At 47.4% G+C, this 142,863-nt stretch overlaps 2 protein-coding genes across 7 annotated transcripts; one reads left to right on the top strand and one right to left on the bottom strand.

The window, feature by feature from the left end:
* The first annotated feature begins 38,593 nt into the window (after window positions 1-38,593).
* Window positions 38,594-81,844, top strand: NSMCE1 (NSE1 homolog, SMC5-SMC6 complex component). 4 transcript variants are annotated; one of them, XM_010367526.2, is made up of 8 exons: window positions 38,594-38,676; window positions 50,399-50,545; window positions 73,100-73,221; window positions 74,018-74,095; window positions 75,148-75,294; window positions 79,996-80,112; window positions 80,996-81,116; window positions 81,602-81,838. In XM_010367526.2, exons 2-8 carry the CDS (start codon window positions 50,410-50,412, stop codon window positions 81,679-81,681), a joined length of 801 nt encoding a protein of 266 aa, XP_010365828.1. In that variant the 5' UTR covers window positions 38,594-38,676; window positions 50,399-50,409; the 3' UTR covers window positions 81,682-81,838. The 4 variants fall into 4 exon arrangements, with proteins under 4 accessions (XP_010365828.1, XP_010365830.1, XP_030780769.1 ...); XM_010367527.2 differs by lacking the exon at window positions 38,594-38,676 and adding an exon at window positions 38,808-38,979 and having other exon boundaries at window positions 81,602-81,833; XM_010367528.2 differs by lacking the exon at window positions 79,996-80,112 and having other exon boundaries at window positions 81,602-81,844.
* Window positions 81,845-85,876: 4,032 nt separating this feature from the next.
* On the bottom strand, window positions 85,877-104,447 carry KDM8 (lysine demethylase 8). Of its 3 annotated transcripts, XM_010367525.1 has the most exons (8): window positions 104,297-104,447; window positions 97,360-97,888; window positions 93,847-94,013; window positions 92,578-92,710; window positions 91,611-91,655; window positions 88,533-88,682; window positions 87,182-87,274; window positions 85,877-87,102 (listed from the first exon to the last, which is right to left on the bottom strand). In XM_010367525.1, exons 2-8 carry the CDS (start codon window positions 97,855-97,857, stop codon window positions 86,938-86,940), a joined length of 1,251 nt encoding a protein of 416 aa, XP_010365827.1. In that variant the 5' UTR covers window positions 97,858-97,888; window positions 104,297-104,447; the 3' UTR covers window positions 85,877-86,937. The 3 variants fall into 3 exon arrangements, with proteins under 3 accessions (XP_010365827.1, XP_030780767.1, XP_030780766.1); XM_030924907.1 differs by lacking the exon at window positions 87,182-87,274; XM_030924906.1 differs by lacking the exon at window positions 91,611-91,655.
* Between the last annotated feature and the right edge of the window lie 38,416 nt (window positions 104,448-142,863).

Here is a 142,863-nt window from a genome sequence, read left to right as displayed (position 1 = left end):
CATATGCTTTTTGCCATCTATATATCTTATTTGTTGTCTGTTGAGATCTTGTGCCCATTTTTTAGTTGGGTTACTTGTTTTCTTATTGTCAAGTTTTAAAATTCTTTGTGTATTTTGGATACAGGTCCTTTATCACATAAGTGTTTTGCAAAGATTTTCAAATTTAATACAGTTTTCAATTTTCATGAACTCCAAACCACCAATTTTTTTTCTTATTCCTGGATCGTCTTTTTAGTGTTGTGTCTAAAAACCCATTGCCAAACCCAAGGTCACTGAGATCCAAGATTTTGTCCTATGATATCTTCTAGAAGTTTTGTAATTTTGTATTATACATTTAGGTCTACGATTTATGTTGAGTTATTTTTTGTGAAAGGTGTAAGGTCTGTGTCTAAATTTATTATTATTATTTTGCACATAGACATCCAGTTGTTTCAGGACCATTTGTTGAAAAGACTATCCTTTTTCCACTGAATTGCCTTTGCCTCTTTGTCACAGACCAGTTGATTATATTTGTGTCAGTATATTTTGGGAGTCTGTATTCTGTTCCATTATTCTTTTTGTCTGTTCTTTCACCAGTACCATACTGTCTTCATTGCTGTAGCTTTATTTTATAGTTTTAAAGTCAGGTATTGTCAGTCCTTCAACTTGGTTGTTGTTCTTCAGTATTGTGTTGGCTATTCCAGGCTTTTTGCCTTTCTGTTTGAACTTTAGAATCAGTTTGTCAATACTTACAAAATAACTTGCTGGGATTCTGATTGGGATTGTACTGAATCCGTAAGATCAAGCTGGGAAGAACTCTCCATGAACATGGACTGTCTCCATTTATTGAGATCTTTGGTTTTATTCATCAGAATTTTGTAGTTTTCCTCATAAAGATCCAGTATATGTTTATTAGATTTATACTTAAGTATTTATTTTTCTTTCTTTTTTTGGTGCTAATATAAATGGCTTTGTGTTTTTAATTTTAAATGCTACTTGTTTATTGCTGGTATGTAGGAAAGCGGTTGACCTTTGTATGTTAACCTTGTATCCTGCAACCTTGCTACACACACTTATTAGTTCCAAGAGGGTTTTTAATTAACTCTTTAGGATTTTCTACATAGACAATAATATCATCTGCAAACAAAGACAGTTTAGTTTCTTCCTTCCAAATCTGGGTAACTTTTCTCTTTTTCTTTGTCTCGTCGCATGAGGTAGGACTTGCAGTATGATATTGAATAGGAGTGGTAAGAGTGGGCATCACTGGCTTGGTCGTTGGCTTAGGGCTGATGGAATAGAAGTGGTTATTTTCCCAGCATTTCCAGACAGACCATAGGAGACCAGGAATGGGAGCACAGCAGGCTCCAACAGCCAGGAGAAGAGCACTCAGGCAAAGAACTGCTGTCGTTGGAGACTGGAAGTCAGGCAAACACATGGAAAGGCACAGCTGATGGGATATAGGCAATGAACTAACTACAGCACAGCCTCTCTGCATCTAAAATAAGGAAATAAGCCAGGTACAGTGGCTTACACCTGTAATCGCAGCACTCTGGGAGGCAGAGATGGGAGGATGACTTGAGTTCAGGAGTTCAAGACCAGCCTGGGCAACATAGCAAGACCCTATCTCTACAAAAAAATTTAACAAAATTAGTTGGGCGTGGTGGCATGCACCTGTAGTTACAGCTACTCGGGAGGTTGAGGCAAGAGAATCACTTGAGTCTAGGAGGTTGAGGCTGCAGTAAGCTATGATTGCACCACTGCACTGCAGCCAGGGTTACAGAGCAAGACTTTGTCTCAATAAATCAATAAATAAGGCTGGGCGTGGTGGTTCACTCCTGTAATCCCAGCACTTTGGGAGGCCGAGGTGGGCAGATCACAAGGTCAGGAGATCAAGACCATCCTGGCTAACATGCTGAAACCCTGTCTCTACTAAAAATACAAAAATTAGCTGGGCATGGTGACACGTGCCTATAGTCCCAGCTACTTGGGAGGCTGAGGCAGGAGAATTGCTTGAACCTGGGAGGCGGAGGTTGCAGTGAGCCGAGATTGCGCCACTGCACTCCAGCCTGGGTGACGGAGTGAGACTCCATCTCAAAATAAAATAAAATAAAATAACATGAAGTATTACCTTTTCTGAGCATAACTCATTCTGAATCTTCAAAAAAGAATAGAGAGATATGTTTCAGGACCTGGAGAGGGAGCATATTTCAAAGCATATTTCAAACTTCCCCTTCATTCTCCATCCAACACGGTACTTTCCAGTTCACTTACTTCCAGCTGTCTTGCAGTGGGAGACGTGGCAGACATGCTTAACTGTTGAAAACATGTTCAACTCTTCAATACTTCTCCCGCAAAAAGATGGGAACCTAATTTCCCTCCCCTACACGATGACGCAACCTCAGTGACTCTCTTCTAATGAATAGAATATGGTGGAAATGATGCCAGCACTTCCAAGGCTGGGTTAAAAAAAGGAGTTACAACTTCTACTTGAATCTCTCTCTCTCTTTCCTCACACCTTGAGATCCCTGAGTTAATATGTGAGAAGGTCAAGTACCCTGAAGCCACCATGCTGGAGAGAAAAGAGAGAAGCCCAAGGAGTCTCATCTGTTTGGGACTTCCTATCCCAGGTCCACAGATATGAGCAAATGAGCCTTCAGATGATTCCTGTCCCCCAGTTCTGGAGTCTGCTAAGCTGACACTGAGTCATCCCAGCTGAGCCGACTGAAATCTGGCCAAATTGCAAAACCATGCGCAAAATAAATGTTGCTATTGTTTTGATCTGAGTAATCAAGTAATTTTAAACCAAGAGTTTAATCCTGGGTAACTTTAAACCAAATAGAGCAGAGATGAACCCACTGAACCTGTCTCCACTAAACCCTGCTGGACTGCAGATTTACGTGCAAAATCAATGCCACTAAGTTTTGGATAGTTTGTTACGCAGCCATAGTAGCTTGAACTTTTATGACACCCATGATACCTTATGCAGTCTTCTCTATCCACGGAACTCAGATTTTGTTTGCGGTCAGCAATGTGTCCTACGTGAGGCAATAGATCAAGATTAATTGTGGCCAATCATGACAATTCTTCTTTTTTTTTTTTTTTTTGAGATGGAGTCTCACTCTGCAGCCCAGGCTGGAGTGCAGTGGTGCAATCCTCGCTTACTGCAACCTCTGCCTCCCGGGTTCAAGCAATTATCCTGCCTCAGCCTCCTGGGTAGCTGGGATTACAGGCGCCCACCACCACGCCCAGCTAATTTTTGTATTTTTAGTAGAGACGGGGTTTCACCATGTTGGTCAGGCTGGTCTCAAACACCCAACTTCATGATCCACGCACTTCGGCCTCCCAAAGTGCTGGGATTACAGGCATGAGCCACCAAGCCTGGCCTAATCATGACAATTCTATTTCATCTTTCTCAGCCTCCCTTGTGCGAGTGGTGGCTGAGTGGCCCAGTTCTATAGAAGAAACCCAAATGGAAGTCTCCGTGTGTAGGGGAATGCTCCTGGGGAAAGGCTGGCTTTCCTGATTGAAAGGGTCTTCCTGCTGTGAAACATCTTGCCGCCATGACAGAAGGCCAAGACAACTGCAGCACAGGAGCCCTGACATCTGTGAACAATTGAACCAACCCCAGCAAGAGCTAATATCTGGAATTCTTGTAAGGTGAAGAATTTTCTAGACACAGAAGCCCTGATATCTTTTTTTATTTTTATTTTTTTGAGACAGAGTCTTGCTCTGTCACCCATGCTGGACTGCAGTGACACAATCTTGGCTCACTGTAATGTAACCTCCGCTTTTGCTGAGCAACAACAGGACAAATCTACATGGGAGACAAGCTACCCAAATCCACTACAAACAATCTCTGTGGCTTCAGCCAACTAGCTGAAAAGGAAGAACTCTGGGAGCTGACAGGTTGTCGTCCTGCAAACAGGTGAGGCTGCTCTTGGACCATAGAAAACCTTCTAGGGGAGCCCCATTGTTCCAAGAATTAGTCCCTTAACTATCTGGGGCTCAGCTCCTCCTTTGCCACTTCCTGGGCATTCATGGATGACTCACTAAACCTTTCTAGGTCTCAGCCACATTGATAACTTCACTGTCCATCCATCCATCCATACAACCATCCATCCATCCATCCATCCATCCATCCATCCATCCATCCATCCATCCATACAACCATCCATTCATCCATCTATCCGTTCGTTCATTCACTCAACATTTATAAACATTTAAGTGTGCCCTCTGGGATCACATCACAAGTACACTACTGGCGCTTCAATCTACGTCTCAGGGGAGATCTAATTCAAGCCAGCCACCTCTGTAACATCCTGCATATACCTCTAGTGAACCACCCCTCCCTAACACTCACTCCAAAAAATTCAGGTAGAGTTGACTCCACCTATGGCTGCGAAAGTGGGCAGGTGATTTTCAGGAGTGGACACTCAGGACACTGCAGTGCCTTGGCCTTATTGATTGGGTCAGAGATGTCCATGTGACCTGATAGGAGTTAATGAGACTCTTTGAAATTTTTCTGGAGCTGCTGAGATAGACAGTCACCTGTCTTTCCACAGGTGTCTATCACCTGTACCACCCAGAGGTTGCAGGACTAGAACTCTGGGAGCCATTCTGCTTAAAACCAGCTGTACTGCCTTTGCTGACTATGAAGATAACCTATGTTTGTGAGAGACTGCCATGACACTCCCTTCCTTCCCTTCCTTCCCTCCCTCCCTCCCTCCCTCCCTTCCCTCCCTCCCTCCCTCCCTCCCTCCTCCCCTCCTTCCTTCCTTCCTTCCTTCCTTCCTTCCTTCCTTCCTTCCTTCCTTCCTTCCTTCCTTCCTTCCTTCCTTCCTTCTTTCCTTCCTTCCTTCCTTTCTTTTTCTTTCTTTCTCCCCGGGTCCATGCTTCTTGCCATGTAACTTACAAGTGTCCTCTCACTCTGAGCTCAGCCATGTGACTTTTGTTGGCCAATGGATGTCAGCAGATGCAATGGGACAGAGGCTTGTAATTAGCTATGATCAGACTTATTTGCATGTTTGCCATGGCTGCAGAAAGTTTGCAGGCTGGGCTAGCCCACAGGAGGATAAGGGACACGTGGAGTAAGGTCCTCTCAATTGTCTCAACTGAGGCCTCTCTGGGTCAGCCAGCAGCCAACCTATGCAGCAGCCCAGCCAACCACTGTGGCAGTGCAAGCAAGAAACACTTATTGCTGCCTCCTGATGAGCGCTCTGGCAGCATTATGTTAGCTGGATAATCGATTGATACAATACTCAAAAAGTTGAAGCCACAGCAGAAAAGGATAAAAAATTAAGTGAAGGCTGGACATGGTGGCTCATGCCTGTAATCCCAGCACTTAGGGAGGCTGAGGAAGGAAGATCGATTGAGGCCAGGAGTTCGAAACCAGCCTGGGCAACATAACGAGACCCCCTCCTTTATTTTTTCTTCTGAATTAAGTGAGTATCATCTGAAATCACAGAAGTAACCACTGGTGACATCCTGATGAACATCTCTCCATATGCACACACATGCACATACACATATACACACCCCACTTATATAAATAGGCTCACCCCATGCAAGTTAAGTGGTAAGTGTTGAGTGAAACCCCAACAATTGGTCAACTTTCTGTGTCCACGAAAATAGATCAGTGCTCAGCAAACCACATCCCTTGGGCCGAATCTGGCCCACTGCTTGTTTTTGCACAGACCACAAGGAAAGAGCGGTTTTTGCATTTTTAAGTGGTTATAAAAAAAACAAGTATAAATAGATTTTTATTAGAACACAACCACACCTATTCATTTACAAATCATCTAAGTATGGCTGCCTAAGCAATACCATGGAAGGGTAGAGTAGTTGCAACAGAGACCATGTGGCCCACAAGGCCTAATATATTTACCCTCTGGCCCTTTAGAGAAAAAGTTTGCCAACCCAGACATAGATAATAATCACTCATTTATTGGCAGCACGCAATTCCACTGTATGGGCATTTAATCAACCCCTTATTGATAGAGATTTAGGTTGCTGCCTTTTTTTTTTTTTCAGACGGAGTCTCACTCTGTCGCCCAGGCTGGAGTGCAGTGGCACAATTTTAGTAGAGACGGGGTTTCACCATGTTGGCCAGGATGGTCTCGACCTCTTGATCTCGTGATCCACCCACCTCGGCCTCCCAAAGTGCTGGGATTACAGGTGTGAGCCACCACACCCTGCTGCTGAAATAAATTTCTAATAAGACAGCTCTCTCACCAAAAAGCAAATGTGTTTTAAGGGACAAATGCCAGAGCAAGTGAAGAAGAGAGGCGAAAAGGTTAGGCGAAAGAGTTAGAACATTTCCATCTCCTAAGAAAGTTCTTTCACTTCTTTGCAGTCGACCTTGCCCCACCCATCTCATTTCTGCCACCATAGATTAGTTTTACCCGTTTCAATGCCGTGATTTGAGTGAAGCAATTCCACTTCTCTGTATTTTTCCTAAGGAGATAAAGAAGTGCACAAAGATAAATGGTCATGATGTTCATCACAGTGCTGTTTAAGATAGGAAACAGCTGGCTCACACCTGTAATCCTGGCCCTTTGGGAGGCCGAGGCAGGAGTTCGAGACCAGCCTCGCCAACATGGTGAAACCCCATCTCTACTAAAAATACAAAATTAGCCAGGCATGGTGGCAGGCGCCTGTAATCTCAGCTACTCAGGAGGCTGAGGCAGGAGAGTCGCTTGAACCCGGGAGGCGGAGGTTGCAGTGAGCCGAGATGGCACCACTGGACTCCAGCCTGGGCGACAGAGCAAGACTCTCTCAAAACGAAAAATAAAAAACAAAAATAATCCAGAAATTTATTTCAGCAAGATGTATTGGTTGTCAACAAATGTGACCCTCTGCAAAAAGAAGATACAGGACCTGACATAACTGCTAACATAGAATTTCCAAGTTAAAAAAATATGCTTTAACGATAAGAATTTATCCTGCTACACACAAATGCACACACACACACCTCCTCTCATATCCACAGTCACAGAATTAACATCCCTTTGGCAAGATGGGGGAGGGTTCTGGGGCAAAGTCATTCATATAAGGATATTATGTCACCTCATGATGACAACTGCCCTTGTTTGCCGCAGCATGGCCGGGAGAAAGTAGCCACGACGAATGCACTAATACTAGGGGTGGACAGAGGAAAAAGGGAAGGGCTAATAAGGTCTCAGGGCAATTGAAGGAGGTTATAGAACATGATGGTTACGAAGTCAAAGATGTATAGGAGGCCGGGCGCGGTGGCTCACGCCTGTAATCCCAACACTTTGGGAGGCCGAGGCGGGCAGATCACGAGGTCAGGAGATCAAGACCATCCTGGCCAACATGGTAAAATCCCGTCTTTACAAAAATACAAAAAAAAAAAAAAATTAACCAGGCGTGGTGGTAGGCACCTGTAGTCCCAGCTACTTGGCAGGCTGAGGCAGGGGAATCGCTTGCACCTGGGAGGCAGAGGTTGTAGTGTGCAGTGAGCTGAGATTGCACCACTGCACTCCAACCTGGACAACACAGTGAGACGCCATCTCAAAAAAAAAAAAAAAAAGGAAAAAGGTGTATAGGACAAGAAAATAAGTAGGAAGGGAGCCTTGGAAAATAATCAGGCTGGTTTGTTTCAAACCCTGTCACCTGGAACTCTGGGATTCATTCATTCATTCATTCGTTCAGTGAATATTTATTGATGCCTGCTATGTGTTATCACATCCCAGGAGCTAGAGACTGCAAAGGTGAACGAAACACAGTCCCTGTCAGCTGAAGGAAAGACAGACCAAATAATTTGGACACAACTTGGTGCTGGGTCTGAGAGGGAAATTTGGGAACAGAGGTTTTCTAGAGGAAGGGTAACCCAAGCAGGCACCTGATGGATGAGTAGGCAGTGGTGAAGGGCTGGCATTGGTGAAGGCCTAAAGCAAAGAGCAAGTACTGTGGTCATTGATAAGGGATCAAGGCAGCCAATGAGGGAGGGTGACAAGACAGCGTTCTGATCTAGAACTTCTGGATCAATAGCTTTTAAACCGTTTTTATTATAACCCATGGGAAGAAACGCACGTTCTCTTTAGGCCTGGTACACAATCTCTCTCTCTCTCTCTCTCTCTCTCTCTCTCTCTCTCTCTCATTTATTTATTTACGTACTTGAGACAGGGTCTCACTTTGTTGCCCAGCCTGGAGTGCAGTGGCGCCATCTTGGCTCACTGCAGCCTTAACCTCCCAGGTTCAAGTGATCCTCCTGCTTCGGCCCCCACAGTAGCTGGGACTATAGGGGTGCACCACCATGCCCAGCTATTTTTGTTGTGTGTATTGTAGAGACAGGGTTTCACCATGTTGCCCAGGCCGAACTCCTGAGCTCAAGTGATCTGCTTGCCTTGGCCTCCCAAAGTTCTAGGATTACAGGCATGAGCCAGCAGGCCAGGCATCTCTCTCTCTCTCACACACACACAGACACATACACATACACACACACACACACACACGCACACAGACACACACACAGACACACACAGACACAAACACAGACACACACACAGACACAGACACACACACACAGACACACACAGACACACACACAGACATACACAGACACACAGACACAGACACACACACACACACACACAGACACACACACAAACACACACAGACACATACACACAGACATATACACAGACACACACACAGACACACACACACAGACATATACACAGACACACACACAGACACACACACAGACATACATACAGACACACACACACAAACACACACACAGACACACACACACACATATGTATCGTCTATCTATCCGAAACAAAGATCTACAAAGCAGTATTTCGCCCTGCAAGCAGCTATTTATTTTACTATTTTTTATTCTGCTCTGTGCTGTTTTCAAAATCCTAATCAGAAGTGAAATCAGCTGGTCACAAATTAGTGCATATCACATGATTTCATTTATATGAACTTCTATAACAGGCAAAACTAATATATAGTGGTAGAAATGAGGTGGGTCAGGCAAGGTTGACTGCAAAGATGTGAAAGGAAACTTTCTTAGGGGATGGAAATGTTCTATGTCTTCATTAGGGTGGTGGCTACACGTGCACACACATTTGTCAAAAATAAATACATAAAAATAAGTGCACATGAGGGAACTTTCTGGGGTGGTGGTGCTGTTCTATATTTTGATAGAGATTTGCATTGTACAGGTGAATGCATTTTGTCAAAACTCATCAAATGGTACACTTAAGATCTGTGAACTTCATTATATGTGAATTTTACATTAAAAACATCATGGACAAATGTTGAACTCCAGTTGATGATACACATGTTGAAGTGTTGGAAGAAAGTGTTCTAGTGTCTACAGCTTACTTTTTCTTTTTTTTTTTTTTTTTTTTTTTTTTTTTTTTTTTTTTTTTGAGGCGGAGTCTCGCTCTGTCGCCCGGACTGGAGTGCAGTGGCCCGATCTCAGCTCACTGCAAGCTCCGCCTCCCGGGTTTGCGCCATTCTCCCGCCTCAGCCTCCCGAGTAGCTGGGACTACAGGCGCCCGCCACCTCGCCCGGCTAGTTTTTGTATTTTTAGTAGAGACGGGGTTTCACTGTGTTAGCCAGGATGGTCTCGATCTCCTGACCTCGTGATCCGCCCGTCTCGGCCTCCCAAAGTGCTGGGATTACAGGCTTGAGCCACCGCGCCCGGCCCTACAGCTTACTTTTTCAAATGCATCAAAAAATAAGTTAGATTATTGGATGAATAGAGGAATTGAAAGATTGACAGATATGTGGTACAGTAAATATAATAAAATATTAATCTATGTCAAGACAATCCAATGAGCAAAACAAGTCTTTTTGGCTGGGCGCGGTGGCTCACAGTTGTAATCCCAGCACTTTGGGAGGCCGAGGTGGGCGGATCACCTGAGGTTGAGAGTTCGAGACCAGCCTGACCAACACAGAGAAACTCTGTCTCTACTAAAAATACAAAATGAAGTGGGCGTGGTGGTGCATGCCTGTAATCCCAGCTACTCGGGAGGCTGAGGCAGGAGAATCGCTTGAACCTGGGAGACGGAGGTTGCAGTGAGCTGAGATCGCGCCACTGCACTCCGGCCTGGGCAATGAAAGCAAAACTGTGTCTCAAACAAACAAAAACAAAAACAAACAAAACAAAAACTAGTCTTTTCATTAAATGATAAAGGGACAACCTGATATTCACACACAAAAGACTGAAGTTTCTGGGTGCAGTGGCTCCTTCCTGTAATCCCAGCACTTGGGGAGGCAGAGATGGGTGGACCACTTGAGCCCAGGAGTTTGAGACCAGCCTGGGCAACATGGCAAAACCTCATCTCTACAGAAAATACAAAAATTAGCCTGGCATCGTAGTGTTTGCCTGTAGTCCCAGCTACTTGGGAGACTGAGGCGGGAGGATCACCTGAGCTTGGGGAAGTCAAGGCTGCAGTGAGCTGTGACCCCACCAGTGCACTCCAGCCTGAACAACAGAGTGAGATACCCTGTCTCTAAATAAATAAATAAATAAAGTTGTATCCTTGCCTCACACCACACAATATATAAAAATTAACTTGGTTGGGTGCGTTGGCTCATGCCTATAATCCCAGCACTTTGGGAGGTCCAGGCGGGTGGATCACCTGAGGTCAGGAGTTCAAGATCAACCTGGCCAACATGGTGAAACCCCATCTCTACTAAAAATATAAAAATTAGCCGGGTGTGGTGGCAGGCACCTATGATCCCAGCTAACTCAGGAGGCTGAGACAGGAGAATTGCTTGAACCCAGGAAGCAGAGGTTACAGTGAGCCAAGATTGGGCCATTGCACCCCAGCCTGGGCAACGAGTGAAACTCCGTCTCAAAAAAAAAAAAAAAAAAGTAACAACTCAAAATGGATCAAAAACCTGTATGTAAGAGCTAATCTATAAAACTCTAAGAAACCACAGATGTAGGCCAGGCGTGGTGACTCACGCCTGTAATCCCAGCACTTTGGGAGGCCAAGGTGGGAGAATCACAAGGTGAGGAGTTCGAGACCAGCATGGCCAACATGGTGAAATCCCATCTCTACTAAAAATACAAAAAATTGGTGGGTGCCTGTAATCCCAGCTACTCGGGAGGCAGAGGTTGCAGTGAGCCGAGATCAGGTTATTGCACTCCAGCCCAGGCAACAGTGCGAGACTCCATCTCCAAAATAAACAAATAAAATAAAAAATAGAAACCACAGATGTAAATCTCCTTGACATTGATTTAGGTGGTAGTTTCTTAGCTATGACACAAAAGTAGATGCAATGAAACCAAAAACAGATATACTAGACATCATCAAGTTTAAAAACTTTCATGCTTTAAAGGACACAATCAAGAAAGTGAAAAGAAAATCCACAGAATGAAAGAAAATTTTTGCAAGTCATATATCTGATAAGGGAAGTATATCTAGAACATACAACAATTAGGACTTAATAATAACAATACAACTATCCAATTTTTAAATGAGCAAAGGACTTGGATAGACAGTTCTCCAAAGAAGAAATACAAATAACCAAAAGCAATTAAAAAATTATCAGACTGAGGGCGGTGACTCATGCCTGTAGTTCCAGCACTTTAGGAGGCCAAGGTAGGAGGATCGCTTGAGCCCAGGAGTTTGAGACCAGCCTAGGTAATATAGGAAGACCTCCATTTCTACAAAAAATAAAAACAATTAACTGAGTGTGGTGGTGTGCACTTATAGTCCCAGCTACTTGGAAGGCTGATGCGGGAGAATCGCTTGAGCCAGGAGGTCAAGGCTGTAGTGAGCTGTGATCGTGCCATTATTCTCTAGCCTGGGTAAGAGAGTGACCCTGTCTCAAATTTAAAAAGGAGCTCAACATCATGAGGAAAAATAAATCAAAACACAGTGAGGTGCTACTTTACACCCACTAAAATGGCTATCATCAGATGATAACAAGTGTGGGTGGGGATGTGAGAAATTGGAAACCTCACACACTGATGGTGAAAATGCAAAGTGGTGCTGCCCCTTTGGAAAACAGCCTAGCAGTTCCCAAATGCTTGAACATACAGTCACCATATGACCCAGCAATTCCATTCCCAGGTGTATAACCGAGGGAAGTGAAAACATATTCACGCAACGACTCGTATGACCCAAATGTTCATCAACTGATAATGGGTACATAAAATGTGGTGTGTCTATACAAGGGATATTATTTGGCAATAAAGAGAAATGAAATACTGATGCATCCTGGGATGCGGATGAACCTTGAAAACATAATGCTAAGTGAAGACACAAAGGATCGCAAATGGTACGATTCTATTCACATGAAATGTTCACAATAGACAAATCTATAGAGACAGAAAGTAGATGGTTGTTTGTCGGGATTTGGAGGGTGGGAATGGGAGGATGAGACACTGACAGTTAAGGCGTCTGGGGTTTCTTCTTGGGAGCATGAAAATGTTTGAAAACTGATTGTGGTAATATTGTACAAATCTGTGAATACACAGAATCAAATGCAAAGGAATAAATTTGCTGGGTGTAGTGTCTCACTCCTGTAATCCCAGCACAGGGATTGTTTTTATATATATATATATATACACACTTTTTTTTTTTTTTTTTTTTTGAGATGGAGTCTTGTTCTGTCGCCCAGGCTGGAGTGCAGTGGCGCAATCTCAGTCCACTGTAAGTTCCGCCTCCCGGGTTCACACCATTCTCCTGCCTCGGCCTCCCGAGTAGATGGGACTACAGGTGTCCGCCACCACGCCTGGCTAATTTTTTGTATTTTTAGTAGAGATGGGGTTTCCCCGTGTTAGCCAGGATGGTCTTGATCTCCTGACCTCGTGATCCACCTGCCTTGGCTTCCCAAAGTGCTGGGATTACAGGCGTGAGCCACCGTGCCTGGCTAGACTATTCTATATTTTGATGATTCTACATTTTGATAGAGATTTGCATTGCACAGGTGAATGAATTTGGTCAAAACTCATCAAATGATACACTTAAGATCTGTGGATTTCATTACATGTAAATTTTACATTTAAAAAATTATGGACAAAAGGCGAGCCGTTGTAGTTAGTGACGTGCACGCTGAAGTGTTAATCCCAGCACAGGCATTTGAACATGAAAGCCATTGAATTGTACACTTTACATGCGTGAATCGTATGGTTTCTGAATTATATCTTAATAAAGGTGTTTAACAGTGTTAATATAGGCCGGTCGAGGTGGCTCATGCCTGTAAGCCTGACACTTTGGGAGGCCGAGGCTGGTGGATCGCTTGAGCCCAGGAGCTTGAGACCAGCTTGGGGACAACATAGTGAAATTCTGTCTCTTCAAAAAATACAAAAAATTAGCTGGGCATGGTGGCACGTGCCTGTGGTCCCAGCTACTCAGGAGCCTGAGGTAGGAGGGTTGATTGAACCTGGGAAGTCAAGGCTGCAGGGAACTGTGATAGCACTACTGCACTCCAGCCTGAGTGACAGAGTGAGCCCCGTCTCAAAATAAATACAGACAATAAACAGATGAATAAAAACGTTTATGTAGATATGCTACCAAAAGCATGACTCATAAAAGAATAAAATTGACAAATTGCTCTTCATCAAAATGTTACTTCTGATTATCAAATCACATCATTAAGAAAATAAAAAAGAGAAGCTGCGGACCGAGAAAATATTTGCAAATTACCTATCGAATACAAGCCTTGTATCCAGAATTTATAAACAACTTTCAAAACTGAAGAATAAGAAAACAAACAAGTCACTGGGTGTGGTGGTCCATGCCCGTAGGCCAGCTACTCGGGAGGCAGGAGGCGGGAGGATTCCTCGAGTCTAGGAGTTGGAGATGTCATTGAAGCTATTTAATATGATCACACCACTGCATTCCAGCCTGGGCAACAGAGCAAGATTCCATTACACACACACACACACACACACAAAAAGAATCCCAAGTTCTGCAACAGGAAGTCATCTTGGGGAGACAGCAGAGGACAGTCAACTTTCTGGAAGTCACCAGGATGGATGAAAGTCTCAGGGCCCTCCTCAACAGTTAGGACTAGACCAGATCCTGGATTTCCACTCCACTCTCTGGGTAGGGAGGGTTCCCCGTAATGATAGAGATTAACTTTCTCACCAGCCTTGTCTCTGGAGACACAGCGCTAGGCTCAACTTCATGTATTTGTAAAATTGGGAGGCGTTTCCTGCATCCAAGACAATTGTCAGGGAAAAAGGTATCCCTCTTACATCCGATTTATATATTGGAGTTACAGGTAATTTCAATTTATAAAGGGGTTCATGAATAGGAAAATGTCCTGGTACTTAAAAGTGCAAGTTTGGCCCTGCGCGGTGGCTCACGACTATAAACCCAGCATTTTGGGAGGCCAAGGCAGGAGGATCACTTGAGGTCAGGAGATCGAGACCAGCCTGGCCAACATGGTGAAACCCCATCTCTACTAAAAATACAAAATTAGCCAGGCATGGTGACGCATGCCTGTAGTCCCAGCTACTGGGGAGGCTGAGACAGGAGAATCACTTGAGCCTGGGAGGCAGAGGTTTCAATGAGCAGAGATCATGCCACTGTACTCCAACCTGGGTGATAGAGACTCCATCTAAAAAATAAATAAATAAATAAAATAAAAGTGCAAGTTTGGACAACTCTCATTCAGACCGATTTCAGCCTTTTTAAGAGCTAGTCTTCCCTACCCAAAGTGTTGGAGTACAAGATAAAACCTCAGGGTCTTCGCTACCTGCCTTATCTACGGGCCTGTGTGCTCGATATCAGAAAGTTCACAGCTCCAGAATGTCTTTCATACTGCCTTGCCTTGTGTAGACCTTTTGCCTTTTTTGTCCACCTGGTGAACTCCTATTCATCCTTCAGTACCCTGCTGACACTGCCCCGCATCTGGGCATGAAAGTGTGCAGGAGTCTTCTTAGATTCCTTCTCCTAAGACAGACAGAGTGTTATGTTTTTCTGCACATGCAGCCCCAGATTCAGACTGGCTTTCTCTCTGGATGTATGACGCCACATAGGAATTTGTTGTTTCAACTACAATTAAGTCTGGTGCAAGGCCCTCAAGCCCCAGAGTACAATCAATTGCTCTCAGTGGTTGTCTGGATTCTCTCTGTGCCTACAGAGAAACAGAGGGGGAAACAGAGGGTAGGGGATGGGGGTGTCCTACACAGCACAGACACTCAGAGACGGCCCTCTGTCTCCTATCTGCAAAAGGCACCACAGTGCAGTATTTTCTAGTTCCATTTGGTCCTGGAAGGTGGGTGTCCTCGCTACTCCTTCCCAGCCTGGGCACAGGCTCCTGGCAGTGGCTGGGGGATGCAACCTCCCTTAGAGCATCATGCAGTTACTCCTGCTAGGGTCCTGGCGTCTATCTGGACACTTGGAGGCAACACAGCATTGTTGCACATTCCAAAATGTTACACACTCCCATCTTCCCAGTTTGTGGGATTCTTCCCCAACTGAGGCCACAGCTTTTGCTCATGCCCCTCAAGCACCTTCTTCTGTTCGCTTCCTCCCTGGAAGGTTTCACTGGAAACACAAGATTGATGCGGCTGTCCCAGGAGAGGGGCCGAGGGATGCTGCCGCCTGACACTTTCTTGCTAACAGCCTATTTCTCCTAGATTAACACTTACCTTACTCATGATATTTCAGTCATTTATTTCCCCGCCTGGGCCTTCCTCTGAACTGTGAGTCTTTTGATGCCAAGGAATGTCTCACCGACCTTGGTCTCCAAAAGGCTAAGTGTGGGCTTTCTAACCGGGCGTCTGGGGGCCACGGGCAAGTTTTTTCTTTTTTTGGCGGGGGGTGGGGCAGGGGTGGAGGCAAGTTTTTAAAGCCTCTCTGAGCCTATTTCCTTGCCTGTAAAATGAGGACTGCAATAATATGGATCTCTGTTAGTAGCATTTTTGAGATGAACTAAGCCAATTCAGGTTAACCCTTTAGAACAATGTCTAACATGTATTAATAGCACAATTCATGTTAGCTGCCATTATTACTTTTTATTTCCATCACTGTTACTTGTAGCGGATATTTGGTTGTGTACCAAATAGTCATTCCAACTCCTTTTCTCCACTGTAGAGACCGAAAATCCTAGATACTGACCTCCCCAGTCTCCTTACAGCTGGGCACTGGTTGATGACCCAATCTTGGGCAGTGGAGCTTGAATAAAAGTGTGCAGGAGGCTTCTGGGAAAGATTTTCCTCTCTGATAAAAAGAGAGAGATAGAGATTTTTGGACATTGTCTTGGAGGGAGGAAATACTTGGAGTTCTGACAGCCATCTTGCAACCATGAGGACAGAGCCAAGGGTAAAAGCCAACATGCCAAAGATGTCAGAGCAGGGGCCTTTATAAGATCATTGAGTTTCTGCCCCAGCCCTGGAAACTCCTACCTTGGAACACTTTGCTAAATTCTATCTGAAATACCTTTATTAGGAAAGCCATTTTTAACTGGGTGCACCAGGATTAGCAGCTGAAAGTATTCGGAAATTTACAGTGGGTAACTGTCGAAAGAAAGTAGCTAGGTCAGGATGGAAATCCTGAACTCCCAGACTCAGATGAGAACAATAGCTGGCTGCCAGCTTAGGTCATGGATGGGTGATGCTTCTTGGTCTACTAATAGGTGCTTGGCCTCATGGGCAGTTCCGCAGTCTATCTGTGGAAAAGAGAGTGAGTACATGAAAAAAACAGCACAAAAGGAAGAGAAAGAAGACAGGGAGAGAGGAATCATTCACAAGTGAATGATCCCCAAATCCTCAGGCTTCACTTCTGCTGGCACAGCCTTGTGCATTTGCTCTAGGACACCCCCTCATCAAATTGTAACATGGTTTCAATCTGCTGTGGGATAGCAGAGAAACCAGGGCATATCATCTAACCTGGTTTCGTCAGTATTTCTAACTTAGTTTTTGGCAGGTTATTCATTTTCTCGTGTTGGAGACATTGCTTCTCTGTGTTGCTGAGAAAAGGGAGGATGGGGCTATGCTTCTCTTATTTCTGGTTAATTTTGTGGCTAGAAAAAAATTCGTGGGAAAGACAAATGCACAACATATTTTTACCACATCAACTACCGGTCCCATCATGATGCAGGATGTTGCAGGAATCACTGATGTGCACCTTGTACAGGTTGATGTAATGCTTACTTCTTGGTTTGCAGGTCAAAAACAAGCTAGAAGTGAGGAGTGGTGTCAATATACATTTTAAGGCCAAGTGCAATGACTCACGCCTGTAATCCCAACACTTTGGGAGGCTGAGGTGGGCAGATCATTTGAGGTCAGGAGTTCAAGACCAGCCTGGCCAACATGGTGAAACCCCGTCTCCACTAAAAGTACAAAAATTATCCAGGAATGGTGGCAGGTGCCTAGTCCCAACTACTCAGGAGGCTGAGCGTGAAAATCGCTTGAACCCAGGAGGCGGAGGTTGCAGCGAGCTGAGATGGCACCATTGCACTCCAGTCTGGGTGCCCAGAGTGAGACTCTGTCCCAAAAAAAAAAAAAAACAAAAAATACATTTTAAGGATATGATCACTCTCCCAGAGCCAAGAAATATCATTTCTCAACCCCAATGAGTGTTCTCTTTCCTTATGTCATCACATTTCTTTATATATGACCATAGATCATCTCTGGTACTGATCCGCCCCTTCCAGTATCCTTCTCTTTTGGACCACTCTACTCAAACCATGCTTTCTACGGTCAACTATGACAGTGTCAGCAAACACAAAGCGTTTCTTTTCCCAGATCTCATGCAATCTTTTTCTCTCTGCAGCTGTTCATTCTTCATGAAATGCCCTCTTCTGTTGATTTCCAAGATTCCATACCCACTCTCCTGGTTTCTCCTCACCTCTCTAATCACCTCCTCTCACTTCTCATCCTACCCTCTAAATATAATCATTCACGTCCTCTCCTTTTTCCTCTAGCGTTCTCCTTCTGGTTCTGCTCATTTATAAACTTACTTTTTCCCTTCTTGGTACATGACCACCATCAAAGCTTCCACAATACATAAGTATATATATATTCAGTGAATGTTTCCCCTGGATCTATTCTGGCCCTGTCCAATCTGATTTCCCAGATGGAACCTCTATGAGCATTGGGCGTGCATTCTTCCAGACCTGGGTACAAGCAGACACATCATTCCATAGCATGGTGATTTTGTTTTGGTTTTATTTTGTTTTTAGAGACGTGGTCTCCCTATATTGCCCAGGTTATTCTTGAACTCCTGAGTTCAAGCAATCCTCCCACCTTGGCCTCCCAATGTGCTGGGATTACAGGCATGAGCCACTGCACCCAGCCCATAGCATGGCGTTGACTACAGCTCTGCATTGGTTGTTTAAAGTCTCCACATCTAGTCCTGTCCTTTCTCCCATGCCCTAGCATTTTATTTATTTATTTATTTATTTGTTTGTTTGTTTGTTTAGGAGACAAGGTGGTCTCACTGTGTCACCCAGGTTGAAGTGCAGTGGTGCAACCTTGGCTCACTGCAACCTCCACCTCCCAGGTTCAAGCGATTCTTCTGCCTCAGCCTCCCAAGTAGCCAGGATTACAGGCGTGTGCCACAACATCCAGCTAATTTTTGTATTTTTAGTAGAGACGGGGTTTCGCCATGTTGGCCAGGCTAGTCTTGAACTCCTGACCTCATGTGATCCTTCTGCCTCAGCCTCCCAAAGTGCTGGGATTTCAGACGTGAGCCCCCCAACCTGGCCCCACGCCCTCGTGTTTCATGACCCGCACCTTGAGCATGTTCTCTCACACCCCTTGCCCTCAGAATGCCTAGGACAAAGTCATTGTCTCTCGCCGAGCTAACTTCTCCTTCTGTGCTTGGATGGAGTCACCATCCAATTAAGCAAGCTGCAAATGACGCTGTCATTGTTGACTTCCCTCTCTGTCTGTCTGTCTCTCTTTCCCATTCTTGCTTGTGAAAGACAGTCACAAGCAGCCATGGGCTATGCACCCTGCCTCTTTTTTTATTTTCCAGCTTTTAGTTTTCGGGGGTAGCTGTTCAGGCTTGTCACATGGGTAAATTGTGTGTCACTGAGGTTTGGGGTACGAATGACCCTATTACCCAGGTACTGAGCATAGTACCCAATAGGAAGTGTATCTACCTTCGCCCCCTCCCACTCTCCTTCCTCTAGTAGTCCCTCGTGTCTATTGTTCCCATGTTTATGACCATGCGTGTTCAATGTTTACCTCCCACTTATAAGCAAGAACATGCAGTATTTGGTTTTCTGTGGCTGTGTTAATTCACTGAGGATGATAGTCTCCAGCTGCATCCATGTTGCTTCAAAGGACATGATTTCATTCTTTTTTTTTTTTTTTTTTGAGATGGAGTCTCCCTCTGTCCCCTAGGCTGGAGTGCAGTGGTGCGATCTCAGCTCACTGCAAGCTCTGCCTCCCGGGTTCGCGCCATTCTCCTGCCTCAGCCTCCCAAGTAGCTGGGACTACAGGCACCCGCCACCACGCCTGGCTAATTCTTTTTTTGTATTTTTAGTAGTGACGGGGTTTCACCGTGATAGCCAGGATGGTCTCGATCTCTTGACCTCGTGATCTGCCCACCTCAGCCTCACAAAGTGCTGGGATTACAGGCGTGAGCCACCACACCTGGCGATTTCATTCTTTTTTATAACTGCATAGTATTCCATGCTGTACCCTCCACTTCTGTGTTCATTTTCACATCTGGCTTATTTCCCACTCCTTGCTGCTTCTGCCCTGGTCCATCCCCCACCCTCCTCTCACCTAAAGTAAAGCTACATCCTCCCAGCTGCTTTCCCTGTTTTTTGTTGCTCATGGAATCTTCTGTATGTTGCCTACTGTGAGGCGAAAGCAACTCCATTTTGGATGCTGATTCACCATGTTGACTTAAGATTCATCCCAGTTCCAGGAATGCCTCTAAAATTTCTACTTACTGGAAAGCCAGCCCTTAGGTCAAAACAACCTTGATGTTATCATGAACACATGCTAATCATAAATCCTGCCCTTAGGCAACTTCCCTGTGGTATATAAGCCCTGGTCTTCGGGTCTGGGAGGTAGCAGCGCATGGGGTCCACTATTTCTAAGCCACTGGATACGAGACTTCTCATTCGCAAGTCCCAGTTAAATGCTTCTTTCTAGGAACTATGGCTCAAGCCTGTAATCCCAACACTTTGGGGGACCATGGTAGGAGGATCACTTGAATCCAGGGCTTTGAGGCCAACATGGACAACATAGTGAGACTGTTTCTACAAAACATTAAAAAAAATTAGCCAGGTGTGGTGGCGTGTGACTTGTAGTCACACAGCTACTCGGGAGGCTGAAGTGGGAGGATTGCTTGAGGCCAGGAGGTTAAAGCTGTAGTGAGTTATGATCACATCACTTCACTCTAGCCTGGGTGATGAAGTAAGCCCCTGCCTCTAAAAACAACAACGACAACAACAAAACTTTTCCTTGGAGAAACTGGGTTTATCAGCCTCTTTCTTCAGCCTCTCAGCTTCTCCAGCCTTTGGGGTAGGTTTGTACTGATCTCCCACCACGGATCACTGGCCGGTATCATTGCATCTCTTCTTCCGTCCCGATTAATTCAGGCTGCAATGGCCCACACATGCCTGGAGAATGAATCAGGGTTGACTTAGGCCAGAAATAACAATCCCACTTCCCTTTCACAGATTCTGACTTGCCCAGGCTTCCTTGCAGTAAGAGGTGCTGATGTGATTCAGTTTCAGTCAACAAGATACACAGGTGAAATCTGGGAAGAGGCCCATGAAGAGAAAGACCTCCTGCCCTACCTCTTCCCTAGCACCATCATTTTCATCTGTGGCACTGAACACCTGGAAAGCTCAGCTCCAGACTTATCTTTCCTCCAACATGACCCACTTATGCTGCCAGTCACTTCTCACCTACCTTATGCTGGAGCTGGGGATAGGAGCTTGGGAATTCAGGGCAGTTACATAATGCACCGTAGCTGGTCTCCAAAGATGGCCCCAAATGAAGCCACCTCCCAGTGTTCATGTTCTTATGCAGCCCTCTCCACTCTGAATTGGCACTGGTCCTCTGAAATACGTTAACTCACAGAATAAAAAGATAATGATGCTGTGCTAGTCTGGGCCCAAGCCTGACGAAGAACAAGATATTCTGATTTTATCCTCTCAAGAGCCCTGAGCCAGCGCACAAGAAACCCAACTGCCCTGAGGCAGCCACGTTTTGAGGAAATGTAAGCTGACCACAAGGAGAGGCCACGTGGAGGAGAACTGAGACTCTCAGTCAACATGGAGGACCAGGCTCCAATCTCATGATGTAGTTTGAGCCATTCCAACCATTTGTGTCCCCTGAGTTGACACCATGGGAAGCAAAGATGAGCTGGGAAAATGTAACTGCAAATCATATCCTCTGTTCAATCTCAATAGCCTTCTCATTTTTTTTTTTTTTTTTTTGAGACGGGGTCTCACTCTGTTGCCCAGGCTGGAGTGTGGTGGCAAAATCATGGCTCACTGCAGCCTCAGCCTCCCAAGGCTTAGGTAATCCTTCCACGTCAGCCTCCCGAGTAGCTAGGACTATAGGCATGTACCACCATGCCTGGCTAATTTTTAAATTTTTTGTAGATGTGGGATCTCCTTGTGTTGCTCAGGCTGGTCTCAAACTCCTGGGCTCAAGGGATCGTCCCACCTTGGCCTCCCACAGTGCTGGGACTACAGGTGTGAGCCGCTGCACCCAGCCAGCCTTCTCTTTCTTGCAAATGATTGCACTCTTCTGCAGCTTCACTTTGCTTACACGGGCCTCTCAGCCTGCATTACCTTTCCTCTGCATCAGTTATCCCATCTTCCAAAGCTAATCTGGAAAGCCCCCACTTCTGCAAACCTTCCAGATGATGTCAACTCTGAAGAGTGGGTATTTGGACCAGCTCTGCAGCAAGTGTGTGCTTTTGCTCACAACACACCCACCCTCCCTCTCTTGTTGTAACAGCCCCCCAATTTTGTTTGGATGAACTCCCCCCACCACCTTTTAGTGCAACTCGAATGTCAATCAAGTTGTCCACTAACTTGTGTTTCGAGTGGGACATAGAACCTGCCTGGGCCAATCAGTTGTTCTCTCTCTCTCTCTCTCTCCTCTCACTCTTTGTCCAGTGCAAATCCTGAGAGGGTGACAGATAGCTGAAAATGGATGACGGCCTGACCAGACCTCCATCAGCTGCTGCTGGCAAGGTCTCCCAAGTTCTCTGGTCCACATTCAGTCCCAGATCTGAGGCTCCAGCGTTTTCATTTGAGTCTACGAGCCACCCTGGAGCAGAGACAGTAATGCTCGCCAAAGATTCCATTGTTCCCTTTCATTTCCCAGCGTTCTGGCAGTTAGGGAAGATCTCGTGACTAGTTCTGACCAGTGATCCTAGAGTAGAAAGGACACATGTCACTTTCAGGCTGAGGCAGTAAAAAGCCCCTGTGCAAACCCCCAGCCTCTTTCTTCCCCTGCCATGGTCACACCAATGGGGCTCCATGTTTCAGGGCTGCAGCCACCAGATTGACGGTGGAACCTCCGTTAGTCTGAGTGAGAGGAGGACAGAGCCTCCTGCTGATCCAAATGTGGTAGATTGCATGACCTAGAAATAATAGTTTTGGGAATGTGTGTTATAGCAGCATGACCTAGCCTGTCCTGAATAATATACTCCAATACCCTTCCTGCCCTTCCAATAAACTTTTTTGCTTAAATTATCACATCAGTTTCTTGTACCTAAACCAGCTTAACTGATAAACTAATAGCACTTAGCAATTTCCCTTTTTCTTTCTTTCTTTCTTTCTTTCTTTCTTTCTTTCTTTCTTTCTTTCTTTCTTTCTTTCTTTCTTTCTTTTCTTTCTTTCTTTCTTTCTTTCTTTCTTTCTTTCTTTCTTTTTCTCTCTTTCTTTCTTTCATTCTTTCTTTTTCTTTTTCTTTTTTTTTTTTGAGACAGGGTCTCACTGTCACCCAGGCTGAGTGTAGTGGCACAATCTATGGCTCACTGCAGCTTTGAACTCTACAGTGGCTTAAGCAATCCTCCCACCTCAGCCTCCCCAGTAGCTGGAACCACAGGCGTGTGCCACCACACATGGCTAATTTTGGTATTTTTAGTAGACACAGGGTTTCACCATGTTGCCCAGGCTGATCTCAAATTCCTAGGCTCAAGCGATCCTCCTACCTCAGTCTCTCAAAGTGCTGGGATTACACAGGGTGAGTCATTCCAGCCGGCCAGCAATTCCTTTGTTGATTACACTTACTAATGTGCATTCATCTTATTTTTTCTTACCAGCTGAGAGCAACCTGACCTAAGGACTATGGAGACTCATCCTTGTATCTCACCACACTGCTGAACACTTTCTTGATAAGATTTGTTAGGATGAATGTAAAAACTGAATAAATAATGAAATTTTTGTTTTGTTTTTAGAGACGGGGTCTCTCTATGTCATCCAGGCTGGAGTGCAGTGGTGTGATCATAGCTTACTTCAACCTTGAACTTCTAGACTCAAGCAATCCTCCCACCTTAGCTTCCCAGTAGCTGGGACTACAGGAATTGAATTCACTTTTTAAATTAAATGTTTGTATTCATCCTATCAAATAGTATCAAGGGCCTTATAGGTCTTCATCAGTGTATACCACCACCATACCTAGCTAATTTTTAAGTTTTCTGTAGAGATGAGGTCTTTCTGTGTTGCCCAGGCTGGTCTCAAACTCCTGGCCTCAAACTCCAGCCTCCCAAAGTGCTGGGATTATAGACTGTGAGCCACTATGCCTGACTGAAAATGAAAAATGTGGTGAGTCAACTAGTTACTCCCTTTTCAACTGTGGTTTTCTAATCCATTTTCAAGTGAGGTTTCTTTTTTTCTTTTTCCTTTTTTTTTTTTTTTTTTTTTTGTCGAGACAGAGTCTTGCTCTGTAGCCCAGGCTGGAGTGCAGTGGTGCAATCTTGGTTCACTGCAACTACTGCCTCCTGGGTTCAAGTGTTTCTCTTGCCTCAGCCTCCCAAGTAGCTGGGATTACAGGCATGTGCCACCACACCGGCTAATTTTTGTATTTTTAGCAGAGATGGAGTTTCTCTGTGTTGGCCAGGCTGGTCTCTAACTCCTGACCTCAGGTTATCTGCCCACCTCGGCCTCCCGAAGTGCTGGAATTGCAGGCATGAGCCACCATGCCTGGCTTCAAGTGAGTTTTAATTAAAAGAGATTTAAAAATGTGATTGCATCTCTATTTTTATGATGATGGTGGCATATATATAGTATCTATATGTTTCAATCAAATTATAGTCATAACTTCAAAAAACCTTATTAAATGACAAAGAGTAAAACACTTTGGAAACATCAGAACAGCAACCATATTCACCAAGCTCTTTATTTGCAACGGACACTCTATGCAAGGTTTTTACTTTTTCATCCTCCAACCACCATCCCTAATCCTAGTGTCTACCTCTTACTGAAGACAAAAGAAGCAGCAGCAATTTGGAACTATTTGTTTAATGCTCCCAAAGGAATAAATAATTTCCAAATCATAAAAGGGGGGACTCAAAGGAGCTGGTAGACTAATAAAGAAGAACCATAGAGAGGAGGAAATTCTCCACTTTTGTCCATTTAAAAAGAAACACAATGGTTGGGTGCTCACACCTGTAATCCCAGCACTTTGGGAGGCTGAGGAGGGAGGATCACTTGAGGCCAGGAGTTTGAGACCTACCTAGGTAACAAAATGAGATCCAATCTCTACAAGAAATACAAAATTAGCTGGGTGTGGTGGTGTGCACCTATTCTCCCAGATACTTGGGAGGCTGAGGCAGGAGGATCACTTGTGCCCGGGGAATTTCAGGTTGCAGTAATCTGAGATCACACCACTGTACTCCAGCATGGAGTACATTTTTTTTTTTTTTTTTTTTTTTTTTTGAGATGGGGTCTCACCCTATTGCCCAGGCTGGAGTGCAGTGGCGTGATCTCGGCTCACTGCAACCTCCACCTCCAGGGTTCAAGCAATTCTTCTGTCTCAGCCTCCCAAGTAGCTGGGATTATAGGCGCCTGCCACCATGCCCAGCTAATTTTTGTATTTTTAGTAGAGACAGGGTTTCATCTTGTTGGTCAGGCTGGTCTCGAACTCCTGACTTCAGGTGATTCACTCACCTCGGCCTCCCAAAGTGCTGGGATTACAGGCGTGAGCCACCGCACCTGGCCAAAAAAATTCATTTTTTAAATTCAATTTTTGCATTCATCCCATCAAATAGTATCAAGGGCCTTATAAGTATTCAGCAGTGTATACCAGCTTGGATGGCACAGCGAGACCCTGTCTCAAAACAAAAAGAGAAAATGAAACACATGCAAAGTGGAAACGACTTACAACCTGCTCCCAGTGAGAGAAAGAGAGAGGCAGAGAGGGAAAGAGAAATGTTACTGTTGGAATAAATCTTTAAGAGCACGTGGTGTGGGGTATATGAAAGAATCTAAATGTGTTACAGATCAGGGCTTCTCAAACATTCACATGCTCAAAATTCACCTGCAGATCTTGCTAAAATGCCGATTCCACTTCAGCTTGTCAGGGAGGGGCCTCAGTCAACTCCTTAGATGTCTCAAGTTCCCAGGGGATACTGAGGCTGCTGGAAGAGCAAGTGCAGAAAACTCCCCGTGAGATCAGAACAGCCAACACAATTCAAGAACTCTCCAAAAGCTTGGGTTGGGGGTTTTGATGAGCTTGCCCTGAGTTCAGCCTTTGATCAGTTCTCTTTAAAAGTCGATTAGGAAATCACTGTTACCTTGTATCTTATCTGGAAATCACTTCTCTGGTAGCTTCACTATCTATTTAGAAAAAGAGTCAAGAACACAGACACAGGGGAAACAGAAGTCTGTAAAGCAAGAACAAGCATAACAAGTTCTACACACTAAACCTTCTGTGCTTTACTGAGATTTAGTTTTAATTTTTGGCCACTTTTTCTAATGAGACTGACTATGTGTTTGCTCAGGTTAGAGGACATTAGAAGAAGGGAATTATAAGTGCTTAGGACTTCTGGCAGCCCGACAGAGGGGAAGAGATGGAAATAACATGAAAAGCTGACCCTAGAATGAAAAATTCACCACTGTCTTGGGGTATGTCTTGCAAAGGCAAAAAGCCCGAGAGTAGTCACTGTCCTCAAGATATCTTTGAGATGGAGTCTCACTCTGTTGCCCAGGCTGGAGTGCAGAGGTGCGATCTCAGCTCACTGCAACCTCTGCCTCCTGGGTCCAAGTAATTCTCCTGCCTCAGCCTCCCCAGTAGCTGGTACTACAAGCATGTGCCACCATGTCCAGCCAATTTTTGTATTTTTGGTAGAGATGGGGCTTCCCTATGTTGGCCAGGCTGGTCTCAAACCCCTGACTGCAAATGATCTGCTCACCTAGGCCTCCCAAAGTGCTGGGATTACAGGCGTGAGCCACCACTGCCCAGCCATCAAAGATACCTTGTACTCATCAAGAAAGGTCATCGTGTGCTTCAGATGGCAGAGAGAGATAATTTTGAATAATTAATATAGAAAAATAGAAAAAGATCTTTAAAAAATGTTAGTGATTGAAGGAATATTCTAGTTATGTGAAACAATTCTGGGCCAGATGTGGTGGCTCACACCTGTAATCCCAGCACTTTGGGAGGCCAAGGCAGGAGGATCGCTTTAGCCCAGGAGTTTGAGACCAGCCTGGGTAACATAGCAAAATCCCACCTCTACTAAAAATTAAAAAAAAAAAAAAAAAAAAAAAAGCCAGACATGGTGGCTTATGCCTGTGGTCCCAGCTACTCAGGAAGATGAGGCAGGAAGTTTGTTTGAGTCTGCGAGGTTGAGGCTGCAGTGAGCCTTGATCATGCCACTGTGCTCCAGCCTGGGTGACAGAGCAAGACCCTGTATCAAAAATAATAATAAAAATTTTAAAATCTTACATATAACAATTCTCAGATGATGCTGGGTAATTATGGCTATAACTATATCCCAATCATATCTATGTAGACTATTATATATATTCTCTATTTCCTTATATCTAAAATCTTTATGATCACACAGACTGAGTTATTCTGAAAAACAGTATCTCTTATGATTATAAAACAAGACATACTCTTGGAGAAAAGTTGGAAAATATAAGAAAATAATAAAAAGAGTTTATATGCACTGTTAATATTCTGGTGTGTTTTCTCTCTTAAAATATTTCTCTCTGGTAGTTTTCTCTCTTAAAATATCCTGAATTATTTTTTTCTGACATTAAAGTATTCTTTGAAAACATTATTTTTAGGGTACATAAGATTCCACAGAATTGTTACTCACGCCCACCATTCTCTTTTATAACATTGGGAGACATTGAAGTTGTTTCTTTCTTCTCCTAATATAATGAAGCCTCTCATGCACTTCTTATACATTAACTTTTGTGAGCGTCTCTGATTGTTTCCCCAGATAGATTCCCAGAAGTGGAATTGCTGGGTCAAAGAACACAGACATGTCTGGGTTCTTAATGAGAACAGCAAAATTGCCCTGTAGAGAGACTGAACCGTCTAAAAGGCCTCTGGCAATGTGCATATTTCTCATTTTAGCATCTGAGTTTTCTGCTGCCTTTAAGTTTAGTAATCGGTTTTATTTTTATTTTTTATTTTTGTTTTTTTGAGACGGAGTCTCGCTCTGTCTCCCAGGCTGGAGTGCAGTGGTGCGATCTCAGCTCACTGCAACTTCCGCCTCCTGGGTTCGAGCGATTCTCCTGCTTCAGCCTCCTGAATAGCTAGGACTATAGGCGCCTGCCACCACGCCTGGCTAATATTTTGTATTTTTAGTAGAGATGGGGTTTCACAGTGCTAGCCAGGATGGTCTCGATCTCCTGACCTCATCATCTGCCCGCCTCAGACTCCCAAAGTGCTAAGATTACAGGCCTATTGATCATTTTTAAAGTCGACCTTTGGGAGCTGTCACCTTTCCTTTTAAGAAGAGTGATGGGTAGAGGGTGATCATTTTCCTTTTTTTCCCAACCAACTTGTGCGCATCGCCTCTACTAGATTGAACTTAAAATCTCCTTTCTTTTCTTTTATCTTTTTCTTTTGAGGCAGAGTCTCACTCTGTCGCCCAGGCTGGAGTGCAGTGGCACCATCTCAGCTCACTGCAACCTCTGCCTCCTGGGTTCAAGCAATTCTCCCACCTCAGCCTCCTGAGTAGCTGGGATTATAGGTACGTGCCACCATGACTGGTTAATTTTTTTTCTTTTTTGTATTTTTGCATTTTAGTGGAAATGGGGTTTCACCCAGACTGTTCTCAAACTCCTGGCCTCACGTGATCCAACTGCCTTGGCCTCCCAAAGTGCTGGGATTACAGGCATGAGCCACCGCACCTGGTTTGAACTTAAAATTTCATGAATTCAAAAATTATGTATTTATCACACTGCTGAGCTTTAGAAAAAAGAAACAAAAATGATGTAGTATACAGATGCTGATGAAAACGACTTTGAAAAGGGCTTGACTTGGGCTGTGGAAAACCTGGTCTCTAGTCTCCATCCTCTTCTCCATTCACTGCCATGTACTTTTCAAAAATACGCTTTTAATTCTTTTTTCATATTTTCACTCTTCCTATCAGAAATTTGTTTTTAAATACAGAAAAATAAAAGTGAAAAAAATGAGAGTTGTCCATTTTTCTACCATCCAGCATTAACCTCTGCTAACATTTTGGCATATTTGACTTTATCGCCTTTTTAAAGCCAATATTTGAAAAATTCAATTTTCAAATCTTTTCAATCCTTAAATTCATTGCGATATGAATACATAGTTTTATTATTTTAGTTTAAAATTAGAATACTCCAGGCTGGGAGTGGTGGCTCACGCCTATAATCCCACCACTTTTGGAGGCTGAGGTGGGAGCTGCCCACCTAGAGTACAGTAAGCTGTACTCGAGGTCAGGAGTTCAAGACCAGCCTGGCCAACATGGGGAAACCCCATCTCCACTAAAAATACAAAAATTAGGTGGGTGTGGTAGCATCCACCTGTAGTCCCAACTACTTGGGAGGCTGAGGCAGGAGAATCGCTTGAACCCAGGAGGCAGAGCTTGCAGTGAGCCGAGATCGAGTCACTGTACTCCAGCATGGATGACAGAGCAAGACTCCAGCTCAAAATCAATGAATAAATAGAAATAAAATTAAAATATTCCAGATAAACCTCAAGATCTTTATTCTCTTCTCCCATCCCAATCTTCCTTTCCCCTTCCTAGAGGCCCTCTATTTTGAGTTATGTAATAATCTTTTCAATCCTTAAATAGAAAATAGTTTTATATGCATCTGCTTATCTATTGGCAAATTATAATATTGCCATTTTGCATTGCTCCAAATTTGCATAAATGGTAATCTTGCTGTATCATCTTTATATCTTGCTTTTCCCCCACTCTATCTATGCTTTCAGGATTCATTCATGTAGACACTTGTGAGTGAATTCATTCCTTTTCATGTTATATGACTGTCCATGGTACATGACTACTTTGCTTTTTGATTTGCTTATTAATGGCTCTTTAGGACATTTCATTTTCTCCCACCACATTGTTGCAGCAAATCTCAAGCACACAAGGGAGGTTTTCTTCAGTTAAATTCCTAAAAGTGGAATTGCTGGATAAGCTTTTTCAACTTCAATAACACCAAATAGCTCTCCAGAGGGGCTATATACAACATTTATAACCCCACCATATACGTACAAGAGTACTGGTCTCTCTTTACCCTTGACCACATTTTGTCATTCCTTATAGGGGAAAAGTTGGTTTCCTTTTCTTGTTTTTATTTCCAACTAATACTGAGGTTAAACATCTTTCCATGTATATTTATATTTAAATGTATGTATTTATAAATACATATTTTATAAATATATATATTTTATAAATATCTATCTATCTATCTATCTATCTATCTATCTATCTATCTATCTATCTATCTAATATGGAGTCTAGCTCAGTCACCCAAGCTGGAGTGGAGTGGTGTGATCTCAGCTCAATGCAACCTCTGCCTCCCAGGTTCAATTGATTCTCCGACCTCAGCCTCCCAAGTAGCTGGGACTACAGGCGCCTGCCACCACGCCTGGCTAATGTTTGTATTTTTAGTAGAGATGGGGTTTCCCCATGTTGGCCAGGCTTGTCTCAAACTCCTGACCTCAAGTGATCCACCCACCTTGGCCTCCCAAAGTCCTGGGATTACAGATGTGAGCTATTGCACCTGATCCCCACATATTTTTTAGCCATGTGAATTTTCTCTTTTGGAAGAGATATTCTTTTGATACACTGGTAGACTGAATTTTTTTCAATACATACTTGTGATAAAGATGAGCCTGACATTTTCTTTAATTTTGCTGTTCTCTTTTTGGTGTCAAAATTAAACTAGTCTCATAGAATGTGTTGAATAGCTTTCTCTATCTTGTTTGTATTTCAGTGAATTTTGCATAATGTAGTCTTTTTGTGTGCTGATCACTCCAGTAAAACTTTCTTGTTCCAGACATCTTAGAAGGTGAAGCATATCCTATACTTCTAGTTCAATTTCATTAGTGATTATTACTTTTAATGACAAAAACCTCAATTGCTTTTGCACCAACCTAATACTTTCCTTCTTGGGTCAAGTTTTGTAATTGTTATTTTTGTTAAAAATTACCTTTTTTTCTAATTTTTCAAATGTATTGGCATAAAGTTTGTGGTATACTTTTGTGCTTTCTAAAATTTTTACTCTGGCTGGTATGTTCAGTTTGCCATTTATCATATTGTTTGTACCATTTTCTTGATCAATCTTACATGAAGTTTTTCTACTTTATTAGTCATTAAGAGAACACCAGCTTTTGGCTTCTATAATCAACTTCATTTTCTTTTGTTCTTTGTTTTACTCATTTCTGCTTTTTCATTCTTATTTCCTTCCTTCTGCTTTCTCTGAGCTTCTGTAGTTGTTATTTTTCTACCTTTTAACAATTAGCTCCTTTATGTTTTTTATTTTATTTATTTTATTTATTTTTTATTTTATTTTATTTTTTTTTGAGACGGAGTCTCACTCTGTCGCCCAGGCTGGAGTGCAGTGGCCGGATCTCAGCTCATTGCAAGCTCTGCCTCCCGGGTTCACACCATTCTCCTGCCTCAGCCTCCCGAGTAGCTGGGACTAGAGGCGCCGCCACCTCGCCCGGCTAGTTTTTGTATTTTTTAGTAGAGACGGGGTTTCACCGTGTTAGCCAGGATGGTCTCGATCTTCTGACCTCGTGATCCGCCCGTCTCGGCCTCCCAAAGTGCTGGGATTACAGGCTTGAGCCACCGCGCCCGGCCATGTTTTTTATTTTGTAAGAAGTATACTTAAAGCTATAAGTCCTCCTCTAATTATCATTATTATTGTTTTGAGATGGAGTCTTGCTCTGTCACCCAGGCTGGAGTGCAGTGGCGTGATCTCAGCTCACTGCAGCCTCTGCTCTCCTGCCTCAGCCTCCTGAGTACCTGGGACTGCAGGTGTCCACCACCATGCCCGGCTAAGTTTTGTATTTTTAGTAGAGATGGGGTTTCGCCACGTTGGCAAGGCTGGTTTCGAACTCCTGACTTCAGGTGATCCGCCTGCCTCAGGCTCCCAAAGTGCTGGGATTACAAGCGTGAGCCCTGTGCCCAGCTAATTAATTTAGTTGGATCCCACATGTTTTGTTATGTCAGGTTTTCATTGTCATTTATTTCCAAATATTTTATAATTTCCATGTTGGTTTTCTTTTTAATCCAAATGTTTTCCATTTCTAAACATGTGTTTTCTCTTAAAAATGTACGATAAAATCTTTCAACATATAAAAAGGTATAAAAAATATAATACCTGGCCGGGCGCGGTGGCTCAAACCTGTAATTCCAGCACTTTGGGAGGCCAAGACGGGCGGATCACGAGGTCAGGAGATCGAGACCATCCTGGCTAACACGGTGAAACCCCGTCTCTACTAAAAAAAAACAAAAACTAGCCGGGTGAGGTGGCGGGCGCCTGTAGTCCCAGCTCCTCGGGAGGCTGAGGCAGGAGAATGGCGTAAACCCGGGAGGCGGAGCTTGCAGTGAGCTGAGATCTGGGCACTGCACTCCAGTCCGGGCGACAGAGCGAGACTCCGCCTCAAAAAAAAAAAAAAAAAAAAAAAAATATATATATATATATATTATATATATATAATACCTGCGTACGTGGTCCTATACTCAACCCCTCACTTAAGAAATAAAACTCGAAAGTATGCTTATAATGTTTAATTTTTGTTTTAATTTTTTTTTTTTTGAGACAGAGCTTTGCTCTTGTTGCCCAGGTTGGAGTGCAGTAGTGCTGATCTTGGCTCACTGCAACTTCCGCCTCCCAGGTTCAGGAATTCTTCTGCCTCAGCCTCCTGAGTAGCTGGGATTACAAGCGCCCGCCACCACGCCTGGCTGATTTTTAACAATATTTTTAGTAGAGACGGGGTTTCATCATGTTGTCCAGGCTGGTCTCAAACTCCTGACCTCAGGTGATCCGCCTTCCTTGGCCTCCCAAAGTGCAGGGGTTACAGGTGTGAGCCACTGTGCCTGCCCAATTTTTAATTTTTAAAAATTCATAAGTAGTAGATGTACCTGGTTAAAAAAAAAAAAAGTTCACTTCTGACTTCCTGGCCCCTTCCTCAGAAGCAACTGCAGTTACTAATTTAAGGTGTATTGTATCTACACCTTTTTGGCTCCCTTTTTGTTGTTGATGTTTAATTTTACCGCATTGCGGTTCGTCAATGTGGTCTATAGATTCTTTGGAATTCATTGAAGCTTCAAGAATAGATATACCCAAGTTTTTTTTTTCTAAAATACAAGCTTGATCTCATCACTTACTTTTCATAAGCTTCTGTGGTCTTCGAGTGAAAGACCAACGCCCTCAGCATATTATTTCCTGAAGCTTCCTCTCTAGCCAAGGCCTTGGCCACCCGCCTTCTGTCCAACAAATTTATGTACTCATAGCTGTCATGCATTTTAGGGTCAGTTTTGAGAAGTTTGAACTATCACAGCTGTCCAGGAACAGAGAGTCCAAAGTCTGGCACTTCAATGGCCCTAATAAATACTCACAGAGCCCACTAGGGAATGGGCCGTCCTCTGAGTCACACTGAGGCAGGACTGTCACCCCGTGGGGGACCACTCTGCATGGTGAACTTCAATTCTTACTCACTACTTGTTCCTGCTGAACGAGATTCACCTCACAGAGGCCTCTGCTCGCTGTACTGCTTCCATTTTAATTGGTCAGCATTTTCCCTTCTTTTTATTTTTGCCAGATCCATAGTAGGATCACTTGACAGTAGCATTCTCCCATCATTTGGCCTTCCATGAATCAGTCGCTTATCCCCAGCTAACGCCCACTTCTATGAATCAGTTGCAGACGCCCAGCTAAGGCCTACTACTCAGTATGAATCCAGGCTGAGCTTCTGCTCTGAAGCCCCCAGGATATGGATGGGAGCGTTGAGGGAGGGATCAGATAACCGACTGTCATCTCTACACATTTCTGGTTTCAACCTCAGCTAGGAGCTCATCTCTGCATTGTCGTCAGCATCTCTTCCAAACCTTTTGACCCATTCCCCTTAAATCCCTTAGCATCTCCTCAGCACCTCCTAACCTTTTTTGGGATAGGCTGGTGTGCAGCAGGCACCATCCCTCAACCTTAACCTCAACTGCAGCCTCAACTTCCTGGGTTCCACCTCCCATGCTCAAGCCATCCTCCCACCTCAGCCTCCCAAGTAGCTGGGACTGCAGACACATGCCACCACACTCAGCTAATTTTTAAATTTTTTTGTAGAGATGAGGTCTTGCTGTGTTGCCCAGGCTGGTCTTGAACTCCTGACTTCAAGCAATCCTCCCACCTCAGCCTCCCAAAGTGCTGGGATTACAGATGTGAGCCACGACACCAGGCCCTCTTCAGCCACAGAATGATACTGTTTGCTACTTTATGGAGAAAACGGAAAACATCAGGAGTGAGCTTTTATTTAGCCACTTACACCTCTTTTCCTGCTGTTTCAGAGGTGTTTCTTTTCCTCTCTAGGTTAACAGTAATCCTGTCTCCATACACCTTTGACTCCATCCCTTTCTGTCTCTCTGTTTTTGTTTTTGTTTTTTTCTTAAGACAGAGTCTTGCTCTGTCGCCCAGGCTGGAGTGCAGTGGCACAGTCTCAGCTCACTGCAATCTCCGCCTCCTGGGTTCAAGGAATTCTCCTGCCTCAGCATCCAGAATAGCTGGGACTACTAGTGTGTGCCACCACACTCGGCTAATTTTTTGTATTTTTAATAGAGATGGGGTCTCACTATGTTGGCCAGGCTAGTCTCAAACTCCTTTTTTTTTTTTTTTTTTTTTGAGATGGAGTCTCGCTTTGTCACCCAGGCTGGAGTACAGTGGCTTGATCTTGGCTCACAGCAACCTTTGTCTCCCGGGTTCAAGCGATTCTTCTGCCTCAGCCTCCCAAGTAGCTGGGACTGCAGGCATGTGCCACCACGCCCAGCTAATTTTTGTATTTTTAGTAGAGACAGGGTGTCACCATATTGTCCAGGCTGGTCTTGAACTCCTGACCTCATGATCCACCCACCTCGGCCTCCCAAAGTTCTGGGATTATAGACGTGAGCCACTGCACCCGGCTGCCTGTTTCTATTTTATGTATTATTATCTCTGCTCCTGAGTCTTCAAGTCTTCCCTTCTGAAGCCATACTTCCCAAAAGAGCAGTCAGCATTCCCTCTCCACTTCCTCAACTTCCGCAATTCACTCTTGGAGTTGGATCTGGCTTCCTCCCCCTCTAGTAAGACGGCCTTTGTTGGCCATCAAATTCTAAATCAGTGGCGCATCTTTCTTGACCTCTCCAGAGCATTGACGATTCTGACCACACCCTCCTTCACAAGTCTCTATTCCTATGTGCCTCTGATGCCACTTTCACAGCATGTGGTTCATGAATGTTGCCTATAGATTCTTGAGAATTTCTTGAAGCTTCCTTTGTGGCCAGTAATCAATTTCTGTAAATGTTCCAATAATGTTTGAAAAGAATAGATATACCCAAGTTCTTTTTCTAAAACACAAACCACTCATTTCTTCCTGGTCTTCCATCACTTCTATGGTCTTCAAGGGAAAGACCAACCCCTTCAGTCTTGAATCTTTCTTTTCTTTCTCCCGTTTATTCTTGACGCTTTGATATTGAAATGCCTGTGTTCCCAGAGTTTTCTATTCTTTTATCTCTCCACACACCAGGGAAGCACATGCTTCAGAAAAGGGGACGGTCTCTCTCAAGCTCTGAATGAGTGTTGCCATGGGGGAAGGCGGGCCCACTGTCGTCAGACTTCCCCACTTTTCCAGAGTAGTCACCTACAGTAGGGTTTTATGTGAAATATCCCAAGTTTATTTATTTTTGAGACAGAGTCTGGGTCTGTCACACAGGCTGGAGTGCAGTGATGCAATCTCAGCTCACTGCAACCTCTTCCTCCTTGGCTCAAGCTGTCCTCCCACCTCAGCCTCCTGAGTAGCTGGGACTACAGGTGTTCGCCACCATGTCTGGCTAATTTTTTTTTTGTGTGTGTATATATATACACACGTATATATATATACACACATATATACACACATGTATATACACATATATACACACGTATATATGTACACACACACACATATATATATATATATATTTTTTTTTTGTAGAGATGGGGCCTCACCATATTGACCATGGCTGATCTCAAACTCCTGAGCTCAAGCCATCCTCCCAGCTTGGCCTCCCAAAGTGTTGGGATTATAGGAATGAGCCACCGTGCCCAGTCAAAGATCGAAAATCCCAAGTTTAAATATTGATAATTAATAGAAAATTTCACAAAACCATGTAGGGCAAACAAAACACAAATGTTACTCTTCAGGGCTTTATTTCCCCACTTATTTGACTACCTATTAGGCAGTTTATAAAGTACTTATTAGTGGTGTTAGTTCACACTTATTGAGGGCTTACAATGTGCCACAGACACTCTTCTAAGTAGTTTACATCTTCTCTTCCTTTAATCTTCAGAAAAACACTATCAACAAAGTGCTATTATTAAACCTGCTTTATAGATGAGCAAACTGAGGCTGAGAACTTGAGTTTAGTCATCCCTTAGTATCGGTGAGGGATTGGTACCTCAGGTCCCCATGGATACCAGAATTCTCGATGATCAAGTCCCTTATATGAAATCAAAACTACCTTTGTAAAAAGCATAACTGAGAACATTCTGACAGTGAAAGAGATCTGGCCTGGCTCCATCTTGCTTCTAACTTCCAAGCTATCCTTGATCATTCCTGGGCATAGGTTTAATTAATGTTGGAAAGAACTTAGTTCATAGTTGAACTTTGAAACAAAGGCAATAATAGTCCTTTCCCAAAACAAATCCCCTTCTTGCCTAGGGACGGGTCTGCCTTTGTAGACTAACAAATTAGCTAAAAGATTAGAAATTATGGTTTAGGAGGTCATGCAAGCTGGAGGCTGCAAGATTCTGACCCACCCCAAATTGCTTCTGGGAGTAACATCACTGTTCTAAAACCTAAAATCAGTGCTTGAGATATTTTGCAGAACCCGTGTTCTAATGCATCAGCTGACACCACCCAGCCCTGTAATCTGGCTCACCTGGTACTTTGGCCCTAACCCAGGAACTGACTCAGTGCAAGAGGACAGCTTTGACTCCTTTCCTCTCTAATCTGACCAATCAACACTCCCTAATCCCCAGTCCCCTACCCACCAAATTATCCTCGAAAACCCTGAATTTCCGGGGAGACTGATTTGAGTAATAACAAAACTGTGATCTCCTGTTCAGGCCAGCTCTGTGTGAATTAAACTTTCTCTATTGCAATTCCCCTGTCTTGATAAATCGCTTCTGTCTAGGCAGCAGGCAAGGAGAACCCACTGGGCGCTTACAAAATGGCAGAATATTTGCATATAACCTACGCAAATCCTCCAGTATATTGAAAGTCATCTTTAAATTACTTATACTACTTAATACAATGTAAATGCTATATAAGTAGTTGATATGCTGTATTGCTTTCAGAATTTGTATTATTTTTATTTTTGTATTGTTATTTTTATTGTTTTTCCTCCACAAATATTATCCATCCGTAGATGGGGAACCTATAAACAGGGATGGCTTACTGTACTTTGTCCTGTATCTCAGAGATACTGAATTTAAGGCCCAGGATTCTATGTTGACCATCCAGCTCCAAAGCTCAAGGGTTTAATCACCACACACTACTGCTTTCCCACTTGGCAGATGAAACTGAAGTCCAGAGAGGTTAAGAGGTTGTCCAACATCAGGCCGGGCGTGGTGGCTCAAGCCTGTAATCCCAGGACTTTGGGAGGCCGAGGCGGGCGGATCATGAGGCCAGGAGATGGAGACCATTCTGGCTAACACGGTGAAACCCCATCTTTACTAAAAATACAAAAATTAGCCGGGCGTGGTGGTGGGCGCCCGTAGTCCCAGCTACTTGGGAGGCTGAGGCAGGAGAATGGTGTGTGCCCGGGAGGCGGAGCTTGCAGTGAGCCGAAATGCGCCACTGCACCCCAGCCTGGGGGTCAGAGCGAGACTCCGTCTCAAAAAAAATAAAAAAGGTTGTCCAAGATCACAGGGGTGGTGAGTGACCAAGCCTGTACTTGAGTTATCCTCACAGAAACAGACATTTGCAGGTACCGCTGTTCTATATTAGTTACCTGTTTCCCTTGCTAGGCTGCATCCCTAGCTCTCAGACTAGGGATAGAATACAAACGTTTGGAAAATTAATGCCTTGAAGATTCAAAGCAGTCTATTCACTTCCAAGAGTAATTTCACTTGCTTTCTCACAATCCCTAGATAATAGTTAACATTTAATCAGCACTCCCATGTGACACTTTTCGGTGGCCATGCTAAGCACCTGATATAGGTGTCATTATCTCTTGTAAATCTCACCAACACTATTTTGCAAGGACTAATATCCCCATTTAATGGAAGAGGAAACTGAGGCTCAATGACTTGCCCAAGTTCCTGCCAACTAGTAAGTGGTAGTGCCAGGATTCTAGCTCAGGCTATATGACCACAGAGTCCACATTTTTCTTTTCTTTTTTTTGAGACTAAGTCTTGCTCTGTCACCCAGGCTTGAGTGCTGTGATGCGATCTGGCTTACTGCAACCTCTGCCTCTCGGTTTCAAGCGATTCTTGATTCTTACTGCAACCTCTGCCTCAGCCTCCCGAGTAGGTGGGATTACAGGCACACACCACCACGCCCGGCTAATTTTTGTACTTTTAGTAGGGACGGGGTTTCACCATGTTGGCAAAGTTGGTCTCTAACTCCTGACCTCAAGTGAGCGGCCTGCCTTGGTCTCCCAAAGTGCTGGGACTACAGGCGTGAGCCACCGCGCCCGGCCAGAGTCCACATTTTTGACGACGAGGCCACACTGTCAGTTCCACAGATGGGGAAACTGAGGCCCGGGGTAGGGCACTACATTGTGCCGGCGGAATCGTGGCCATTGAGGGAAGCACGGGCTGCACGCCGATTCTTCCTCCTTGGTCAGGGAAGTCACTGAGGTGCAGGAGGCGGAGGGCGATAAGTGGAAGCCCCTTCCCATTATTAAGGATGGAGAGCGGTGCGGTAATCCGCGTAATTTGGGATCTAACCCACGAGGCGGAAACACCAGGGAAACGGCAAGAACGGAAAACCGGAAGTGCGTCACCCAACGGACGGGAGAATCGGCTGCAGGCCACCAATGGGAACGCCGCATTCGCGTTCGCCCCGCCCCAAAGGAAGAAGAGTCCTCCTTGCGACCGTATCGGCTAGCGCAGCGCGGGGTTCGCCTGGGCGCCCTGGTGGGTAACGCGGGGCGCTAGCGGGTAGAGGGGAAAGAAGAGGGACTTCGAGGAAGGCGAGGGGAGGACGGAAGGTGGGGTGGGCGAGACAGGCAGTGGGGTCCGTCCCCGTGGTCGGTCCCCGTGGGCTGTGGAACTCGGGGACGGGTCTTGGGGTTTCCCCTTCTTGATGGGGAAACTGAGGCCCAGAGAGGGGCCGCAGAAGGCAGCGGACTGGGATCTCCTCCCGCAACACACACGCAGACATCTCAAAATCGTACTATTTAGTGAAAAATATTTTTAATCGTAATTACGATTTAACAGGTAAGGATACTTTTCATCGTAATAGGTGAAAAATCAAAATATAAAATTCGATTAAAACTGTGATTACATGTATGGAAAACACAGCCTTTGCCGACCACCCTGTCTGTCTCGCCGCCCTCGGTGCTCCCCTCTGTTTTGTGTACGGAGTTTCTCACTTTGTACAAGTCCGCAGCCGCTTGTGTTACAGCCCCGAGGCCACATGCGTTTAAAATCGAGGATTTCTTGGACTTTGGAAAGGTAAAATGCGTATGTTCTATGTTAGGTTTCACCCTCAGTGGGGACTGGAGCAGCGGCTTGCAATCAAATACACGACCCTTTCCACAGCTAAAGATATGAAGATATGCGCATATATTATATTGACCGGGTCGCGGTGGCTCACCCCTGTAATCCCAGCACTTTGGGAGGCTGAGGCAGGCGAATCACCTGAGGTCCGGAGTTCGAGACCAGCCTGGCTAACATGGTGAAAACCCGCCTCTACTAAAAATACAAAAAATTAGCCGGGCGTGGTGGCGCGTGCCTGTACTATCAGCTACTCGGGAGGCTGAGGCGGGACGCTGAGGCAGGAGAATCGCTTGAACCAGGGAGGCGAAGGTTGCAGTGAGCAAGGATCACGCCACTTCACTCCAGCTGAGGCAACAAGAGCGAAACTCCGTATAAAAAAAAAAAAAAGATGGCCGGGCGCGGTGGCTCAAGCCTGTAATCCCAGCACTTTGGGAGGCCGAGGCGGGCGGATCACGAGGTCGGGAGATCGAGACCATCCTGGCTAACACGGTGAAACCCCGTCTCTACTGAAAATACAAAAAATTAGCCGGGCGTGGTGGCGGGCGCCTGTAGTCCCAGCTACTCGGAGGCTGAGGCGGGAGAATGGCGTGAACCCGGGAGGCGGAGCTTGCAGTGAGCAGAGATCTGGCCACTGCACTCCAGCCTGGGCGACAGAGCGAGACTCCGTCTCAAAAAAAAAAAAAAAAAAAGATATGCATATATTTACGCTGTTGGGATGAATAACCATAAATAGCCTCACCTTAAGTCAGGTCAAGTTTTCCAATGTAAGAAACAAGTTTTGGTATTCAGACTTTTTTTTTTTTCCCTGCATCCGATCATCCACTAGTATTCATACCTTTTTATATTTGAGGGTTTCAGATGAGGGACCTGGATTGTAGTTGTTCTGTTCACTCACTTTCCTCACTCTTGCTGGATAAGAGAGTGTCTTTGAGAACAGGAACCGTGCTGTTGTATGGTCACGTCTCTCTCTGCCACCAACTCTTGTGTGTCACCTTGTGCCCTCTTAGTCTCAGTTTCCTCATCTGTAAGATGGGGTCAGTGATCCTTTGCTCATAAGGTGGTTCTGGTTAGGGTTAAATGAGGTAGTGCATGTAAAGCACTAGAATTGTGTTAGCACCTGCACGAATGGTATGACTGAGATTTACTTATTCCACAAACATTGCTATTTTAAAATTATTAAATTTAAATAAATTTATTAAATTAATTAAATGTATTAATTAAAAGTATAGATGTATTTCTTAAAATGTGGGTGATAGGAATTTTAAAGATTTATATAATGCTTCAAAGCCTTAGAAAGGTTTTCTTTAATTGGTTTATCTGTATATCCGAACTCTTGAAACTTAAAGCTAAAATACTAGGATTTATCTGCAGGGTTGCAGAGAGATAATTCTGCCTTAAATTGTCTAAAACAGAAACAAAACAAGACAATATGTTATACATGGGATTAAAACCAATTTTTCTCCCATTTTTCTCCTTTTTTCTTTTGCTGCCCACATTGTGCCTTTATTTTATGAGCCCCAGTTTTCTGGGCTTAGTTAAAAAAAAAAATTCAGTCTATACGTTGAATTTAGGGAGTTTTTGTTCTTAAATAAAAAGGCATAGACTTAAAAAAAATAAATGTTTATCTGGGAAAATATATTGAAATCATGCTGCTGAGCCTCTATTTTCTTTGATGTTTTGGTTCAGTATTCTTTTATCATAAATTCTTAGCATTTAAAAATTTACTGATGTACATTTAAAGCCAATAAACTTTTAATTAATACAAAAATATATATATATATTTTTTCTTTTTGTGATGGAGTCTTGCCCTGTTACCCAGGCTGGAGTGCAGTGGCGCGACCTTGGCTCGCTGCAACCTCCACCTCCTGGGTTCAAGCGATTCTCCTGCCTCAGCCTCCTGAGCAGCTGGGATTACAGGCGTGCACCACCACGTCTGGCTAATTTTTGTATAAAATAAAATTATTTAAGTAGGTAATACATGTATGTTTATGGCTAATCCCACCATTCTCTCCACAGTCTCTTCTCATAGAGACAAGGGATACAATATGCATAAACAAACTTACGGTTGTCTTTCTTCCACTCCTACTTTCCCGCCCCTTTTCCACCAAATCATAGCATTCAATCCTATCCTGTTCTCATTCTCATTTACATTTATTTTGGCTGTTATTTAACATATTCACGTTACTTTTTTTTTTCTTTTGTAGAGAGTGGATCTTGCTATATTGCCCAGGCTGGTCCTAAAGTCCTGGTCTCAAGCAGTCCCCCCACCTTGACCTCCCAAAGTATTGAGATTACAGGTGTGAATCACCATGCCTGGCCCATCACATTTAAAAACATTGTATGTAACATACCTGTACAATTGTGTGGAAGTGTAAGTTTGAAGGACAAAAATGAAATGAACACTCATGTACCTGCCACCAAGTTAAGAAACAGACATTTTCAGATCCCCAAACCCCCCCACTGAATCTTTTCTTCCCTCCTCGAAGATAACCATCACTCTGAATATTGTGTTACTTGTTCCCTTGTTTTGCTTTGTAGTTTTTATGATGTATGTACGTATCTCTAATGAATATAATGTATGCTTTTGCTGAGTTTTCGATTTTATATGATAGGATTCTAAAATATATTTTGTGTGACTTGCTTGTTGCACTTAACGTTATCTTTTTGAGAAGCATGTGTGTTGGTGTGAGGAGCTCTACTTTATCTTCATTGCTGATTTGAATTCTATGGGGTAATTATATTGTTTTAATGTAGTTCTTCAGTTGGTAGGCATTTATACTGTTGCTAGACTTTTGTTATTACATGGTGCTTCTGTAAAAACATATTTCCTAGCGCAAAAGTGGAAGTTTCTGTAAGGTATACACCTAATAGATTTCTGGGGATATGCAAATTTGCTAGTAGTATCAACTGTTATCTGAAATGGTTACAATAATTTATACTCAGCCTGGTGTGGTGGCTCACACCTGTAATCCCAGCACTTTGGTAGGCCAAGTTGGGTGGATCGCTTGAGTCCAGTAGTATGAGACCAGCTGGGGCAACAGGTGAGACCCCATCTCTACAAAAAATACAAAAATTAGCTGGGCATGGTGGTGTGTGCCTGTAGTCATAGCTTCTAGTGGGGTCTGAGATCAGAGGATCGATTGAGCCCACAAGGTCAAGGCTGCGGTGAGCTATGACTGTGTCATTTCATTACAGTCTGGGCAACAGAGTGAGACTCTGTCTCAAAAAAAAGAAAAAAAAAAGGAATTTATACTCTTCCAGCTTCCAGCAACAGATGAAAGTTTCAGTCTCAGACATTCTTTTACAATTTTTGCCTATCTGGTGGTGGCTAAAACATTCCTTCACTGTGGTTTTAATGATCATTTATCTGATAACATTGAGATTGAGCATCTTTTTTCCGTATTTATTCATCATTTATGCATCCTCTTTTTGTAAAATTTCTGTTGCCCATTTCTCTTTCACAGGTTGTCTTTCCCATGCTGATTTGTAGAAATTCCTTATATAGTCTGAATATGAATCTTTTGTATTGTGTAGCTTATGTTTGTTTTAAATACCCTCCAGTTTGTATCCCCTAACCCCCACCTTTCTGGTATTTTTGGTGAATACAGGCCCTTAACTTTCACAAAAGTCAAATTTATCAGTATATTCCTTTATGATGTACTTTTTGTATCTCTTAAAGAAATCCTTCCCTACCCTCAGGTGATAAATATATTCTCTATATTGTCTAAAAGTCTTACAGTATTTTTCCATCAATTCCCTTCAGAATTGATGTTTGTGTATAGTGTGAGGTAAGAATCAAATTTTATTCATTTTTTCACATATGGATAACAAGTTTTCCTGGCAACTTTTATTGGAAAGTTTGCTTCCCTCCACCATCAAGTATCCATGTACGTGTACCTTTCCGTTTCTGAGTTCTCTGTTCTGTTCCATTGATTGGTCTTTTTTGTCTATCTCTGTACCATTACCACACTACTCGTTACTCTAGCTTTATAAGAAGTGCTTTTTTTTGTTTTGGTTTGTTTTTAGACAGGGTCTCACTCTGTCACCCTGGCTGGAGTGCAGTGGTGCAATCATGACTCACTGTAGCCTCGACATCCCGAGCTGAAGCAGTCCTCCCACCTCAGTGTCACGAGTACCTGGGACTACAGGCGTGTACCATCATGCCTAGCAAATTTTTTTTTAATTTTTATTTTTAGTAGAGACAGGGTTTCACCATATTGCCCAGGCTGGTGTTGAACTCTTGGGCTCACGCAGTCTGCCCACGTCAGCCTCCCAACGTGTTGGGATTACAGGCATGAGCCACTGCGCCCAGCCAATATGAGAAGTCTTTATAGCTGGTAGGACAAGTCCTCCTGCCTTTATCTTCTCCCAGGAATGTCTTTGCTGTTTTGCCTTTGTGTTTTCTATGTAAATTTTTAGAATCATCTTGTCAAATCACACACACACGTACACAAAGCCTGTCGGGATTTTGATTGCAATTGCATTGATTCAATTGCATTGGGTCAATTTGGTTTTTAAAGTGATTGCTGTCAACATTTCATTTTTCCCTATGACGTTTGCTGCAGGTTTTTTGTAGATGTCACTTAGTAGATAAAAATGTTTTCTTCGATTCCAAATTGATTCCAAATTTGTTTTTGGTGTAGATACATGTTGAATTTTATCAATTGTATATTCTGCATCATTAAGATGATCATATGCTTTTTTAAAAAAACTTAGGTTTGGCAGTACACATGAAGGTTTATTAGACAGGTAAACTCACGTCATAGGAGTTTGTTGTACAGCCTTTTTATTCACCCAGGAATTAAGCCCAGTACCCAATAGTTACATTTTCTGCCCTTCTTCCTCCTCTCACCCTCCACCCTCAAATAGACCCCAGTGTCTGTTGTTTCCTTCTTTGTGTTCATAAGTTTTCATCATTTAACTCCCACTTATAAGTGAGAACATGTGGTATTTGGTTTTCTATTCCTGTGTTAGCTTGCAGAGGATAATAGTCTCCAGTTTCATCCATGTTCCCGCAAAAGACATCATCTCATTCCTTTTTATGACTGCGTCGTGTTCCATGGTGTATATGGACCACATTTTCTTTATCCAGTCTGTCATTGATGGGCATTTAGGTTGATTCCGTGTCTTTGCTTCTGTGAATAGGGCTGCAGTGAACATTCCCGTGCATGTGTCTTTATGGTAGAATATTTCTATTCCTCTGCTAGTACACCCAGTAATGGGGTTGCTGGGTCAAATGGTAGTTCTCCTTTTAGCTCTTTGAGGAATCGCCACACTGCTTTCTATAGTGGTTTAACTAATTTACACTCCCACCAACAGTGTGTAAGTTTCCCTTTTCTCTGCAACCTTGCCAGCATCTGTTATTTTTTGACATTTTGATAGTAGCCATTCTGATTGATGTGAGATGGTATCTTAGTGTGCTTTTGATTTGCATTTCTCTAACGATCAGTGATACTGAGCTTTTTTTTTTTATATGCTTGTTGGCTGCATGTATGTCTTCTTTTGAAAAGTGTCCGTTCATGTCCTTTGCCCAGTTTTTAATGGGGCTGATTTTCTCTTGTAAATAGTTTGCAAATATTTTCTCCCATTTTGTAGGTTGTCTGTTTACTCGGTTGATAGCTTCTTTTGCTGTGCAGAAGCTCGTAAGTGTAATGAGATCCCATTTGTCAATTTCTGCTTTTGTTGTGATTGCTTTTGGTGTCTTTGTCCTGAGATCTTTGCCCGTTCTGTGTCCAGGATGGTATTGCCTAGGTTGTCTTCTAGGGATTTTATAGTTTTAGGTCTTACATTTAAGTCTTTAATCCATCTTGAGTTGATTCCTGTATGTGCTGTAAGGATGGGGTCCAGCCTCAGTCTTCACATATGGGTAGCCACTTATCCCAGCACCATTTATTGAATAGGGAGTCTTTTCCCCATTGCTTGTTTTTGTCATCTTTGTCAAGGATCAGGCGGTCGTAGGTGTGTGGCCTTATTTTTGGGCTCTCTATTCTGTTCCGTTGGTGTATGTGCCTGTTTTTCTACCAGCACCATGCTGTTTAGCCCTGTAGTATAGTTTGAAGTCAGGTAATGTGATGCCTCCAGCTTTGTTCTTTTTGCTTAGGATTGCTTCGGCTATTCAGGCTCTGTTTTGGTTCCATTGTGATTATTTATTTATCTATTTATTTTTGAGAATGGAGTCTCACTCTGTTGCTCAGGCTGGAGTCCAATGGCGTGATCTCGACTCACTGCAACCTCTGTCTTCCAGGTTCCGGTGATTCTCCTGCCTCAGCTTCCTGAGTAACTGGGATTATAGGCGCACGCCACCACGCCCAACTAATTTTTATGTTTTTGGTGGTGATGGGGTTTCACCATGTTGGCCAGGCTAGCCTCTTAGCTGCTGACCTCAGGTGATCTGCCCGCCACGGCCTCCCAAAGTGCTGCGATTACAGGCGTGAGCCACTGCGCTCCGCCCTGTGTGAATTTTAAAATGCTTTTTCCTTTATTAATGTGGTGACTTACATTGATTGATTTTTAGATGTTAAACCATTGCTGGAATAAACCTAAGTGATGATATATCATTCCTTTTACATATCTGGATTAAGTTTGTTAGCATTTTGCTTAGGACATACTGCAGCTGTGTTCATAAAAGATACTGGCTTGTAATTTTCCTTTCTTTTGAAATCCTTGTTAGGTTTCAGGGCCACAATAGGTTAGCCTTATCAGATGGGCTGGGGAGGGTTTGCTTTTTTTCTGGCTCTGAGATTTTGTAACATTTGAAATGATTTGTTTTTAGAATGTTTGCTAGAACTTCTTGATAAAGTCATTGGGACCTGAAGTTTTCTTTGTGAGAAGATGGATTTTCTATAAAATGTCATTAATAGTTATAGGAATGTTTAGGTTTTCAGATAATTCATTCATTAGTTTTGAATAAATTTCCTATGACTTTTTACATAGTTAAATTTCAGGTTAATTATTATAAATTATTGATAATATTTTTAAGTATCTTAATTGCAGATGTTTGTCTCATCTGCAGTTAATTTCTTTTTTTTTTCAAATATTGTTTATAAGTTTTAGCTCTTGCAAAATCTTGTTGGTAGTTTTTCACTTTTATTATGTTTTTTCAAAGAATAATTTTGGTTTTGTTGACCTTAGATATATGCTTATTTTCAGTCTTTATTAATTTCTGCCCTTTATTATTTTCTTTTATTTATTATTTTTTTGAGACTGTCGCCCAGGCTGGAGTGCAGTGGCCCGATCTCAGCTCACTGCAAGCTCCGCCTCCCCAGTTGATGCCATTCCCGCCACAGCCTCCCGAGTAGCTGGGACTACAGGCGCCCGCCACCTCGCCCAGCTAGTTTTTTGTATTTTTAGTAGAGACAGGTTAGCCAGGGTGGTCTTGATCTCCTGACCTTGTGATCCACCCGCCTCTGCCTTCCAAAGTGCTGGGATTACAGGCGTGAGCCACCGCGCCCGGCCTTATTATTTTCTTATTTTACCTTTCTTTGGATTTAATTTGCAGTTCTTTTTATAGATTCTTTTTGTTGTTGTTGTTGTTGTTGTTGTTTTGTTTTGTTTTTTGAGACTGAGTCTTGCTTTGTCGCCCAGGCTGGAGTGCAGTGGCACCATCTCAGCTCCCTGCAACCTCTGCCTGCCGTGTTCCAGTGATTCTCACGCCTCGGCCTCCTGAGTAGCTGGGACTATAGGCACGCGCCACCACACCTGGCTAATTTTTGTATTTTTAGTAGAAACGGGGTTTCACCATGTTGGCTAGGCTGGTGTCCACCTCCTGACTTCAGGTGATTCACCTGCCTTGGCCTCTCAGTGCTAGGATTATAGGTGTGAGCCACCATGACCAGTGCCCCCAACCTTTTTTTTTTTTTTTTGAGACAGGATCTCACTCTGTTGCCCAGCCTGGAGTGCAGTGGTGTGATCATGGTTCACTGCAGCCTTGACCTCCCTGGCTCAAGCAATCTTCCCACCTCAGCCTCCTAAATAGCTGGGAATATGGAGGTGTGCCACCATGCCCAGCTAATTTTTGTATTTTTTTGTAGAGATGGGGTTTTGCCATGTTGCTCAAGCTGGTTTTGAACTCCTCAGCTCACTGTGCCCAGCCTATAAGGAACTCTTATAGAGGTAGATTTTATTCATTATTAATTTGATAAGGTTTTAAATCTGGTATAAGCTGGAACATTTAGTCTGTTTTTATTCATTGTTATTACTAATCTAGGTGGATTATTTCTCCTGACTTACTTTGTTTTTTTGTGTTTGTTTTTCCTATCCTGGTTTTTTTTCCTTTCCTTTGTTGCCACCTTTAGGGTTAAGTGATCATTTTTTCTCATTACATTATTCCTCTTTACCATTTGGAAATTATATACACTATTTGTTTTTTACAAAGTTGTTACTCTAGAAATTGTAAAATGCAAGTGTAAAATTTATTAATGTCCAGATTCTACTCCTGACCATCACAGGGCTATTAGGACACTAATCCCAGTGATAGCTCACCTCCCATTTATGTTATTATTTTTGTGTATTTAGTTTTTTAAAAACCTCATTCTTTTTACTGTGGTATTAAAAACTTTTTTAAAAGATAGAAGCATTTCTTCTGATATTTACTGTTTTATACAGTTAACTTGGATTTAACCGCATATTTACCAACTTTTTTTGCTCTTGATTCTACCCTGCATTTTAGACCTTCCAGCGTGTATCCCTTTCTTTCTTCCTGAACTATACGCTTTGGAATTTCCTTAGGGAGCATCTGCTGGTCACTTGCTCTTTCAGTTTTTCGTTGTTTGGAAATGTTTTTATCTTACCCTCAGTCTTTAGCTGGTTGTAGAATTCTCTGTGGAGACACCCCTCCCAGCAGAGAAGATGTGTTTCCACTGTGACCGGCTTCCATTGTTGCCATTGTGGTAGCAGCCAGCAGTCTACTTGTTGCTCTTTAGAAGTCATCTGACTTTTTCCTTGATTGTGTTTAATCTCTGGTATTATGTTCTTTTACAAGGATGTACCTAGGTGGATATTTTAGAGTTTATTCTGCTTGAGATTTGATGGGATCACGATGGCTGTGATTCAAATCATTTGTCCCCACTGCCAAGCCTCAGTGATACCTCATCCCCTTTTGTAGGATCCCTTCAGGAGACTGCTTTCTGGACCCTTTGCCTCCCGTTTCTTTCCTCTACACCTCCATGATGCCAAAGGGGATAATCTTCCTAAAACACAGCTAGGCAACACTGTCTTCCTGCTTCGAGACCCTTAGTTTGTAGAGATCCTTTGTTTGCAGGATACAAGTCCAGTTTTTTAGCCTGGCACATTCTATCCCTGTGCCCAGAGCAACCACTGGCAAATACAGGGGTGCCAAGTACATCCACATGGAATGGCCCTAGTGATAGGAAATAAAGTTGATGACTGGCTGGATTTGAGGTTTAGGGAGAGGAGGACCAGAGTTTGATGCTCAGGTGTGTGGTATGGTTGTGTGGACTGCACTGTCCACACCAGATGATTTGCAAAGAGAAGGACTTAGGAGAGGAAAGGGGCTAAGGAGGTGGAAGGAGAGGATGAGTCTAATGTAGGCTTTGTTGAGGTGCCGATTTGGTGAGATGGAGGATGTTTTTCTAGCAGGCAGTTGGAGGAAAATGAGATGGTGCATTTTCCCAGCCCTGAGGTCCAGTTGAGGATGCTGTTAAAGAACAGCACTGGCCGGGCCCCGTGGCTTACACCTGTAATCCCAGCCCTTTGGGAGGCTGAGGCAGGTGGATCGCCTGAGGTCAGGAGTTCGAGACTAGCCTGGCCAACATGGTGAAACCTGTCTCTACTAAAAATACGAAAATTAGCCAGGCACAGTGGTGGGCGCGTGTAGTCCCAGCTACTTGGGAGGCTGAGGCAGGAGAGTCACCGGAACCCAGGAGGCAGAGGTTATAGTGAACCAAGATCATGCCACTGCACTCCAGCCTGGGCAACAGGGCGAGACTCCATCTCAGATTAAAAAAAAAAAAAAAAAAGACAAAAAGAACAGTAATTAGCAGTCTTGTGTATCTCTTATGTGCCAGGTGCTTGGCAAGCCTTTGGTAGTTGTGATTCATTTAGGCTTCCTCTGCCTTTAAGATAGCTACTAGTTTCCCTGTTTTGGAGATGAAAAGACTGGGCCTTAGGGAGGCTGAGCATTGTTAGCTAAAAATGTTTGCGTGCTGTATTTGCCCAAGGCACCAGTGAACTTCTTGTCAGATCATGATATCACCTAAAATGAATGTAAACACCTGAGAATTCCAGGACCCACTGCAGTCAGAACATCCAGGAAAGGGTTTGGGAATCTGTATTGTTAATATACACATTAGGAAATTCTTAGGATCGGGCAGGTCTGGGACTTTCTGGTCTCAGTGCTTCCTGTTTAGTTCCAAATCCACATTCTTAGCCCCTGCAGTGCGTGCTGCATGGCGGTAGCCAGCGTTTTGATCAGGGCTTGTGGAATACTTTTATTAGCTGTGATCTTTGTGGTTTGCGGAAAGATCCCATTTTGTTAGCAAGCAGGAGATTTAAAAAATAGCCTGAAGTCCTACCACGATAGTTGTTTTGTTAGCGATTTGGGGAGAGGAGGAAACTAACATTTATTAAGTGTTTATTAGCAGTTCCCTCAGTAATGAACTTGATTATAATTTTATGGTGAAAAAACGGGGCCTCTGCTAAATTTCTCCAAGACCATAGATCTGGTAAAAGGCTCAGCCAAGGGTTAGACCCAGAATTGCCTAATAGTAAAAATAGCTCACACTTATTTAGTGCTTACTGTGTTACCAGGCTGTTACATGTATTAACCCATCTAATCTTCATAGCAATTCTGCAGAGGACGTTTCTATCATTATTCCCACTTTACAGATCAGAAACCGAAGCCCCATGGGGACTAATTTGCTCAATTTCACATGCCTAGTAAGTGGGAGAGCCAGGCCCTGAATCCCGGCATTCTAGCTCCAGAATCCACACCTCTTATCACTGCCCAGTCCTGATTTGCTGTGACTCATGTTCTTCTTCTCACCTTTGTAGTAATCAGCATGAAGAATGACTTTAAAATGATAGCAAATTTATATTTGTTAATGTAAATTAGTACAGTTCCCAGGACATTGCTTCTGATGTGCTTGGGGATGACTAGTGTCATTTACTTCCTTTTCAGTTCGTTCCCACATGCAGAGTAGCACAAAGAGAATGGGCGTCATGACGGATGTCCACCGGCGCTTCCTTCAGTTGCTGATGACCCATGGCGTGCTAGAGGAATGGGACGTGAAGCGCTTGCAGAGGCACTGCTACAAGGTCCATGACCGTGAGTACCGTTTTCCTGTTCCCAGGGCGCTCTGGTGCTGTGTTGATCAGGGACCAGTGACTTAGGTACAATACCATGTAACTTGTTAACCGGTACTTCTGAGCTGAGCATTCAAGCCTCTTCACAGTCTTACTCGGGCCCATCTTCCACTTTCTTTTTTTCCCCAAGTAAACCTGACATTTTGCCCTGTGGATAAAAACTTGGAGTCTAAAGCTGTATAGTTGTGGTTCACACCAAGCCTCCAGGACCTGCCCCAGTCTCAGTTTCTGTGTCTCTAAAGTGGGGATAGTAATTGTACTTAACACGTAAGTAAGTGTGTGGTTCAGGGAATTGAGAGACATGATATGTACAAGACACCTGGCACAGAGACAGTGCCTAGTGGGCTATTGATGGACACAGGGCAGCTTGGCTGGGTGCAGTGGCTCACACCGTTATTCCTGCACTCTGGGAATCAAGGTGGGAGGATCGCTTGAGGCCAGGAGTTTGGGACCAGCCTGGGCAGTGTAGCGAGACCCTCTCTATTTTTTTATTTAAAAAAAAGAAAACAAATTATAAAACAAAAAAATGGGGCAGCTTAGCATAACACTTAAGGGCACAGCCTTAGACTGGGCCAGACTTGGAGAGTGTGTCCCTGCCCTGTGTCAGCTGAAGGCATTTGGGGTATCTTAGGGGGCCACTGGGAGGGGCAAATAAGAAGCCCTTGGAGACAGGGCCTGGTGCTAAGTTCTTAGTAACTGGAGGTGGCGGAAGAAGCAATAGAATCAGTGTTGATAGATCAGTTGAATTAGTATTGGCAGATATTGTTGAGTTGCCTGCCAGTATGGGTAGATCTTACTGATTAGATTTTATGCAGTGACAAAGGTGATGAGTTATGCTTATTGTATGATGTGATTATGTTGTTTTTTGTGAAGTACAAAATGATTTTTCATTGGTTATGAATGCATTTGCATGTAAAGGCATAAAAATGGACTGGAAGAAGACGCAGGACACTTGTGAGGTGCTTGTGAGGAGAGGCAGAGTGGGAGTGGGCTGTCAGCAGAGATCACAGGACCTTCACTTTTATCCTGTTATGTTCTTTGATTAAAAAGAAAAGTCTTGAAGCCAACGTGACATTATTACATTATTAGCCTAACAACATGACATTAATTAGTGTGATCTCATGGTTGTCACCTCTGATGAATGGGAATGCAGGCGTTTGGTTTTTATTCTGCCTTTCTCTCTGTATTTTTAATTTTCAAAAGAAAAATAGAAAAAATGACATAGAGGTGAGCCAAGCCAAGAGGTGTGAGAAAGGGCATGTACAGGTACACAGGGACCAAGTACACAGGCAAAGAGACACACAAAAAAGGCAAAAAGATGCTTTCGTTCTTAGTCCTCAGGCATCCTGTAGCTCCTTGCAGTGAGATGTGACAGGGCGAAGGGACACCAGAAAAGGTGTCCCTCCTGTCTCCAAAGGCAAGCTCCTCATGAGCGCATTACATCTTCTTCCCGGCCACTCTTTTGCCTTTGCATGCAAATGCATTCATAAGTGATGAACATCGTTTTGTACTTTTCAGAATGTGAAGAGACATGAGAAAAGGTAGGTGCCACATTCGGAGCACTGCAGTTTCTGCAGCCTGTTAGAGTTCAAAGCCTGATCCCAGAGAGGTGAGTGGTGAATGGGAGTAAGAAGGGGGAGACAGAACAGAAACAAATATTCTTTCAAGGTGTGCAAAGGAAGGAGAAATAAAAGAAAGTGGTGTGTTAGACAGAGAAGAAGCAGTTTGAAGTGTCTGGAGAGTAGCATCTGCGTTCTCCAGAGCACTGGTCCATGGAGGTGTTCCATGGGGAATTCTGGGAGCTCAGTAATGCCAGGAACAGGTTAGCCTCTTGAACTGTGTTTAATTCTGTGTATCCAAACCTAATTGACCTACTGATAACTTACCCTGGGAATCCCTAGACAAGAATATATGATGTGTGGGAAGAGAATACATTCTTTTCGTGTGTAGGTTTGCAGATCATGAAGAACCCTGTACACCATAGTAATGGTTTTTTACTTCTGTGGACAGTGTGGACCTCTTAAAGTATTCAAAGCAGAGAGTGAGATAGACAGTGCTAGGTTTGAGAACCATCCCTGTGGTGAAAGTAGATGTGCCGTAGTTGCACCGGCAGAGAAGGATCTTTGGTGAGAGACTTTTCTATTGAAAGGGGATGTTATACCTGTCAAGCTAGTTTCTCTTGCTCTTTAAAAAGCATGATAGTGGCCAGGTGTGGTGGCTCATGCCTGAAATCCTAACACTTTGGGAGGCTGAGGGGGATGGGTCACCTGAGGTCAGCAGTTAAAGACCAGCCTGGTCAATATGGTGAAACCCCATCTCTACTAAAAATACAAAAAGTAGCCAGGTGTGGTGGTGCATGCCTGTAGTCCCAGCTACTTGGGAGGCTGAGGCAGGAGAATCGCTTGAACCCGGGAGGCAGATGCTGCAGTGAGCTGAGATCGTGCCACTGCACTCCAGCCTGGGCAACACAGCGAAACCGTGTATCCAAAAAAAAAAAGAAAAGCATGGTCGGGCTTTAAACCTCCCCCTCAATATCCTCCAGAGATGGCCATAAGAATGCTTGTCTTCAGCCTGAGCAACATGGTGAAACCCAGTCTCTACCAAAAATACAAAAAATTAGCCAGGTGTGCTGGCACACACTTCTGGTCCTAGCTACCCAGGAAGCTGAGGCAGGAGGATCGCTTGAGCAAATGAGGTAGGGGTTGCAGTGAGCTGAGATTGTACCACTGCACTTCAGCCTGGGCAACACAGTGAACCCTTATCTCAAAAAAAATAAAAGAATGCTTGTGTTAATCCTGAATCTCTTATTTACATGACAATTTAGTCTTTTTCTCTTTTTTTCTCCCGTGAGTCTTGACTGTAAACTTTAATGTTGGTGGGGAAGTTTCACAGCTCACTGCAAGGAGCCACATGATGCCTTGGTACTAAGACTGAAAGTGTTTTTGCCTTTATTTGACCTTTAAAATTGTTATGATCTAATTTAGGAAAGTCCTGTAGAATGTGTCTAGGAATTGATTTATTGTTCACACTGTATACCATTTCTTTGCACCTAGATATGGTTATGGCCAGGGTGAACAGGGTAGTACAATCTGTTTTCTCCTATCCTCATTTAAGAAAAATGCCAAAAAACTTGTTACTGCATGTTCTTGTTATTAGGGAGATTTTAAACAAGAAATGACAGAAATTATCTAAACTTAAGTGAATACTCGCAAGACCCAATATTATCAATTTCCTATCTTTTGAAGAGATGGCCAGGAAAGTCCCCTTGTACCAACTAGAAAAATATTTAGCTTCTAGGAAAATTAGGAAACAAAGGAGTGATTGAAATTGCAAGTTATTCTAATTGCCGTTTCCCAGGGTGTTTGTCCAGTTTATCAAAGCACTTCTTATTCTGGGCTTTGGTTTGGGTTCTCTTCTTACTGTCATTAAGGGGAAACAAAGTCCTCAATTCTCCTGGCTAGTGAAGAGTTTAGATTTTGTTCTCAAGTTCAGTGCAGACCTTGGGTCGAGCCTTTCAGAATGGCGCTGGGGAACCTGTGTTCAGAGAGGACCTTAGATTTTTTGAGCCAGGGCTTGCATCCACACATACGTTCATTCCACCAGCAAAACTTCCCTAGAATCTCAAGTGAGCCAGGCCTCTGTGCTAGGGACTGGTGACTCAGAGATTAAATTTTTATTTTACCGTGGCTCTCATGAGTCATACAGACGAGGGGTCAGATGATTCTAATATAGGCCTCCTTGATAGAAGTAGGCACAGGAGGCCTTGTGGGTGGTGGAGAAGACTTGGGTTTGAGGTTTTCCACTTTTGGCCAGTATGGAGCAACAGGGCTCAATACACCTTCTTGCCTGAAACAATTCAAAAATGGACAAAATGTAAAACACCGGACATTGGTCAGTGAAGGACAGTGATCTTTTGAGAGATGGGCAATGATGGTTTCTTTTTCTCTTGACACTTGATGTGGTATCTTTTCTAACACTACTTCTCCAGTTCTCTAGATAACAACTGGGCATTCAATGATTCAGTTGAATTCTGACACTATCTGCCTGGAGTTAGCATCAGATCCCACAAGTTAAAGGGCTCGGTGTCATAAGACTGACCCAATTTAAGACACTGGTTTTAAGTCCCGGGCTACCTGTACTTCTGACCAATGGCTATACATCGGGGTTCCCATAACTCCCTCTTCGGGTTTGATAATTTTCTAGAATGATTCATAGAACTTAGGAAAACACTTTACTTACGTTTTTACTTATGTGGTTTTTTTTATAAAGGCTGCAACTCAGGAATAGCCACGGAGGAGAGATCATAGGGCTAGCTGTGGGAGGTGGGGGTGGCATGGAGTTTCCATGCCCTCTCTAGGTGCACCACCGTCTCAGTGCCTCTGTGTGTTTAATAACCTGAAACTCTCCAAATCCTGTTGTTCTGGGGTTTCTTTTTTCTTTTCTTTTCTTTTTTTTTTTTTTTTTTTGAGACGGAGTTTCACTCTTGTCATCCAGGCTGGAGTGCAATGGCACGGTTTCGGCTCACTGCAATCTCCGCCTCCCGGGTTCAAGCAATTTTCCTGCCTCAGCCTCCTGAGTAGCTGGGATTACAGGCGCCCGCCACCACACCCAGCTAATTTTTGTATTTTTAATAGAGATGGGGTTTTACCATGTTGACCAGGCTGGTCTCGAACTCCTGACCTCAGGCGATATGCCCGCCTCCACCTCCCAAAGTGCTGGGATTACAGGCATAAGCCACCGCATCCAGCTAATTTTTAAATTATTTGTAGAGACAGGGATCTTCTTCTGTTGCCTAGGCTGGTCTCGAACACCTAGGCTCAAGTGATCATCCTGCTTCAGCCTCCCAAAATGTTGGGATTACAGGCGTGAGCCACCGCACCCAGCCCAGTTTCAGGTTTAATGGGGCCTGTTGATTATTGAATTTGGCACACTCTAAGAAAAATCATCCCACAAAATTGTGAATACACCATTAGAAATGATTTGAAATATTTAGCCACCGCGCCTGGCCATTCTGGGGTTTCTATGGAGGTTTCTTTACACAGGCATGATTGATCAGTCACTGGCTGTTGACGAGTGCTTCCATCTCTAGTCCCTCTCTTCTCCCCAGGTATTGGGGAATGGGGCCGAAAGTTCCATGTTTTTGATTGAGGCTTGGTCATTCTGGTGACCAGCCCCCATCCTAGGGGCCTGCCAAAAGTTGCCTCATTAGAACAAAAGATGCTTCTATCACCCATATGACTCAGGGAATTGTAAGGGTTTTAGAAATTCTGTACCAGGAACCTGGGGGAAAGACCAACTAACTTTCTTCTGCCACAAGCAATAGTGGGAGTGAGCAGTACAGCTGCCCCAGCTCAGTGCCTTTAGAAAGTTTCTAGGCCATGGCACAGGGGAAACCCAGGCAGAGCTAGGCAGCCTCCCTGCGTTGAGGAGATGGAGATGAGAGTTCAGGGAGACTAAGGCAGGTAGAGGTTGCAGGACAGAGTACTTACAAGGGAGTATAAGGTAGATTAGAGGTGCACAGAGAGAAAACTTGAGATGTCCAAAGTGCCCCTCCACTCAAGGATCCCGCTGAGAACTGATAAGCAAGAAAACTGCTTAAGGTCAGGGAGAGAACTAGTTGAAGGATTAGAGAAAACAATGCCAGCTATTCACAGAGCTGGGAATAGTGCCCAGCCCAAACATTTAAGGAAGAACTCACACCATTTCTACCCAAACTTTTCTGTAAAATTGAAGAGAATATGTTACGACTAATTCTATGAGACCTGCATGATTCTGATACCAAAACCAAAGACATTGTGAGGAAGGAAAACCCCAGTCAAGACTCCTCATGAGCATAGATGTTAACATGCTAAACCCAATGTGGCAAATCTAATCTAACAGTGTTTACAAAGGATGGTACAGCATAACCAAGTAGGGTTTATCCTGATTTTGCAGGGTTGATTTAGTATTAATATTTGAAAATCAGTGTAATTCACCATATTAAACTAAAAAAGAAAAATCTTGTGTTTATCTCAATAGGTACAGAAAAAGCATTTGACAAAATCTCATGTCTGCCCTGGTGTGATGTAGCAGAAAGTTTTTTATAGGAAGCTAAGGGATTCTAAGTAGCAGGGGATAAACAGGGTAAATAGGCTTGGAGCACAAGTGAGGAGTCTGAACTCTACAGAGTTTTATTTATATTTATTTTTTTAAAATAATTAAAATTAAGGCGGGGCACGGTGGCTCACGCCTGTAATCCCAGCGCTTTAGGAGGCCGAGGCAGTCGGATCAGCTGAGGTCAGGAACTCGAGACCAGCCTGACCAACATGGAGGAACCCCGTGTCTAATAAAAATACAAAATTAGCCAGGCGTGATGGTGCATGCCTGTAATCCCTGCTGCTCGGGAGGCTGAGGCAGGAGAATCGCTTGAACCTGGGAGGCACAGATTACAGTGAGCCGAGATCACGCCATTGCACTCCAGCCTGGGTAACAAGAGCGAAACTCCGTCTCAAAAAAAAAAAAAATTAAAATTAAATAAATGTTATTTATTTTATTAATTTATTTTACTTTTGAGACAGAGTCTCAAAAAAGCCTCCCAGACTGGAGGGCAGTGGTGCGATCTCAGCTCGCTACAACCTCCGCCTCCTGGATTTAAGCAGTTCTCCCGCCTCCGCCTCCCAAGTAGCTGGGATTACAGGCATGCGCCACCACGCCTGATGTATTTTTGTATTTTTAGTAGAGGTGGGGTTTCACCATGTTGGCCAGGCTGGTTTTGAACTCCTGGCCTCAAGTGATCTCCCTGGCTTGGCTTCTCAAAGTGCTGGGATTACAGGCATGAGCCACTGCACCTGACCTTCTACCCAGAGTTTAAAAAATAATAATAATAAAAAAAATAAAAACAATACCCTCAGCAAAGTGAGCAAAGAAGGGAACTTCCTTAACCTGATAAGGGGGGGTCTCTGTAAAACCTACAGCTAACATCACTCTTAATGGTGGAAGACTGAATACTTTTCCCCTAATCTCAGGAGCAAGACAAGAAGGTCTGTTCTCACCACTTTCGTTCTAGCTAGTGTACTCAGGCAAGAAAAAGAAACAAAAGGCAGCTGGATTGGAAAGGACGATACAGTAAAGCTGTCAGTTCACAGACAACATGATTATCTGCGTAGAAAATCTGATGGAATCTACAAAAAATCTTCTAGAACTAAAGTACTAGAACTTCTAGTACTAAAGTGAGTTTAGTACAGTTGTAGGATTCAAGATCAATATCCGAATACCAATTGTTTTTCTATATGCTGGCAATGGATAATCAGAAATTGAAATGTAAAAACAGCATCATTTATAATAACATTAAAAATAAGAAATGCTTAGGAATAGATCTGGCAAAAACGTGTTAGACCCATACACTGAAAACTACAAATATTGTTGAGAGAAGTCAAAGGAGATTTAAATAAATGGAAAGACATAGCATGTTCATGGGCTGGGAAATTCAGTACTGTTAAGGTATCAATTCTCCCCAAATTGATCTATGGATTCAAATAAATCCCAGTTAGATCCCAGCAAGGCTTTTTATAAAAATGAACAAGCTGATTCTGAAATTCACGTGGAAATGTGAAGGACCTAGAAGAGCCACAACTATTTTGAAAAAGACAATCAGACTTGGAGAGGAACCCTGCCTGATTTCAAGACTTACTGTATGGCTGTCCTATCAAGACAGTGTGGTGGTAATGTAATGATGGACAAACAGATGAAGGGGAACAAATAGAGCGCGAGATACAGACCCACACATAGGTGGACAGCTGAGTTTTGACAGAAATGTAATTTAGTGGAAATAGTCTTTGCCAAAATGAGTACTGGAATAATTGGATATCCATAATCAAAAAATGAACTGCAGGCCATACTTTGCACCAAATACAAAAATTATCTCAAAATGAGTCATAGACCTACATGTAAAACCTGAAACTATAAAACTTCCAGAAGAAAACATAGGAGAAAACCTCTGTGACCGTGATTAGTCCAAGATTTCTTGGCTCCAACACCAAAAGCGCCCTCCATAAGAGAATGAATCAATACATTGAACTTCACAATTAAAAATTTACATTAAAAAATACTCTTTAGAGACTGAAAAGACAAGCAGAATACTAAGAGAAAATATTTGCAAATAATATATTTAATGAATGACTTGTATTCAGAATATATAGAGAATTCTCAGAGCTCAACAATAAGAAAACATTCAACCTGGCTGGGCACGGTGGCTCACACCTGTAATCCCAGCACTCTGGGAGGCTGAAGCCGGTGGATTGCTTGAGTTCAGGAGTTTGAGACCAGCCTGGGCAACATGGCACAACTCCGTCTCTACAAAAAAATACCAAATTAGCCAGGTGAGGTGGCGTGCTCCTGTAGTTTCAGCTACTTGGGAGGCTGATGTGGGAGGGTGGCTTGAGCCTGGGAGGCAGAGGTTGGAGTGAGCTGAGATTGTGCCACTGCACTTCAGCTTGGGTAACAGAGGGAGATCCTGTCTCAAAAAAAGAAAAAGAAAAGAAAAAGCATACAACCCAATAAGAAATGTGCAAAAGATTTGAACACTGCAGATCAGTTGTACGGATGGCAGATGAGCACATGAACAGATGCTCAGCATCATTAGACATTAAAAAAATGCAGGCTGGGCACGGTGGCTCACACCTGTAATCCCAGCAGTTTGGGAGGCCCAGGCGGGCAGATCACAAGGTCGGAAGATTGAGACCATCCTGGCCAACAGGGTGAAATCCTGTCTCTAGTAAAAATACAAAATTTAGCCAGGTGTGGTGGCGGGTGCCTGTAGTCCCAGCTACTTGGGAGGCTGAGGCAGAAGAATCATTTGAACCCGGGACGCGGAGCTTGCAGCGAGCTAAGATCACGCCATTGTGAGCTACCACTGCATGTGTATTCAAATGGCTAAAATGAAAAAGACTCTGCAAGGCAAGTATTGGTGAGAATGTGGAGGAGCTGGAACTCTCATACACTACTGTTGGGAATGTAAAATGGGACAGCCATTTAGGAAAACAGTGTGGCAATTTCCTAAGATTCAGCCATTCCTCTCTTAGGCATTTACTCGAGAGATATGAAGCTATTTGCCTGCACAAATGCTTGTGTAGAGATAGAGTATCTTTATTTGTAATGGCACCAGATGTGAACACCTAGTTGTCCAGGTGAACAGATGAACAGACTGCGATAAATCCAGACTACTTAGCAATAAAAGTAAGTGAGCTATTGCTACATGCTAGAATATGAATGAATCTCAGAATGATTTTGCTCAGTGGAAGAAGCTAGGCGAATGAAGCAATTCTTTCTTTTTTTTTTTTTTTGAGACGGGGTCTCGCTCTGTCGCCCAGGCTGGAGTGCAGTGGTGCAGTCTCCGCTCACTGCAACCTCCGCCTCCTGGGTTCAAGCGATTCTCCTGCCTCAGCCTCCCGAGTAGCTGGGACTACAGGTGCGTGCCACCACGTCTGGCTAATTTTTTTGTATTTCTAGTAGAGACAGGGTTTCAGCGTGTTAGCCAGGATGGTCTTGATCCCTTCACCTCATGATCTACCCGCCTCGGCCTCCCAAAGTGCTAGGATTACAGGCGTGAGCCACCGTGCCCAGCCATATGAAGTCATTTATGTGAAATTCTAGACAATGCGTACCTGACTGTAATGACAGGATGGTTCAGTGGTTGCATGGGATGGCATAGAGGAGGGATAGAATGGGTAGGTGAGGGGGATTACAAAGAGGCACGAGGAAACTTGGTGAGTATATTAGTCCATTCTCGTGCTGCTAATAAAGACATACCAGAGGCTGGGTAATTTATAAAGGAAATAAATTTAATTGACTCACAGTTCAGCATGGCTGGGAGGCCTCAGGAAACTTACAATCATGGTGGAAGGGGAAGCAAACACATCTTTCTTCACATGGTGGCAGGCAGGAAGGAGAAGTGCCGAGCAAAAGGGGAAAAGCCCCTTATAAAACTATCAGATCTCTTGAGAACTCACTTACTGTCACAAGAACAGCATGAGGGTAACTGCCCCCATGATTCAATTACCTCCCACCAGGCCCCTCCCACGACATGTTTGGATTATGGGAACTATAATTCAAGATGAGATTTGGGTGGGGACACAGCCAAACCATATTGGGGGTGACGGAAATATGTATTTGCAATCCAATATGTATTTTACACTTAGTTTAGACTGGCCCGATTTTAAGTGCTCAGTAGCCACATGTGCTATTTGTAGAATGTTCTTCAGCTTAGGTTTGTCTGGAGCTTCCTCCTAATTAGATCTAGGTTATGCCTTTTAATTTTGCAGATATAATATAGAAGTGGTGTTGTGTTCTCTCTGCATCCTACCAGGTTGGCTACGGTGCTGATGGGGTCAGCCAGTTTCTCCAGTGTACAATTACTCTTTTTCTGTGTGATTAATAAGTATACTGCAGGGAGGTACTTAGAGACAAGGTAAATGTCTCATTCTTGGCCTGGTGCTGATTCTTGGCTCTTGCCTGTAATTCCAGCAGTTTGGGAGGCCACAGCAGGCAGATCACTCAAGCTCAAGAAGTTTGAGACAAACCTGGGCAACATGGCGAAACACTGTATCTACATAAAATAAAAAAATTAGTTGGGTCTGGTGGCATGAGCCTGTAATCACAGCTACTCAGAGGCTGAGGTGGGAGGATTGCTTGAGCCTGGGAGGCAGAGGTGGCAGTGAGCCAAGATCGTGCCAGTGCTCTCCAGCTGGGTGACAGAGCAAGACCCTGTTTCAAAAAATAATCCCATTCTTTATCCCATTTTTTTTTTTTTTTTTTTTGAGGCGGAGTCTCGCTCTGTCGCCCAGACGGGAGTGCAGTGGCCGGATCTCAGCTCACTGCAAGCTCCGCCTCCCGGGTTTACGCCATTCTCCTGCCTCAGCCTCCCGAGTAGCTGGGACTACAGGCGCCCGCCACTTCGCCCGGCTAATTTTTGTATTTTTAGTAGAGATGGGGTTTCACCGTGTTAGCCAGGATGGTCTCGATCTCCTGACCTCGTGATCCGCCCGTCTCGGCCTCCCAAAGTGCTGGGATTACAGGCTTGAGCCACCGCGCCCGGCCCATCCCATTTTAACTATTAATTTTAAAATACTTCCCAAATTCATTCTTGTTTTATGGTTGCCAGATTGCTATGAGGTACAGTTCTATACTCTCCAGCACTAACATTTTAGAACGAATTATGCCTGTTATTATGTTTTATGTTAATTTTTATGAGGTTTTAAATTATCTATTGTTTTAAGGACAAGTTAGGTAAAAATGTCTAAAGTTTTAGATTTAAAAATTTAGATTTAGAAATACTTCAGTGAGCATAGTAAATAATTTGATGTTTGGGCAAAAACCAGGTAGCTGAAATACATGTGTCAAAACTAGATGAGTGAATCAAGTATCATAGTCACGTTGGGGTTTGATAAAGATTTTCCGTTTTTGTCAACCCTCTTATCTGCCTTCCTCCCGGGTTTGTTCCCAGCGCGCTAATTTACATGCCTGTGCCTGCTTTGTTGTCTAATGCTGGCCTCCTGTACATCATCAGGCTACGTGCGTTGATGGCGAATCAGCGATGTTGACATTTTCGTTTAGTATTCCATCCATTTGTAGTCCTATTTGTAAACACCTTTTCTTTCTTTTTTTTTTTTTTTTTTTTTTTTTTTTGAGACGGAGTCTTGCTCTGTCGCGGGGGCTGGAGTGCAGTGGCGGGATCTCAGCTCACTGCAAGCTCCGCCTCCCGGGTTCCCGCCATTCTCCTGCCTCAGCCTCCGGAGTAGCTGGGACTACAGGCGCCCGCCACCTCGCCCGGCTAGATTTTTGTATTTTTTAGTAGAGACGGGGTTTCACCGTGTTAGCCAGGATGGTCTCGATCTGCTGACCTCGTGATCCGCCGGTCTCGACCTCCCAAAGTGCTGGGATTACAGGCTTGAGCCACCGCGCCCGGCAACACCTTCTCTTTCCAAGAAAGACTCAGTTATAATTAGAAGCTGGCTCCAAGTACATTTTCCTTCTATTTTTAGTGATTTCATTTCTAGTTCTCCCTTTTGGCCATGATGAACAGTTAATCAGCTTACCGCTGTCAGAGCCGGTCTGCCTTTCCGTGAATCAAGGGAGATAAAGTCTGGGATCATAACTGAAAAGTGGCAAAAAAATGAGTGTGAAAAGTAACATCGAACGTGTGCCTCGATGAATTTCTCAACATACAGAATTGACAGCCGGCAGTTATTAAGTGCTTAGGAATCTTTGGGTTCAAGAAGCTCTGTAACCACAAGAAAATTGATGTTGCTTTTGTGTCTCTGGCTCTTACTGGCCTAGATGTGTCCAAGTCCTGGCTGGACGGCTCCACCGCAGGCCTTTCAGGCCAGCATGGAGTCGCTGAGCCAGGATTTCTGTGTGCTCCACGCTCCCCTAAGCGCACACATCATGTGTTTGGGAATGCATTTTGAACTGGATCCCAGACATGCGAGAGGTTATGTGCTGACGCGAGGCAGTACTGGGAATGGATTCAGTGGGATTACCACAGACCCCGCTGGCTGGAACAGGGAAGCCATTTTTCAAAGGCATGAATTCAAGTCCCGTTTCTTCCAGGACCCGGGGAAAGTTCTTTTACTTTTCTGAGTCTCAGCTTTCTGTGTTATAAGGGACATCACATTCATCTCATGGAAGAGTCGTGAAGATTCAGCAAGGGAATGTATGTTCAGTGCCTGGCAGAGAGTACTTGCGAGCACACGTTCACTTCATGCTTGCCACTGCCTCGTCCTTCCTTTTCTGCCCCTTGACTTGCAATCTAATCCCAGTTGCTGGGAGTGGGTGGTGGGGGTGACTATCAGAAGACCCATGGTGCTGGTATGATAGTGTGAGAGGAATTATCGTATAGACCACAGGGCTGAATTCTATTGTTGGGGTTTTCCTAGAAAATTCAGAAAGCATGCTCACCACTGGTACCACACATCTTCCTTGGTTCGTTGACGGATACGTCTTGAGTATCAGCTGAATGTTGGGGTGCTGTGGTGAGTAGGATGAGCAGATCCCAGCCTTTAGTGGGCTGACATTCTGCTTAGAAGGAGAAAGACAGCAACTCGGAGGCAGACAGTCCGGTAGTTTGGGGTGCTAACTGCTGGAAGGAAGCATTGAGTCCCTCGGCATAGTGGGCCTGGGGTGTGGCTTTGGCTAGGGCCTCTGCTCAGACCTTTCTCTGGAGCTGCCATGTGTGGCGATGCTCGGGTGATGAGGGGCAGCCCTGCAGAGATCTGCGGGAGACGCTTTCCAAGGGGAAGGCAGCATGAGTGAAGGGGCTGAGATGGGGAGGAGCTTGGTGTGGGGGAGCGGGAGACAGAAAAGCAGGTGGGAACATAGGTCAGGGGATGGAGCCCCAGGCAACTTCCAGGCTGAGTGCTGGGATCTGGCTCTACTCAGTTGCATGTGGAGGACAGACAGAGGGAGAAGGCTAGAGGGGACACCGGGAGAATGTTGGAGGCTGTTGTCTGCTTTGGGCTGTAGTGAGTGGGGAAAGGGAAGGGCGTGTGCCTGTCAGAGCGACTCCGGTTGGCCGCCTTCATACCAGCCACCTCGTAGCCCCTGCTTAGCCCAGAATGGGCACCAAATTGAGTCCTCCACAGATAAAGTGTGAGCATAAACGGAGACCAGGCAGCAGAACAGGCAGTGGCTACTTATTTAGAGCTTGTTCCAGCAAGGGAGGCAGCCTCCACGTGGGTTTGGCAGAGACTCCAGGTAGGCAGAGGAGTAGGGAGGCTTCAGGTGTCCCGAGTGGAGGCCGCTGGCCAGGGCAAGGTGGAGACAGCTAACCAGAAGCGGGGCGTCCTATGTGATTGGTTAGAAGTGTGTGTTGCTTTCTCTGGTTTGTTGTCTCTTAGAAACAGGAATAAAAATCAGGGAAGTTGCCGAGTGTGGTGATACATGCCTGTAGTCTTAGCTATTTGGGAGGCTGAGGCAGGAGGATCACTTGAGGCTAGGAGTTTGAGACCAGCCTGGGCAACATTGCGAGACCTCAGGGTCTCCAGAAAAAACAAAGTTAGCTGAGCATAGCGGCTCATGCTTGTAGTCCCAGATATTGGGGAGACTGAAGTGGGGGGATCACTTGAACCTTGGAGTTCGAGGCTGTAGTGAGCTGTGATTGCACCACTGCTCTCCAGCCTAGATGACAGAGCGAGACCCCATCTCTAAAATACAAAATAAAATCAGTTAGGGTAGTATCAGTTACTGATCCTGCGCTAGTCCTTTTGGGCCATAATTGTGGGTTAGTTTTGGCTTCTGGCCTGGTTGCTGGGGGACTGGCCTGGCTTCCTACAGTTCTCACTTGGAGGTGGTGGGCTGGCTTTCTGGGCAGGTTGCTGTAGATTTTGGGTTGGAGTTCTGCTTTTATACGTGGTCTGGCCATTGGCTGCAGCCCATTGGCCGTCTGTATGTTCAGTCTCTCAGAAGAATGGGAGTAACACAGTCCATTCCTTTGAGCTGCTCACAGTCCAGCCGGTGTGAGAAATAGTAACTGCTTATCTGGCGGGTCAGGGAACAGAGTGGCCTCATTAGTCGCTGTGTCTTATGACAGCGGGTTTCCCGCCCACATCGGAATTGGGAGATGGTGAACTAACTGTCAGTGACATATAACTTACAGGCATTGTTTGTTTGCACTACAGTGTTTGTACTTTTTAAGAATTACCAGGTTAAGCAGAAAACAACCGCCAGGAGATTCTGTGTAAACACCCAAAGCTCGGGCACTCGGCTGAAGCAGAGCAGTGCTGCCTTCTTTGGTAGAATGTGTGCCTCCAGCTCCCTGCTGTGCCCAGAGCTGTCTGCAGCTGTGCTTCCTGCCTGCCTCTGTAGGCATCGGATTTGTCCATTTTCACTTGCTCATTGCAATCTGAGCAGGAGGAAGCTTACCCAGCAGGGATCAGGAGGAGCTGCTCTGGTTTCAGGGGCTGGGGTGACCAGGAAGCCTCCTCTCCTGTCCCCTGCAGAGCCCCTGTATCAACTCTGCAAGGGCTCCTGCATGGGTAGGGGTGGGAACCAGAGCGCCACAGAAGGTGTCAGAGCCGCCACTCATCTCAAGGATAGATGGACCACCTGTTTTCAGTGGGTGGGATTAAGATGAAATGTGTATGAACAGCATCAGTAGCAAAATATATAGTAGTTTATCGTATTCCCATTATGATCCAGAACTTTAGCGTGATAAACCAGTGGACACTGCTTTATTGCCAGTGGGAGTCCTGACTGATAGACCTCCAGCCAGGGGAATGTTCCATAGATGCTGCGTAGATAGGGACAGCAAGTGGATGTCCTCATCACCACTCCTGCAGTGGTAGCATAGGTTTTAGGACCATAAATGCGTGCAGCTGAGATGCAAGTACTGTGCCCAGTAACATAAAATAAGTTTTATGCTCTGTCATTTGAGTGAGGCTAAAGAGCAGACTTTCTGATTGTAATAAACTTCTTAAGTTTAAGAAGAAAAGAACTCTGTGTACAGATCTCAGAACAATAGGTTTTAAAACCACATGTTATTAAAATCCTATTCCTTCTCTACTGTTGGAGCCCTGAGCTAATCTACCTTGTCACAGGACACTCACTTTTCTCTTTAAATTGAGATTCCTGAGGGTCAAGGAGTCAAGTTATATGATTGTTGAGCACTGAAGTATTTTTTAAACATTTTATTATGGAAAAAGTCAAACAGAAAAGTGGAGAGACTGACACAGTGAAGTCCTGTGTGCCGTCACCCAGTTCAGATGATGAACGCAGGACGGATCTTGTTTTATTTATGTTTGTACCTGCTTACCCACGTTATTTTGAGGTATTCTCAACATCATTGCATATATATGTAAGAATTTTTTTTCTGATGAATGCCCACATCCTTTCGTGATTGCATCCAGCTAATGGCCAGACATCGGGTTTCTGGTCTGGACTTTGTCACTTCCTGTCCCATCTTAAGTATGTCCTTCATCTCTCTGACCTCTGAGAAAGAGAAGCAGCGATCCTTTCTGGCTCGCCTCTGCGGCGGTCACTGAGGGTCTGCTGAGAGGTGGGGAGCGGCGCTGCAGCGTGTAGTGAATGCGCTGGTGCACCCATGGAGAGGATACTTTGTCTCTAAGTGATCTACCACAGACCAGCCACTCTCCTTCCACCCTGCTCTTCCCAGCATTGTTCACTGGCTGTGCTTGGAAGTGCCCGTGGCAGTTCTCATCTTTGCATCTGCGAGCCTGAAGGTCCAGAGAATCTTTTCCCCCAGGCTGTTGGGGGAAAGATGAGAGCTACATGCTGAGAGGTGAAATCCCGTGGCCCCTCCCAAACCTCTCCAGCCCCGTGTCCTGCCCGTCAGCCCTTCCTCCCAGCCCAGGGTCTGCTCTCTTGGGTCAGCTCCACTTCACCACTCCCGTCTCATCTGGGGCCTGCCCTGCCCTGCCCTGTCCTCAGTGCTGTGCTAGCAGGACCACCCGTCCGCCCTCTCTGTCGGGAGGGCTGTCTCAGGGCAAGTTGGCTCACAGTGGCTTGGGCCCTTGGAGTCTTATTTTTTGCTGTTATTTCCTCTGCCTAAAAATAACATTTTGTATTTTTAGTGCTTAGTTTAGAACAAAACTATTTGTTGGTCAGAGGTCAGGGCAGTAGACTTCCCAATTTCCTGCTGCACAAGCGCACAGTGAATTCCTAGGTTCTAGTAGCCTCTGGGAAGCAGGGACCCTGATATAGCAAGAAGAGGCTCATTGGTAACGTTCATTCCAATTTAACTTACATCATTTCTTTTGTTTTTTGAGAGGTGGCCTGGCTCTGTCACCCCGGCTAGAATGCAGTGATGCGATGATAGCTCATTTCATTCTCCAACTCCTGGGCTCAAGCTGTCCTCCTACTTCAGCCTCCCAAGTAGCTGGGACTACAGCCACATGCCACCATGCCTGGCTGAGTTTTAAATTTTTTTTTTGTAGAGATGAGTTCTTGATCCATTGCTCAGGCTTGTCTTGAACTCCTGGCCTCAAGTGATCCTCCTGCCTTGGCCTTCCAAAGTACTGGGATTACAGGTGTAAGCCACCACACCTGGCCTTAAAATTTAATTTTAAAAGAAAAGGAGAAAATGTGTACAGAATTAGTTCAAAAAGTAATCTCTCAAGATGACTTGAGCCAACCCTCCTTCTTAGGGGAGAAGTGTCCTGTTTTGTTCAGTGCTTGTCACTTGCCTGGAGGCCCATTTTCAGTTGCCACCACTGACAGGCATTTCCTGCTAAAGGAAGAGTGGCTCTGTCCGCTCCAGGGTCTTTGCCTTTCCTTAGCTGCTCCTGCTGCCCTGCATGCTGTCCCCGAACCCTGGACCTCGCCCAGTGCTCAGGGCTGGGCTGGGGGTATGATGGATGATGTAGTGGGCTGGGTCGAGGGGATGATGGATGCTGGGCTGGCCTGGGCTGGCCAGCTGAGGGGATGATGGATGCTGGGGTGGGCCAGGCCGGGCCGATCCGATGCCTCTCCTCTGTGAGTGCAGCTCCTCTCTTGGTACCACCTCTGGAGTCTTAATCAGGTGCCCAGATGCCTTCCATCCTTCCTGTTGGCCCAGTCTCTCTCGGTGACTCTGAAGCACAGGGCAGGTGCAGGAGGGTGTAGACGAGATGACGGTGGGGTCTGGTATACAGGATGTCCTCAGGCTTGCGCTGCGGAGCCCATGTGGCTTAGTGCCTGGCAGCTTAGGATCTGGGGTTGGGCAAGCCTGGGCTCCATTTCCTTCCAAGTTACAGAAACTATGAGCAAGTTGTTAACCTCTCCAAGCCTCCTATATATACAGATAATATTAGTGATGCACCTTATGGAGTTACTGTTACTGTCATGATGAAATGAACCATGAGAATGCATAGTGCTGGCACATAATAAGGTGAATTACAGTCACACATTTGCAGGCCCCTTGATTTTAGCCTAACACGAACTACTTTGCTATAGCCCTTAAGAAATCCAGACACACCCTGCCTCTTCCAAGTAGAGAAAACACAGGTGGCACTGTGTTTAGAGGTTTAGAGGTTCAACTTGCTTGATTCAAACATGGTGCTGGTTGTCCTGGCTTCGGTATCTCTTTCCCTGTAGGGGAGACATCTGTGGTAGGGCCAGGGCCTTGTTCCTCTGTCCTTATAGCTGGGCCTCCCATATCACTGACTGGAGGTTGGCAGTGTGCAGAGAACCAGCCTCTGATCCAGCCCTACCTACAGAAAACCTGATGTTTTGATATTTACTGAAGGGTGTGCCTTTTTCTTCAGTTGGTTCTGAATTCTGAAAAGGAGTGGTATTATTAATTAACTCCTAAGTCCTCAAAGTGGTATTTCTAACTCTGAAAGTAGCTGTCTCAGAATCCCACGATATGGACTTTATCCCACACTCTTTATCATGACCATGGGCTTGTAGAATATTGAGGTCAAAAGGATCCTCAGACATGCCTTTAGCCCAGTGTATCCCTACAGATTGGCAAACTGTAGCTTCTCCACCAGGGCTCCAGGATCAGAGGAGAGAGCAGGGGCAGAGCTGTGGACATTAGCTGTCCTGAAGACCTGAGGCTGGGAAGCAGCGATCTGGTCCACCTTAGCACTTAGTGGGCATCGTAAGGGTCTTGGGAGCAAGCAAGAGACCGCAGTTCTGAGAAAGGAATGTGTCGGGGCTGGGTGTGGTGGCTCACGCCTGTAATCCCAGCACTTTGGGAGGCTGAGGTGGGCAGATCACTTGAGGTCAGGAGTTTGAGACCAGCCTGACCAACACAGTGAAATCCCATCTCTACTGAAAATACAAAAAATTAGCCAGCCGTGGTGGTGAAACACTTGTAGTCCCAGTGCCTGGGGAGGCTGAGGCAGGAGGATCACTTGAACCTGGGAGGTGGAGGTTGCAGTGAGCTGAGATTGCGCCATTGCACTCCAGGCTGGGCGATGGAGTGACACTCCATCTCAAAAAAAAAAAAAAAAAAAAAAAGGAATGTATCGAGATGCTATTGGGGGAGGGACACGTAGGATTCATTGGTGGCCAGGTGCGCAGTCGGGGATGGGCAGGAAGCATGGCACCACCACATGGCCAGAGCAGCTGGCCCTCTGTAGCTTCTGGGCTGGAGCCACCTCCAAGCTTCCTTTTGTCCCTTGCTCAGATTGCGAGAGTGTCTGGCTGGTATGGGTTCTCTGTCTACTCCTGGCTGCCCTAATCTCTGGTCCCTTCAGCTTTCTGCTTTCTGGTTCCCTGAATATTGTACCTGGAATTGTTCTCTCACCAAAACCACAAATGTAAGAGAAAGACAATTCTAAACAAAAAAAGAAAGAAAAAAGGCAAAGGTCTCGTTAGGGAGGGACATGGCTGCTGGGCTGGCAGGCGTCACCAGCTGACTCCTGTTTCAGGGTGGCCGGACACAGTAGCCGGAGCACCGTGTGATGAGGAAGAAGTGCTGGAGCCGTGGGAGGACAGAGCTGGGAAGTGCAGCTCATCTGGTTGGGGAAGGCCTGTACAGGAGGCTGCCAGAGGACCAGGAGGCTGGGGTCCAGCCAGGAGTGGTGGTGGAGAAGCGGGAGGGAAGAGGGTTCTGGACATGTGTGAGGCTGGAGGCGAGACCATGTGTGGCTATTAGAGATGAGAAGTGTGGGAGAGGCTCACACAGGGCCCCACAGAGCGGGAGGGCAGGACGGGCTGGAGCCTACACCTCTGCTGCCAGCCCCATGCCACCACGCCGCCTCTGTTGCTGCCAAAAGGAGTCAGTTGAGGGGTTTGCTGAGCATAAAAGTTTCTTCTCAGGTCACAATTAAGAGGAGCTGCAAGGGCATGGTGCCTCCGTGAGAAACAGTTACAGGGTCAGCGATGGAGATCGTGGACACGACCCCGATGCAGGAAGCGTGTGGAAGGAAAGAGAGGGTGATAGCGGAGAGAATGGGAGCGCCCAAGCGGTGGCTGGTGTCTGCAGTGAGCGAGTACAGTAGGAGGAAGTGGTTGGTCAGATAAAAATACAGCAAAACATTCATGGTTTCTGAAAAATGAGGCCGGACGCCAAACCAGAGGCAGTGGGGAGAGGGGAAGGGCAGAGAGGGCTGCTGGCTCCCTCCCCGCAATGGGGTGTCTGGAAAGTCCAGTAGATCAGAATGCTTCTCATCTGCCCACAGGGCCCATTGTTCTCACTGACACCCAGGAGGGGCCTCGTTAGTGGAAAATGTGAGTTGTCACTTTCAGAGGGAGGTGGGACTTGCCCCGGTGTCACACTGGGTGGACAGGGCTCCTGTCACTCACTCTGCACTGAGCAAGGCTTTTTGGTGTCTGGGCCCCTTGCGTCTGAGCTATCCAGCATTGGCTGCCCTTGGGGGTGGAAAAGTGTGTCTGCCCAAGTCACCGGCACAGGCAGGTACGGAACAGCTTGGCTCCCACGCCAGCAAAGAGCTGCCTTGCGTGGTGTGGAAGAGGAAGACAGCATCGGGGGCAGAAGAGAACATTTCCTGGAAAAACAGGCCATCTGAGGTGGCTGCAGCAGTGGAGGGAGAGCTTTTCAGAAAGGAGGGACCCGTGAGCAGAGGCGTGGAGGCAGGAAGTCAGGCCATGCCTCCCTCCTGATGCCTGCTCTCCAGCCACTGAGGCCAGATGCCATTGTCATATGTTACAATTTCACCATGTCCACGTTCCACCCACTTATTATGACTACTTTTTAATTTAAACTGCCTTTTAAAAACTTTACTTAAATGGAAGGTTAGCTCCTCGCTGAGCATGGCGCGTTAGTGTCACTGCTCTGGGCTTTGTTCTCGGCTTTTCTGGGCCCCCACAGCCTGATCCTCTGATAGAGCTCACTGGCCTGGGTTGTCCTTGACTCTTTCACACGGCCACGTCCTCCATTTTCACCAGCGTGATCTTCTGTTTTTTTTTTTAACTTTATGACTTTTGAGTTGTGTGGGTAGCTTAGAAATGCCTCTGTCTATAAGAAATCAAACATAGACACACAGCGTGAGTGCGCTGTGATGACCCCCGTTTAGTCCCTTCCTGGCGATGGCCTTGGTCGTCAGTCCAGTGGGCAACCTGCTGGGCCTTTTCCTGTGGGACTGTTTCATTGGTTCTGTTTTTGTTTCCACACATAAGTGTATCTATCATATTGTCTGGTTTTTCTTGCAGTTTTTTTTTCCAGAATGATTTTCTAAGGCATGAATCTTTTGAAATTATTTATTTTAATACATAAAAACAGTGAAAACAGTAATACATACTCTTGCTTTAAAAAGTTTCGCAGCACAAGCTCATTCCTGTAAGCCCAGCATTTTGGGAGGCCAAAGTGGGCGGATCACCTGAGGTCAGGAGCTCGAGACCAGCCTGGCCAACATGGTAAAACCCCATCTCTACTAAAAATACAAAAATTAGCTGAGCGTGGTGGTGGGTGCCCGTAATCTCAACTCCTCGGGAGGCTAAGGCAGGTGTATTGCCTGAACCCGGAGATGGAGGTTGCAGTGAGCCAAGATTGCGCTACTGCACTCCATCCTGGGCGAGAGTGAGACTGTCTCAAAAAAAAAAAAAAGTTTCACAGCATGAAAGGTACACAGTGCTAGACATGTCCTTCCACTGCTTCCAGTGCTCAGAGGCTCCTGGTGCCGCAGGAGAAAGGCCCTGCTGTCCCCAGTCACAGGCCCTGTGTGATCTGGCTCCCTTCCCTACTGCAGCCTCTCTGCCCTCCTTCCTTCCCTGGCTGATCAGTGTCCATTCAGCTGAGCCCCCGGCAATACTGTGGGTGCCCCCTCCTCAGACTGATGGACCTGGATGGTGGCCCCTGGGCTGTGAGCGTCCTGCTGGCAGGGCCAGGGGAGGTGGGTGACAGAGAGGTCAAAGCCCCGGCCTTGTGGTGCAACTCTGGGTGAGTCAGTTCACCTCTCTGCGTCTCAGCCTCTTTCCCTGTGCCCAGATAGCTGCTGGAGGGTGGATTCATGACGACAAAAGGTGCCCGGGACAGGGCCTCTCCATGCTGAGGGCTTGCTGCAAGCCGCCCTTCTCACCCTGGTTGTTGTTATTCTTACTGTTCCAGCCCAGGACCCAGCACAAGCCTGGCATGTAAGTGAGGATAAGTGGACATTGAATAAAAAAAGAAAGGAATAAAGCTCCACCTAAGACACGTGGGGACGCAGTGGGACAGAGGCCGCTCGCGGGGCACTGGGGACGAGATAGAAGGGCTGAGATGGGATGGGATGTGCACGCAGCGGGAGCTTAGTGCACGCTCTGAGCACGTCATTGAGTGATACGCTGAAGGTGCTGATCCGGACTCTCATCAGGAGGCAGCGAGCAAAGACAGGAAGCCCGCGGCAGCCTCCGTGGTTGCAGATAGCATCTCCCCGGCCCTCCTGCCTCACAACGCCCTCCATCTGTTGTCTGTTTGTCTTCCAAGTACTCCAGGAAGAAAGAAGCCACGCGGCATTGGCATTCACCCAAGAGGCTGCAGCCTCGCCCGTGTCTGGGGTTGCTGTCCCCTGTGTTGAGATGGGATGGAATGATTCAAGCAAGCTACGTTTTTTTGATGAGGCCCCCCGTCACCCCCCTTTTTTGGTCTGTTTATTTCCAGGCCATGCCACTGTAGATAAGTTGGAAGACTTCATCAACAACATTAACAGTGTCTTGGAGTCCTTGTATATTGAGATAAAGAGAGGAGTCACGGAAGATGACGGGAGACCCATTTATGCGTTGGTGAGTGCCCGGCAGAGCCCTCTAGTGGCATTTTTGAGGAGCTGGGACAGGGCCCAGGCAGCCTGTGTTTGCTTTGGTTTGATTTCTCTTTTGGACAATTCTTTGTAAAGAAGTCACTCCAAATGTATGGAATATTAGGAATAAAGGGAGAAATGGTTTTTTACTTAGAATAAGACACAGAAGCGATGAAAAGAAACTGTGTGTGGGAGTGTCAAGGATGGCGACCCACGTGGGGTCCTCAGTGGTTTTCAGATTTACTCTCACAGGTAGGGATCAGGGTGAAACACAGGAGTGGGAAGCTGACATGGCCCATCCCTGGCTAGGACACACCTCGGGCTGCTCAGTGGACATCTGGCTGCTCCTAGCCAGGCTCCCACTCAGAAAGAAGCACTCTAGTCCAGGGTTTCCCAAACTCAATTCCCTGGAAAAAACATGACACAGTCAAAGAACTGTCGAAATGCTGGTCAGACACAGCAAAGCAGATTTCCTTGCTGTCAGACTTCTCAGTGCCTTTTGCATTAGAAGCTCCATTAACATGTAGACAAATCTCCCAAATTTATCTGAGTTTGGAAAATACTGCACACCCTCTGGAGTTCTGAAACTTCTGAGGGTCCAGCATGTTGACTGAGCTAAAGAATAAAGTCTGTAGTATATGCCTGGTTACAGATCCATCCTGTGGCTCGCAGTGCCTGGATACAGGAGCTCAGTGACTGGGCAGAGACGGAGGAGGGGAGGGAGGGAGAGCCAGCGACACGTTAACCTCACAGCCTGACTGTTGCGCTGACTTATTTCTTAGGTGAATCTTGCTACAACTTCAGTTTCCAAAATGGCTACGGATTTTGCAGAGAATGAACTAGATCTGTTTAGAAAGGCTGTAAGTAGAGTAATCCTCGTCGCCCATTCGCTGGGCTTCTTATGGGAAAGTTCTGTCTCAGTCATTAGAAGTGGCAACTGCAGTCTTCAAGGACCACTGGGGGGACATGGGCCACCATTGCTGTCTGAGAAAAGGCTTTGCAGGGAGATATCACTGTCTACCCATCTGGAATTCACAGCTGTCAGGGGCCCCCATGGCTGCCTGGGAAGGAAGTGCTGGGCCAGGTGTGAGCCCCAGCTGGATGGGCAAGAGCAGGGCCTCACTGGTAGTAACAGGCGTTCCTACCTGGCTGCTCTAAGTGCCATCTGGGAAAGGCAGCAGCAGCAGCAGCAGCAGCAGCAGCAGCATCAGCATCGCCTGGGAGCTTGTTAGAAAGGCCCGGTCCCAGTCCCTACCCTAGACTGCTGAGTCCGAATCTGCATTTTTGCCGGGTGCCCACTGAATCATTTGCATGTGCACATTTGAGAGGCATTGCTCTACCAGGCTTCAGAGCTATTTGCTCGCCCCTCTGGTCAAACACATGGCTAAGAGTGGTTCTCAGGCCTACATAACTGCAGAGGTGAAAAAGAATTCAGACATTTCAGCCCCACTTGCGATCTGTCGAATCCGAATCTCTGAGAACCAGGCGTTGGAATCATTCCTTTTAGGTCTTCTCCTGGAGTTTATTAGCTGCCAGGGTTGAGGAGCAGGTGCTGAGCTGAGCACACACCTGTGTGTGCAGGAACCTGTCTTCCCCAGAGGTTCCTGCCTGCCGTGTCTGTCTCTTGCTGCCTCTGAGGCCAGCCGTGAGGCAAGGCGACCCTTTTTGATTTGGGGACATTAAGATGATTTATTTGGGAGGATGTTATCGAAGTGACCTCTGAGTCAAAAGAACTGAGCACAGTCCTGACTCTTGATGCATATGACATTGTTTTCCCAGAATACCATGCCAGCGTACAGTTCTGCCTGTGATCTGAGTGGTTTTACTGCACCCCTGCCAGACTTGGTATTACCATTTAAAAGTTATTTTTGCCATTTTAATAGAGAAGCATGGTACCTGCTCTTTCTTCCAGCTGGAACTAATTATTGACTCAGAAACTGGCTTTGCGTCTTCCACAAACATTTTGAACCTGGTTGATCAACTTAAAGGCAAGAAGATGAGGAAGAAGGAAGCGGAGCAGGTGCTGCAGAAGTTTGTCCAAAACAAGTGGCTAATTGAGGTACTGTCTCATGGTTTTCCAGTCCGGCTCACTCTTTCGAGTGAATAGCAGTTTTTTCTCTAAAATCGTATTTGTAGCCAACTGATGTCTATGGAGCCTAGCCTTCTCAGATCCGTTATCTGCTTTCATGCATTCCAGCAGTGACCCCGTGGGGAGGATTTGGGCCTCACCTCTCCTGCCTCCCACTCCCTGTTCACCCACATGATGTGTTCAGGATGCCACAGCCAGAATGGCAGAGCCAGGAGCTGCACCCAGGGATTTGGGCCCTGGGACCAAGCCTCTAGCCCACAGACTGCAAGGCAGGGCAGTTCCGTGGCTGAGAGTGTGGCTGTGATAATCTGACCCGGGTCTGAACCCTGAGCCAGGTGACCTCAGGTTCCCTCTAAGAGGGGAGTTGTCGTTTCCGCTTTGGGGCTGGGCGTGTCAGGAGCAGGAATGGGACCTCCCAGTAACATGCTCCGTGCTGCGCTGGCTGGCTCGCGGGGGAGGCAGCAGAGGAACTGGCGACGTTACCACTGTCGTTTTTGTCAGTAGTGAGTTCCTCAGGGTCAGTGCTTAGAAGAGGCACAGACAAGCTTCAGGAAAGGAGCTGTGACGTCTGGGACAGGCCCCACTGCAGCTCCAGTTTCTAGATGCTGCCCCGCCCCCACGTCTAGTCCTGCTGAATGGAGCAGAACAAATGTTTCAGTTTTTTTTCCACAAAAGGCACCCCTGTTTTCGACAGCTCAGTGTTTGCTGAGTTGACCATAGCTGTGCCCTCCCAGGTGCTCGTGCGCGTGTGTGTTGAGGACGCGCTCACGTCAGGTCCCCGCTTCCTCACTTGGTGGTCGGACTCGTGGCCAGAGGCTGCTGCTTGTGGCTGCAACGATTCTCCACTTCCTTTTCAGGAAGGCTTGCCTCTGGGTTGGGGAAGTTTGTGTTCTGAGTTACTAATTTCATGTAGGGTGGGCCTGTACCAGGAACCTGACCCAAATTCAGTTCCTGGGGTACCTGATGGGAAGAAAGGGTGGAGAGGTCATGGGGTGAGGGCAGAGGTCACAGGGGTGAGGTCAGGGCTGGGAGCTCCTGGTGAGTGCAGGATCTGCTGGGCACATTCCCGTATGTCCTGTCTCGGAGGCTGCCTGCTGTCCTGCAGTGGCTCCGTAGCTTAGTTTTTAGCTGACAGCTCAGGGGTCTGGATGACATCGGACACCCTGAGAGTAGCAGGGCCGAGTTCAGGCCCCAGTTTGGGGACTGCAGCTCCCATCAATGGCTTTGTCACAGTTTTTCTTGCCCTCCGCGCTGTATTTGGTACTAGAGAATGTTCTAGGGCTGCTCAGGTTATAACTGACCATTCTCGCTTGTGGTGCAGCCCCTCTTGGGGCCAAGTTGTTTTTTCTTTTTTTTTTGAGATGGAGTTTCGCTCTTGTTGCCCAGGCTGGAGTGCAACGGTACAATCTCGGCTCACCGCAACCTCCACCTCCTGGCTTCAAATGATTTTCCTGCCTCAGCCTCCCACATAGCTGGGATTACAAGCATGTGCCACCATGCCTAGCTAATTTTTGTATTTTTAGTAGAGACGGGGTTTCTCCATACTGACAAGGCTGGTCTCGAACTCCTGACCTCAGGTGATCTGCCTATCTCGGCCTCCCAAAGTGCTGGGATTACAGGTGTGAGCCACTGTGCCCGGCCATGGGCTAAGTTTTTTAAGGGCAGGGGTTATGACCTCTTCATGGCTGGTTCCCATTGCAGAATCTAGTGCCTGGCACCTCAGGCGCTCCATAAATGCTTGCTGAGGCCGGGCGCAGGTGGCTCAAGCCTGTAATCCCAGCATTTGGGAGGCCGAGATGGGTGGATCACGAGGTCAGGAGTTCGAGACCATCCTGGCTAACGCGGTGAAACCCCGTCTCTACTAAAAAATACAAAAAGCTAGCCGGGCGAGGTGGCTGGCGCCTGTAGTCCCAGCTACTCGGGAGGCTGAGGCAGGAGAATGGCGTAAACCCGGGAGGCGGAGCTTGCAGTGAGCTGAGATCCGGCCACTGCACTCCAGCCCGGGTGACAGAGCGAGACTCCGTCTCAAAAAAAAAAAAAAAAAAAAAAAAAAAAAAGCTTGCTGATTGGATGACTGAACGGGTGGATGAGGTTACGGAGGAACAGAGTTTAAAACTTACAAAAAATATTACAGGAAATACCTGTTCATTATAGGAGGATTAGAACATGTCAGGATGCATAAAGAAACCTACTGAAGTCACCTGTTATCCCAGCCCCTAGAGCCAAGTGCCCCAACATTCCACTTCACAACACTTTGCACCCTGCTCTGCACCCAAGAGCATGCGTGCCTAGCACACGCCACCACCATTGTGCATGGCTTGCAGGGCGTGCCCCCGGCTTTATGATTTGACTTGCCCTTTGTCTGCCCTTGGTGTCTGGAGAGGGTTGTGGTGGGTAGGAGAGGCACCGCCCTGGAGTCTGTGGGGGTGAGCTGTAGCTGCAGGCGCTTGTACTCTGTACCTTTTTCAGTTTGGTGACAGTGCTGGCACCGCCTTCTGCAGGGCGCCTCTGAGCTCGAGGGAGTGTGGACAGAGGATCCGGAAGCTGCCACCTGCAGGAGCACTGCAGAAGTACCAGGGGCCCTCTGCACTGGTGCTGGGCAGTCGCCCTAGAGAGGCTTCTTGTTGACTGCCTGGCCTGCTGGGGCCCTAAGGAGGACGAAGGAACGAAGCTTGTATGGCAAGGGCTGTGTAGTGAGACTCCACAGGTTCCTCTGCTGCCTGTGGCAAGCAGCTTCTTGTTGCAGAGACTGTTTCCTCATCTGCAGGATGGAGACATTGCCAGCTCCAGGTTTCTGTGAGGGTCCAGTACTCTCGGACCTACATGGCCTGGTAAGGGTTGCCCTGAGGTCTGTGGCACTCTGGAGGAACCGCTGAGAACAGGGGTGGGGTGCTCATTTACCCAGGACAGGTCTTCCTAGGGCAGCACCTCGATCAGAGAGACCACACGTCAGTGTCTGATCCTTGGCTTCTCAGACACAGGGCTTCCCACAGAAACAGCCAGGGGTCCACTGCCAAGGCCCTTCCAGGTGGGCATATCACCCCAGGGACATGTCACTCCTGGACAGCCAGTCCTGTGCGAGACTGGCTCAGCATGGAGGTGCTGAGGCAGCTGCTGGTCCAGGAGAAGCCCAGGGGTGGTGGGTGGTTGGGGTCAGCGGGGAGGCCTCTGAGAGCAAGCACGGCTCATGGGAGCTGGACGTCTGCTGATGGACACACCTCCATACACCCCAGGACTGCTCCCTACAAGAGGTCCTGACTTCCAAGTGTCATGGCGAGGTGCCTGGGAGATTGCCTGGGCTCTCGTCTTCTTTGAGGCCTAGGGCACCCCTCCTACCCCTCCCCTGATGGGCCCGCAGAGGACTGAGTGAGTCATGAATGGTGAGCCTTGGGTGCAGTTTCAGGCACATAGTAGGTGTTCAGTAAATGCAGCTTGGCTGGGCACAGTGGCTCACACCTGTAATTGCAGCACTTTGGGAGGCTGAGGTAGGTAGATCACTTGAAGTCAGGAGTTTGAGACCAGCCTGGCCAACATGGCAAAACCCCGTCTCTACTAAAAATACAAAATTAGCCGGGTGTGGTGGCACACACCTGTAATCCCAGCTACTCGGGAGGCTGAGGCAGAAGAATTGCTTGAATCCAGAACACAGAAATTGCATTGAGCCAAGATCATGCCATTGCACTCCACCCTGGACAACAAGAGCAAAACTCCATCTCAGAAAAACACAAAAAAAACAAAAACAAAAAAACCAAAAAACAAAAACGGTAGTGACAGCTCTTGCTTGTAAAAATTAGAAAATAACAAGAAAGGCAGTTGAGCACTCGGGTGACTCGCAGGCTTCAGTGATGCCATCTCCTGGCGCGGTTCACGTCCGATGCATGAGCTGACTGTGGAGAAACTGGAATCAGCCTGCATGGGTCCGTGTCCTGGGTCCCATGTCATTTGCCTCCCTCGGGTCTCCCTCAGTGCTGCCTCTCTCCTGTGACTTGGCAGGAGGGTCAGCCTGGGGAGCTGCGTTATTCATGTGCTTCCTGGTTCTCCCAGGGTTTTCAGGATGTATGATGGGTAGACCGCACCCTGGCGTGGGAACCAGGAGGCCTGGCTTCCATTGGAGGCTCCACTGCCCATGGTGTGATGGGGCCTGTCTGCCCTCTCCAGACTCCTTCCAGCTCCATCTGTAAAGTGATGTTGCCGGAAATGATCTCTGAGGGTCCCTACTGCAGTTGGAGGCAGAAGTGCTGGGAGGCACCGGGGATGCTGCTTTTTGGGAGTGGGATGGGTGGCGGATGGAAGCAGTGGGTGCTCGGGTTTGTGCCCTGGGGAGACTGACCCCTTGTGGGCCTCAGCGCCCTCCTCTGCAGGAGGGCTGTGACTGCCTCGCTCGGGACTGCTGTGCAGACAGAGTAGTCACGTCTGAAGGCACAACAGATGCTGAGAAAAGGCGGGTGTCGGGGAGCTGTGCCTCCATGCCGTTTGGGCCTTTGCCTCAGTTTCCCTTGCTGAGGCTCTGCCAGGGGGGCGTGACTGATGCCTGTTTTCTGGGGTTGGTGCAAAGCTGCCTAGACCCTTGTGTCTTCCTGAGCACTGGGCTGTGGGATCACAGAGGGAACAGAGGTAGTGAATGGGGAGAGGGCCTGGCTGAGGGTGGCCACCTCCCGTGTGTCCCTGCAGAAGGAAGGGGAGTTCACCCTGCATGGCCGGGCCATCCTGGAAATGGAGCAATACATCCGGGAGACGTACCCTGACGCAGTGAAGATCTGTAATATCTGTCACAGCCTCCTCATCCAGGTACCCGCTGGGCAGGGCATGGGAGCTCATTGCTGGGCCCTCAGCTCCTGGGGCTCTGCACAGGTACTTCCCGGAATCCTGGCTCTGGACCCAGCCCTCCTGCACTGCCGGCGCATCCTCCACAAGAGCTGGTGGAGGCCATCTCCCAGGACGTGTCAGAGGACACCTCCCCACTGTGGCCTGCAGGGACGCACTGCCTCTCTCCTCCCTGGTTCTGCTGTTGGGGTCCAAGGACTCTCGCTTACTTTATTTTTCTCAGGAAGGTTGAGTGTTCTGTGCAACCTGCATTATCTTGGCAGTTTTGTGGCAGAGTATTTGGCAGAGTGTCTCTATCAATTGCTGCTTTCTGGAGTGGTCTACTCCAGTTTGCAGGGCTTTGCAACCACTGAACCAGCATGGACATTGATGTGCCTTTCAGTTTCTGTCGTTTTGCAGCTGTAGCTGTTTATAATTGCAATTGCTCTCATGGGCCTCGTACACCTGTATCCTTGGGCACCTGGTGATTATTTCCTTGGGCGGAGTTTCTGGGACAAAGTGCAATTTTTTTTTTGAAAGCTTTTGATCCACATTAGCAAATAAGCTTCTGAAGAGCTGTGGCTGTCCACACGCCACCTGCAGGATCTGAGTGCAGGAGCTTGCCAGCCCTTGGCTTCTGTCACTGCGTTCATGTGTTCAGAATTGTTTAGTAAAACCCACTGCAACAAACAAGCAAACAAACAAAAGACTCCCCTGCACTAAGGCGTTTGGGATTTTCAGTATTAATCTGGGGCCTGGAAGATAACCCGATGCCGCCAGCTGCCCATTTTCCTTGTGGCTTCCCCGGAGGTTTGCAGAACACAGAGGTGTGCACCAGCTCCGCCGTCATTGGCCTTTCTTGTTTCAGGGTCAAAGCTGCGAAACCTGTGGGATCAGGATGCACTTACCCTGCGTGGCCAAGTACTTCCAGTCAAACGCCGAACCGCGCTGCCCCCACTGCAATGACTACTGGCCCCATGAGATCCCAGGTGCGTGGGCCCTGAGGTGCTCATGGGAGGGGCTGGGCCAGCAGGACGCAGGGCCTGGTGCTGGGGAAGCCCTTAGAGACAGGGCCCTGAAGGGCTCCAGGGTGTGTGGGGGTACGCATTACCAGCCTGAATCCTAGAAGCAGCCACCGCAGGAAGTAAAGGCTGAGCTGTGTGCACCATTCCAGAGGACTTTCTAGAACCCAGCAGAAATTCCAATGCTTATGAGCATTTTGTCTAGACAAGTCTCCCTCTCTGGCAGCCCTCTGAGGAGGGAGATGTGAAAGCCATGTCCACAGCTCCCTCAGTTTGTTCCTGTCTGAACTGGGGCTAACTCTGCCTCACGGGCTGGGGAGGGTTGGCAGTGAAGAATGGTGTAGACCTAGGACAGAGTCCTTGGCACAGGAGACGTAGCTGCTGGCTCGAGCTGGTGCTCCTGTGCTGCCAGCCCCTCCATTCACTGTCTTTCCTGCCTTTTCTGTCTACAGAAGTCTTTGACCCTGAGAAGGAGAGGGAGTCTGGTATCTCGAAATCGAACAAAAAGTCCCTGCGGTCCAGGCAGCATTAGCCGTCGCGCTCTGCTGAGGGACTGGCTGCCTTGGGCGGCCTGATCGCTGCAGCCCTTCTTGGAAGAGAGGCGTCCGTGTTTCAGGTTCCATGCGAGTCGCCTCTTTCTTCTTAACGTGGACTGTCCACAGCTTTGGAATAAACTGTCCTGGGAAGTTGCTGCAGCCCCTGTCTGTGTTCTCGAGCCTGTGTGTGAGGCTCTGTGTCGTGGCCTTGCCTTCTTTCCTGGAGTTCAGTCATCACTCAGAACCCCTGGGTTTGGGCTCCAGCAGGTGAAACCAGCAGAGCCCCCAGCAACGGCTCAGGACAGCTCACTGTCCTTGCCCAGGGCAGCCTTGCCTCCAGTCCCAGCTGTGACCAGCTGTCCCCGCAGGATTGGGCTGGCCCAAACCTGGATATGTGAACCTTGGCCTCCCCAACTCCCCAGTCTGGACTCTCCCCTGGCCCAAGGTGCCACTGGCCTGAATGGGCTGAGGCTGGGCATTTGGGCAGGACACGTGCTCTCCCTCCCTGGACCCTCTGCTCCCTGTGGGTGCCCGGCAGCCCTGCCATCCAGCAGCCCCGCCATCCAGCAGCCCCAGCCGGGACCGGGAGTCAGCCTCAATGCTTCCTCTCCCTGACCCTCCTGCATCCCACTGTCACCAGATCCTGTCCAGCCCAGCTGCCAATAGCCCTCCGGCCCTGCCGCTGCTGCCTCAGGCTGAGCGCCAGCCCTGGCCCACACCCTGCCTCCATGCTCCCTGTGGAAGACCCCTGGATGCCCTAACTGCTGCAGCAGGGCTGTGGCCCCTGGTGAGGCCCCTGCTCATCCGCCACTGCCTCCCCCCACCCACTGCGCAGGTTGCAGGGCTTCCTTCGTCAGCTCGGGAGCCTCTGCACAGCGCCCTGGGCCTGCGCACCCTCCCCTCTGGTGTCCGGCTTTGTTTCCTGGCTAGCACCCGCTCGCCCTTTGGCACTGGTCAGCCCCTCGCTCCCTGCACTTCCTCCATCCTCACACTTGTTAAGTCCCCATCTTCATGCCTCTCTTGAACCCCGGCATCAGTCAGGATGCTTCAGTCAGTTGCTTTTTCAGAAAAGCCAACTCAGACTGGCCGAAACAAGGAAGGACTTGGCCACAGGGGACTTGAAAGGCCTGGTCTAGGGGCTCCAGTGAGGTTACCATACAGCCATATTTCTGTGTCTACTGCGCTTTCACTGGGCTGGCTGCATGCTTGGGGCCTACGAGGTGGTTTCCCAGACATCCAGCTTTCTCCATGATAGCAAAATAGCTGCCATGCTTCTGGGCCTCACACATCATGCCCGGGATCAGGAGGAAGAGGGTGGCTCTCACTTGGTGGCTCCCACACCCTTGCAAGCATCCTCATGGCCCATAGCTCCCACGTGGACACCTGCGAGGTGGGGACAGGATGATCTGAGTGGCATTGGAAAATCACACCCACCCCGAAGACAGGGGTGGGGCCGTCCCTCTCAGGCCACGTGGCTGAGGGAGCAGGGGCCTTTCCCTAAGCAAATTGAAGGTGTGATTGCATCTTCAATAGCCTCAGAGGCAGCGGGGAGTGAACTTGGACTCTGAATTGGTGGCTGGCCTCCCCCGCTACAGGCAGGCACATCCCCCTTTATTCACCTCCATAAAACCAGGGTAGAGCAGGTATCCAAGGCTCAGTGAACCAATGACCCCTGCTGGTGGGAGGCTAACCCTCCCAGAACCAAGTCTGGGCTCCTGAGCCCTCAAGCCCACCTTCCCATCAGTGAGGCAGCTGGGGACCCAGTCCAGCCCTTCGTCAGTGGGCAGAGACACGCCCATTGGTAAGCCCAGTGTGTTCAGCCAGTGCCAGCCCCAGCTGGCCTCACCAGAAGAGGAGTTTTTTGGAAATGTATGAGGTGGCTTACAGAAATGACAGGAAGGCAAGACCAGTCTAGAATGGCAGACCTTAGAATAAGGCTCGTGGATGTCAAGACAATTCTGCGACAGTGGGTGCTGCTGCCACAGGGGGTCAGCTCCAACCTGTCTATGCTCCTCCCGACGTGCCCTCAAGATGCCAGTCCAGGGAGGAGCTGTACAGACCTGCCAGGACCGCATCCCTGGGGCAGAGGTCATTCTCCAGAGCGCAGTGTGCCGTTCTGGAAGAAGGGAAGATGGACGCCAGGAGGCAAAAAGCCAACCAGCAAATACCGCCTGCAAGAGGGGCCAGGGCAGCTTGTGACTGACCCAGTTGTCCCATGGTTCTGGTCGTTCATTCTCTGTGCTCGAGGCAGTCCTGGCTGGGGACTCAGGAAGCCTCTGGGCACTTCACCATTGGGGACACTGGCCCTCCTACTGCTCGTCTCTCCTGCCTCCAGCACCTCCATGATGACACCGATGTGAACATCTCACAACACACGCTGGCACTCAACCAAAACCCTCGTGAGGAGTTCCATACACTGGCCTGGCATTCAAAGCCTTTATTACCCCGCCAGCCTTCTCTTTCACTGCCATGCTCCCCCGTCGGTGCCCCTGACCTTGTCACTCAGGAATTACGGACTGGCCTGCTTCCCAGGGTCCCCTTGTAGGCCCTTGTCTGCACAGCAGCTGCAGACCTGTCCCTCCCAGGCTGAGCCCCCCATTGCCTTCCCCTGCTGGTCCCCCAGGCCCCGTGGCCTTGATACCCCCCTTCCTACCCCTCTCTGCCCCAGCCACCCTGACTCCTCCCTCCCCTGTCCCCAGACTGGGGCTTTCCTGTCTCACGGCTGCTGTACCTGCTGTCACGAGCTGGGCCTCAAGTCTCCTGGCCAGTTTTGGATTCCTAGTCAAGCTCTTGCTCTTCAAATGTCAACTATCAAAAACCTCTGCCCCACCAGTCCATCCCTGGCTGCCATTTTCCACCGCCACCCTGCTCTGTTGCTTTCATGGCACCAATCATGGCGTGACACTGTCTTGTTTTATTCCTATGTCCTTACTGACCCCCCGCGCCCCAGCCTGACGCCATTGTGTTAAAACACCATGAGGGCAGGGGCCTCATGTGGTCAGTGACAGGCCTGCTAGCTGTGTCCTGTGTCTGTGATGGCAGTATCAGTGTCCTGACTGCTGTGGCCACATCTCAGGCAGGGGCTCGTGCACGTGCCTCTCCTTGGTCTGTGACCCACTGTTGGGCGCTTGGGTTCCAAGCTGGCTTGAGAGTCCACCGTCCCCGGAGGGCTGAGGTCACCCTCAGACTGGGACTCCTAGGAACGCCGGAACCTCGGCCACAGGGCAGGGCCATTTCCCCTTTTCCTGTTCCTCATCTGACAAGGGACATTTGCGGGAAGCCTCCTGGCCAGGATACCATACGTTAATGAACGTGGCCTCCCGTGCCCAGCTTTCTATCACGCTACGCTACAGATGGGCCATGGGGCCTGCCAGCTGGAGCGGATGGAGCGGCTGGGCCACTGGGAGCTGGGGCCACAACCCGCCTGTCCTTCCGCTGGGGAAGAGGTGTGAGTGACACATGCGGGCTGGGAGTCACAGCCTTCTGTGGCTGGGCAGCCACTGCTCCTCACTAATGGCGAACCCAGTCATGGGGCGTCCCTGTTTTATGCCTCCCTACTTTCAGGGGTGTTGACATCTGGTGTAAATTCTTCCTATGAAAGATTAGGTAATTCACTATTAACAATGGCAGGGAATAAACAATGTCCTTGCAAGCAGCTGCCCATGGAGCCAAGTGGACTCCACTTCCAGATAGCTCTTGTGTCACTCCCTGGCACACCCACGGCCCCTCAGCAGCCCACTCCCAGGATGAGTAAGTACCACGGCCTCTCCCTGCCAACAGCCAGCTTTCGAGATTGCAGATTCTGCTGGTGTCTGCTCAAAGGCCGGGAACCCCAGGACCTACCAAATAAAGGTCAAATTCCTTGGACTGGGTACAGAGGGCATCAGGAACTAGAGTTCCAGCTGCCCGTGGCCACCTTCCCATCCCCCTTCTAGTTACCCCAGGGTAGCTACCCCCTGGCCAACCAGAGGCGGCTTGATTTTTAGCTAAAAGACAAGCAGCTGAGCCAGTGAGTCAAGGTGCTGGCAGGATGGCAGCTGAACCCTCAGGGCTCTTTTTCCCAGGCCTGTCTTGGAAGGGGGGAAGAAAGAAGCCAAGGCTGGCATGGTGGCTCATACCTGTAACCCCAGCACTTTGGTAGGCCAAGGTGAGAGGATCGCTTAAGCCCAGGAATTCAAGACCAGCCTGGGCAACATAGCAAGATCCCATCTCTATTTAGTTTAAAAAACAAAAAACAGAGGGCTGGGGAAAGTCTTAATGGCCAAAACATAAAACAAACCTGCGTGCACACAAACAAGACACAATTACAGAAAGCACGGAGCCTGGGTGTCCCCCTGGCCTCAAACCTTCCACCGGTTTGAGAGTCATTACTTCTGGGGGATGGTGACTAGAAGGTGGCTAGAGGGAGGCTTCCAGGGGCTGGTGATGGTTCAGTGGTTTCTTCACTTGGGAGCCTGCTCCTGGATGAGTGTGGGTGAAAAGTCATCCAGCAAGACCTTCGCACTTCACTGCAGGCAGGTGGGTTATGCTTTGGCCACGAGGATGACAGAAAGCTCCCACTGCCCAGCAGGGGTCTGGGCTCCTGAGCAGGCCTCTATGGACTCTCTCCTGTGACCTGGGCAACACCCAGCTTTCTCCAGTATTCAGGCTGTGGTGTCCAGCAGGCCCAGTTATGGGAAGCAAGGGCAGAAGGATCAGAGTAATTGGGATCAGTGGCAGTGGTTAAGGTTCATGCAGCAGCAGGGGCTCAGCACTGCCTCCTCGGCCCTCTGCAGTGAGGACTGGCCTTGCCCTCTTTTCCACGTGGACACAACGAAGCGGGGGATCCTGGCCAAGTCACGCAGCAAGTACGCAGCGCGGCCGGGTCTGAGTCGAGTAGCCAACCTCAGAGCCCACGTTTCACCCCTGCCCGTGTGACCCACCCGTTTCCCAAACACGTTAGGCTTTCTGATGCCGGAGTCCCCAAGCAGGCTGTCTGCCTGCAGGGTCCTTCTGGGCTCTCCTCACCTTCCTCTTCATGCACCCCCAGCCTGGAGTGTGCTCCTTCCTGGGCAGCCCCCGCTCTGTGCCCGTCCAGTGCTGAAGCTCAGCCGCCCAGGGCTGCCACTGGGCAGTGAAGGCTCTTCAGGACACAGCTTCAGTCCTGCTTGTCTATAGATTCCAGGACCCAGCACCAGGTGGGGCACAGAGCAGGAAATCAGTGAACAGATGAGTGCTGTCTGCATGTCAGGCCCTTTCAGCTCCTCGCCCGGCTATGACCACCAGAAGCTGACCGAGAAGCTCAAATCCAGAGCCCGCACGTAATGCCAGTACTGCACGGGTATGAACAGGATCTCTCCAGGAGACAGGATGCAGGACAGGAATGGGGCCTTGGCAAACTTGGGGAACTTCTCGAGGTCAGGATTCTCCACGTCGACCTGAAGAAAGCAAAGGACGTCATCATCTCTGGGGCAGTGGGGAGAACCTGCAATGTCACCCCGGACCCCCAGTGCCCACCTGGCTCGTGTTATGGAGAAGGTGCGTGTCATGAGGGTACAGAGCCCCCGACTCCTGCGGGGAATACAGCCGGATGTACTTCCTCCCCATCACCTGGGAAGAGACCCTGACAGTCAGCTGGCGGCCTCACTCTGCTGCTGCCCCACGCCCACCCTGGCCTCTGTCCCCTTCCACATGCTGCTCCCTGGGCCCAGCCTGCCCTTCCCCTCCACACATGCTTACAGTTCCACGTGTATGTTTTTCTTCCTGTTTTATTTTTTAGAGACTGGGTCTCAGTCATCCAGGCTGGAGTGCAGTGGTGCAATCATGGCTCATTGGAGTCTCGACCTCCTCCCTCCAGAGATCCTCCTGCCCCAGCCTCCCCAGTAGTTGGGACTACAGGTGTGCCCCACCACACCCAGCTGACTTTTGTATTTTTATTTTTGGTAGAGATTGGGTTTCACTACGTTACCCAGGCTGGTCTTGAACTCCTGGCCTCAAGTGATCCTCCTGACTCAGCCTCCCAAAGTGCTGGGATTATAGGTGTGAACCACCAAACTTGGCCTAAAGGTATGTTTTTCTTCCAAATACATTTTGGAGCCCACCATTATTAGGCACTTGTCTGTGCCAGGCACCACTTAAGTGCTTCACGTGTGTTAACTGATTTAATCCTCTCTGAGGTGGTTTATCTTCACTCCCATTTTGCAGGTGAGGAAACTGAGGCACAGAGAGATTAAATGAGCTGCCCAAGCTCACACAGCTGAGGTGTGGCAGGGCTGCTGTCCGCGCCAGGCAGGCTGGCTCCTGAAGCCCGGCTCTTAGCCCACTCCTGAGCTGCCTCTCTGGACTGGTCTGCTGGGGTAGGAGAATGTTCTCCTTTACTAAACTTCTCTTTGCCTGTGAAAACTAAGGTGGTCTTACAGCAGTAGACAGAGGTACCTCCCCTTGTAGCAAACCCATCTGCTCCTCTGCCTGGGTCTCAGGAAAAAACCTCCCAGTGACTGAGAAAACTCCTCCCCCGGCCTGCCGCCTCCTATTTGGAAGAAGCTGGTCTGGATCGGATGGGTGGCAGGCGGGGGAGGGCCAGAGGCACCAGGCACCCACGCCAGCACTGGCTCCCTCTCCCGAGGGCTCCCCTGTGAGGGATCTTGGGAGGGGCCCACACAGGACAGCCGCTTCTGGAAGCAGCCGACTGCAGAGGCCTTCCCGGGCCTGGCGCCGTTTGTGGGTTTGTTTTCTACTTTTGTCCTCATCCCCTTCAGTGCTTCTTGTTTCTTTTTAAGAGCCCGGTGTTGAAAGGCAGAGAATGTGGCCAGCCAGGTGCCTGGGCCAGGAGGAGATAGGAGGCCACTATTCCAGTTGTAGCTCCAACCTGGACTAGGAAGTTCTGCTGGGGATCCTGATGTAGGGGGGAGATGGTTCCCTGGGGACCAAACCAGGCATTGATGGTGATCTCCTCCTCCTCCCCATCGCCCAGGCTGCAGTAGTCGGGGATGCTGATGTCCTGCTTCAACTCCGGGATCTGTGGGCAGCAGAGCAGACATGAGAGGTGGGGATCTGGCCGGGGACACTGCAGCCCGGAGGCCAAAGAAGAGTCAGAGACACACACCTATATCCATTATGTGTGTGTATGTGTGTTTGAGACAGGGTCTGGCTGTTTCTCAGGCTGGAGTGCAGTGGTGTGATCTCAGCTTACTGCAGCCTCTGCCTCCTGGGCTCAAGTGATCCTCCCACCTCAGCCTCCCTAGTAGCTGGGACTACAAGCATGCACCATGCCTGGCTAATTTTTTTTTATTTTTACTTTTGTAGAGACAGGGTTTCGCCATGTTGCATAGGCTGGTCTCAAACTCCTAGACTTAAGTGATCCACCCGCCTCGGCCTCCCAAAGTGCTGGGATTACAGGTGTGAGCCACCGTACCCGGCCCTCGCCTTCCTAGTTTTAAAATCCAGGGTAGGCACAGAGGATCTGTTGCCATACCTGGCAGCAACAGACTGGGCATTGAAACTGCCTGATCAGAAAGACAGGTGTGGGCCTGGGTCTGTGCTCTGAGCTTTATATGATGCAGTAAGGGTGGGGTGGCTCCCCATGGCCTCCAACAGAGTTATATGCCACACGTCAGGCGATCTCGGATGTTCATGGCGGGGCAGGGCTGCGGTGGCCTGGCCTCCTTTATTTATTGTAATTTTTTTTTTTCAAAGACAGTCTTGTTGTGTCACCCAGTCTGGAGTGCAGTGGTGCCATCACGGCTCACTGTAGCCTCAACCTGCAGGGTTTAAGTGATCCTCCTGCCTCAGCCTACCGAGTTGCTGGGACCACAGGAGCATGCCACCGTGTCCGGCTAATTTTATTTTTGTAGAGATGGGGTCTTGCTATGTTGTCCAGGCCGGTCCTGCTTGGCCTCCCAAAGTGCTGGGACTACAGGTGTGAGCCACTGCACACGGCCCTGGCCTCCTTTAGACAAAGCTAGGGTCTCAGAGTGAAAACACACCACTTTAAGTCCACTTCCTGTCCAGACCCTTTGCAGGCACCTCAGTTACCTCTGGGGTTGAACCCACCAGAGCACGCCACCACCCCACACCCCCCAGGCCACCGAGAACCCCAGGGTTCTTCACAGGACCCTGGTTGGACCCGGCGACATTTTTCAAGCTTGAGAGGCATGAAAACAGGGTTGCCGGGGGACACAGGTCTTTTTAGAGTCACTGCTCCCCAGCCTGAAGGCACCTGCAGGTGGACACTACCATTCCTTTGGGAGCAGTGATGGTAACTTCAGGCTGCTTGCTCAGAAACCAGTATGTACCGGGAAAAGCTGGAATGTTCTCCCCGCAGGGAGCTTGGTCCCAGACACTGCTATTCAGACCTTTAAGAGCCTGTCTCAAATCAGCTGTGCAGAAACGCAGCCGCGCCTGCTGCTTAGGACTGAAGTACAAGTTCGCAAGCTGAGGTCCCTCCCAGGGCTGCTGGGGGTTCCTCCCAAAGGTAACACCCGACACTGCTGCTTCTGACCAGAATTGGCCCTGTGGAATCTGAGCAGAAACTATGATTGGTCCCTGATGACATCATCAGGATTTCTGAAAGGTGATTGGCTGACCAGATTATGTCGTCAGAATCACTGGCCAAGGATGCACAGACCCCAAGGGAATCAGCGCTCCTAAGATGTGACTGATAATTGAGGCAGGCTTAAACTGTTGGCCAAAATCTTCTAGAACACGGGGTCTCTGGGAGAAGTCAGTCAGAGGTTCTGGGACAAGAATTTGGTAGGAGCCCCTGAGCATCCCTTAGGTAGAGAAGGTTCTAGAACACTGTCCTTGCCACATGGCATGACAACACCTGGGCATGGGCTGCTGGGACTTCTCCAGGGTCCTCTCACATCATGATGGACACTCAGCTCTGGGACCCAAGGTAAACACCCAGGCAGCCCTCCATTACCTGAAACGTCTTTCAAGTCCTGGTTCATCTTGAAAGTCACTGTGAACTTGACCTTCTACTCCTAAATATACCTCCTCCTGTTCTACAAAGTATGAAACAGCTGCTCCAGGACAGGGAGCCAAGGTTAACTGTGGCTTCCAGGGTCCCCGGCCCACACTGAGGCCATGCCCCCAGGATGACTGGGGTTGGGGGAAAGGCGAGTCTCGGGATCACACAGTAGGGACCTGATCAATTAGAATCCCCCTTTCCCTCACTTAGCAAGTGACATGGACAGGAGGCAGCATGCACGAGTCCTAATAGGGAGGCTTGGGGAAGAGAAACTGCCAGCCTCCTTTAATGTCGGCATGAAGGCTCCTGGCCTACTGTCCTTGGGTGCCCCATCAAGACAGGGTCAGGCAGCCCTGGCCTCAGCAGTAGATACAGCAGCTGAGCAGCATCCCAGGGCCCCACTGCAAAGGCTGCAGAGGTGCAACCCCAGCCCACCCCTGGCTGTGGCCCTGACCCCATGCGCCTGGCCCTATTCTTGAATCCTGCCAAGTGCTGCCTCCCTGGGCACTCCAGGCAGACACCACAACAGCCAGGTCCCTCCTGGGTGCCCCAGCTCCCTCTATTTAGTGTTTTGGGGACCTGAATCTGGGCGTCTTCCCTGATCTTCCCTCCCACCCCCACACATCCACCCACGTCCAGGGTCCGGCGGTTCACACCTATCTTGAACTGCTCCATCTGCCAGCATCACCTCTCCTTGCACCACAGCAACAGCCCAGCCAGCCACCCGGTCCGACAGCTGCTCCCTTCATCTCTGAACAGCGGCCCCTGCAATCCTCGGAGCACTGGCAACCCCCAGTGTTTCCTGTTACTTTAGGAAAATGGCTCCTTGTCACTCACATCTTGTCAACTTCCCAGCCTCACCTGCTGCTTCCCTCCTACTTCACACCCACTACTCCAGCTGCACTGAGCCCAGGAGGGGAGGAGAGGGGAAGGTGAGAAGGTGAGGGACAGAGAGGAGTGTGGCCTCAGACTTACCTGGTCAAAGAGCTGGTGCTGAGCAAGGTAGCCGACGTCCCTCGGCTAATCCACCGGGGAAAACCAGAGGCGACACAGAAAGCCCAGTTAGTTGTGACAGATGCCCTCTTGCTGCTGCTGTCCAGCTGGCCCCAGCCCCAGCCCCGCCACCTTTCCACTCCATCCTGAATGGTCCTCTCCAACCCTTAGAGGCCCTGGGGCAGCTTCAAAGAACCTCTCCAGCACTGGGGTACCCAGTTTGTAAAGCACTGATCTCCCATCTGATTGGCAAGCATTTTCATAAAATGGCAACAAACAGTGCAGGCAAAGATGTAAGAAAACAGACACTTGTGTTAATTGCTGGTGAAAGTATAAGTGATTAACTTTTGGGAAAAATAAGCTGTCCTATCCTGTCCTGTCCTAATTTTGACAGGGCCTGGTTCTGTTGTCCAAGCTGGAATGCAGTGACCTGATCTTGGCTCCCTGTAACCTCTGCCTCCCAGGCTCAAGCAATTTGCCCCACCTCAGCCTCTTGAGTAGCTGGGATTACAGGCACGCACCACTACGCCCAGCTGATTTTTATATTTTTTATAGAGACAGGGTTTCACTATGTTTCCCAGGCTGGTCTTGAACTCCTGAGCTCAAGCGATCCGCCTGCCTCAGCCTCCCAAAGTGCTGGGATTACAGGTGTGAGCCACCATGCCTGGCCACTATTAAAATTTTAAATATACATACTCTTGACTTAGCTGTCCAACTTTTGGAACCCACTGAATTATACTCCCCTGCCCATTAAAAAGGACCTGACATGAGTCCCTCATGTCTGCTGGCCGAACAGCCTGCCTTCCTCGCTGTGGTCATCCCTCTGACCACAGACTTACGGACTGGCTCCTCCAAAACCTCCCACTGCAACACACGGAGGGTTATTTGCCTAAATGTTCTACGCTCTCTCCCTTCCAAGTATTAGGGGAAAGCAGTCCCCATGATGTACCTCATTCACGATGTATTTGCTGATGAACTCGTTGACCGTCATGAGTGTCTGGGACCACTCCTCGTCTGTGTACCTCGAACCAACTTCCACCGGGACGGTTCGGCAGCCAGCGATCCCTTGGATATACTCCAAACTAGCAGAAAGACACACATTGGCGTCATCACTGCTAATAGTTTTTGGGCATAGTACTAAGTGTGCTTTGCATGTGGTCCCCTTTCATCCTCAGAAAATCTCATGTGCAGAGACGAGGACTGTCATCCCCAGCTTCACTGATGAGGAAACGGGCACGGAGAGGCGGGACTCCCTGCTCAAGGCTGTACAGCTCCTACACAGTGCTGCAGAGCTTTGCAGATAGGGCCAGTAAGTCTGGTTGGCTGGGCTGCTTTGGTTCCCTGCTTGCCAACGGCCTCCTCACTTCTTTCTTTGCTCATTTTGTCACTAAGCTGAGAAACTTTTGAACAAATAGTGGGCAGCGCGGCGGGTGCTGCAGTGAAGTACCCTGGGCTCTGCCCTCTAGCCTGGGACTGATTCCAGGCCTCATCAGGTACAGGCCAGGGGCTCTGTGGAGGTTACTGAACCTCTCTGAGTCCTTGATCCCCATTTACAGAATGGGGGTGATGACAACACCTGTCCTAGTGCCAGGTACATAGTAAAATGCTTCATTGAAGGCTTGCTGTGAGGAGAGCTCCTGCAATGAGAAGTCCTCTACATGTCTCAGCAGGTACCATTCGCTCCGCTAAACCACAAAACAGGCCGACTCCATCTACCTTCCTGGAGAGATGCCTCCTTATTTCCAAACTCATGCAGAGCCTCCCATGACAGCCACGCTCCAGCTGCCTGATCTGATCTCTCCATCATGAATCTGAGAAAGGACTAGAAACAAACACAAGAGACCACAGAATCCCTCAGAGAGAGGGGCTGTCTCTTGGGTTATTTCTGTGCTTAGCCTCAGGGCCCTGAGATGGTCTGAAATTGCTAGGATCCTGCAAAAATTGCATAACAGACACATCCTAGGACTGCCACTTAGGGACTCATTAAAAAACCACTTAGGGCGAGGAAGGTAGAAGGTAAGAATCTCATAGCCTGTGGCATAAATTCAGAGCACCTTACTTTTCATTCTCTTTTAACCCCTAGGCAGTCAGTCAAGGGCTGCTAGTGAAGCATGTACAAGGCTGCACTCCTCTGGGGACGGTCAGGGGAGGGACTCAGGGAGCCCTGGGGAACGCTAAAATGGGAAGAGGGACCTCACCTCCCTCTGTGACCACCCACCTCCACTTCTGCATGCACGGCCAGTGGTCAGCCACGCCTTTCAGGATCACGGGCCTCCCTGGAACCAAAAACTGCTCCCTGAAATGCTGGAGGGATGGACGGTGCAGCCGGGGGACTGTTCTTTCTAAGTTCACATCTGGAATCGAACCATGGTCCGTCTTTGCCTTCTGTTTAAAATCAAAACAGAACAAATTAGCAAGCACCTCAGGAAGTCGACATTTGAGGCATTCCACCAGGAACCTGTGTCAGGGGTAGGAGAGCTTAGCTGTCGAGTACCACTGACAACAATAGACAACATTTGCTATTATTAGTGCTACTATTACTGTTTGCTCCTCATGAGATCAAGGTGGTTTTCTTCTTAACCATTTCATTAAAAATGTTTGTTTCATTATAAACTGCTTTCACAGAAATTCTGCAATAAAGGAAAACTTACTATCTCCAACTTCATCATCTTAAGGTCTTCTCATTCCTGCATGGTCTTTTCCCATCTTAAACACACACACACACACACACACACACACACACACACACACACACACACACACACACACACACACACACACAGTATCTCTGACCCACTGGGGGTAACAGCAACGATGAAGCAGCAGCCCTGCCTCTCCCCTCCAATCATTTATCAAAAGCAGTTTCCACGTGGGCACCCAGTCCTTGCAGTTTCTTAGGAGTGGCTGTACCATCGTTTACTTAACCATCTCCCAACTGGGTGACCTGAGTAAGTTACTTGCTGCTTGAGAGCCTCAGTGTCCACAGGTGTGAACCTGCTGGAAATGGCCAGCCACAGTGGCTCATACCTGTAATCTCAGCACTTTGGGAGACCAAGGAGGGAGGACTGCTTGAGCCTGGGAGTTTGAAACCAGGCAACATAGAGAAACTTCCATCTCTAGAAAAAATTTAAAAAGCCGGGCATGGTGGTGCACGCCTGTAGTCCCAGCCACTCAGGAAGCTGAGGTGGGAGAAATCACCTAAGCCTAGGAAGTCAAGGCTGCAGTGAGCTATGTTTTTTGTTTGTTTCTTTTGTTTTTTTTTGTTTTGTTTTGTTTTGTTTTTTTTTGAGACGGAGTCTTGCTCTATCGCCCAGGCTGGAGTGCAGTGGCATGATCTCGGCTCATCGCAAGCTCCGCCTCCTGGGTTCACGCCATTCTCCTGCCTCAGCCTCCCGAGTAGCTGGGACTGCAGGCGCCCGCCACCATGCCCGGCTAATCTTTTTTTTTGTATTTTTAGTAGAGACGGGGTTTCACCCTGTTAGCCAGGATGGTCTCGATCTCCTGACCTTGTGATCCACCCGCCCCGGCCTCCCAAAGTGCTGGGATTACAGGCGTGAGCCACCACTCCCGGCCAGTTTTTTGTTTTTTTTGAGACCAAGTCTCGCTCTGTTGCCCAGGCTGGAGTGCAGTGGCACGATCTCGGCTCACTACAACCTCCGCCTCAGGGGTTCAAGCAATTCTCCTGCCTAGCCTCCAGAGTAGCTGGGATTACAGGCGTGTGCCAGAACGCCTGGCAAATTTTTGTATTTTTAGTAGAGATGAAGTTTCACCATGTTGGCCAGGCTGGTCTCGAATTCCTGACCTCAGGTGACCTGCCAGCCTCGGCCTCCCAAAGTGCTGGGATTATAGGCGTGAGCCACCACACCTGGCCTGCAAAAGGCTATGACTGTGCCACTGCACTCCAGCTTGGGTGACTGGGCAAGACCCTGTCTGTAAAAAAAAGAAACAAAATAAAAGAGCAACCCACACACCATGCCCTTGGCCACATGGTGCCCTTGGCAACACCGGGTATCATATGAAGCCTTGTTTGCTAACTTAAGAGCCAAAGATGACATGCTGTTTCGCTATTTGCATCTCTCTCTCTTATTTTTTTAACCAGAGGTGAGGCTGAACATTTTCCTGCACATTTGTTTAACAGATCTATTTCCTTCTTGTGAACAGTCTGTTCAGGTTCCTGGTCTTCTACCTCCTGGGGCTCAAGATTTTTTCCCTATTGATTTGTACCATTCCTTACGTAATAGAGATATTCATTATCTGACATATTTGTTGAAAATGTTTCTTCTCCCTTTATTGGATTTTCTTTTATTTTGGTTACATGCATGTGTGTTTAGTGTTAATCACTTGCATTTTTCTTACATAAAAATAATTTGTGGCTCATGCCTGCAATCCCAGCACTTTAGGAGACTGAGGTGGGTGGATCACCTGAGGTCCAGACAAGCCTGGCCAACACGGTGAAACCCTGTCTCTATTAAAAATACAAAAATTGTCAGGTATAGTGGTGAGCGCCTGTAATCCCAGCTACTTAGGAGACTGAGGCAGGAGAATCGCTTGAACCTGGGAGGCGGAGGTTGCAGTGAGCTGAGATTGTGCCACCGCACTCCAGCCTGGGTGACAGAGTGAGACTCTGTCTCAAAAATAATAACAATAATAATAATAATATGCATTGGAGGAAATTCTGAAAACACAGCATTTAGAAAACCGTCAGAAACATCCCATAATTCCACTACTGAGTGTCTCGTACAGTCTTAGTCATTTCTTTCTGTGGGTCCGTTACCGGCCACTCTACAGACAAGGAAACCAAGGCTCAAAGGAGGTTAAGTGACTTGCTTGGGGGTGTTGTAAGTGAGGCCTGTGTGTGGGCACCAGGACCTGAAGCCTTCAGAGTAAACCATACTCTGTTCCTGGGGGTGCTCTTTGGAACAGGCATACAGACCCAAGAAGTGGGAGAGATTGATCCCCAAAACAGACATCAGCTAGTTGTAGTATTTCATCCAAATCCAGGAGCAGAGAGACAGGAGCAGCCGGAGGTATCGCCTCGCCTGGGTGAGACTTCAGCAAGCCCACCAAGAAGAAGCTGAAAGAAACGGGCCGCCGCTGGCTGCAGCTCTCACCCACACAATCGCTGTAAGCTGTTCCCCTTAGGAACCACGAAGCTTCTCTGTTGCCTCTCTGCTGAAAGGGCACTGCCTTTGCGGAAAAAAAAAAAAAGGAAAAAGCTTTCTTTTTTTTTTGACAAAACGAATGGAGCTGTTCCATTTCAAAAATCAATGAGGGCTGAGCACAGTGGCTCACACCTGTAATCTCAGTGCTTCGGGAGGCCACGGCAGGGGGATCGCTTTAGGCCAGGAGTTCCAGATTAACCTGAGAAACATAATGAGACCCCATCTCTGCAAAAAATGAAAAATAAATGGAAAACTAAAACAATTAGCTGGGTGTGGTGCCACACTGCCATAGTTCCAGCTACTAACAAGGCTGAGGCAGAAGGATTGCTTGAGCCCAAGAAGTGGAGGCTACAGTGAGCCACGATTGCACTACTGCACTCCAGCCTGGGCGACAGAACGGGAGCCTACTTCGAAAAACAAACAGAAATTCAGAATCAATGGAGATGCTATTTTCCATCAGAGGGGTTGCAGGCTACGAGTCCTCACCCTGTGGGAGAGATGACTCGGAATTTCTAGAAGAACAGCACTGCTGGATGGCCAGTGTGCTTGGGGCAATCTCCCCCACATACCTTTGTGCAGGGCTGCTCCAGGGTGGAGCTCTGGGCAGGACTCTTTCCAGGGAGGTGTGCCTGGAGGATGGCAGCGACTTTAAGGAGGATGTCCCCCAGGATGGCCGTCCCCATCAGCAGGCCCATGTCACAGACCCGCAGGGCTGTGGCCACAGTGGTGGCATCCTCAGGTGCCTGGCACAGACACAGGGCTTTCAGGAGGCAGCCGATGGCGTAGACCCGGCGCCAGTCTTTGTCTATGTCCCGCCACGTGCCCGTGTTGAGCTTCTCCCAGGAGTAGTCCAGGATCACCTCGCTGTTCTGCAGACACTCGTCCCTCCTGCCCTCGTAGAAGAGCTCAGTGGCTCGCTGTAACAACGTCACCATGCTCCTCTCCACTTTCTCCCCGAGGTCCAACTTCAGGTCTTCTTTAGTGTGCGGCAGGAGTGCCCTGAGGTCCTCCCAAAGAGTGCCTTCTCTGGCCAGGGGCTCTGCAGGGCAGTGGGGGTCTCCAGCCATCAGGCCACCACCAGCTCAGTCAGACACGTGCCTGGGGAGGTGGAGAGAAGCAAGAGTCAGACACCAGGACAGACCTGATCCCCTGTGCGTTCCCGCAGTTTCCTGCATCTCATCTGTGAGGATTTTTCAACAGTGGTTTTCTCTGCTGGGCAGAAGCTCTGGAGGGGAGGGCCCCCATCTGTCTGGGGTCCCCGCTGTATCTTCAGGGCCTGTCTCAACACCTGGTACTCAGTGAGCACTGGATAAATGTTCAGAAAGGAACATGTATTGTCTTTGTCTGCAAGGCCTCCCATACCCCTCTGCTGCCTGGCAAACTCCTACTCAACCTTTAAGGCCCATCTTAAATACCCCTATGTGAGGCCTGTTAAGATTCTCCAGCAGTGTGCTGTGTTCCTGCAGCCCTTGAGCTTCTCTTACAGCACTTGTCAGGATGTATGAAAACACCAGCTTACATGTGTGTCTATCCAACACTGCACTGCCAGCCCCACCAGGGCAAGAATGTAGCTCACTCCTCTACGTTTCCCCAGAGCCTAAAAGCAGAGCCCACCTCATGGCAGGCACTTGGGAGTGCCGGACTTTGAAAAGTATTCGAGGACGCTGGTATGGTGGCTCATGCCTGTAATTCCAGCGCTTTGGGAGGCCAAGGCAATTGGATCGCTTGAGCTCAGGAGTTCAAGACTAGCCTGGCCAACATGGCAAGACCCCGTCTCTACAAAAAATACAAAAATTAGCTGGGCATGGCGGTACATGCCTGTGGTCCCAGGTACTCGGGAAGCTGAAGGTGGCAGGATCACTTAAGCCTGGAGGCAAAGGTTGCAGTAAGCCGAGATCATGACACCAGCCTGGGTGATAATAGAGCAAGATCCTGTCTCAAATTTAAAAAAAAAACAAAAATGAAGTGACTTGCCCCGAGGCCGACGGTCAATCATTTGTGCAGAAGCAGGGCTTAAATTCCCGCTGATCTCAGCACCCTCTCCTGTGTGCCATGTCAATGCTGCATGCTTGACATATATTAACATGTCCCTTGCAGTCCTACGATGGGAGTTTTACAGATGAATAAACTGAGATTTCAGAGGTTTAGCAATTTGTCCAAAACTACAGAGTAAGTGGCAGTGTCTGCCCAGAACACTCATTGCCCTCAAGGGTGAGCTCTTTGGACTTCGTATCCACAGGGCTGAGCTCACAATGAGTTCATTTCTGTCCTTGGTTCACAATGAACATTCTTTCTAGCAAGCTCAGGGTGTGGTAGGCCTCAGAAAGCCCCAGCCTGCCAGGGTGGGTTCTATCTCTAACCTCCTAAAATGCTTGTGTTGGCCTCATTCACAGCCTTCTTGGAGAGTTTCATAGTCCAATTTCCAGCATGGACTTATCCACTAGGCCAGCACAAGACACCACATGGGCCCATCCCTGGCCTCCCTGGGTGGCCTCCTGGCTTATCCCCTGTGTGTCTTCTATGAATCTTATAGAACAACATGGAGAAGCCTCATCTTGAGCATCCAAAAGACCTCAGGGGCCTCATATCCTGGCTTCTCATAAAGGCTGGTGGAAAGGCCTCCCAGGAGACCATTTATTGCCTTACCATAAAACTGGCTTCCACTGGGGCTCTACGTACCAGCTTTGTAAACTTGTCTCTTGACGACCTTAGAAAACGGCCTCCCAGAGGGTTTCAAATGGGCTATAAACCTGTTCCCTGCAATGCAGACTACGGGCTTTATAAACTGGTGTTTCAGAGTGACCTTATAAAATGGCCCCTCACAGGGCGCCTATCAGCCTTACAAAGCCAGGTTCTCAAGGTGGCCTCACGTGTGTGGCTTTGTAGCCAGGTTTGCCCGGTGGCCCCATGTGCTGCTTTGTCACCTGGCCTCCCAGGGTGGCCTCACATTTGATCTTCATAAACTGCCTCCTAAGGCAGCCTATCTGCTACTTTGCAACTTGGCCTTGGAGACCTCATGTTGAAGGCCAGTGGGCACAGCCTTGTCCTGGGAAAGATGGCTCCCTAATACTGCGAGTTGGCTGTACACAACAGTCTCCTCTTGGCCACATGAAACAGCCTCATTATTATTCTTTAATGCAGAGTTCTTCAATGAATGGCCTCGTCAAAAGGCCTTCAGAGATACTTATGTTGACAATATATAATGATCTTCCAGAGACAGAGGTTCAGGATGGCTGTATGAGTTTGTTTTCAAAATGACTTTTCAGATTGCCTCTGTATAAGCCACTTGAAATGGCCTCCCCAAAGGCCTCAAGATTGATATTATACACTACCCTCCAGCAGGGCACCTATAATCCCAGCTACTTGGGAGTCTGAAACAGGAGGACTGCTTGAGCCCAAGAATTCAAGACCCTGTCTCTAAAAAAAATTTAAAAATTAGTTAGCTGGCTGTGGTGGCACACACCTGTAGCCCCAGCTACTCCGGAGACTGAAGCAGGAAGATTGCTTGAGCTTAGGAGTTTAAGGCTACAAGTGAACCATGTTTGTGCCTCTGCACTCCTGTCTGGGCGACAGAGTGAGACCCTGTTTCAAACAATAAAATAAAACTATAGCCTCCTACAAGGCCTTATGTTGGCAGCATGGTGAAGTGGCATTCTGGCCGTTATGAGTCTTCTGCCTGGTTGCATAGACTTCCCCAAACCTCTCATAATTTGGCCTTTTATGTAGTTGCCATATCAAACAGCCACCTCCTGGCACAGGAAACAGTCTTCCAAAATGGTTTTTTGAGACGGAGTCTTGCTCTGTCACCCAGTCTGGAGTGCAGTCATGTGATGATCTCAGCCCACTGCAATCTTCGCCTCCCAGGTTCAAGTGATTCTCCTACCTCAGCCTCTGAGTAGCTGGGACCACAGGCACGACTGCCACCATGCCTGGCTAATTTTTGTATTTTTAGTAGAGACGGGGTTTTGCCATGTTGGCCAGGCTGGTCTCGAACTCCTGACCACAAGTGACCCGCCCACCTCAGCCTCCCAAAGTGCTGGGATTACAGGTGTGAGCCACCATGCCCAGCCCTTGTAACTTGTTTTAAAAACTGGCCTTTCTATAGATGGGGGCTTGTCTGAGGACCCAGTGAAGTCAGATTTTGTCTTAGTTTTACAAATCAATCTGTGGTTTCTTCATAGTGACAGGAAAGTGTTGTTTGTTGTGTCCATCTACCCCTGCAGGGAGCAGACACATTGGCTCCTGTTAGCCGTGCAAAAAGGCCTTACAGAAGGAGTCTTGGTCTGGCTAGGGAAACACTCTCTTGTTAGCTGTGTAAAGCAATCTTCCAGAGTCGCTGGCCTCATGGGTTGTGAGAAGCAGCCTTCACACCACCAACCACTTGAGATGGGCCTCCTGGGAAGGTCAGGTGCGGGCCTCAGGTCACTGCCTTTCTGAATGGCCTCAGGTCCAGGCTCATCAGCTTTCCGACATTCCCCACATACTGGTCCGACAAAAAAGGCTTCTCGTTGTATCAAGCAATTTTCTAGAGGAAAGGACCAGCCAGACTAGCCTTATGGCCTGGCTTTATTGATTGGCTTCCCAGAACTCCTTACTGAATTGCTGTTTACAAAGTCTTATATTAAGGCCAGGTGCAGTGACTCACGCCTGTCATCCTAGCACTTTGGGAGGCCGAGGAGGGTGGATCACCTGAGGTCAGGAGCTCCAGGCCAGCCTGGCCAACATGGTGAAACCCCATCTCTACTAAAAATACAAAAATTAGCCAGCATGGTGGTGCACGCCTGTAATCCCAGCTACTCGGGAGGCTGAGGTAGGAGAATTACTTGAACCTGGGAGGCAGAGGTCGGGGTGAGCCGAGATCTAGCCACTGCACTCCAGTCTGGGTGACAGAGGAAGACTCTGTCCCTCCCAAAAAAAAAAAAAAAAGAACACACACACAAAAGGCTAAACAAACAGGCTTCCAAAGAAGGGAGTCAAGAATAAGATGTGTGACTTGCCAGTTATCTGCAAGAAGAAAAAAGATGTGTGAAGCAGTCTTTGAGAGTGGTGCCACAGACTGGCCTTCAAGAGCTCCACATAAAAGGGTTTATTGGGAGTTGTACAGATAACCTTCTAGTGGCCAGGTGTAGGTGGGTCATCCAAACCAAGATGCTATTAATATTTATGTCTGCATCAGTAAAAAACTGGTGTTATTCCAGGCAAACTGACACCTACCGTAACCCAAATGTGGGCCATATGAAAAAGCCTGAGCCATATGAAAAAGCCTGAGTGGCTTCGTATCTTCACTTTACAAGTCAGTCTCCCAGAGCTCAACAGGTATTGGCCTTCAAAGACCTCTTGTTGATTAGAGAAGGCTGTTTTTTTTGTTTTTGTTTTTTTTTTTAAAGACAGAGTCTCGCTCTGTCACCTAGGCTGGAGTGCAATGGTGGCATCCCGGCTCACTGCAACCTCTGCCTCCCGAGTTCAAGCGATTCTCCTGCCTCAGCCTCCTGAGTAGCTGGGATTACAGGTGCCCGCCACCACACCCAGCTAATTTTTCTATTTTTAGTAGCCACGGGATTTCACATCGCCCAGGCTGGTCTTGAACTCCTGACCTCAGGTGATCCCCCCGGCTCAGCCTCCCAAAGTTCAGATTACAGGCGTGAGCCAGCATGCCCGGCCCAGGGAAGGCTTTTTTTTTTTTTTTTGGCAGGGGAGCTGGGGCATCAGGTATAGAAACAGCTTGAGTGGTCTTATGTCCTGGCTTTGTGAACTGGCCTCATAACCTGGAACAGCTTTCAGGGGGAAGATCAAGCACGGGTTGCATAAAACAGCTTTTGAGTGGACTTGATTCAGCCCCTAAATGCTCCTTAAAGTCTTGTCTGCTGGTGTATGAAATGAACTTGCAAAGAAGGTCAGAATATAGGCTGTTATGTGCTAACCTCTCAGAGTGGTTTTTCTCCTGGATTTATAAACAAGACTAAGATGAATCTTATAAAAGGCTTCTTGTTGGTCGCATTAAACAAAAAGGAGCCAAATACAGCCTGTATATACCAGCCCTAAGACTCAGGCCTGGACTTTATAAATTCGCCATCCAGACAGAATTCACTATGCACACTAGCAAAGTGGGTTCCCGGTAGGTTATGGGATATATCCCTCTTGGAAACCACTGCCCTGTCATCCCAGGATTCTTTCAAATTATTTTTATTTTTTTTGAGACGGAGTCTCCTCTCACCCAGGCTGGAATGCAGTGCCCCAATCTCAGCTCACTGCACCTCTGCTTCCTAGGTTCAAGCAATTCTCCTGCCTTGGCCGCCCGAGTAGCTGGGATTACAGGTGTGCACCACCACACTCAGCTAATTTTTGTATTTTTAGTGGAGACGGGGTTGCGCCATGTTGGCTAGGCTGGTCTCGTGACTCCTGACCTGAAGTGATCGGCCTGTCTCGGCCTCCCAAAGGGTTGGGATTACAGGCATGAGCCACCGAGCCCACCCTTAAATTATTTTTAAACATCAACTCCTCTAAAGCACCTCCCTGAGTATTCTTTAAGGTGGCTGGGCGGAACGGCCTCTCCGAGAGCCTCACTGTGATTTGCAGAGGGTCTCAGGGTACGGCGAGCACCATGCTGGTCATGAGAAAGCCTCTCAGAGGGGGCTTCCAGGACAGGTCAGCCTACATCTGGCTTTCTTGGAACAGGCAGTCCGGTTCTCTAATCTCTTCAATGTTATGATGGCAGTATTCCACAAAACTTGTGCAAACACAAGAGCTCTGTAAAACTTCTCAGAGAAGTTTGGAACGTTTTCCAGAAAGCTTTATTCATGGCACAAGGATCCCTTTGGCTAAGGGGCACCTAGTCTTTGTGTTTGGGTCATCCGTGTGACCCCAACGCCCGCGCACCTCCTGACCCCGGGCTTGCTCCCGTGTCCTCCGGAGCACGGCGAGTCTCACCGTTGCTAGGAAACGCACCGATGCCCATCGTTAAGTCTTACCGAGCTACAAGCACCTTTCCTTAGGGCAGCCACACACCCAGGCCCCAGAGGGTCCCACGTACCCCGCACTAGCCTTGAGCCCCCCCGAGGCCTCAGACCCCCTTTCCTCCTCAGCGCCTTTCCCGGGGCTACATTTCTCGCGGCTCTTATCTGGGACCTGACGGCTGAATCGTTTCCAGCCGGCCTTACACACCAGGGCATAAAACCCGCGCAGGCGCACTAGGGCTACACCGACTAGACCGCCAAGAACCGCGAAAGCGCACAGCAGCCCGCCTCAAGGGCCTGCCCTCACGCATGCGCAAAACCACTGCCAGAAGACGAGCACTACCCACGCGCGGAGCCTTTCCCTCTATCTGGCAGCGCAGGCCGGCTCAGAGCGCAAGCGCCGACGCGAGCCAGCCTCGGGCTTTCCAAGGCGCACGCGCGAGGTCGGGCTTTGCTGCTTCACATGACGCCGGCGCGGTCTATGCCTCTGAACCCGGCCTCTCCACTTCTGAGGAACTGGAGCTGACTCAGTTCTCGAGTTGCTCAGACTAACCTCTCTTCAGCTGGGACGGTGTCGAGTCGCCTTTGGGCTGGCGACTACTCGTTGCTTTTGGTCCGACCACGCGGCTGTCTCCCCCGAGAAGTCAGAGGCTAGCATAGGAGTATCGATCGCTCACCGCTCCTCTGATCACGACGCAGTGCCTAGAGGAGTGCCGAGTGATCGATGCTGTGGCCCCGCCCCACTCCCGTTTAAAAGACCAGGGGATGGACAAGACAGAGAAAGGCTGGCTGTATCCTCCGGGTCCTTCCATGCTGGTGACACCCGATTTTTCCTCTGCACGGATAACAACTTCTTACAAGGCTGTTTGCATCCACCATTTAGTCCCTGCAGCTGGGATTATTAGTTCTCCCTATTTTACAGAGCGAAACTGAAGCTCAGTGATTAAAGTGGCCACATACTTGTACTTTTGGAAAGTCAGATCCACAATTACCACGAGCAAGTGCTACATCCACAGTCTGTTCGAGTGAGAAGGCAAGTGGCCAGGGGACACACTCCTGCCACGTTTGCTTTGATGTCGAGTGGTGTGGGGTCACTGGGACTTTTGTGTTTTGAGCACACTCTCCTATGGACTCCAAGTATGCAGGCCTTTCGCAGCATTGCACAGAGGCATGGAAAGTTATGTTCATACTGAGCTTGGGGTCTGAGTAGGAAATAGGCTTGCTCAAGATCAGTTCATAGATTAGTGGATTCTAGGTACTGTGCTTTAAAAATACTAAGATTGTAGCTATTGTAATGATCATGATCATCCCTATTTGAGGGAGTATGTTAATCCACTTTCACGCTGCTGATACAAAGACATACCTGAAACTGGGCAATTTACAAAAAAAAGAGGTTTAATGGATTCACAATTCCACATGGCTGGGGAGGCCTCACAATCATGGTGGAAGGTGAAAGGCACGTCTGACATGGCGGAAGACAAGAGAGGATGAGAACCAAGTGAAAAGGGAAACTGTCAGTCCTCTGAGCCCAAGCCTGCATGTACACATCCAGATAGTCTGAAGTAACTGAAGAATCACAAAAGAAGTGAAAATGACCTGTTTCTGCCTTAACTGATGACATTACCTTGTGAAATTCCTTCTGCTGGCTCAGAAGCTCCCCCACTGAGCACCTTGTGACCCCCACCCCTGCCCGCCAGAGAACTACCCCCTTTGACTGTAATTTTCCATTACCTACCCAAATCCTATAAAATGGCCCCACCCCATCTCCTTTCACTGACTCTCTTTTTGTACTCGGTCCACCTGCACCCAGGTGAAATAAACAGCCTGGTTGCTTACACAAAGCCTGTTTGGTGGTCTCTTCACATGGACACGTGTGAAATTTGGTGCCAAAGACCCGGGTCAGAAGGACTCCTTCAGGAGACTGGTCCCCCGTCCGTGCCCTCACTCTGTGAGGAGATCCACCTACGACCTCAGGTCCTCAGACCAACCAGTCCAAGGAGCATGTCACCAATTTCAAATCGGGTAAGCGGTCTTTTCACTCTCTTCTCCAGCCTTTCTTGCTACCCTCCAATCTTCCTCTCTTGCTACCCTTCAATCTCCCTGTCCTTCCAATTCCAGTTCTTTTTCCTCTCTAGTAAAGACAAAGGAGACACATTCTATCCATGGACTCAAAACTCTGGTGCCGATCACGGACTCGGGAAGACAATCTTCCCTTGGTGTTTAATCACTGCGGGGACGCCTGCCTTGGTCATTCACCCACATTCCCTTGGTGGCAAGTCAATTGTGGGGACACCTGCTTTGGCTGCTCACCCACATTGCAGCCCAGGGCTGCTCACCCACCCCCTTCTCCGTGCCTCTACCTTTCTCTTTAAACTTATCTCCTTCACTATGGGCAATCTTCTGCCCTCCATTCCCCCATCTTCTCCTTTAGCCTATGTTCTTAAAAACTTAAAACCTCTTCAACTCTCACCTGACCTAAAACCTAAGCATCTTATTTTCTTCTGCAACACTGCTTGGCCCCAATACAAGCTCTATAATGGTTCTAAATAGCCAGAAAATGACACTTCTGATTTCTCCATTTTACAAGACCTGGATGATTTTTGTCAAAAAATGGGCAAATAGGTCTGAGGTGCCTGATGTCCAGGCATTCTTTTACACATTGGTCCCTCCCTAGTCTCTGCTCCCAATGTGACTCATCCCAAATCTTTCTTCTTTCTCTCCTGTATGTTCCTTCAGTCCCACCCCAAGCGCTGAGTCTTTTGAACCTTCCTTTTCTACAGACCCATCTGACCTCTCCTCTGCAGGCTGTTCCTTGCCTGGCCGAGTCAGGTCCCAATTCTTCCTCAGCCTCTGCTCCCCCACACTATAATCCTTTTATCACATCCCCTCCTCACACCTGGTCTGGCTTACAGTTTCGTTCTGCAGCTAGCCCTCCCTGACCTGCCCAACAATTTCCTCTTAAAAAGGTGGCTGGAGCTGGAGCCATGGCCAAGGTTAATACTTCTTTTTCTTTATCCGACTTTTCCCAAATCAGTTAACGTTTAGGCTCTTTTTCATCAAATATAAAAACTCAACCCAGTTCACGGCCGATTTGGCAACAACCCTTGGACGGTTTATTGCCCTAGACCCGGAAGGGCCAGAAGGCCGTCATATTCTCAATATGCATTTTATTACCCAACCCACTCCTGACATTAGGAAAAGCTCCAAAAATTAGATTCTAGCCCTCAAACCCCACAACAGGACTTAATTAATCTTGCCTTCAAGGTGTACAATAATAGAAAAGAGTTCAAATTACTTGCCTCTGCTGTGAAACAAAACCCAGCCACACCTCCGGTACACAAGAACTTCAAAATGCCTAAGCCACTGCAGTCAGGCATTCCCACAGCACCGCTTCCCTCAGGATCTTGCTTCAAGTGCCAGAAATCTGGCCACTGGGCCAAGGAATGCCTGCAGCCCGGGATTCCTCCTAAGTCGTGTCCCATCTGTGCGAAGCCTCACTGGAAATCAGACTGTCCAGCTCATCCAGCAGCCACTCCCAGAGCCCCTGGAACTCTAGCCCAAGGCTCTCGGACTGACTCCTTCCCAGATCTTCTTGGTTTAGCAGGTGAAGACTGACGCTGCTCAATCGCCTCGGAAGCCTTCTGGACCATCACAGATGTGGGGAAAAGAAAGATGAGACTGTTACTGTGTCTATATAGAAAGAAGCAGACATAAGAGACTCCATTTTGTTCTGTATTTGAGATGCTGTTAATCTGTGACCTTACCCCCAGCCTTGTTCTTGCAAGAGACATGTGCTGTGGTGACTCAAGGTTTAAAGGATTTTGGGCTGTGCAGGGTGTGCTTTGTTAAACAAGTGCCTGAAGGCAGTATGCTTGTGAAAAGTCATCACCATTCTCTTAATCTCGAGTACCCAGGGACACGTACACTGCCAAAGGTTGCAGGGACCTCTGCCTAGGAAAGCTAGGTATTGTCCAAGGTTTCTCCCCATGTGATAGTCTGAAATATGGCCTCGTGGGAAGAGAAAGACCTGATCATCCCCCAGTCTGACACCTGCAAAGGGTCTGTGCTGAGGAGGACTAGTATAAGAGGAAAGAAGGCCTCTTGGCAGTTGAAATAGAGAAAAGCATCCATCTCCTGCCCATCCCTGGGCAATGGAACATCGAGGTGTAAAACCCGATTGTATGTTCTGTTTACTGAGAAAGGAGAAAACCACCTTAGGGCTGAAGGTGGGACTTGCTAGCGCAATGCTGCTCTTTATGCACTAAAAAGGTTTATGGAAATGTTTACATATGCATATCAAGGCACAGCACTTTTCCTTAAACTTATGTCACAGAGATCTTTATTCATATGTCTTACTGCTGACCTTCTCCCTACATGATCCTATTATCCTGTCACTTCCCTTTTTCTAAGATGGTAAAGATAATGATCAATAAATACTGAGGGAACTCAGAGACCAATGCCAGCGTGGGTCCTCTGTATGCTGAGTGCTGGTCCCCTGGGCCCACTTTTTCTTTCTCTATACTTTGTCTCTGTGTCTCATTTCTTTTCTCAAGTCTCTTGTTCCCCATAACGAGAAATGCCCACAGGTGTGGAGGGGCAGGCCACCCCTTTAACAGACACTTTAGGTAACTCTTACAGTGGAGGGTAAGTCCGTCGCCTGCTTAATCAATATGGAGGCTACCCACTCCACATACCTTCTTTTCAAGGGCCTGTTTCCCTTGCCTCCATGACTGTGTGGGTATTGACGTCCAGGCTGCTAAACCTTCTAAACCTCTTAAAACTCCCCAACTCTGGTGCCAACTTGGATAATATTCTTTTATGCACTCCTTTTTAGTTATCCCCACCTGCCCAGGTCCCTTATTAGGTCGAGACATTTTAACTAAATTATCTGCTTCCCTGACTATTCCTAGGCTACAGCCACACCGCATTGCTGCCCTTTCTCCAGTTCAAAGCCTCCTTCACATCCTCCCCTTGTATCTCCACACCTTAATCCACAAGTATAGGAAACCTCTACTCCCTCCTTGGTGACCAATCATGCACCCCTTACCATCTCATTAAAACCTAATTACCCTTACCCCACTCGATGCCAGTATCCCATCTCACAACATGCTTTAAAAAGATTAAAGCCTGTTATCACTTGCCTGTTACAGCATGGCCTTTTAAAGCCTATAAACTCTCCTTACAACGCCCCCATTTTACCTGTCCAAAAACCAGACACATCTTACAGGTTAGTTCAGGATCTGCGCCTTATCAACCTAATTATCTTGCCTATTCACCCCATGGTGCCAAACCCATATAGTCTCCTATCCTCAGTACCTCCCTCCACAACCCATTATTCTGTTCTAGATAAACCTAGCTGACCCTATAGATCCTAAATCCTTTCACCACTCCTCTTTCCATTCCTTAAAAACAGCCCTAGAAGCTGCTCCCACACTAGCTCTCCCTAACTCATCCCAACTTTTTTCATTACACACAGCCAAAGTACAAGGCTGTGTGGTCAAAATTCTTACACAAGAGCTAGGACCATGCCCTGTAGCCTTTCTGTCCAAACAACTTGACCTTACTGTTTTAGGCTGGCGCCCACATTATTCCTGATACCACACCTGACCCCCATGACTGTATCTCTCTGATCCACCTGACATTCACTCAGTTTCCCCATATTTCCTTATTTCCTATTCTTCACCCTGATCACACTTGGTTTATTGATGGCAGTTTCAAGAGGCCTAATTGCCACTCACCAGGAAAGGCAGGCTATGCTATAGTATTTTCCACATCTATCATTGAGGCTACTGCTCTGCCCCCTTGCACTACCTCTCTGAGGCATGTTTGAGATCCACAGCCCCTCCATAACCCATTATTCTGTTCTGGATCTCAAATATGCTTTCTTTACTATTCCTCTGCACCCTTCATCCCAGCCTCTCTTCACTTTCACTTGGACTGACCCTGACACCCATCAGGCTCAGGAAATTACCTGGGCTGTACTGCTGCAAGGCTTCATGGATAGTCACCACTACTTCAGTCAAGCCCAAATTTCTTCCTCATCCGTTACCTATCTTGACATAATTCTTCATGAAAACACATGTGCTCTCCCTGCTGATCGTGTCTGGCTAATCTCCCAAACCCCAACCCCTTCTACAAAGCAACAACTCCTTTCCTTCCTAGGCATGGTTAGATACTCCACCTTTGGATACCTGGTTTTGCCATCCTAACAAAACCATTATGTAAACTCACCAAAGGAAACCTAGCTGACCCCATAGATCCTAAATCCTTTCCCCACTCCTCTTTCTGTTCCTTGAAGACAGTTTTAGAGACTGCTCCCACCCTAGCCCTCCCTGACTCATCCCAACCCGTTTTTCATTACACACAGCTGAAGTCCAGGGCTGTGTGGTTGAAATTCTTACATAAGGTCTGGGACCGTGCCCTGTGGCCTTTTTATCCAAACAACTTGACCTTACTGTTTTAGCCTAGCCCTCATGTCTGCGTGCGGCGGCTGCCACTGCCTTAATACTTTTAGAGGCCCTCAAAATCACAAACTATGCTCAACTCACTCTCTACAGCTTTCATAACTTCCAAAATCTATTTTCTTTCTCACACCTGACATATATACTTTCTGTCCCCTTCCACTACCTCTCAGCAAGCCAAACTCATTGCCTTAATTTGAGCCCTCACTCTTGCAAAAGGACAACATGTCAATATTTATACTCATTCTAAATATGCCTTCCATATCCTGCACCACCATGCTGTTATATGGGCAGAAAGGGTTTCCTCACTACATAAAGGTCCTTCATCATTAATGCCTCTTTAATAAAAACTCTTCTCAAGGTTGCTTTACTTCCAGAGGAAACTGGAGTCATTCACTGCAAGGGCCGTATCAAAAGGCATCAGATCCCATTGCTTAGGGCAGTGCTTATGTTGATAAGATAGCTAAAAAAGCAGCTAGCACTCTAACTTCTATCCCTTACAGCAGTTTTTCTCCTTCTCAGCAGGTCATTCCCACCTACTCCCCCACTGAAACTTCCACCTATCAATCTCTTCCCACACAAGGCAAATAGTGCTTGGACCAAGGAAAATAGCTACTTCCATCCTCACAGGCCCACTCTATTCTGTCATCATTTCATAACCTCTTCCATGTAGGTTACAAGCTGCTAGCCCACCTCTTAGAATCTCTCCTTTCCTTTCCATTTTGGAAATCTATCCTCAAGGAAATTACTTCTCAGTGTGCCATCTGCTATTCTACTACTCCTCAGGGATTGTTCAGGCCCCCTCCCTTCCCTACACATCAAGCTCGGGGATTTGCCCCTGCCCAGGACTGGCAAATTGACTTTAGTCACATGCCCCGAGTCAGGAAACTAAAAATCCTCTTGCTCTGGGTAGACACTTCCACTGGATGGGTAGAGGCCTTTCCCACAGGGTCTGAGAAGGCCACTGCCATCATTTCTTCCCTTCTGTCACACATAATTCCTTGGTTTGGCCTTCCCACCTCTATACAGTCCGACAATGAACCTGCCTTTACTAGTCAAATCACCCAAGCAGTTTCTCAGGCTCCTGGTGTTCAGTGAAACCTTCATACCCCTTACTGTCCTCAATCTTCAGGAAAGGTAGAATGAACTAATGGTCTTTTAAAAACACACCTCACCAAGCTCAGTCTCCAACTTAAAAAATAAAAAAAGGACTCTGTTAAGGATAGAGCCCAAAAACTGACCGAGGAAGCAAGTAATTATGCTGAACTCCCTTGAACACTCTCTAATTGGATGTCCTGGGTCCTCCCAATTCTTAGTACTTTAATGCCTGTTTTTCTCCTTCTCTTAATTTGGACCTTGTGTCTTCCATTTAGTTTCTCAATTCATACAGAACTGCATCCAGGCCATCTCCAATCATTCTACACGACAAATCCTCCTTTTAACAACCCCAGAATGTCGCCCCTTACCACAAAAATCTTCCTTCAGCTTAATCTCTCCCACTCTAGGTTCCCACACCGCCCCTAATCCCGCTTGAAGCAGCCCTGAGAAACGTCACCCATTATCTCTCCATACCATCCCCCAAAATTTTCACTGGCCCAACACTTGACGACTATTTTGTTTTATTTTTCTTATTGACTTAAGAAGACAGGAATGTCAGGCCTCTGAGCCCAAGCCTGCATGTATACATCCAGATGGCCTGAAGTAACTGAAGAATCACAAAAGACATGAAGATGGCCTGTTCCTGCCTTAACTGATGACATTACTTTGTGAAATTCCTACTCCTGGCTCAGAAGCTCCCCAACTGAGCACCTTGTGACCCCTGCCCCTGCCAGTCAGAGAACTACCCCCTTTGACTGTAATTTTCCATTACCTACCCAAATTCTATAAAACAGCCCCGCCCCTATCTCCCTTCACTGACTCTCTTTTCGGACTCAGTCCACCTGCACCCAGGTGAAACAAACAGCCTTATTGCTCACATAAAGCCTGTTTGGTGGTCTCTTCACATGGACGCGCGCGAAAGAAACTCCTTATAAAACCATCAGATCTTGTGAATCTTATTCACTACCAGGAGAACAGTGTGGGGGGAACCTCTCCCATCATTCAGTTATCTCCCACTGGGTCCTTCCACAACACGTGGGAATTATGGGAGCTACAATTCAAGATGAGATTTGGGTAGGGACACAGCCAAACCATATCAGGGAGGGAGAAGTAAAGCACAGAAAGATCTCCTAACCCACCAGGCTCACTGAGATGCTGGTGTCTGAACCCAGCAGCCACAGGTTCAGAATCCTCATGGTTATGTGCTACACTAGGTTACCACCCTTGAGTAGTGACAATGTTGAATTTTCCCTGAGTCTTGTGTCCCTGAAAAAAAGTAAAGATAAAAGGAATTGCTCTCACCCTTTTACTTTCTGGAAAAAAGTTTACTGCAAAGAATCGGCCCTCCCCCATAGAACTTAGATAAGACTCCACTGCAGGACACTGCCCCCGTTGTTTACCTGTGAGAGCAGGTAAACAAGACACAGACCCTCTGATTCTCATTGTCTTATAATTGATTACCTGAACTGCTTGTCCCACTAATCAATCCTTGTAAAATGCTTGTTAACCACTTTGGTTAAGATTCCTTCCTTCCTCTGGGTCCCTGAACTTTGGCTCACCCTGGGCCTGAGCCAGCAGACAGCCCAGCCTCAGAATAGGCTGGCCTCAGGTTGATATATTCTCTGATCTACTGACCCATCATGTCACCCTTTCACGCCACTTCCAGTTTCTTTCTAGCCTTGTTTTCTCCTTCCTATAAAAGAAAAGCTCTTTTTGGCCTAACCTTTGTGGCCGCAGCATACTCTCTTTTGCAATAGTCTCTCTCCCCCTGTTATAATATTCCCTCCTGCCCCTTGCAATAATCCTTTCAAATAAAAGTCACTTTTTTGTTTGGTTGTTTTGTTTCCTTCAAATAGGATTTTTCTTTTCCTTTTTTTTTTTTTTGTTTTTTTTAATTATACTTTAAGTTCTGGGTTACATGTGCACAACGTGCAGGTTTGTTACATAGGTATAGGTGTGTCATGTTGGTTTGCTACACCCATCAACTTGTCATTTACATTAGGTATTTCTCCTAATGCTATCCCTCCCCGAGCCCACCACCTCCCAACAGGCCACGGTGTGTGATGTTCCCCTCCCTGTGTCCATGTGTTCTCATTGTTCAACTCCCACTTATGAGTGAGAACATGTGGCGTTTGGTTTTATCTTCTTGTGTTACTTTGCTGAGATTGATGGTTTCCAGTTTCATCCATGTCCTTGTAAAGGACATTAACTCATCCTTTTTTATGGCTGCATGGTGTTCCATGATGCATCATATGTGCCACATTTTCTTTTTCTAGTCTATCATTGATGGGCATTTGGGTTGGTTCCAAGACTTTGCTATTGTGAACAGTGCTGCAAAAAACATATGTGTGTGGGGGTCTTTATAGTAGAATGTACAAAAATCACAAGCATTCCTATATACCAACAACACACAGAGAGTCAAATATGAGTGAACTCCCATTCAATAAAATACCTAGGAATCCAACTTAAAAGGGATGCGAAGGACCTCTTCAAGGAGAACTACAAACCACTGCCCAAGGAAATAAAAGAGGACACAAACAAATGGAAGAACATTCCATGCTCATGGATAGGAAGAATAAATATTGTGAAAATGGTCATACTACCCAAAGTAATTTATAGATTCAATGCTATCCCAATCAAGCTATCACTGACTTTCTTCACAGAATTGGAAAAAACTACTTTAAACTTCATATGGAACCAAAAAGAGCCTGCATAGCCAAGACAATCCTGATCAAAAAGAACAAAATGGAGGCATCATGCTACCTGACTTCAAACTATACTACAAGGCTACAGTAACCAAAACAACATGGTACTAGTACCAAAACAGATATATAGACCGATGGAACAGAACAGAGGCCTCAGCAATAACACCACACATCTACAACCATCTGGTCTTTGACAAACCTGACAGAAACAAACAATGGGGAAAGGATTCCCTATTTAATAAATGGTGCTGGGAAAACTGGCTAGCCATATGCAGAAAACTGAAACTGGACCCCTTCCTTACACCTTATACAGAAATTAACTCAAGATGGATTAAAGACTTAAATGTAAGACCTAAAACCATAAAAACCCTAGAAGAAAACCTAGGCAGTACCATTCAGGACACAGGGATGGGAAAAGCCACTCTTTACTAGGTCTGAATTTGTTTTGACAATAGATGGGCAGTTACTCTACAGAGACTACAGTAGGGTGGACACTAGAATCTCCAACTTGCCCAGGCAGGCACCACAGCAAGGGCCAAAGGAGAATCAACTCTGGGACCCCCTGATCCCAGAAGCCACAGTGTTCAGGAACTAGCTGTTAATGGTGAGTATGGAGGGCTGTCAGTCAGGCAGAGACAAACACCCCTTTTACCAGCTTGTTTGTGTTTTTAAAACTGGCTTGTTGAAATGAATTACGGGCACAGATGAAATGTTTTCTTAAAAGAACCACAATTTTTCACCACAGGGTTTCACTTCCTGTAGTCTCTTTGCCAGTCCTCCCGCCTCCTGTCATTCCCAGCAGCCTTAGAATTGGCCATTAAGCTGACAGACCCATTTGAATGCTGCAAAAGGCATTGAAGAGAAAAAGGCATCATTTAGGTTCATATTTGCGATTTTTCTCCATTTGATCCGAAGCCTGTAATTTAAATACATCCAAGTGTGCTGGGAACATTCATGACTTAATTATCAAATTTATTTAAAATATATACATACAAACAAAGCTCCAAACTTGCAAACAACTTTTATCTTGGCTGTGAAAGAGACATTTAATTTACTTCAATCGCTTAAAAATAGACATGAAAACCTCCCACGTCTTGGCTCTTCCACTGATACCGCCTGAATTTTCCAGGTGCAGGGCTGCTCACTTAGTTACTCTGTGCTTTCAATTTCATTTCAGGATGTGACCTTCAGCAGGGAGCTAGCAAGCCTAAAATGACCTTGTGTGAAGACTGAGAACAAAATACGAGGTGTTTTGTTGAGTGGGCTCCCCTGGGGTAGAAGCAAAAAGCCCCTGACATAAAGTCAGGCAGACCAGGATGCTTTCTGTCTGAGGCTCAGTGTCCACCTCTGAAGTGGCTATGTTGTCTGGGATATATACCCCGGGGTTCGTTGTTGCAGCCAGGAAAATTTAGGACATGGGCACACATGAGGAGGCTGGGAGCGGAGGTTTAATAGGTAGAAGAGAAGAGAAAGAGAAACAGCTTCCTCTATTGAGGAAGGGGTGTCTGAGTGGAAAAGACTGGCTGGCAGCAAATGCGCAAATTTTATAGTCCAGTTTGAGGAGGCGGTGTCTGATTTACATAGGGCTCATAGATTGGCTCGATCAGGTATGACGTTTACACAGTGCATGCAGAAGGCTAGTCACCTCACCCTAATCTTATTATGCAAATAGGCTTTCCAGTTGATCAGTGCCATCTTGTCTGCTCCTTACAGTACATGTGGATGGCAGAGAAGGGAAGATGGAGCCACCATCTTGAAAATGTCTAGTTGTTAGTTGCTGCCGTCATTCACCCATGCAAGCTCCCAGCTTGCTTGTCTATATCTGCAGCTCAACTTTATAGGCTGCTCTTCGTTAGAAAATGATTTGGAGCTGCTTTTCACTAAAAAGAAAAGTCTTTTACAGGGTAAAAGGCTATCTGCCTAAGTGATTTCTTTTTTTTTTTTTTTTTTTTTTGAGACGGAGTCTCGCTCTGTCGCCCAGGCTGGAGTGCAGTGGCCGGATCTCAGCTCACTGCAAGCTCCGCCTCCTGGGTTTACGCCATTCTCCTGCCTCAGCCTCCCGAGTAGCTGGGACTATAGGCGCCCGCCACCTCGCCCGGCTAGTTTTTTGTATTTTTTAGTAGAGACGGGGTTTCACCGTGTTAGCCAGGATGGTCTCGATCTCCTGACCTCGTGATCCGCCCGTCTCGGCCTCCCAAAGTGCTGGGATTACAGGCTTGAGCCACCGCGCCCGGCCTTCTTCTTAACTTCTGTATCACCTCCATGAAATAAGTATTGTGAACCCTAAATATCTGAGACAAGCCTCAGTCAATTTAGGAAGTTTATTTTGCCAAAGTTAAGGACGGGCCTGTGACACAGCCTCAGGAGGTCCTGATGACACGTGCCCAAGGTGGTTGGGGCACAGCTTAGTTTTATCCATTCTAGGGAGACATGAGACATCAATCAGCATGTGTGAGATGTACATTGGTTTGGTCTGGAAAGGCAGGACAACACGAAGCAGGGAGGGGTCTTCCAGGTTATAGGTGGTAAGTGACAAATTGTTGCATTCTTTTGAGTTTCTGATTAGCCTTTTCAAAAGAATCCATCAGATGTATATTTATCTCAGTGAGCACAGGGATGACTGTGAGTTCTGTCTGCCCTTAGTCCATAAGAAAATCCCTTGTGGACAAATTGTGAGGAGGTATGTAGCTTTTTTATCTTACTAGCCATCTTCTTTAGGAATAGAACAGGAGGCCGGTTTGCCCTAAGCTGTTCCCAGCTTGACTTTTCCCTTTGCCTTAGTGATTTTGGGATCCTGAGATTTATTTTCCTTTCACAGTATGATAACCGACCTCCCCAGGAGGTAGTGATGGTTAGATAAGGCAGTTAAATGTCACAAGCTACTCCCTGTTCTCCCGTCTGTCCCAGAATCTGTTTATTCCAACCCTCTGCTCACCTGCTGGTAATGGCACAGGTCGCCCTTCCGGTCCTGTGTTCAAGGACCCCTGTGGGCAGTGTGGAAATTCTTAAAATACAGGTTCTTGGGTACTGCTTCTGGATATTTTGATTCAGTAGTCTGGAGTCAGGTCCAGCTACTAGCCAGCAGCCTGGCCAGGATTTTGCATTTTCACTGGCTTTCCAGAAAACTCAGAGGGAGATGGCACTCACAGTTTTGGAAATGTAGCTGATGCCTGGAAAAGTGGAGCTAAGGATGGAAGAGGGTTCTGGAAACTGCATAAAGTTGACCTAAAGTTCAGGCCCAGAGCTTCATGGCTGGGGCTGGGTCCTCTGGCTGCTGTTATAAGACCCTTCTCCATCAGTACTTCCTTGTGTCTTCACGTGGAGTCACAATCCAGGCCACAGCCAGCCCAAAGCTCCCAGTCAAGACAGGCTCAAGCATTAGCTTCCTTATAGACTAAACACTACAAAACTACCACCTTACCCCAGCGCACCCCAGGATACATTCTTTTAAGCCCTTAAAAGATAAAAGATCTTGCTTGCCCACACCTACCTCTAAAATAGGAACCTGTCACTCTCTACTCACTAATTCAAAAAATATTTGTCAAGCATGGTGCTTGATGTGCTTGATCATTTATTAAGTGATCAATAAGATGCTGGAAGTGGTGGTTCATACCTGTAATCCCAGCATTTAGGGAGGCTGAGGCAGAGGATCATTTGAGCTCAGGAGTTCTAGACCAGCCTGGGCAACATAGCGAGACCTTGTCTCACTAGAAATCACAGAAGGTAGCCACGTGTGGCAGTGCACGTCTATAGTCCCAACTACTTAGGAGACTTGAGCCTTGGAGGTTGCAGCCATAGTGAGCCATGATCACACCACTGCACTCCAGCCTGGGCAAGAGTGAGACCTTGTCACAAAACAAAACAAAACAAAACAAAAAAACCCCATTAGGTGCATGTTTTTCTTTTTCTCATTTATTAAATCATTTGTGCTGTAAATATTTATTGAGCATATATTTCATGCCAGGCATTGGGCTAAGTGCTTGTATCAGTTGTCTGTTACCACAAATAATGCTATGTAGCAAACCATTCCAAAACTCAGCAGTTTAGAACAAAAGTCTGTGGATCGGCTGGGAAGTGTGCTCATCTGGGTCAGGCTCTGCTGACCTTGGTGGAGCTTGCTCATGTAAGAGTGGCCTCATTCCAACGGCTGGCATCAGCTAGTTGTTGGCTAGGGCAATGAGACCACTAGACTAGCAGTCAGCTATTGGGCTTGTACACATGACAGTGGCTTCCAAGAGGGGGAGCAGGAACTGCAAGCCTCTTAACCCGTAAATGGCACAAATCACTTCAGTGGGCTAAATCCAGTAGCATTCTATTGGCCAAAGTCACAAAACTAGTCAGATTCCAAAGTTAAGGAAAGAGAATCCACTATTTTTTTTCTTTTCTTTTTTTAGAGTCAAGGTCTCACTCTATCGCCCAGGCTGGAGTACCGTGGTGTGATCATAGCTCACTGTAGCCTCAACCTCCTGGGCTCAAGTGATCCTCCCAGCCCTGTCTTCCGAGTAGCAGAGACTACAGATGTACACCACCATGCCTAGCTAGTTTTTTTTTTTTTTTTTTTTTTTTTTTTTTAATGGAGTCTAGCTCTGTTATCCAGGCTGGAGTGCAGTGGCACAATCTTGGCTCCTGTGCAACCTCCACATTTCCAAAAATGTGGGTGCCATCTCCCTCTGAGTTTTCCGGAAAGCCAGTGAAAATGCAAAACCCTGGCCAGCCTGCTGGCTGGTAGCTGGACCTAACTCCAGAACCACTGAATTGAAATATCCAGAAGCAGTACCTGAGAACCTGTTTAAGTGATTCTCCTGCCTCAACCTCCCCAGTAGCTGGGATTACAGGCACACATCACCACGGCCAGCTAATTTTTGTATTTTTAGTAGAGATGGGTTTCACTGTGTTGATCAGGCTGGTCTCGAACTCCTGACCTCATGATTTGCCTGCCTTGGCCTCCCAAAGTGCTGGGTTTACAAGCGTGAGCCACCGCGCCCGGCCAGCCTAGCCAGTTTTTAACTTAATTTTTTTATTGAAGTCAGGGGGTCTCACTATGTTACCCAGGCTGGTCTCAAACTCCTGGCTTCAAGTGGTCCCCCTGCCTCAGTCTCCCAAAGTGCTGGGATTACAGGAATGAGTCACGGCAGCTGACGGAGAATCTATTACTTGATGGGAGAGGCTTTAAGTCACATTTCAGAAGGCTTGGGTATGGGTGAAGGGTGATGTCAAGTTTTGGTGCGATTTTTGCAGTGGACACACACACAAATCCCTGCCCGTGTTCTAGTGGTGGGAAACAGGAAATTAGAAAATTATAAGCACTGTTATATATATTATGACTCAAGCAGGGGAGGGGGGACAATGGTGCTATATGTGTGTGTGGTGAGGGCTACTGGTACTGGTTTGCATGGAATGCTCAGACCCTCTCTGATAAGGTGACACCTGAGCTGCGACCTGAAGGAGGTGAGAGAGCAAGTCATATGGGCCATGTGTGGGAAGACAGTTCCATGCACAGGGAACAGCAGGTGTGCTGGGCATCTAAAGAAGGAGCACAGAGGTCGTCGTGGTTGGTGGTGGGGAGCAAAAGTTGGGGAGTAGAAGCTAATGATGTCAGAGAGATACCTTGGGGGCAACTCTTACAGGGCTTTGCTGGATGTTGTTAGGGCTTAGGCTTTTGCTATGGGTGAAATGGGAAGCCCTTGGAGGGTTTTGAGCAGAAGAGTGACATGATCTGAGTTAGATTTTAGGAACTCACAGTCTTAGGCAATTAAAGATGTAATATTAATAAATACACTGGGCGCAGCAACTCACACCTGTTATTTCAGCACTGTGGGAGGCTGAGGGAGGAGGATTGCTTGAGGCTGGGATTTCGAGAGCAGCCTGGGCAACATAGCAAGACCCTGTCTCTATAAAAAAATTTTAAAAGGCCAGACAATGGTAGCACATGCCTGTAATCCCAGCACTTTGGGAGGCTGAGGCTGGTGGATCACTTGAGGTCAGGAATTTGAGACCAGCCTGGCCAATATGATGAAACCCTGTCTCTAACAAAAATTCGGCCAGGCATGGTGACTCACACCTGTAATCCCAGCACTTTGGGGGAAGCCGAGATGGGCAGATCACCTGAGGTTGGGAGTTCGAGACCAGCCTGACCAACATGGAGAAACCCCATGTCTACTAAAAATACAAAATTAGCCAGGTGTGATGGCGCAGGCCTGTAATCACAGCTACTTGAGAGGTTGAGGCAAGAGAATCGCTGAACCCGGGAGGCAGAGTTTGCAGTGAGTGGAGATGGCGCCACTGCACTCCAGCCTGGGCAACAAGAGCGAAACTCTGTCTCAAAAAAAAAAATTAGCTGGGTGTGGTGGCACATGCCTGTAGTTCTAGCTACTCGAGTGGCTGAGGTGAGAGGATTGCTCGAGCCTAGAACTTTAAGGGAGGCTGCAATGAGCAGTGGGCTATGATCATGACACTGCACTCCAGCCAGGGCAAAAGAGCAAGACCCTGACTCTAAAAAAAAGAAATAATAAATAGCAATAACTGTGAGGAGTATGTCATGTTAGGTGACATGTGGAGAACCACAGGCACATGTCACAGGTTCAGATCAAAGGTAAAGAAGGGGCCGGGCGCGGTGGCTCAAGCCTGTAATCCCAGCACTTTGGGAGGCTGAGACGGGTGGATCACGAAGTCAGGAGATCCAGACCATCCTGGCTAACACGGTGAAACCCCGTCTCTACTAAAAAATACAAAAACTAGCCGAGCGAGGTGGCGGCGCCTATAGTCCCAGCTACCCAGGAGGCTGAGGCAGGAGAATGGCGTGAACCCCTGAGGCGGAGCTTGCAGTGAGCTGAGATCCGGCCACAGCACTCCAGCCTGGGCGACAGAGCGAGACTCCGTCTCAGGAAAAAAAAAAAAAAAAAAAAAGGGTAAAGAAGGGTGTGGCAGTTTTAAAAAATGACCACAAGTGCTTTGATGCTCCTCCCTTCGAGTGGCAGGCTTGAGTGGGGTATGGCAGAGGTGACACTATGGGTATTCTGAGGCTGGGTCATAGACAGCGGTGCAGCTTCTATTTGTTTGCTGGAGCACTCAGGATCCTGGCGCTACCTCGTAAGGAGTCTTCCCAGCCCAGGAGATGGGCACTTGCATGAATGAACCTTTGGAAGGTTCTAGCCCCAAGCCATATGCATCTTCCCAGCTGAGCTCTAGACATCATAGAACAGAGACAAGCTGTCTCCTCTGTGCCATTTTCCAACCCTTAGAGTCTGCAAGCATAGGATAATGGTTATTGTATCCTGTTAAATTTTAAGACAGCACAGCAACAAATAACTGGAAAGGGGATAATTCAGATACCTCGCCATGGAGAGGAGATTGTTCCAGGCAGAGAAAATAGCTGGTCTGCTGGGGTGGAGGCAGAAGAGACTGTGGCGGTGACTGAGAACAGAACTCCCCAAAGTCTGGATGCTCCTGCTGGTGGTACAAGGGGTGACTGGGAAGCATTTTCTCCTATGCCAAGGAGGCATTGATGGGTTGCTGTTTTCATCATTCCGTGAGGAATTTCAACCAAGTTTGCACATGTTCAGGCAATGACAACTATGTTACAATGGCCACCTAGTCTATAGCCATGACATGACATAATTGTCTGCAAGGTGTATTCCAATTTCAGATGTTAAAATGTGAAAAAAACGCCCCTGAGAATAGATAAGGAGGAGTAAGAAATAATATTAGGGACTGGCAGAATATGGCAAGTATTGCAAAGGGGAAGATGGCTTGGGAGCGGGCACGTGACAGGAGGCCAGGGAGACGACTGGACACAGATAGGCTTGCTCAACACCCCTGCAAACTGCCCCATAGGCAGTAAGCACCAGACTCAGGTCTGGCAGCCTCCAGGCCTGTCCCAGCGCTTTTTGTATCTCCAGTGCTCACCATGATTCTTATGAAAACCTGGACAGGACTGGAGCAGGGCAGGGTGAGGTTGTGGGGATGTTATGGTTTGGCTGGGTCTTCACCACCAAATCTCATCTTGAATTGTAATAATTGCCACATGTCAAGGATGGGGCCAGGTGGAGATAACTAAGTCATGGCAGTGGTTTTCTCCATACTGTTCTCATGGTAGTGAATAAGTCTCATGAGATCTGATGGTTTTATAAATGGGAGTTCCCCTCCACAAGCTCTTTTGCCTGCTGCCGTATAAGACGCAACTTTGCTCCTCATTCGCCTTCCACCATGATTGTGAGGCCTCCCTAGCCACGTGGAACTGTGAGACAATTAAACCTCTTTCTTTTATAAATTACCCCGTCTCGGGTATGGTTTTTTTTTTTTTTTTTTTTTTTTTTTTTTTTTTTGAGACAGAGTCTTGCTCTGCCGCCCAGGCTGGAGTGCAGTGGCCGGCTCTCAGCTCACTGCAAGCTCCGCCTCCGGGGTTCACGCCATTCTCCTGTCTCAGCCTCCCGAGTAGCTGGGACTACAGGCGCCCACCTTGTCGCCCGGCTAGTTTTTTGTATTTTTTAGTAGAGACGGGGTTTCACCGTATTAGCCAGGATGGTCTCGATCTCCTGACCTCATGATCCGCCCGTCTCGGCCTCCCAAAGTGCTGGGATTACAGGCTTGAGCCACCGCGCCCGGCCTCGGGTATGTTTTTATTAGCAGCGTAAGAACAGACAAATACAGGGAGGAGGCTTAAAGCTCTGAGCTGTCTTGAGGGGTGCTATGGTTTGGATATGGTTTGTTCCCAAAGCTCATGTTGAAATTTGATGCCCAGTGTGGCTGTGTTGGGAAGGGGCCTAGTGAGAGGTGTTTGCGTTATGGGGGTGGATCCCTCATGAATGGCTTGATACTGTTTTTATGGTAGTGAGTTCTTGCTCTGGCAAGACTGGATTAGTTCTTGCAAGAGTGGGTTGTTTTAAAGCCAAGATACCCTTCATGTTTCCCCCCTTCCCATTGTATCTCCTTCCCCTTTGACCTTCTCCTTTGTGTTGTGATGCGGCCTGAAAGCCCCCACCAGAATCCAGGGTCATGCCCTTGAACTTCCCAGCCTGCAGAACCATGAGCTAATGAAACCTCTTTTCCTTATAAATTACCCAGTGTTCGTGGTAGATAGGTCTGTGAAAACCTACTCCAAAGTCTGAGGAAGCTGAGAGGCCAAAGAAAGAGGTTGACAAATCCAGTTTCTTAGAAAGGAACATTTAATAGGGACTTACGAACAGAAGCCATGTCTGTGTCTTGGGCAGCTGCAGGTCAAGGTGGTGGATCCCCACAGGGTTACCCTCTAGACCCAGGGCTTAGTACCGTAGCGGAGGGGTGGTTTGGAAGGGCTGTGCAGGACAACTGAAGTATGATTAACATCAAGGTTGTATGACCCAAGGGCAGGATTTACAGTAAGTACCTGCTCTTACACAAGGAACAATAGATAAACTGGGAATCTTAGAAATCTTCCTGGAACTAGAATTAATCAGAAGTCAACACGGCAGATTAGCATCCAAGATGGAGTTGCTTAGTATTCTTTTATAGCAACAAAAACCAAGAGGGAACAGCCTGGCCTCTGCTCCTCAATATTGTATTTATTTATTTATTTTAGAGTTAGGGTCTTGCTCTGTTACCCTGGCTGAGTGCAGTGGCGCAATCATAGCTCACCGCAGCCTCCAACTCCTGGGTTCAAGTGATCCTCCCACCTCAGCCTGCCAAAGTGCTGGGATTATAGGTATGAGCCACCGTGCCTGGTCCTCAGCATTCTAGAGCATTCTAGTCCCCTCCACGTTGGACACTACTGGAAAGACACTGGGTGCTACCCAGCTGCCTCTTTATCCTGCTGACCCCACTACAGGAGGTTTCTGGGAGCTGCATCCAACCTGGTGTGTTCATCTGTGGAGGCTGCAGCAGAAGTAAGGGTGGAGCATATGTCCCGTCCTATCCCGGGTCCACCAGGAGAGGCCCTCATAGTGGGAGGGGTGCATAGAGACAAACAACTTGGCTGGTTTTCCACGGGGACTGAAGGGACCTTGATAATTATCATCATCATTCTGATTGACTCTGATTGCTTTTAACACTAGAAAGAATCACCATTTCTTGAGTGTTTACTGTGATTTGGGTGCTTTATGTATTAATACAACGTCTCATTTTATCTCTTCAGGGTACTGGAGACGGTAGTAACAGCTCCATTTTAAAGAGGAGGACACTGAAGCCCAGGAAGTAAGTAACCTGCCTGAGGTCACACAGCTGATAAGATGTGGGAAAAGATATGGCCCTAGATAAGTCAGATTTCTTTCCTTTCCTCTCTTTTTTTTTTTTTTTTGAGATGGACTCTTGCGCTGTCGCCCAGGCTGGAGTGCAGTGGCATGATCTTGGCTCACTTCAGCCTCTGCCTAGTGGGTTCAAGCGATTCTCCTGCCTCAGCCTCCCAAGTAGCTGGGATTATGGGTGCCTGCTGCCATGCCCTGCTAATTTTTGTATTTTTAGTAGAGATGGGGTTTCACCATGTTGGCCAGGCTGGTCTTGAACTTCTGGTCTCAAGTGATCCACCCACCTTAGCCTCCCAGAGTGCTGGAATTACAGACATGAACCACTGCACCTGGCTCCTTACCTTTTTTTTTTTTTTTTTTTTTTTTTTTGAGACAGGGTCTCACTTTTTCACCTGGGGTTGGAATGCAGTGGCACGATCAAGGCTCATTGCAGCCTTGAACTCCTGGGCTCAAGTAATCCTCCTGCCACAGCCTCCAGAGTAGCAGGGACCGCATGCATATACCACCATGCCTGGCTAATTTTTTACTGTTAGTAGAGATGGGGGTCTCACTATATTGCCCAGATTTGTCTTGAATTTCTGGGCTCAGGTGATCCTCTTGCCTTGGCCTCCTGAACTATTAGGATTACAGTTGTGAGTCATCACATCCAGCCAATATGTCTGATTTAAAAGCCTGTGCTCACATTTTGGGAGACCAAGGTGGGTGGATCACCTGAGGTCAGGAGTTCGAGACCAGCCTGGCAAACATAGAGAAACCCTGTCTCTACTAAAAATACAAAAATTAGCTGGGCGTGGTGGCAGGCACCTGCAATCCCAGCTACTCTGGAGGCTGAGACACGAGAATCACTTGAGTCCGGGAGACGGAGGTTGCAGTGAGCCAAGACTGTGCCACTGCACTGCAGCCTAGGTAGCAGAGTGAGACTCTGTCTCAAAAAAACAAAACAAAACAAAAGAAAAACCAAACATAGCCTGTGCTCTTAAGAACCATTGCATTGCCATAATGTCATATCCATTCCCTATGACTAGTCCTGGGTGGTTGAAAAAACTGTAGATTTCTTAGACTGTTGATTACTTAGAGCCTCATGTTCTATAGGAATCAGATCAATGCTAAGTGCCCTCAGGTCTTCAGAGGACTTATGTCTAGCGATGGAACTAGATAAGCTGGGGTTAAAGTGATCAATGATGCCTATCAGTGCAATTCCACAAATATTTTTGCAAGCCCTCCCATGTGCTAGGCGCTGTTAGACACTGCTAGGGGTGGAGTGAAGGTACAAAGATTAAAAGGTGCTCTTTAGGCCTTCTGGGAGATTAGCATTACTAGGGAAAACACATACAAAAACATAAACCTCAGTACGTGTCATTATCACTGAATTGTGTTAGACATCACTGGGTTTTAAATGACAGAAATCCAACTCAAGTTATTCTAAGCAAGAAAGTAGACATTTATTGGCTCATATGACAGAAAATCTCAGGACTGGTCTGGCTTCAAGCACGGCAGAATCTAGGTGCTAAGGATGTTGTCACATCTTGGCCACTGTTGCATCATCTCCTGGCCTCTCTTTTCTTCTGAACTGACCTTATTCCCAGGTAGACTCTTTTCTTACGGTAGCCCCTGGCAGCCCCATGTTTGCTTAGCAACCCCAGAGGAAACAGAGTGCCTCTTTCCCGAGAGTTCTAGCAAAAGTCCCTGAGAAGACTGCCGCTGCTTGGCATGTCACATGCAGATGCCTGAGCCAATCACTGTGCATGATGGTTGCGATGCTGTGACTGGCCAAGGCCAAGTACGTGTCCATCCTTAACTGAGAGTGGAAGTTGAGCAGTACCACTCACAAAAATTGAGGTGGTGTTACTAGGAGCAGGAGAATGGATGTGAGGCAGGCAAAACCACACATGTCCCGAACACAAGCCTTGGAGGCAGGAAGGGCCACGGAGTTCATCTTGTCTGATACCCTCATTTTATAGATGGGAAAGGTGTGTTCATTTGGAGCACAACTTTCAAATCCCATCTCTGCCACTTGGGAGGCCCTGAGCAATCTCTTTACTTCTCTGTGCCTCAGTTTCCTCATCTCTGAAACAGTTATAATAATGACATCATAGGGTTAATTGGAGGGATTAATTCACATAAATGCTGTAACATATTTAGAACAGGGTAGGCCAGGCATAGTGGGTTACGCCCATAGCTCCAGCACTTTGGGAGGCCAAGGCAGGAGGATCGCCTGAGCTCGGGAATTTGAGACCAGCCTCGACAACATGGTGAGACTCCATCTCTACAAAAATTTTAGACATTGGCCAGGCACAGTGGTTTGCATATGTAGTTCCAGCCACTCAGGAGGCTGAGGTGGGAGTGATCGCTTGAGCCCAGGGGTGTGAGACTGCAGTGAGCTATGATGGTGCCACCGCACTCCAGCTTGGGTAACAAAGTGACAAAGTGAGATCCTGTCTGGAAAAAATAAAGAACAGTGTAACATAGGAGGTGCTCAATAAGTGCTTATTGTCTCTCCTGTCTCCTCATACTGTTGCAAGATTCTTCAGGTGTTGCTTTTCTAGCCAGAAGCCTCTGTGGCTGGTAGCACCTTTGCCCGAGTTTTGCTCCGATCTGCTGGGCTTGTTGCACTGACTCAGCCTGACAGGCTGCACTTGGCTTGTGCTACTAGCCCAGACGCCACGCCTGCCAAGGGTGAGCCAGGCATGGAGCAGCCAGGGGTGCATGAGTGAGCGAGCATGGGGTCCGGCCACCGTGCACAGCTGGGCACACCAGCTGCTATGGCAGGATGGGCAGCTCCAGGCACTGGCACAGGCGTTGGCTCTGTGCAAGCCTACAGCTGTGTCTGACGCACTGCAAGTGGCTTCAACTGTGGGCACCCGCATCCAGACAAGGGGAACGCAGTGGTGCCTGGGAGGCTGGAGATACCGTAGAGCCCCAGAGAGGGTGTCACAGCTCCGTCTCAGGGAGCCCCTAGGTCTGGGCTCCCTGAAGGGCTTCAGCTCTTCTCTCCTCGTCTCCCGCAATATGGCAAGCATTGGGGTATGTTTTAACCCTGTTTGTTTTACAGCTCTTTCAGTCCTGCCATTTGCTGGGTCCTGAGTTCTTGTCCTGCATCTAGGAAGAATGAGGTACAAGGACAACTGGAGGGTGAGCAAGGCGAAGAGGTGCTTTATTGAGCGACAGTACAGCTCTCAGGAGACCCAAAGTGGGTAGCGCCTATCCGCAGGCAGGTTGTCCTGACAGCTCTACGAATCTGGCTGAGTCCGGGGTTTTTAATGGGCTTCAGAAGGGAGGAAGTGTGTTCCTCCCATGAATGGGCCCAGAAAAAGCACCGTAAGTTCTCACTCTGGGCTGCAGACTGCACCTGGAACTGACAGCCCAGCCCCCAGGCTTCAGGCTGGCCAGTCCCTGGCTTGAAGGTGGGGCTTCACTGGAGATCCACCCCTTTCCGCCCAGGAGCCTGTCTGCCTCCTGCTGCCATCTGTTTAATACATGTCATCCACCGTGCCCAGGCTGTTTATGCAAAGGGGCTCCTGCAGGCCCGTGCCAAGCTGCCCTCAGCTCCCCCTTGTCCTCCCTCCCATGTTTGTCAGTGACCAAAGTCTGGAGGGGGCCGAAATGGCAGGAGGCTGGTATGTCAGCACTGCCCTGAGTGTGCAACACCTGGCCAGGTTGTGACAGTCCCCAGGCTCGGCCACACTTTGCTCTGAAATGGAAGTGAGCGCTGGGAGCAGGGACAGGCCAGACAGTGGGAGCAGGAACTTCTGAGCCTGTCATGGTGGGGGCTTCCTTGGCCCCTGAGAGCTTAGGGATGCCCTGGTCTGGAGCCATGGCTGGACGGCTGCAGTGGTGCCAGAAGAGCATGGGGCTCCCACCCCACTATCTCAGAATGGGGCAGGCAGGAGCCCTGCCTGTTCCTGGCTCCCACCAGCTCTGTGGAGTGCACAGCCCTGGCTGCTTCTCCCCCACAGCAGCCAGCATCTTCACAGCTGCTGCTCCAAACAGGGCACCACTGGCATCAGTATCCTCAGGATCCCCTAGAGCCATCCACTCTGTCTCTGTCTCTGAAGTACTGTATTGATCCCTGTAATCCAGTATTGTCATTGTTTGCCGTCACCCTCATGGCACTTGATTTCTTTTACTTGGATGTGAGTTCTCCAAGGGCAGGGACCATATCCTATGAATCTTGTGTTGCCAGTGCCCAGCACGTAGCAGAAGTCAGTGCAGAAGACACATCAACCACTGAAGTCGGTTTGCAGACCAGTTGTCCCATGTATCTAATGCTGAGTAACAACCACAACATTTGTGGCTTAAAACAACATTTATTTTGAGCGATAATCTATAATGTGAGCAGGGATTGGTGGAGACAGCTTGTTTGTGTTCCACTTGGTGTCAACACGGGAGCTAGAAGCCCAGAGGCTGAAGATATCTGAAAGGGCCCCCTCACACGCATGTCCGGCACCTGGGCTGGGAAGACTCAAATATCTGGGGGCTGGAACAGCTGGGGGTCCTTGTGCATTTGTTCCTCTCCTCTCCTCTCCTCTCCTCTCCTCTCCTCTCCTCTCCTCTCCTTTCCAAGGTCTCACTCTGTTGCCAGGCTGGAGTACAGTGGCATGAACAAGGCTCACTGCAGCCTCGACCTCCTGGGCTCAAGTGATCCTCTCACCTTAGTCTCCTGAGTAACTGGGACCACAGGGCCATGCCACCACACCTAGCTAATTTTTTTTTTTCTATTTTGTAGGAACGATGTCTCTCCATGTTGCCCAGGCTGGTCTCAAACTCCTGGGCTCAAGCAATCCTCCTGCCTCAGTCTCCCAAGTAGCTGGGATTATAGGCATGAGCCACCATGTCAAGCTAATTAATTAATTTTTTTTTTTTTTGTAAAGACAAGGTCTTGCTGTGTTGCCCAGGCTGATCTCAAACTCCTGAGCTCAAGCGATCCTCCCATCCCCAGCCTCCCAAAGTGTTGGGATCACAGGTGTGAGCCACCACGCCCAACGGGGCATCTCTGTTTCCACTGTGTTCTCTCTGCATGGTCAGTTCAACAGGATGGCTTCAGACTGTATGACTTTTTTAAATTAAAAAATTAATTTCAGAATACATTTAGATTGACAGAAAAATCACAAAGCCAGTACAGAAATTTCCCATATATCCTGCATCCAGCTTTCCCTATGATTACTATCTTACATAGTATAGTGCATGTCCCACCATTAATGAACCAATGTTGATACTTTTTATTTTTATAACTAAAGCTCATACTTTATTCAGATTTCCTGAGTTGTTATCTCATGTCCTTTCTCTCTTCTGGGATCCCATCCAGAACACCACATTGGTGGCCATGTCTCCTTAGACTTCTCTTGGCAGTGAGGGTTTCTCAGGCTTTCCTTGGTTTTCATGACTTTGACAGTCTTGAGTACTAGGCAGGTATTTTGTAGCATGTCCCTTGGCTGGGTTTTTCTGATGTTCTAATGGTTAGGCTGGGGTTATGGGTTTTGGGGTGAAGTACCCTTCTCATCACATCATATCAAGGGTACATACTATCTGGCTGGCTGCAGTGGCTTATGCCTGTAATCCCAGCACTTTGGAAGGCTGAGGTGGGCAGATCGCTTGAGGCCAGGAGTTCAAGACTCGCCTGGCCAACACGGTGAAACCCCATCTCTACTAAAAATACAAAAATTAGCCAGACGTGATGACGTGCACCTGTAATCCCAGCTACTCAAGAGGCTGAGGCAGGAGAATCACCTGAGGCCAGGAGGCAGAGCTTGCAGTGAGCCGAGATCGTACCACTGCACTCCAGCCCAGGCAAAAGAGCGAGAGTCCGTCTCAAAAAAAAAAAAGAAAAAAAAAGGGTACATACTATCAACATGACTTACCACTGTGGATGTTAATCTTTTAAAAATTATTTTATTTTTAATTAAATTCTTTTTAACTTTTAAGTTCAGGGGTACATGTACAGGATATGCAGGTTTGTTATACAGGTAAACATATGTCATGGGGATTTGCTGCACAGATTATTTCATCACCCAGGTATTAAGCTCAGTACTCACTAGTTATTTTTTCTGATCTTCTCCCTCCTCCCCGTTTTCTCCCTCCAATAGGCTCCAGTGTGTCGTTTCCTTCTATGTATCCATGTGTTCTCATCATTTAGCTGCCATAGTTTTTTTTTTTTTCAGTAGAGACAGGGTCTTACTATGTTGCCCAGTCTGGTCTCCCAACTCCTGGGCTCAAGCATTCCTCCTGCCTCAGCCTCCCAAAGTGCTGAGGTTAGAGGTGTGAGCCACTGCACCTGACCGATGTCATTTTCAGTCTCCTCAGGGGCGGGGGGCGGGGCATCTAAAAAATTATTTGGAATTATTCAGCATGGAAGATTTCTCCATTCTCTTTCCCATTTATTTATTTATATAACCATTTATTGATGCCAATATTGACTCATGGTCATTTATTTTATACTCTGGGTTATAATCCAAGACTACTCTCTTTTTCTTTTTTGAGACAGAGCCTCGCTCTGTTGCCCAGGCTGGTGTGCAGGGGCGTGATCTCAGCTCACTGCACCCTCCGCCTCCTGGGTTCAAGTGATTCTTGTGCCTCAGCCTCCAGAGTAGCTGGGATTGCAGGCATGTGCCATCATGCCTGGCTAATGTTTATATTTGTAGTAGAGATGGGGTTTCACCATGTTGGCCAGGCTGGTCTTAAACTGCAGACCTCAAGTGATCTGCCTGCCTTGGCCTCCCAAAGTGCTGGGATTACAGGCGTGAGCCACCGCGCCCAGCCAAGACTTTTAATTTTGTTGTTTTAATTGTTGTAGCATTGGAAGCGCCTTCACATTGGCACCTGTGGTGTGTGTGTGTGTGCACATATGTGTGTACTTCCTTACATTTTGATACTACAATATGCTCCAGGCTCATCACGTGTATTTCCTGCCCTAGTCCTCGAATTAGCCACTTTTCTTTTCTTTTTTTTTTCTTTTATTGGAGAACGGTATTAGAAACCAGGATCTAGGTGTTAAGTGTGTTCATTACTCCTGGGGCATATGACCTTTTAAAACATTGCCTTGGAAGTCATGGGGTTATCTTCTGCCATAATCTCAGGCCCACTCAGAATCAAGGGGAGAGGACACAGACTGCTCCTTCCCTTTTGAAGGAGGCCTGTCATTGTCACATTGTAAGAGCTCGTGAGATGGGACAGATGGGTGTTGTCAGCTTTGGATAATACCGTCTGTCACACCAGTGATGTTGTTGCCCACCTAAGAATTCTTACTTTACATAACACGTCTTTCCTCCCTGTCTAGTTTCTGTTTTGCCTCAGAGACTTTCTTTCCATGGTTTAGTTTTTCCTGCAGGTAATTTTAGTGGATACAGGGACATACATTAAATAACATTGAGTCACATTGTGAAAGTAATTTCGTTTTCAATTCTCTCCTAATCCCTTTGCTAGAGTCAAGGAGAAGGTCTCAGCTTGGTGCTACAAATGTCTTTACCATGTTTATAACTCTTGCTAATTTCTTTTTTAATGTTCTGGCTCAGAGCAGTCTTACAGCACAGCATCTTAGGTGGAATTTAATCATATGGCATTATGTGCTTTTTCAGGTACACTCTGCAGCAGAGACGTTTGCCACTTCCCAGGATGCATGTGCATCCCCACATCTCCTAGTCCCATGGGAGTTAGGCAGGGCCATGTGACGATTATTCTTGGCCCATGGACTCTGGGTGGAAGATTTAAATGCCAGCGAGTGGCCCTCCAGCTCTGTCATCTCCTGGTCAGTGACCAAGGAGGCCAGGCATTCCAAGAGGGCATTGTCTCCTGATGGCTTGGGTCTGTGTCCCAGCCCAAATCTCGTGTCAAGTCGTAATCCCCAATGCTGGAAGTGAGGCTTGGTGGGAGACGATTGGCTCATGGGGGCGGATTTTCCCCTTCTGTACTGTTCTCGTGATAGAATTCTCACGAGATCTCGTTGTTTAAAGGGTGTCACACCTCCCTCCTGCCTCTTCCTCCTGCTCTGGCTATGGAAGACCTGCTTGTTTCCAGGCCAGGCATGGTGGCTCACGCCTGTAATCCCAGCACTTTGGGAGGCTGAGGTGGTTGGATCACTTGATGTCAGGAGTTCGAGACCAGCCTGGCCAACATAGTGAAACCCCGTTTCTACTAAAAAAATACAAAAATTAGCCAGGCATAGTGGCATGTGCCTGTAATCCCAGCTGCTTAGGAGGCTGAGGTGAGACAATAGCTTGAACTCAGGAGGCAGCGGTTGCAGTGAGCCGAGATTGTGCCATTGCACTCCAGCCTGGGACAGAGTGAAACTCTGTCTCAAAATAAAAAAAAAAAAGAAAAAGAAAAAAATGGCATGCCTGTTTCCCCTTCACCTTCCACCATGATTGAAAGTTTCCTGAGGCCTCTCCAGAAGTTGTCATGCTTCCCGTATATCCTGTGGAACCATGAGCCAATCAAATCTCTTTTCATTATAAATTACCCAGTCTCAGGACATCTCCATTTGCCCGAGTGTCTGAGTGAAGCAGAGCCTTCTGTCAGCCCATGTTGGATGCACAACATTTGCTATGTTAAACGTTTGAACTCTCAGGGTCATTTTTTATTTCATTTTTTAGAGTTGGGGTCTCACTCTGTTGTCCAGGCTGGAGTGCACGGCTTGATTATAGCTTGCTGCAGCCTTGAACTCCTGGACTCAAGCAATCCTGCCTCAGCTTCCCAAGTAGGTGAGACTACAGGCATGCACCACCATGCCCTACTAATTTTTTTTTTTTTTTTTTTTTTGAGAGGGAGTCTCACTTTGTCGCCCAGGCTGGAGTGCAGTGGCGCAATCTCAGCTCACTGCAACCTCTGCCTCCCAGGTTCATGCCATTCTCCTGCCTCAGCCTCCCAAGTAGCTGGGAATACAGGCACTCACCACCACACCTAGCTAATTTTTTGTAGTTTTAGTAGAGACGGGGTTTCACCGTGTTAACCAGTATGGTCTTGATCTCCTGACCTCGTGATTCGCCAGCTTCAGCCTCCCAAAGTGCTGGGATTACAGGCGTGAGCCACTGCGCCCGGTCTGCTCTGCTAATTTTTAAATTGTTTCGTAGAGTCAGGCTCTTGCTCTGTTGCCCAGGCTGGAGTGAAGTGGTGTGATCCACAGCTCACTGCACCTGCAAACTCCTGGTCTCAAGCAGCCCTCTCACCGCGGCCTCCCCAAATGTTGGGATTATATTTATGAGCCACCACACCTGGCTGGGATCAGTGGTTTTTGTTGCATTGCCTAAACTTTCCATATATATATGGAAATATATATATATTTTGACAGGATCTCACTCTGTCGCCCAGGCTGGGGTGCAGTGGTGAGATTTCAGCTCACTGCAACCTCCACCTCCTGTGCTTAAGTGATCCTCCCACCTCAGCCTCCTATGTATGTGGGGCTACATGCATGAGCCACCACACCTGGCTAATTTTTGTGCTTTTTGTAGAGACGGGGTTTCGCCATGTTGGCCAGGCTGGTTTCGAACTTCTGACCTGAAGTATCTGCCCTCCTCAGCCTCCCAGAGTGCTGGGATTACAGGCCTGAGCCACCGTGCCTGGCCACTAATATACGTTCTAAACAGGGCAAGTGATACTGAATTTATATTTACATAATAATGCAAAATTTACCAAAAATAAACATAAAGGGAGTTGGTTCCAAGAAAAATATCAGGTGCATGATTTGCTCGGTGATACTTAGACATGGTGAGAATCCTGGGGGCAAAAATCCAAATGATCACCCAAGGGCCAAATGACCAGTGTTTTTGGAAAATACTGCTCTTGTATTCTCATCTTGCTCTCTGCGTGGGAACACTGGCCTTCATGGGAATTGGCCAGAAAATCAATCTCTTTAATTCCCATTCGTTCACTCTATGTCCTGTGGCTTTAAACAACATCGCCAAAATCTTTTTTTTTTTTTTTTTTTTTTTTTTGAGACAGTGTCTCGCTCTGTCGCCCAGGCTGGAGTGCAGTGGCCGGATCTCAGCTCACTGCAAGCTCCGCCTCCCAGGTTCACACCATTCTCCTGCCTCAGCCTCCCAAGTAGCTGGGACTACAGGCGCCCACCACCTCGCCCGGCTAGTTTTTTGAATTTTTAGTAGAGACGGGGTTTCACCGTGTTAGCCAGGATGGTCTCGATCTCCTGACCTCGTGATCTGCCTGTCTTGGCCTTCCAAAGTGCTGGGATTACAGGCTTGAGCCACCGCGCCTGGCCCAAAATCTTTACATTAACGTTGATTAGGTCAGAAATTACATTAAAAGATCTGAATTTTGTATTTGAATTTAGAACCAAATAGCTTGCCTTTGTTGCTAGTATCCCCCAAACACTAATCCAGGGTATAACCTGGTGAGAAGGAGGGTTTTCAAGTCTTTCTTTTCATAGGGTGCTATTTAAAGGCAGAAGCAAATGATAAGTGACTCAGAATCAGAGGCCACCCAGACACTGCAGCCAGTGGGGAAAGGATGGAGTTTCGTTCCAGTCCAGCGCACCAAAAGCCGGGCATGTGCCGATTAGCCAGTAATTGGGTCCTGGCATGGTGATTTGCAAGTTGGAAACTGCTGAAATATTAATGTACTTGACTGTGTCTCTTCCAATTAGATGTAATAAATGCAGATTTGGTGGCCATATGTTTTATTTTGATGTAATGGTTTTAATCTTTATGGAGCACGTGTGTGTGTGTGTGTGTGTGTGTGTGTGTGTGTGTGTGTGTGTGTATGCAGTTCTCCAGTTCTCTAAGGCTGGCCTGATTTGAAACACGCTGGTATTTTTAAGATGCAATTTGATTAGATTGTTGTTGGAGACTCCTTCTTGGGATTGGAAGAACAGGCGGTATTAGCTTTCTGTTTTTTCTGCATTATTCCTTCCTTCTCTCCTGTGTCCCCCTTTTCTTTCTGCCCCCTTTCTGCCCTCCTTCTCTTGCCTTCCCACCCCTTCTCCCTCCCTACCCCCGCCTCTGAACAACTGGATTAATCTCTCTAAGCCTCAGTTTCCTCACCTGTAAAATAGAGATAACAATACCTTTTTATGAGGATTAAAGAAGATACTGTGTATGAAGCATTTAGCACAGTATTTGGCACATAGCAAATGCTCAGTAAGTGGCAGCTGTTGTGATTAGTATTAGCAGCGTAAATCTCAGCAGGTTACCTAACCTTTCTGAACCTCAGTTTCTCTATCTGAAAAATAGGCTCATGCTATTCCTTTTCCCAGATTGTTACATCTGTTATTTTTGTCAGGTGGTCAGAGAATGAATAAAGAATGAATGAATGAATTTTGGAACTCGTTGTGTATTAGTTAGAGTGGAACCCCTGCAGTAACAGACTATCCCAAAATTTCAGTGGCCTGACATATTACATTTATTTCTCCCTCCCATCACATCCTGATGTGGATGGAAAGGAGGCTCTACTCCATGCAGTCATTCAGGGACCGCACTTTTTCCATCTGAGGGTTCAACCCCTGCAGAGGTCTCCAAGTCCTCTTCCTTCAGCCCATGATTGAGGAAAGATAATGGCAGATCTCATGTGGGAGGTTATTATGTGACAGGCCAGGCAATGGTGACTTCTGTTCCCATTTCATTTGTCTCTCGGTACATTCCTGACCACAATCAAGGCTGGGAACTGTGTGCCTAGGACAGCAAGGAGGACAAGTAGGACTTCACTCTGGTTTAGGTTTCTAGAAACCACAAGGTGGGCAAAAACTTTGCCACTTGCTTCCAAGACTCACAAAAGAGATAACAAGCGAGTCTGATTTGATGTCATAAACAGATTGAAGAGGCAGGGGAAGGCTGAACAAGTGAGAAAAGTGAGAAGCAGGTAGGGGACAGAGAGGGAGCCTTGCGTGTCTTCTACAGCCTGAGGTCCTGGCCATCAGAGTCACACAGTGTGTCTGTACTTCTTCTCTCCTTCTGTCCTTGTCCATTTTCTCTTTTGGAGTCTATTATTAGTGAGCTCCACCATTGTTTTTTCTGATTTCATTAAAATGCCACCAAGACACACGCTCTGCAGTATGCCACTTCAGTCCTAAGTGGGGCATTTTTGCTAGATGGATCGATTTTTTGAAAGGACAGCATCTGTTTGCTTGTACACATTTATTTATAATTCTTCCCCTGACAATCAGAGCAGGGGGATCGGTAACCAGCTGTTGGGATTAGTGGGGAAGGGAGGCAGTGATTTGATCTGTGAAGGAGTTACCAAAGCCCCGGCCAAAAGCAGTAAAAATGGAACAGATGCCCCCAAATACACTAGTTCAGGGAGGGACCAGCTGCAGCCCCAGAGAGACACCAGATGAGCTGGGTGAGCTGGAGAAGCTCGTGAGAGTCAAAGGCTGTGTATGGCCCTCCCTGGGACTCGAGGGGCTTGGTAGATGGGATGGAGGGCAGTGGAGTAGCGGAGAGTATTGGACCTTGGTGAGCTGGACCCTCTAATGAGTCCCCATGTTGCTCAGGATGAAATCCAGAGTACTCACCATGGTCTACAAGGCACTACCAATGTGGCCTCTGTTATTCCTCCACCCTCTATCCCTGCTCACTGCTGCCTCTCCAGGTGTGCACCAGCAGCTCCACCTCCAGCTGCTTCTGGAACATGCCAGGTGCTCCTCCTCCTTCGGGTCCCTCAGGCTCTTCTCTCCTCGTCCATTGTCCATCTCCATGGGGCTCACTCTCTCACCTCTTTCAAATCCATGCTCAAATGTCGCTTCTTAGAACTATTTCTTATAACCTCCCTCTCCAACACACTTCCCTCTGGTCTCAATCTGTTTGTGCTGCTGTAACAAAATACCCCTGGCTGGGCAATTTATAAATAATAGAAGTTTATTTCTCATGGTTCTGGAGGCTGGGAAGTCCAAGACCAAGGCGCTGGCAGATTCAGTGCCTGGTGAAAGCTCCCTCTGATTCTAGACGGTGCCTTCTTACTGTGTCCTTACATGGTGGAAGGAGACAAAAGGGGACAAATGCTCTGTCCTCATATAGCAAGAGAGGTGAGAGAGCCAGGTAGCTCTCTGAAGCCTCTTTTATGAGGGTATTATAGTAGCCCCCACCTTATCCTAGGGGGATATGTTCCAAGACCCCCACTGGATACCTAAAACCACAGATAGCACTGAACCCCACATATACTACATTTTTTCCTATACATACATACCTGTGATGAAGTTTAATTTATAAATTGGGCACAGTAAAAGATAAACAATAACTAAATAAAATAGAACAATTATAACAATATACTATAATAAAAATCCCAAGAATATTTATTTCTGGAATTTTCCATTTAATATTTTGGGATGGTGGCTGACCACAGGGAGCTGAAACCGTGGATAGGAGGCATTCCCTACTGTAATCCCACACATGAGGGTGGGGCCCTCCTGATATAACACCCTCCCCCAGACCCTACCTTCTAATGCCATTACCTTGGGGGTTAGGTGTCAACATAGGAAGTTTGGGGGAACGCATACATTCAAACCCTAGCACATCCTCTCTTGTTTTCTCTTTCTCCCTAACACAACCCTTCTAACAAAACACATAGATGTTTTAAATGTTTGCTTTCTGTCTGTTCCATAGGAGCTTCATGACAGCAGGGGCCTTGTCTGTCTCGTTCGGCCCCTAAACTGTACTTGGCGCATAGGAGATGCTCAGTAAATATTTGCTGAATCAATGCAGGATTTTTCATTTGGGGGAACACATTGTCCCTTTTGACTCTCCCTATTTGCAACCTGGGGGTCACACAAAGCCCAGATCACTGAAGGGTTGCTTTCTGGAGCCATCAACCCTGTATTCCTGATCTCTGTAGCTCCCCAGGATCCAGCCCAATGCCTCGTACGCAGTAGTCATTCAATAAATATTTGCTGAATAAAGAGATGACTGAATGACACAAGTTGACACTCAACAATATTCAAGGCAAGAAACAAGGACTCGTCGCTGAATCCTTCTTTTTTTCCAGGCCCCACATCAGCGGGTCTAACCAGCAGCATTTCCAAAATACGCCTTGCAACTGAGCACGAGGCTGCAGTTCCTGCTTTATTTAGCGCCAGGGTCTGAACCAAGGCCACCTCCCGCCCAGTCAACTCCCAAAGCGCCTATTTGGGTCCCAGCTGCCTCTCTCGCGCCCCCTACAGGATACTCTCCACACTGCAGCCAGCGTGATCTCAAAACTATGACATACTCAGTTCATGCCGTTTGCGGGCTCACCACCCTCCAAATGGCACTTACATCAAAACCCAACCCCCCTACCATGACTGGCTGCCCTCTGCCTCACCTGCCGTCCCTCTCCCGTCTCGTGCTGAGCCTCCTTGCTCCCTTTGAAAATGCCTTGGAGTCTTTGCACTTTCTGTTCCTGGAACAGAGCCTCGGGTCCCAGGTGAGCTCTGAGAGCCGCAGAGAGCGTCTGCTTGGGAAGGAAGCAGAGGAACGGGCCTTCTCCCTGGTTGGTTGCATGGCTGGCTCCTTTATCCTTCAGGTTTCGGCTCAAAAATTACTTCCCGACCATCCCATCTAACCTAGTTCTCCCTCCATCTTCCTACCTCCGCAGAGAGCCCCAGGACTGGGAGGAATGGCCTCAATCCCATTTGTGGTCTCGTGACCTAACTCGCCTGTGCTCTGTCCCCTCCCTCCCCTCCTCCCATCTACTTTTGTGCACAAAGCATCATAATGCTTTGATATATTACTGTATCTTTTCCGGTTGTCTCTCTTTCCTCTCTTCTCCCTTTTCCTTCTCATCAAAGCAGGCAGCTGTTGCCTCAGGGGAGGGATGGCAGAAGGGGAACAAGAACTAGCTCATATATCTTTCTGGCTTTTCTTCTGTTTTGGAAGAGCTTAGAGAGTTCTCAGAAGAACTCAGGGGTCGGAGGGGATTTGAGGTACCACCAAGGGTCTTGGAGCCACACTGGGGAGGCCAGAACTCCTCTCCTCAGTTGCAGAGAGACTTCCCGTGGCTGGGGGAGAAGAGAGAGAGGGAGTCGTGGGATCCTGGGCTGTGGGTCTTGGGGCTGTGCTTCCTGGCCTCTCCCTGGGGAGGAAGCAGGACCCTGGAAAAGAGGCTGCCTCCAAGGCCGGAAACCCTAACTCATTCCCCCTTGACCTGAATCCTGCTCACAGCCGTTTGGTTTGGCTCATGTAGTGTTTTAATTTTTTCTGATGGATTTCCAAAATTTAAAAGATTGAGGCTGAGCTTGGTGGCTCCCACCTGTAATCCCAGCACTTTGGGAGGCTGAGGTGGGAGGATTGCTTGAGGTCAGGAGTTTGAGACTAGCCTGGACAGCATAGTAAGACCCCCATCTCTACAAAAATAAAAAATTAGCCAGGCGTGGTGGCACTCATCTGTAGTCCCAGCGCCGTAGGAAGCTGAGGTGGGAGAATCACTTGAACCCAGTGAGCTATGATCATGCCACTGCACTCCAGCCTGGGCAACAGAGGAAGACCCTGTCTCAGAAAACCAAAGCAGCAACAACAACATCAAAAATAAAAGATCGACTATTTCAAATTGCTCTTCAAAGTTCAGATTTCGATTTGCAGCTTATCTGGATAAAGAGATCTGGTAGCGCTAGGCCTGTGTTTCCAGAGGCACCCCTGTGAGCCTGGCATAAACATGCTACGTCCCCACAGTCCCCACCTCTTGCTGCTGGTCACAGCCAGTCCACTTTATTTGTTTATGAGACAGAGTCTCGCTCTGTTGCCCAGGCTGGAGTGCAGTGGTGCGATCTCAGCTCACTGCAGCCTCCACCTCCCGAGTTCATTCTCCTGCCTCGGCCTCCCGAGTAACTGGGACTACAGCCGCACACCACCATGCCTGGCTAATTTTTGTAGTAGAGACAGGGTTTCACCATGTTGGCTAGGCAGGTCTTGAACTCCTGGCCTCAGGTGATCCGCCCGCCTCAGCCTCCCAAAGTGCTGGGATTACAGGCGTGAGCCACCATGCCCGGCTAATTTTTGTAGTAGAGACGGGGTTTCACCATGTTGGCCAGGCAGGTCTTGAACTCCTGACCTCAGGTGATCCGCCCGCCTCAGCCTCCCAAAGTGCTGGGATTACAGGCGTGAGCCACTGCGCCTGGCCAGGCAGTCTACTTTGTTTCCTTGATGAACCTGGTCCCTTTGGGCATCTGGGTCTCTGGCTCTGGATGATGGTGCTCAAGGCAGCTTCAGTGAAGAGCCTGGGGCCCCAAGCGAGCTCTGAGAGCAGCCGAGGCTTCTACTTTGGAAGGGGTCATGTGGACAGGAAGGATGAAGAACTTAGTGGTCACCCAAGTGGATGGAGGACCCAGACGCCTCTCAGCACTGTGTGAAACCCGTGAACCAACACCCAACCCCAGAAAGGCATGGTAAAGTCAAGGACTGAAATTTCCTTTTATGCCAGTGCACCAATGTGGAGGATATGAGTCGGAGATTCAGTGAGTCACTGAATATTTTTAAGAAGTGATGTATTTCTGAGCAACTCAAATTTGTGGATGAGATGCAAAGATACTGCCGTATTTTACTTACTCTTCAGGGTCCAGCTTATCCCCTCCAAAGACAAAAGACACAGTTTGTAGGAGGGCTTGTCACATGCACAGGACAAGCACAGTGGTAAGCCCTTCATGTCAGCACTTTATATTCTCAAACTTGAGCGTGCATCAGCATTATCTGAAAGGCCTGTTAACACACAGATTGCTGGGCCAAGCCCCAGAGTTTCTGATTCAACAGGTCTGGAGTGGGGCCCAAGAGTTTGCATTTCTAGCAAGTTACCAAGTGAGGCTGATGCTGCATGTCTGGAGACCATGCTTTGAGAAACACTGATTTAGAGAATTACTCTGATCAGTTGTCACAATCTTATGTAGAGTCTAGCATCTCTCTCTCTCTTTTTTATAGAGAGGATCTCACGCTGTTGCCCAGGCTAGAGTGCAGTGGCATGATCTCAGCTCACTGCAGTCTCTGCCTCCTGGGTTCATTCTCCTGCCTCAGCCTCCCGAGTAGCTGGGACTGCAGGCGCATGCCACCACACCCGGATAATTTTTGTATTTTTAGTAGAGACAGGGTTTTACCATGTTGGCCAGGGTGGCCTCGAACTCCTGGCCTCAGGTGATCTGCCTGCCTCGGCCTTCCAAGTACTAGGATTACAAGCATGGGCCACTGTGCCCGGCCATCAAGTCCACTGCAGCCACCTTGCAGCTTCAACCTCCAGGGCTCAAGCAGTCCTCTTGCCTCAGCCTCCTGGGTAGCTGGGATTACATGTGCCACCATGCCCAACTAAGTTTTAATTTTTTTGTACAGATGGAGTCTTGCTATGGCTGGTCTCAAACTCCTGGCCTCAAGTGATCCTCCCATCTTGGCCTCCCAAAGCACTAGGATTACAGGTATGAGCCACCACACCTAGTCTATCATCTCTCTTTCTCTTTTCAAGAAGAAGAGGGAAAGGCCAAACAGGGTAATTTGCCCATTGTTACCCAGCCCTGAAGGGTAGAGCTGGGGTTTGGATGTGGGTCTGGCTGCCTGAGCTCCCAACCACTGCCTGCTCTGTTTGCCTTTCCCGGGAAGCCAATCCCATTCACAAGCACATCCCTGGCCCTGCAGAGTTGCTGTATCTGAGGAGGAGGGATGGTGGGGGGATGGGAGGAGAGCATGTCCATCCTTGTCTCCTCTCTCAGGTGGAGAGAATAATAATAGCTTACCCTTTTACCTTGTTGGCTGTGCAGGGCACTGCGAATAAGTGCTTCACGTGATCCACTCATTCCCTCCTCATTGTGTGCGTGATCCTCCTCATCCCATTTTACAGCTGAGGAAAGTGAATCCACTCCATCCAACCAGTAAAGTCTGGGAGAGAGGGAGCTCACGTGGGAGGCTCTAATGGGTGGGGTCTGGAAGCGATGATGTCACTTCTGCTCACTTCCACTGGCCGTAACTCAGTCATATGATCACGCCTGACTGCAAGGAAGGCTGGGAGATGTGTAGTCTATCTAAGTCTCTGTAGGAAACTGGAGATGAGATTTGCTGACCACATGGTAGCCTCCGCCTAGGCTCTTTGCATGCATTGATGCCATTTAAACTCCAGAAGGAGATGTTATTAACATAGGTGCTAAGCTGTGGAACTGGCATTCAATCCCAGGCCTCCTAATTCCTCAGCACAGTGCTTCCTGGGCTTCCACAGAAGAAGAGGGGAGAAGCAGAACGGAAAAACCTGAGAACAGTAAGGTGACTGTTATCAATCAGGTTCCCATAATCCAGGTGTGGGAAGCTACGTTAGCCTTGGTTTATTGTAATACCAAGATGATAAGACCCAGCTTGTTAGGTTTTCTGACAGGGGACCCTGAAGGTGGAGTTTTAAGACTTGCTGCTACTTTTGGCTGTGTGACCTTGGTGTTTTGCCAGACTTCTATTGATTTCAGTAGGGATGGGACCATGTTCAAGAGGCCGAAGGGCTAGGTGTGGTGGCTTGCATGCTAATCCTAGCATGTTGGGAGGCCAAGGCGGGCAGATCACTTGAGGTCAGGAGTTCGAGACCAGCCTGGCCCACATGGTGAACCGCCCCCCCCGCCCCCCGCCGTCTCTATTAAAAATACAAAAATTAGCTGGGTGTGGTGGCGGACACCTCTCATCCCCGCTACTTAGAAGGCTGAGACAGGAGAATGGCTTGAACCTGGGAGGTGGAGTTTACAGTGAGCCGAGATCTTGCCACTGCACTCCAGCCTGGGCA

The sequence above is a fragment of the Rhinopithecus roxellana genome, chromosome 20, assembly GCF_007565055.1.
Source record: "Rhinopithecus roxellana isolate Shanxi Qingling chromosome 20, ASM756505v1, whole genome shotgun sequence".
NCBI lineage: Eukaryota > Metazoa > Chordata > Mammalia > Primates > Cercopithecidae > Rhinopithecus > Rhinopithecus roxellana.
This window is presented reverse-complemented; position numbering and strand designations above follow the sequence as displayed.

What these genes read in the sequence shown, in the direction of transcription:
- KDM8 (XM_010367525.1), bottom strand. Translation starts at nt 97,857, where the DNA reads ATGGCTGGAGACCCCCACTGCCCTGCAGAGCCCCTGGCCAGAGAAGGC. An exon ending in AGCACCAGCTCTTTGACCAG is followed by an intron (nt 88,683 to 91,610) that starts GTAAGTCTGAGG and finishes TGCTGCCCACAG; the next exon opens with ATCCCGGAGTTGAAGCAGGA. An exon ending in AGCAGAACTTCCTAGTCCAG is followed by an intron (nt 87,275 to 88,532) that starts GTTGGAGCTACA and finishes GTCTCTTCCCAG; the next exon opens with GTGATGGGGAGGAAGTACAT.
- NSMCE1 (XM_010367526.2), top strand. Translation starts at nt 50,410, where the DNA reads ATGCAGAGTAGCACAAAGAGAATGGGCGTCATGACGGATGTCCACCGG. An exon ending in TAGATCTGTTTAGAAAGGCT is followed by an intron (nt 74,096 to 75,147) that starts GTAAGTAGAGTA and finishes TCTTTCTTCCAG; the next exon opens with CTGGAACTAATTATTGACTC. An exon ending in GTCACAGCCTCCTCATCCAG is followed by an intron (nt 80,113 to 80,995) that starts GTACCCGCTGGG and finishes TTCTTGTTTCAG; the next exon opens with GGTCAAAGCTGCGAAACCTG.